Raw genomic sequence first — 144179 nt, forward strand, 5'->3', positions numbered from 1 at the left:
TCTTTTATGTTTGAATTTGGGACTTTTTTACTTGTCACGCACATTTAAAGTATGATCTTTATTTCACTCAAAACCTAAATAGTAGCTGAAGAAAAAGGGAGAGACAACAAGAAGGACACACACATGAATAACAGAGCAGGATAAACTGTGCAGTTAGAAAACAATTTATTAACTGAACAGTCATCACCGACTAGTCAAAATGTGTAATGTTGGTCAGGACATGAATCTTTGATTCTTTATAGAGCAGAAAATCATATTTCTGATGTTCATTCTGTTCTAGTTAAGAAATAACTGTTGGATTTGAGTTTAGACACAATGCTCATTTTATCAGATGATGAGGAGTCTTCATATGTGATATGGGCAGTGGGAGGAGTTGAAGAATGTGTGTGTGTCTGTTTGTCTGTGTGTGTGTCTGTTTGTGTGTGTTTACAGAGAGAGTGTGTTTGTGCCGCATTGTGGGGAGCTGTCCATTGTCGCTGGTGCTGAAAGTAGATTACTGCCTCCCCACTTAAAAGGAGGTTTAAATTGGATAAGCGGGAGGAGAGAATAGAAGGCGTAGAAGAGGAGGGAGAGAGAGAGAAAACCAAGGAGAGTTCATGAGATTGTTTCATTACCGCAACCCCAGAGGCTGACTGCAGACTGAGAGGAAGTTTCTTGGAAACTTGGATTGTAAGCGCACCTCTCAGCCGCTGTAGTTTTCTAACTTGGACAATGAGAGTTTATTTCTTTAAATCACTTCCCCACTCTATCTCTCCATACTCTGACAACATGCACATCTCTCTCTCAAGCAGACACTAATTTGGACACACTCAGAGGTGGGATGGAGCAGGCGGAGGAGGAGTGGGGGAGGGATGAGCCGGGGAAACAGAGGGAGATCACTGTTTCTCTTTTTTTTTCTCCCTTCAGCTCAGCAGGACGAAAGGGCGGCACAGCGAGAGGAGAGTAGCCTCCTGCACTCCTTCCTCCCTGTTGGATTCGTATGCTCTGGCCAGAAGTAGTTGTATTGATTGCCCCTTTGCTGTGAGAGTGCTGCTGCAGCCGCTGCTGGTGCTGCTGATATCGTCCTGGAGACCCCCGTCCAGCTCTGGCCCTGCTCAGCCTGCTGTGTCCCGGGTCACAGGGGGGATGGCAGGCTGTGCCAAACGCTGCAAACAGGGACTTGTCAAGTTTGTCCTGTCCCTGCACAGGCTGGTCACTGGGACCCTCAGTAAAGGTACGTAAGAGACTTTTTTATGAATTCACTAACATGTTCTGTTTTCTTGCAAGAGAGCGAATTGTGTTAATGTGTGTAAGTGTAAGTTGCAAGTGCTGAAAGTAGAGTCCCAAGTGTGTGCATCCCCGGGTGTTGTACACACTTATGTTGTGGCAGATGAGGCTGAATTAACATTAAAGCATCGCAGGGGCAGAAGTGTCGACCTCATCTTTCATCTTCAGCCTTTATGATTCTTTTCTTCACTCTCCTCTGTCTGCAGTTGACCTCGTTCTGTTCAGTGTGTTCTCCAGAGGGAGAGAAGGAGACTGAGATGAAGGGAGTGAGCAGCTAATAGAGAGGAGAAATAAAGTTGATATAGAGCTGTGTGTGTGTGTGTGTGTGTGTGTGTGTTTGTGTGTGTGTGTGTGTGTGTGTGTGTGTGTGTGTGTGTGTGTGTGTGTGTGTGTGTGTGTGTTTACGCACACTTATGTGATGAATGTGAGTAATAAACATGTCGGTGTGGCAATGGGGAAGAGGAGCTGTATGATGCTGAGAGGAAGGGTAGGGTTTTCCTGTTGTGATTTATGACTTGGTATTTGGTGTGTCTGTGTGTGTGTATATACATGTATATGTGTATACAGCATGGAGTATGTGTGTGTATACAACACGCAGTATTAAAGTATAATTTTTTTTAAATGTTACTCTAGTGTTTTTACTGTTGAAGCAGGGAAGCAGCACAGGGAAACACACACAGAACCATGCTGCAGAAACTGTATGCTGCACACTATCCGCCCTGAAGGCACACACACACACACACACACACACACACACACGCACACACACACACACACATACACACATACACACACACACACACACACACACACACACACACACACACACACACACACATACACACACACACACACACTTACAGTATAATACTCTTTGAGCCAATTGACATTTTGTCTGGAGGGATGAGAAACATCAAAGGCATCAGTCATACAGTATACACACACACACACATGCACACACGAACGCACGCACACACACACAAATGTTTATGGATGGCTCAAGCATTCAGCCACAGTGGGTAGAATTGCCTTCAAGGTCTCTCTTTTTCTTTTTCTCTTTCTCAAACACACACACGTACACACACACACACACGTACACACACACACACACGCACACACGCACACACACACACACACACACACACACACACACACACACACACACACACACACACACACACACACACACACAACGTCATGAAGGGGCTACTGCTGATGTTCGGTTGCATAACAAATTACTCCTTAGAAGAAAAAGGAAGCATCAGTAAAGATGAACATGTAAGTATTTCACTGTCCTGTCACTGATGCAAAGGAATAAAACAAACATACCTAGAGGCATTCAATAACACACATGCATACTCCTACAATGTGCCTGTAAATAAACATTCACACACACAACACTGATACACCCACACAGACAGTAAGGAAATGAAATGCAGGAACAAGAAATCTGCATCTGCAAAATATTAGACATCCAGACACACACACACACACACACACACAGACTAACAGGCGGAAAGACACAAATAAGCACACAGTCGCACACAGGCTGTGTTTTTTCAAAGCTCCACTTCCTGTGAGAGCTACATCTGCAACAACATCAGGCCAGAACAAACGGGCCAAACGCCAAGGTCCATGTGTTTATGGATTGTGTTTATGACCTGTCAGTTTGGGATGTTAGTGTTTTATGTGAAGAGAAGAGATGCTGCTCTGTGCGGAAGAAAAACAAACAATGTTTTGCTCTGCTATTGTATTTTAATATTAGAAAATGTTCAGCCTAAACGTCCCTTTTACTGAGAGTACTGAGCTTCATTTAGGATTTCACACACACTATCTGAGTCAGACACTTATCAAGCCATTTGCAGAGGATACAAATTGATCGTTCTAATTGAAATTGTTTTTTGGGTTGCTTAAAATTCCAATATTTAGCTTTTAAGATCCATTTCCTGATGAAGGTCCGATGACAGAGCTGCTGCATAATGTGTTCATAAAAGCTTCTTTAGAACAGTGTTGTTTATTTATGCATATTTTATAAGCCCTTCTTAAAGGTTAAACATACAATATTCCCTGCCACTAGATGTCGCACTTGGGCCAGCATCTCTGACCAAGTAACAAATGCTTCATCGGCCACCAGTGAAATTAGCCATGCTGTGCTATGTTTAGCTCGTAGACTGAAATGTTTACAGTGTTTTGTGTCTCTGAAAGACGTCACAGTGCGGAAAAGAAGAGAACGTTTTGTTTACATCATTGCTGATTAGTGCTGGAGCCAACTGGTTTTGTAAATGTGGGCCGGACCAGGGAGGGGCTCATCCCTTTACACACAACAAGACAAAATGTGTATGTGTTGAGAAGCCCAATGAAAGTGGCTTCACACAACCAGAAGCAAAACTGAACACAATCCAGCCGGCCTCTGCAACAGTGTGTGACGCCATTACTCCTTTCTATCTTTACATAATGAATTATTTGTTGGCTGCGTTATATGTTTCAAAGGAAAAAAAATGTGTACCCAATATGAAATATGAACCTCTCAGTTACAATTCATAAATTATGAGAGATAATACCAAAATAATGACATACAATGTCTGTCCAATGTAGTTTTTCAATAATCCACTTGACTTGTAAAGTTGAAACATCTCAAAAAACTTCCATCATGTGTCACAGGCAGGTGTTAATCCACAGAATCGGCCTTGCTGTGTAAACAACAGGACACATGCTCTGTTAAAGCAACGCTACGTATTAGCATATAGAACATCAGACCATTTCCCCAAATAGCTGTAACATGTGGAAATTAAAGTCAAATTCAATCAAAACATATTAATCAACATTAGTCCACTGTGAAGATTCAACATATAAAAGAGCTGCAACTTAAAGTGTAAATCTTTTAAAAACTTTTTACTGCATTTTCAGACGACCTTTCAAAGTCAGTGTTCTGTCAGTTTTAGAGTTACTGCGGAAAACTAAGGGGAAATAGTACTTTCTCAGAAGCAAGGTTATCTTTACACCAGGCCCGGCTGAAAACACTGTGTTCACTGAACTGAGAGGAAAAGCAAAATACAGCTTTACTCAAAAGATTGATCTGTGAGCAGAGTGACTGTCAGAGCAGCATTGACCTCTGCTGGTGCTACTGAGAAAATACAGGCCACAGGAAATAGAACCCCACATTCAGTCATCCTGTTCAACTGTCAATCAGTGGCAGGAGAGCTGACTACACAGTTACAAAGGATTTCTACTTTGGACTATTCTGATTGTACCTGTATTTAAAGTTTCCTCTTTAAAATGTATGTCAACTGTATTACTCCATAGAGTGTAGTATTTTAATCACTTAACTAGTTTGGATTGCATGCGTAATACACAGGAATTATCCATAGATATTTGTAATTATATAAAGTAGGTCATTTTATTCTATTTCAGGTTGCTTGTAAAACTGGTTTAGGACAGAACAGATGGAAATTAGCCCACTCAGCAAACGCTGGTGCATTTACAGTTCGTTGTCTGTTGGTTTAAGTATAAAGAAACAAATGAAACCAGAGCTCATATATGACCATAGTATGTGTATCCTAACCATTCAGCAATCAGGTCACCACCTAACCAAATTCATTTAAGATCATACAAAGCTTCAACGTAACAGGACCTGAGCACAGAACACCACAACTTAATTTAGTAAAAGTATATGTTATTCAATTGATAATACAAGTTACGGAAGCAAAACAAAGTTCAGTAGCAAAACAAGAGAGTCCTTTAATTAGGGCTAAGGTTCCTACAAAACAAAACAAACGTGCAAAATACAGGAAACTAGAAAATATTGCAAAAAGTCTAAACTGAAAAAACGGACAATAAAAAATAAATGAAATTAAATCAATTAAATTAATCCTGCGCTGTCGACTTCTGCGCAGAAGGTAAATAAAATTAAAAAAATAAAATAAAATAAAATAAAGTTAAAAATAAAATGTATTAATTAACTTTTTTGTTTGCCTGGTCATGATACACATTTGTATCGAATTTGTGAAGATCGGTCAATGTGGCAAATTAGCCAAGCCCATTGAAAATTCCTCCAGAATATGTACATTTTCACCACCTTCAAATTTTCTGCAAATTTTGATTAGAATTTGAGCATGTTAAAGCCCTCAAAAAGCCAATCAATTTGCCTGAATAATAATAATCCTTACAATTTCAATAGGGCCTCACTGTCTGTCAGTGCTCGGCCCCTGTTCTGCTTCCTGTCTATCTAGTGCCAACTATGTATTGAAGCCACAAATGTCATTGAATAATCCCAAAACACAACCTCACTGCCTCAAACCCCTTTACTGAATTTCTTTATGCGCAGATCACAGAAATGTTGGGTTGTTTGGCCTCTGCTCTCTTCCTTTTAGCTGCAGGCTGATTGGACCAAATCCTGACTGTTTCCTGCTTTCCTGCTCTGCTTGAACCCAAAACTTCTCCTCAGCTTCCTGCCACCTCTAAAACAAACACATGCAGTCTGGCTGAGCCAAGCTGTGACAGCCTGCATGATTTCACTTATCCCCTCCATGCAGCCTGCCTTCTGGTGCGAGCTAAGCCAACCTGCCTGGCTGCACAGCCGTTCCCTCCGCGGTGGTCCGGGCGCAGGTGAAGGCACCTAATGGCAGCGTTTAGCAAACAAATCCATTGTTGGCTGGAAATCCACAACAGAGCACAGGAAATACAACCACTGCTTTTTATTATCAAGCCACAGTTTAGCAGGAACTTGCACCTTACATTAGTATGAATACAAATCATCCCACTGTTTGCCTGTTTCTCTTTTTAATGCAACAATAATGTCTTGAAAAATGAAAAATGAACTCTGCTGAATCTGCTGAAGAAGATCTGCTGAAATATTTTTAAACTGCTTTACATTTTCCCCTGGAGGGTTTTTGGTAAAAGATGCTTCAGAGGAAACTTTCCTAGAGGAACAAAACACAAGATTAACAAATTTAAATATGCTGACTCCCCTCAGTCTTCAAAGCATCATTCTGTTGGGAAAAGGAGAAACATCCTATGTTAATCATCCTTCTCCTCCTTCCTCTCTGTTTCCTGTCTCCACTGGAAAAGACTCCTTTATAAAACAGGGGAGTATGAATAGCTGCAACAAGGAAACATGCTGCCCTGGATTTGATTTCATTGTCCCTTAAAGTGTGTCATTTTGATGTCAAAGATGAAAGTTTCCAATTGGCCTGAATCTCATGTTGTGCAACTCTCCTTCAGACTTGTGTTCCTCAGACTGTCCAGAGGAGGGCGTCAGATCCCTCCTCCTCCACTGTGAGCACCGACTCTTCACACTGTCAGAGCAGATCAGAGCAGCAATTGAGGCTTTAAATATTCACCGTCTCAAAGTGTTTGCTGATGAAGCAGCTCCTCCTCCTCTGATGAGCTGATGAACGATGACACGCTGCGAGTGGGGGGGGGGGATCCTCAAAGTGAGGACTCACCGGCTTCGGCCTTGAGGACTCAGATCTGAGGTGCCCCCTTAATAATTACTTCATAAAATATTCAGCAGCTCCTTTTTTCTTCTCTTCCTATCAGATATTCGCTTCAGGTACCCCCACCCCCCCAGCTTTGAGTCATGGGGGCTTGGCTGCACTTTTGTATTCAGAGAAGAGAAGGTGGGATGGATGTGTAAATGAGAACATGAGAGGGTGAGAGAACATGTACATGTGCATGCCTGCCTTTGAGAGGGAGCGTGTGTGTGTGTGTGTGTGTGTGTGTGTGTGTGTGTCTTTGTGTACATGTGCTTTGATGTGGATATTAGAGTGTGGCCTCTCCCAGCGTACAACACTTGTAGGTGTGCTGCTGCTGCTGCTGCTGCTGCGCTGCTTAGCTCCAAAATGCTGTCACATCACTTCTAATGTGCCTGAGGGGCCCAGGGCTCACACAAAATATCAAGCGTAATAAGGCTGTGGGCCCCGGCAACCATCCCACCCCCACAACCCTGTAATCAATCCCCAGGCTGCATGCAATTAACACCTCCGTCACCCTCATCTGCTGAGGAGGGAGAAAGGGAGGGTACAGCGGAGGAGAGTCGATAGAGGTGTTTGTATTCACTTCACACAAACCACTGGGGTACTTAAGGTAAAGTTAAAGCTGCTGTTAACAGCTGCAGAGGACAGAAATCTACATTTTTCTTTTCCCAGTTGCATTTTGGAGGTAACTGCACCCTGGTGTGTGCCTTGTGTGCTTTAAGTGTCTGTGGCCAGGAATAGTGGCGGAGGATGACAGCAGCAGCCACAGGCAAGGTGATGCTGTGTCTGAAAACATTTATGACAAAAAGAAACTGTAAATATGTCTGCTGGGCTGGGAAGTGAACAGATAAACTACTCAGTGTTGGTGTAATTCTTACTGCTTTACAGTCTGTGCCAGTTCACCTCGAGCTGACCGAGGTTTCAAAGAGCCGAAGTGGAGTTTTTCACATCTTGACAGGTGACATATAAAATATGTGGGTGGTGTGACGCGGTGAATCTTTCAGAGAGACTCACAGATTCCCTCCCGGCCTTGAGGCAAAATAAATAGACTGTTTTCATGGAGAGAAAACAGGAGACGGCAGAGATTCACAGACTCAGGCCACTGCTCATTTAAATGAACCACTGTTAGCTGTGATCAGTCTCGTACAACTGGCCATGAATTACTGGATGAGAGAGCAGATTTTCTCACTCCGTGTGGTCACACTCACAAATTGGATTCATTTGTTCAGGTTTTCATGAATCGGTCTCTGCGGTTCCTGCCTCCACCCATGTTGAATACAAATGGTGTCAGATTTTTTCCTCTTCCTGAGAATTCTCATCTCACAATGGGCCTGAGAGTTATCTCATAATTACGAGTCCCCATATCAGAATTACTTGAGACAATAAATCGTAATTACGATTTATCCTTGAGAAATGGGACAGGAGTTCTCAGAACGTACGTGAGAATCCTCAGTTTTTCAGATGAATTCACTGAAACTGTTAACAGCCAATTCAGATACTTACTTTTCTAAAATATAAACAAATAAAGGCTTAAACATAGATCACAGATTAAAAACATTATACCGTGTTTATATTAAAACTTAAATAGATATACATGACAGGATAACAAACAAAAATACATGCAATCATGCTAAGTGGTGGAAAGTAGCTATGCACAGTTACTTAAGTACTTTGAGGTAAATGTTTACTTGAACATTCTATTACAACTTGTTGCATTTCAGAGGGAAGTATTGTATTTTTATCATATAATACTACATATCAGACAACTGTTCACATTACACAAAACTATTATTTTTAAATGCTACAACTCTCAAAACAAATCTCAATGTTTCCTGTATAATCCTGATTCAGATATGAACTGTTTCCATTAATCAGGTTTAAATGGTTTCATAAGAAACACTAAAATGATCCAATACAGGATTTTACACGAAGTCAAACTGGAGAAAAAACAACAAGCATCACCCCACGTCATGGCCTCTCACATTACAGTTTTTCTCAATTGGTTTGGCTCATTTCACGAAACAGAAATGACATTCTCAAACAACACGTGAAAACCTCCAAACCACTGGGCATTTGTTCACAACAGATTGGAAGATCTCATTCCTTTAATCAAATTGCAATTGTATTAGCACAGCCTTGCACATGACAAGCACAATTTTCATATGATTAAGGACACCCTTGCAAATGGTTAGGTACAATTGCCTTCAGTCAGCCCAATTACCAATTGAATATATCTTGCTGGTCTAAACTGAATGTTGCTTCTCAGTCAAGTGGTTGTTCTCTGCAGAACATGTTGGCATAATTTCCTTGTTTACATCATCACCTGCACAATAGTTCACTCCACTGTCAAAATCTTTCAGGCACATAATACCATGAAAAACATCATGGTATATACTGTAATATGGATCTCTTGGATCATCGGCTTAATTTTCAGGTGCAACTAGAACTTTACTAATCAAGGGGGAGTTTCACACATCTGATCACCAATCACACAATAAGTTTAGTTAGCTGACAGGTGCTATCTAGGAGTATAAATGCTTCCATCAAAATCTAGAGCTTGACCAAGTTCAGTACAATTTATGAACATGGAAGCACCTGGCCAGGGAAATGACCAAGGAGAAGAGGAAGAGGAGCAAGGGTGCGTGGTGGTGTAGAAGGGGGAAGAGGCCGAGGAGGACGAAGACAACAATTTGTGCCAGATGAACTATTTCCAGGGTTCAGGTGGAAGTGTTTTTCTTTTGTCCACATGGGGGCAGCGGAAAAAAAAAAACCTGAACCCAACATTGACCTTTCATCAAGGAAGTCACCAGCTTCTTATTCCTGCAGCAGCAGGAGCAGCTACGCAGAGTGTGGGTGAGTTTGACCACCAGGTGAATATAACAGCTGGAGTTCTGGTTTCAGGGAAATGTTTGAATGTGGAGCAGCTGAATCTCAACTATGTTAACCTGCTGCTCTCTAGGTCAGTCATGTGGTGATGGATGAGCAGGTAATCCACAGTCGGGTTTTTGATTATATTATTATGCTACAAAAAACGTATGTTTGCTACTGAGTCAGTAAACTGCAGCAAAAAAGCAAACTCATGGACCATTAAAACCAAACCAATGATTAAAGGTCAAAGTGAAATTCTTCTAGATAGATAGATAAATAAAGGGCAACTTTAACATATTCAAATAACTTTATTCATCTGATCAACAATTCAAATACAGTTCAAACAAACAAACATACAAATAAACTAATAAGCAGCACCAAATTATACACACTCATAGATATCAGTCCCTGAATGTGCCAGATCATTTTCATTGAGATCCATGAATTTTTCTTGGGGAATAAAAACAAAAAAAGCCAATTGCTCCCAACAGAATGATGTTAGTCCCTTCCCCGCCCAAACCACATCCTTACAACAAGTTTTGTGGAAATCTGCTCCCCTGTTTTTTGTGTAATCTTGCTTATACACAAAACAACCGAACTACAGACAAACAGACAGGGGTGAAAACATAGAGGTAAAAAGTGGAGTTGACTGTCACATCTTGTGATCATCACAGACACTGATGTCACTGAACCTTTTATTTTCAGCTTCTTGAACGTAGCATCACGTTTAGATTCAGCTCCATTACACAGCAGAAGGAAAAAACTAATCAAAACAATACGTGACAAGCACAACCCAGACCCGTCTGCGTGGCTGGATACTAAGAGAGGGGATTCGTGGTGCGTATTTCGAGTGAAATGATATTTTAAGCGATGAAGATGATGATGAAGGTGATGATGATGAGGATTTTGCCTGTGTTTTCACACTCTACATATTGATCGCAGTCGGGCCTGGTCGTACAGCCCGGGACTCACCGCCCGTGTGCCAGCAGCTGACACATGTTTGGCTTTGATGGAGACTGACATGTGACTGACTCTTCGACGCAGCTTATTGGCCGACGACGGCGGCGTTACACCTGGTTCTTGTGTCGATCCGGGTCTCAGAGCTCGTCCTCTCCGGCTTCTCGCTCCAGTAAATCAATGGGTTTGTCCTGATGACTCAGACGACACTGAGCCAGTCTGTGGCCCAGGTGCAGTTTTCACTCCTTCCTTTAATCTCGCTGTCCTTCTATTTTCCGCTCCCTGCCTCTGTTTGGTTCCACCATCCTGTTTCTGTCACTCTCTCTCTACTCCCTCGCTCCCTCATTACATGTACCCCCCCTCTCCCGCCTCACCTATCTGCCCTCCATCTTTTCTGGCATCCCAATTCTCTGCTCTCATTCGCTCCCTCGCCTCCTCCCCCAAACCTCCTCCTATCTGTGTTACACCCCCAATTCTCCAAGCCTATTTGTCTCGCTCTCCTTTCCTCCCTTCCTACAGTTATTACCCCCCCCCCACTCTCTGTCTCATTTCTTTCACACGCTCCGTCTCCCCTTCCCTCCCAATTCTCCGCTCCTCTCGTCCCCTCTCCTCCTGTGTGGTCATCACTATGACAGATTCTATCCAGCCTGCGTCTGATAAGAGCAGGCGGCGTCTAACCAGCCAATTTATTATTCACTGCCTGCTCGCTATGTTTCCTGTGCTTGTCAACACCTTCTCTCTCTGCTGTCAAACACATTCTACCTTTCACCCGCACACACTGACCTCATCCTTCTCTTCACGCTAAATTGACTCATACAGGCAGCCGTCTCAATCTAGTGAAAGGTCTGTTGTGTGATGGTTAATAAATTATGAGATAGAAGGAGGATGGCACTCCCAATGATCTGCAGCACACCGGACAGGACTGAGAAAGGCTTAATGTCTTGGAAGACTTTGGCTGCCGGCCTAATGTGATGAACCTGTTGCTGTCAGGGTTATTGCACAGCTACTGTCAGTGAAGATGTTTTGGTTTTCCATGTTTCAACCACTGAAATGAGCAGATACAGTAGGTGGGTACATGCCATTCAAATATCCTCAAGACTTTCACAGACGTGCACATTTTAAAGGGGACATATTATGGAAATTCCACTTTTGTAGTGCTTCTACACGTTTATTTGGGTATCTGGCGTGTCTACCGTCCCAAAAACTCTGGAAAAAAACAACTCCCGCGATTTGTTGTGGTTCCTCTATGTCAAGAACAATACGCTAGAGTACGTCCAATGGGATTACGACTAGAATACATGTCTTTGTCAAACCATTCCCATGTAGGGAACCATATCAACTGTGGTAAAATGGGCATAATATGTCTCCTTTAAAATCATTTCCACATATATTAAATGTGAGAGAGAGTGAGAGATTAGTTTAGACATTTCCAATTTCTCCAAATGTTCAGTTGATGGTTCAGGATGAAGGAAGCAGTGAAGCACAGAAAAACATATTGAACAAACTTTATAAAGCTGCGTCTGCACTTTGTCTCTATTTTCTCTCTTTAAAGTTCTTTTGGGCAAACCTAATAATTTAAGCGGAAATGACAGAGCAATGGAGTGAAGAGTTTCTGCTTCTTTATATTTAGACCCACGAGCCCGTTCCTTAAAGTTGGAGTCACAAAGTCCTTCAGCAGCTGGGTGGATGTTTTTGGAGCACAGGAGAAAGTAAAGCCGTAAAGTCCTCTGCTGAATGTCAGGGTGGATGGATGAGCAAACAAAAGATGTCAGTTATGTTTATACAAGCCTGTAGCTCAATATCACAAACTGGTCGTAACAAATGATTTAGTCCCGTCGATAGGAAAATGAAATTATTATAATTGTCACAGCATACATTGTAATCAATTGTGGAAGACTATATATCTCATGGTATCGTTCAGGAAATAGAAGATGTTAAAATGTCATCACATGACCTCTGTTGAGTTCCGTGGGCTGCAGTAAGGTGTTTTATCTTTATCTCTGTTAAAGGGCGGTCTTTGATTGTTAATGTCCTCCCTGATCTTTCCTCGTCCATCTAATTTATGTTTGATGACTTTCAGCTCTTCTCAATCGATCTTGTGACCTGTTTTGGTCCGATGTTCAGAAAACCGCTGACATCGTCTGTTTTCCGGGTCTCTTTGACCTGTTTTTAATGTGTTTTTGCTTCTAACCAATATTGTGATCTCCACAAGCTGCATCCCAGACATCCTCTATTCTTCTGTTTCTATGGCGCACATGCAGATCCCACTTGTAATCATGTTAGCATCCTTACTGTCAGTCATGTGATGATGTCCAGATGATGTTCAATTCGATGATACTTTCAGATACTCCAGATAAATGAACTCATAGAGTCTCCACTAGCAAATCTTCCATTTAAACAGTGAATGTAGAACCTTTGTGCTCAAACAATCGTCACTAAGGAAACAAATGGACTTTAGGACCTGAATATATTACCATTCATTTACAGAATAACATTATCTTTCAGTTTCAAACCAGGAATCATTCAGCGTAGGAGCTTTGTGTCTTCGGGGTTCTGGGATCTGTTGATGCAATGAAAAAGATAAAATAAAAAATCTGATCTTTATTCTGACCTGATTCTGTTATAGATGTAGCTACATGACCTACTTGGTCAGGATTAAGGAAACATGGAGTCAACTGACTTTGTTTAGATTAGGTTACCTTCATTATCATTTGCCTAAGATTCGAATGACTGTGGTCACCAGGGTTAACTCTCACATGCTAACATTTCTCGCTCTCTCATTATATTTTAGCTGTAAAGAAAGAATTTGATTGTATCGGACATTCTTCCTTTGTGATGCTGTTTGCCAAGTTGCTTAAAATGTGCACATTTCCACATTTCTGAAAAGACTTCTAATGTCGTGTGGAGATTCAGTCTTGACCTCAGAAAAGCTAAAGTGAAATATCACTACAAGTTCTGCTTAAGAATTCACACGATCCTTCTTAGCAGATTGTCGTACGATTGGTTCCTCGACTACTCTTCCCACGGTCAAGAATATGTTGTAATCTCTATTGTTTGCTATTGTATCCCACTTATGGCCTGATTCTTATTCTGCTTTCTTTGAGTCAACTCATTCTATGCTGTTCTGTGCGAGTGAGAAAATGTCTGTTCTCCTCTTCGGGCTTTTTTTTCAGTTTATCCAGTGTTTGATCAACCAGTGTGTCTCTGTTCGACGTGTGTGTGTAACTCCTCCACTGAAGTTTAACATCGTCACTACAGCAAATCACGCTCCCTTATCTCGTCTATTCAGCCCAGCTCTCACAATTTAATCAGTGTGTGTGTGTGTGTCGCTGCTGCGATGTGTACGTTTAAAGACTTGTTTCTCTCTGTTGATATATTGCCACTCATTTTGTGATTGTTTCTGTGTGTGTGTGTGTGTGTGTGTTTGTATGTGAATGCATTTGTCACTGTTTGATTTTGATTAGAAAGGGCTCTCAGATCTTTCTGCAGAGCGAGAGCAGGAGAATGAGGAGGTGTGTGTATGTGTGTGTGTGTTGGGGCATACTTAAAATAATGCGACATATGCACATGGACACACACACACACACACACACACATACACACTCGTGCCCTGCAGTGATCCTTCTCACTTTCTCCGATTCTCTTTTCATCTCCATTTCCTTCCACCTCCTTCGCTCACACTTGTTTTTTGCACTCTGCATTCAGACGACAGCAGCCGGTGGCTTTTAATGAATGCCGCGGCCTAATGACTTCATCATTGGCCTTGATGGCCTCAGCTCAGCCACGGCGATGTCTCGGCTGTAAATTGTTTTCCTAACTAAAGCCACGTGAAGAATTTCAAACAGGCGCTTGAGTCAATACTGTCCGTGCTGCCCGGCGATCTCTACAGCGGCGTGTCTACGTGGAGGTCAGCAAAGGGTTAAGCGTGATTGACACGGGAGTAGATGTGCGAGGTGGACTGGGTTCTGGGCTGACGTCATGCTCATGGAGGCTATTGTTGTGTGTGTGGTGTGTGTGTGTGTGTGTGGCGTGGTTGTGTGCCTGTGTATAGTCAGTTGATGGATTCGTAAGGCGGATCAAGAGCAAGGATACACACATCTGATACAGCGTGTTGACATCTGCGAGGCGGCTTTTCTGCAAATGTTGTGGTGTCAGATGTGCCCGGCTCTGTCCGTGAACCCACCCGCTATCAGAATAATTACACCCACTCACACACAAACGGACACACACACACACACACACTAATAGACATGCACACGCACACGCCACCTGTCAGACCGTGCATGTACAGATAAAGCAGCACCCTCCACAGTGAGTCTGTTTGCCTGCTGAATAGTAAAACGGGGATGGATCCATCCAGCCCTCCTTTTGTCTCCGCTCACCTCTTGCACTCTTCATTTCGCTCCTTCTCTCTCTTTCACACACCCGCCCCCCCTCCCTTCCCCTCCCTCTGCCTCCCCTGCAGTTTGTGAATCCTCCATATGTATCTGTCTCTTCTTCCTCTTCTCCTCCGCCCTCGCTCCTCACTCTTTTTGCCGCTCTTCCTTCTCGTTGCTTTCTCATTGAGTTTTTTTTCGTCCTCTCCGGACACACGCACACAAACACAGACACCAGCCCCCCCCCAAATCTCAATCCCTCTCCCCCTCTCTCTGTCTTTTCCCCGTGCAACAGTGTGCAATCCCCATTTCTACACCAGACAGACAGACAGAGACGGAGCGGCTGAGAGGAATACGGGAAGAGGGAGAAGAGAGAGAGAGGCAGAGACAGAGGGAGGCAGATGCATAAAGAGGCACCGAGGAATTGATGGAATGACAGTCTGGTGGCAGGGGACACACACACACAGAGAGAGAGAGAGAGCGAGAGAGAGAGCGAGCGGTAGAGTAAAGAGAGAGAAGAGGAGGGAGGGTGTGCGAGGTGGAGGGATAGAGGGGATGTAAAATAGGCAGCTTCAGTGACAGCGTAGACAAAGGTAGCTTCAGAGTGCATGTGCACCCTCTTTTTCATTCACACACACGTCCACTCTCTCTTTCTTGCTCACTCACTCACTCACAGGGAAACACACACCCTGGAGCAGAGGCAGCAGAGCTCTGGTTGTGAGGCAGAATGAGAAGTGATATCTGTATTTCCACACACACAGCTGGCTGATGGACTAACTTCATTACAACACACACACACACACACGCACACGCACACACCTGCTGTAGGCTCACTCACTAGCACACCTTGATTATAGGAAGGGGGACACGCACTTACACACATTCACTCGCAAGCTCACACACTCTGTCTGTGGCCAGAAGTCAACATGGGTCTTGTGATGGGAACCTTTTCCATGCAAACCAAGCAGGTGAACTACCGCAAAGGTAAGAATGATATTTTCTTTAGATTTATCAGATCCCTCAGGATGTGTGTGTGTGTGTGTGTGTGTGTGTGTGTGTGTGTGCTTTTTCTTAAAATGTGAGTATGTGCCTGTCACATGTGAGCAGGACCTGTCATGTTGTGTGTTGTGCCTTAATGATGGAGTCTTGTATGTGTTCCTCTCACAGTCATGAATATTGTACAAGAAGTGCATTATGGGATTGAGCTCGGCGTGTACTGAACAGTGATGTAAAGTAAACAAGAAAACCTGCCATTCGTTGTTGGTTTAAGATGCAATCTCAAAGCCATCTGTTTGAACTGCGGAGTTAGGAATGTGTGTACGTGTGTGTGTTTTTGTGTGTGTGTGTGTGTGTGTGTGTGTGTGTGTGTGAGTGAGTATGTGTGAGAAGCTGTGCCATTGGGATTGTCTATAAAAGGTGATGGTATTTACCCCTGTCTGCTCTCCAAACCAACCTGCTTCCTGTCTGCCCTGCCCTGCTACTGTTTGACAGCAGGAAGCTGGCACTGACACTTGACTCATGCATGCTAATGTGTCCATACACACAAATTACAGCGAGCAGGTTTGTATATAGAGTATATCACATATGCACATAATTTACATATAGGAATATGCACGGAGGCTGTGGCAGCATTGTGTGTGTGTGGGTGTGTGTGTGTGTCTGTGTGCGCAGTAAATCAGTGTGGTGTCATCCGTCAGCCTTTTGGCCGTGGTGTTTCCTGTGTGTGTTGACCTCGAACCTGATGGTTATCACCTGCAGACACACGGAGCTGCATCACAAACACCAGGAGACAGGAAACAGCAGCCGGGTCATGTTTCTCCATTTGTCATGTGTAGAGGGAGAAACGGGAGAAGGTCTCTCAGAACCCTCTAATTGGACCATTAAGCCCAGTGAGCTCATGCAGGTTGTGTGTTACATAGGTGGTGACAGAAGCTGTGGAGGTGATGTCAGCGATGTCAGTGATGTCAAATATGTAATGCGTAAGTCGCTCAAGAAAAGACCTTTCAGCCGTCTGTGTTATCTGTGTCGAACATAACAGCCGGACCACACAGAGAATTGGAAACTGCTGTAAAAATACTTTGGGGACTTTATAGAGTGTTTCAGAAATGCAGGCATGCTGTATATAGCATCCTGCGTAGGCTGTTTAGTTTAGATTCCGACCTGCGCCTCGTTTCATTGCATGGCAACAGCGCTCAGCAGTCTAGTCCAGATCTGTGATGAATAGATAGCTGTGGCCCATTCTCAAGGTGGATGGTTTTTCCTCGCAGCCTAAAATATAAAAAGCTATAGAAAGATGAGGCAGAGAGAAAAAACACACACATACACACGTCAGAAAGTCGGCCATGTTGTCCTCTTCCATTTAAAGCACAACCCGTGTACTAGTTGGGGAACGGCAACAATGCTTACGAAGCAACTGTTTTTAGGTATTTTTTTGCGGGAAAGTCTTTCCTCTAGAGTCTCGTGTAAGTGAGAGCCACTTTGAAGTTGTGCACTGTTGGGGTGTGAGGGAGAAGAGATAGATGAGGGAGTGGGAGAGAAAAAACTGGGAAAAGTTGAGAGGGGAGGTGAGGTTGCTCCTCAGGGGGCTGCAGTGTGAGTGAAGGCATTTATGTGTGTGTGTTTCGCCATCTGCTGCTGTGTTATAAAAAGGGTTCTAATGAAAGCAGGGCAGGATTCATTTTGCATGGAAGCTTGGCTCATCCTCCATCACGGCTCTCCGCCAGGCAACAACCAGCTGAGATCAACCCGAAGTGAAGAAAACCGAAATGTTCAGGACAAACACTCGAAAAGGATATTTGGACCGAGGTGCATATGGCAGGTTATTGCTAGACCTTGAATAAAGATTGACAACGTATTTACTTCCTCCTGTTGCACAAAAGTGAAGCTGAAATATCCTGGATACGGATGCTGCCATCTTGCTTTGTTGAAGTCGTTTGAAGCCGGAGTCTGTTTAGTAGTGATCGTGAAGTGGAGCTGCATTGTCGAAGTCCCGCTGATACACACTCTCGACCAATCAAGAGTCAGTCTCAGCTGTCAATCATTTTTATAGCATCAAATAACTAGTTAAAACCAAGATCACTGGAATAATTAGCACTTGATCAAACATCGTGTAATACGAACTACTTAAAGTGACACAAACCATCTTTGAGAAAAAGGTATTAGATGTTTATTTTGACTTTTAAATTTGGTCCATGTCCTATCTGCTTACATGGAGGAGGCAGGGTTTATGTCCTATACTGCAGCCAGCCACCAGGGGGCCATGGGAAGCTGTCAAGTTGTCCACTTTCACATACAGTGTATGGTTTAGACCAGCGGACAGATGAAAGCTCAGATGATCACATTCAGATGTTGTGACTCACACAGAACCACAGAACGACCGATTTAACATATTCACGACGTCATTGAATCCCATTACATTCTGCCTTGTGTCAACGGGTTTCAGCCTCGTATCTGTTTGAAAATCTGTTCACTCTGACATAACACAGACTTTGGCAGCTCGCTGGGGAAAGCGATTTTAATAACTGATTCAACTGATCAGAACTCACATTATTCACACATGCAGCCTCTCTGCGAGGAGAATATCTAGAAAAGACTCTCTGTCACTGAACAGTAGACTTGAAGAGATGTGGGAACTCTTCCTCACTGGGCAACACTTGTATAGTTTGACCAAAAAAAGTAGTTAGTTTGTCACTAGGTCCTTTTTTGAAGAAATTGTCCAATTAGATTGAAAAGGTAACACTCAATGGGCAAACTCCCCAAACTTGGTCTGCCGACCGGTATTGTATCTTCACGTTCACTTTCAACTCTGTCGGTTACATGTCTCATTTTGCAAATAATAAACAGAATCTAGATTCAAAATATTAGAATGTCCCTCAGTAGAGCACATATACCTTCACCAAGATCCAACAGTCCCCCTATGGACCTGCACAAAGCTGCACAATCTCATAAACATCATTCCCTTAAAACATGCCTGACTGTTGTAATCAAGATTCATGAACTTTTCGCTGACAAATTAAAGAAAAAGTTGAAAAACGCCCTGTCTCGTAATAAAGAAAGTTTAAAATAACCTTACTGGGTTCCTCCTTGGGTCGTGCCCCACCCCTCCACAAATGTCATGTAAATTGGTCCAGGAGATCTTGTGTAATCCTGCTGATAAAAAACAGACAAAACCTCTTTGCCGGAGGTAAAAGTCCATCCCCTCTGTCTTGGTTTAATAAAGTGCAGTTTTTTACATTAATATTATCAAGCAATACAGAGGTGAATAAAACTATTTGTCACTTTTAAAGCTCCTTCGGTCTTTTCATGCTGACCCGGAGCTGACTCTTATCTGGACGGGCATGCAGCACAGAGCTTATTTAAGTATTTATGCCATTTTCATTCATCACTATGTTGCCGGATGAATGACTAACAAAGCACTCATCAAACGCTTTCCGTTTACAGTCATCCAGATCTTTTCACTGGGATGAAAAGGGGGTGAAATAAGTCGCTACACAAACTAAAGCCAGTGTTTTGGTCTGTTTTGTAAAATCAGGCCAATGAAAAGCAGACGTATGAGCCGGTGTCCTTGGGTCCTCAGTGTTCTGTGGCTGGAGGTTGACATTAACACGTTTTATCTACTTGCATCTCTCCTCACCTGGGGAAGAACAAAAAGGAATTCACCCACTGTCACTGTGCACAAACGCCTCTGCGCACATGAAAAATGTCCCAGTGGATATGTTATAAACTCCCAAACCTGCCCCTCGCCAACACATTCATCTCCCTGTCTGTTCGCTCCATTTGTTTTCGCCTCGACTTTCATTTCTCGGTACTCTCCCGCTCTGTCAAGTGAATTTTGGCTCTCCCTCTCTTTGTCTTGCCTTCCCTCTCACCTCATTTCACCTCCTCATTTTGTCTTTTATGTGTTTCTCCCTCCTATTTTTTTCCTTCCTATTCCCCGAGCCGCTCTCTCCCTCTTGATCTATGGCTACTCGTCTGCCTTTGCTGTTTATCTTAAGGTTTCTGTCTCTTTCTCTGGAACCTTCACATCTCTCTGTGTTTGGGGTTTCACATGGAGGATTGCCTGGCTACTCGCCTGCTCCGAGATTCTCTCCGACTGTTTGAAGCCTCGCTAATCATGTCGGGTTGTAGTTTGGGGGCCAGCCGAGTCGATGTAAATAGATGGGTCTGTTTGGGCATGTGTGAGTGTATCTGGATGTTTTGGAGAACAAGCGCCCCTTTCCATCTGCTGTGGGGCTAAATAGCTGAGAGGAGACCTGGTTTTCTTTAATAGGCTTTATAGCCTCCACCTCTCTCTCCTCCCTGCACATCAAAAGAAGCGCACCAGAAGGGCCAATTAGACCAGCAGAATAGCTTTATAGGCACATGGCAACGTGGAAACGGATATGTGGCTAATCCCAGTCCCGGAGCATGTGTGTGCTTGCGTGTCACCGAGCGGAAGCGTGTAATGATGGGATTTTGATATTAAAACATCTTCCATTTCTTTCACACTCTGCTCTACACTCTGCACATATATTTACTGGGAGCGTCATTTCCATTAAGAAAATATCAGCCCGTCATTTTACATCCTCTGTCGGCGTTTGATCTAGCAGTGTTGCAAATGAAACCCGTATTTGCGCGTTTATGAAATAAATACAAAAAAAATCCATATGCTGTATAAATAAAGAAGATTTATTTGCATAATATTTGCAGGCAAAGGCTTTGCTCAGCTCTTCAAAGATAAACAACAGTTTCCATGTAATTTAGCTCCACAGACGGCTCGGCTCGGCGCTCGCCTCCAGGCCTTTCTAATATAGGGCCAATGAGAGAAATGCAGATGATGAATATAGATAGCTACTTAGCTGTGGATATATGGTTTGGGTTGTATGTGCACAGTTGTGACAGCGGTGACACACATCACTGGAGCCAAATGTATGTGGTAGTTGGATATGAGAGCCACGTAGTAAACAGTGTTTTACACCTCGTGCACAGACATGAACTGTCGCAGCAACGTGACTTCAAATCAAAACAGTTTTCTTTTCCAGCAGATGCATATAAATACATCTATATAATGTATTGAAATCTCAAGATCAAGCCCAATTTGATTTTCTTTGACTTCTTGAGATGAATTTCTAACACAAATCGCCTTGTTGTTTTGTACATTTCATTTTTAGATTTGATTAATTTCTCATTGTCACACTGATCTGTTACAGACTTGTGTTATTACAACATGAGCGGGTGGAGGCTTTCCAACACAACAAATCACTCCTTTCTATCTACATATTCCTCGCACTAATTAAACCCTACAGGAACTGTTTCATGCCTAATAAAAAATAATCAGTTTTTGGATTTTTTAAATGGGGGAGCACAAAAACTCTAAAAAACTAATCCAATGATGTCACAAATCAATCTTGATATCTTTTTACTTTTGAATTAAACTGCGGGGGCCATCTGTCGTCAAGCAAATCTACACACACACACACACACACAAACACACACGCACCAACACACACACACACAGACCCCTGAGTTTGGTTTGTGACCTCTGAGAAATAAGAGGCTGTTGCTCTGGGAAGGAAGGACAGAGGCAAGATGAACAGCTTCAATTACTCGCCAAATAAAAAACCCAGTTGAATCTGTGTGAGGACAAATAAGAAAAGCGTGGACATTCATCATCGCTCCCGCTGACGTTCACACGCGCTCTGGGGAAGGTGTCGCGTTTTTCCGTACGTCTGCGTTCACCGCTCTGTTGTTTGTGTCGCAAGATGTTGTTGACGAACAATCTCGCCCTGGAAATAACACGCGCTGACTGTTTTCGACTGTGTGTCACCCGACTCCGAGGAAGCAGGGATGTGTGAGGATGTGTGTGCTGTAAATAATGCATGAAGTGCTGTATCCCTGCGCCCACATAAGCGTCCAGGTCAGTGAGTCATGGTCAGCAGTCGTGTCGCGTAAAAGATACAGTTTCTTCTTCTCCCCACAAAGAGACACAAAATGACAACAAGCAAGTCACACACAGTTTTTCTCCTCTACAAGTCTGCACCAGTTGCACTGTAGGATGATTTTGTTTACATTGTGGCAGGACAAGGAAAGGCAGAGACGCAGGTACTGCTTACTGTTGTTTAATCAGTAGTCAGGAAGAACAGGCACATGTTCCCCATACGGGAAGTATATATAGCTACAGACTTTACATTTCCCATCGACCCACTGGGTGAGAGGACACACCCATGAGTGCACGCCACACAGCCCCCCCCTGAACACCCAGAGGGAAAAATACAAAATGGGACAAAAGTCAGTACCTCTCAGGGGGTTTAACGAGGCGACCATAACGGCTACGCCGATCCCCGTCCGCAAACGCAGGGGTGAAACAAGCAGAAGGGACATCATTTACAACAGACACAGGATCAGGAGGCACAACTGGAGAAAACAACACAGGGGTCTTAGAAGGGGGGCGACCACGACGGGGAACCCGGGCCGGTAGCACCTCTTCGCCGGCCAACAGATGAGCTGGCTTAAGTCTGTCTAACGAAACACGCTCCCTGCGCCCGCCCATGTCCAGAATGAAACTTTTAGAACCCGCCTCTAACACCCTAAACGGGCCGTCATACGGGGGCTGGAGGGGAAACCGGTGAGCATCGTGACGCACGAAAACAAACCGAGCGGTCGCGAGATCCGTTGGCACGAAAGACCGAGGAGAAAAATGATGCACGGGCACCGGTGCACAAGCGGACTGTGACGCAGGACGCGGAAAGGGGGCCGAGCTGTGAGGCAGAAACTCCCCTGGGATGCGGAGCGGCTGACCGAGCACCAACTCTGCAGGCGAGGCATCCAGGTCAGCCTTAGGAGCCGAGCGCAACCCGAGCATCACCCACGGCAACCGATCCAACCAGTTTGCATCTGAGAGCGCAGCCCGCAATGACGCCTTAAGCGACCGGTGAAAACGTTCACACAAACCGTTAGCCTGGGGGTGGTAGGCAGTGGTACGGTGAACCTGTGTGCCCAAAGACTTTGCTAGCGCCGACCAGAGCTCCGAAATGAACTGCGGGCCTCTGTCAGAGGTGATATCAGACGGTGCACCAAAACGAGAGACCCAAGCTGAAAGAAAAGCGCGTGCCACGTCCGCAGATGTCGTGGAAGACAGAGGAACCGCCTCTGGCCACCTAGTGGTCCGATCTACCATGGTAAGGAGATGTGTAAAACCCTGGGAAGGGGGAAGAGGCCCCACAAGGTCGATATGCACATGATCAAAACGCCTGGCTGGAATCAAAAATGGCTCGAGGGGCGCCCTAGTGTGCTGGTGAACTTTAGCTCGCTGACACGCCACACATGTGGCCGCCCACTCCTTGACCTCTTTGCGAAGGCCAGGCCACACAAACTTCGAAGACACCAACTTCACCGACGCCCGGACACCCGGATGAGAAAGAGAGTGCACCATATCAAAGACCCGACGGCGCCAAGCAACCGGCACCACCGGGCGGGGGCGGCCCGTGGAGACGTCGCAAAGGAGGGCAGGCCCACCATTTTGCACAACTGCCTCCTCCAGCTTCAGACCGGTACTCGCAGCTCTCAGTGCAACGATACCCGGGTCCCCAGGTTGATCGGCAGCCAGAGCGGAAAAATCAACCCCAAGATGCACAGGGCACACCAACACCCGCGACAGGCAGTCTGCAACCGGGTTCGCTTTACCCGCCACATGTTGGATGTCCGTTGTGAATTCGGAGATCGCCGCTAGATGGCGCTGCTGGCGAGCAGACCATGGCTCTGTCACCTTTGCCATAGCAAACGTCAATGGTTTGTGGTCAACAAAGGCTGTGAAAGGGCGGCCTTCCAGCAGGAAACGGAAATGACGCGTAGCCAGGTACAACGCTAACAGTTCCCGGTCAAACACACTGTATTTTCGCTCACTGTCTCGCAAACCGCGGCTAAAAAATGCAAGGGGCTGCCACGCACCCGCAACCCGCTGTTCAACAACTGCACCAACAGCCACATCTGAAGCATCGGTCGTGAGGGCGATGGGCGCCCGAGACGCGGGGTGCGCCAGAAGCGCCGCGTTAGCCAGGGCAGCCTTAGCCCCCTCAAAAGCCTGGATCCTCACAGGGGTCCAATCAACCTGGTCCTTGGCTTTCTTAAGCTTCGAAGCACCATACAATGGTTGCAGGAGTTGGGCCGCACGCGGCAAGAAACGATTGTAAAAGTTTACCATGCCCAAAAACTCCTGTAGCGACCTGACCGAGACCGGACGGGGAAAATCCGCAACTGCACGCACCTTCGAGGGCAAAGGAACCGCACCCTGCGACGAAATGCGATGGCCCAAAAAGTCTATGACAGACAGCCCAAACTGGCACTTGGCTGTGTTGACAATGAGACCATGCCCATCAAGGCGCTTGAAAACCTGCCTAAGGTGCGACAAATGTTCATCAGCCGACGAGCTGGCCACCAAGATGTCGTCCAAATAGACGAAAACAAACGCGAGGTCACGTAGCACCGAGTCCATCAATCGCTGAAACGTCTGCGCTGCGCCTTTAAGGCCGAACGGCATCCGCAGGAACTCGAAAAGCCCAAACGGCGTAATGACAGCAGTCTTGGGCACGTCCTCTGCCCGCACAGGCACCTGATGATAACCTCGCACCAAATCGATTTTAGAAAAAATTGTCATGCCCGCCAGACGAATCGAAAAATCCTGAACATGCGGAATTGGGTAACGGTCATGGGCCGTAATGTTATTTAAACGGCGGAAGTCGCCGCACGGCCGCCAAGAACCATCCGCCTTGGGCACCATGTGGAGCGGTGAAGCCCACGGGCTGTTGGACCGCCTAACGATCCCCAAACGCTCCATGGTAGCAAACTCCTCCTTCGCGGTGGCTAACTTCACGGTGTCGAGGCGACGCGAACGTGCGAAAACGGGCGTACCCGCAGTGGGAATGAAATGTTCCACGCCGTGTTTAGTAACCGCGGCAGAAAATGCGGGCGTTGTCAGCGAAGGAAATTCCGCCAGTAAGCGCTGGAAGACATCCTTTGACGCCGCAAAATTAGCGTGTGTTAACGGCCCGGGTCCCCCTGACTGACACGGAAAAGACGCAAAAGACACAGCATCAATGAGCCTGCGATTAGTTACATCCACTAACAACCCATTAGTGCACAGAAAATCTGCTCCGATAATAGGAACCGTAATGGAGGCTACAACAAAATCACACAGAAATTTGCGTCCATTGAAACACACAGTCACAGACTTGGTACCAAACGTCTCTATAGCCGAGCCGTTAGCCGCTGTCAGACGCGGACCACTGCCACGGGCCGAGAGGTCCGTAGCTAAAGGAGGGAGAAGGCTCTTCTGCGAGCCGGAGTCCACCAAGAACTGATTACCTGATATGGAGTCATGAACGAACAGCAGCTCCTCTTGATCACCAGCGCCCACGGCTGCTACCGAGCGCCGGCTCTTCCGTTTCCCGGTGCCTGGAACGCGCACGGAGGAACGCAGCGGCGCGCCTTGCTGCCGAAGCGCTGATGGAAGAAACACAGCTGGCCGCGCTGTGTGCGGGTGGAGACTGCAGCCGTCACTGCCGGAACCTCGTTCTCCAACGTCGACTGCGAGGACTCCACGGCCACACTCTGCACGGAGACGTTCCTCGAAGTCAGCAGGATCCGGTCCGCCTCCTCAGCTAATCCACGGAAGTCGCCGGCCGCCAAACAGGAAGAGTTGGCGAGGGCTGCGCGCACCTGCAGCGGGAGCTGGCGCAGAAAGATGTGCGGGAACAGGAAACCCTCATCCTCGGAGCCCAGCAACGACAGCATCTCGTCCATCAGGTCCACTGCCGAACCATCACCCAAACCGGGAAGCGACAGTAGCTTGTCCGCTCTCTCCGCGGCTGACAAGCTGTAGCGCCGGAGGAGAAGCTGCTTGATGGCGGTGTACTTTCCCCGCAGCGGCGGGGCTCGCAGGAGCTGCATCACGCGCCGGGTGGATTGCTGGTCCAAAGCCGCGACCACCAAAAAATACCTGGAGTCGTCTGCCGTTACTCCTCGCAGATGGAAGAGAGCCTCGATGTGCTGAAACCACGGCGCGGGGTCGTTCTGCCAAAACTCCGGGAGCTTAACGTGCTCCGCGGAGCTGTTCGATCCTGGAAGCTGCTGCGCCATGGTCGTCGTGGAGACACGGTCCACGGGAGCCGGGGAAGAAAAAACGTCTTCCCCCGATGAGGAAGGGACACTATCCTCCTTCACCTCGAACATGTTCAAAAAAACGGGGTCACCAATGTGGCAGGACAAGGAAAGGCAGAGACGCAGGTACTGCTTACTGTTGTTTAATCAGTAGTCAGGAAGAACAGGCACATGTTCCCCATACGGGAAGTATATATAGCTACAGACTTTACATTTCCCATCGACCCACTGGGTGAGAGGACACACCCATGAGTGCACGCCACAACATTATTGAAGAATACAGTTTTCCACCCTTCTTCACCATTCATCCATCCATCTGTTATCTACAGTGTTTATCCTTTTAAGGTCAGAAGGGGCGGGAGTCAATCCCAGCAGAGATTGGGTGAGGAGACCCTGGACTGGGAAGGGCTGATTATATATTCATACCTTCAATTAATTTAGAGTCGGATTCCCTGCTGAACCAGGATTTGAACTGTTAACCTTCTTTCTGTGAGGCCACAGTGCTAACCACTATGTCACTGAACCGCCTCAATACAACCGTTCTTTACTTTAAAAAGAACGATCACTTTGTCCTAAAGAAGTCAGATAAACAAATCAAAACTCATACTTTGATTTCTATGAAGCTCACATGCATTATTGATGGGCTGCTTGTTGGATCCAAAAGAAAAACTTCACATGTGGAGCCAGAGAAAATGTTCAAAAACTGTTATTAATTTGCCTGTTTGTTTGAGATCAGACTTCACATAAACAACTGAATGGATTAATATGAAACTTGGGTGATTTTGGATCAAGAGAGAAGCCATTGCATTTTGGTGTGTATCTAAAGTCATGGGACAGATCCAGGATTATTATTTAATTTTTCAAAATTTTCTCTGATTATCAAGGGAATAATTCATGGATTTAATAAAAATAAAATTAGGCATATTAAGGGAACCAATATCTATGAGTGTGTGACCTTTTGTGCAGCTCTACTGAGTGGCACTCTCTGTTTGTTTACCTGTTTTTTTGTAGCATTACGTAAAAGTACTGAACCAATTTCCATGACATCTCCTGAAGGGGCGGGCCATGATGACCCAGTAAGAACCCATTACATTCTGGTGCGGATCTGGAACAGGGGGTGGATCCGGGGATTTATTTCCACTGGCAAGTCTCTTCAACGCACTCGTTGATTATTTGAGAGAATAATTTATGGATCTCGAGTAAAGAAGGGCACTGATATTTACGAGCGAGATTTGCTGCAGATCCAAATTCCCCATCTAGTGAATTTAAATGTGCTTTCATAAGGGGACTGTTGTTGGAGGTGTCATCCGAGTGCCGTACTTTTTATCAGTAGAAACACCGGGGGCGACACATGTAACACAGTTTTCAGCTCTTTCTGTTTCCATTTCAATCCAGTGGGATTTAAAGAACCAGTTGAATTATTAACAGTGTTTCCCGGCTGCTCCTTCCTCCTCCGCCGTGTGTGTTTACAAAGGCATCCAATGTCAATCTAGTTAGCTGTGACAACAATGGTGAAGCAGAAACCGTGTCCAAGGGGAAGGCGACACTGTTCCCTCCACCCAGTCCCTCTCTCTCTTCCTCTCTCTCTCTCTCCCTCCCTCTTTCCCATTGACTCCCTCTTTAATCACTCTTCATCTCCCGTCCTCCTGCTCCATTTCTCACTCCAAATTCTGCCGTCGCCGTGCTTTACCCCCTTCTTCTCCCTCCTTACACATCCATCCTTCCTCCCCTCCATCATGCCTCCTCACTCTCTCCACTTAATCTGACCCTGCTTACCCCCCCTCCCCTCACTCCATCCCTCTTTTCCCCCCCTGGATGACGACAGATCAATAGCGGAGGATCCTTTAATTATTCTATTTTTTCATAATGTGTTGGAGCTGGCAGAGAGGCTCGGCGTGCATCCACTAATAAAGTCGCGGGGAAGTGTCAGTGGGATTTGGACGGCAGATAGATATTAGTATTGATTGGTATTGATCTTCCTAATAGACATGTTCTTCCCTGTCTGAAGCTGTGCTGTCCCTGCTGACTGATCGCAAAGCCCTGTGTGCCAACAGGCCGGTGTCACACAGCAGCTGATAGATTTACAATCTATAACCGCTGATGGATCTTTTAGGAGGAGAGGAGAGGAGGGAGATGTTTATGTTGCACGTCCGCAGGTTGCTGTGAATGTGCAGCTTCTTACAGAGCTGAGCTAAATATCTAAAGCTTCCGCCCAGTCGTTTTTTAATCTTAATCAAGATCTTTAGAGTGTTTCACGCTCTCTCTCTCTCTTTCCTCCTCATCCTCTTTGTTTTTTCATCCCGTTCTCAGAATATTTCGTATGTTTTCATGTCCCCCCCGCTCTCCCCGGCTGTCTCTCTCTCTCTGCCAGTCGCCCACTCTTTTGGCTTTTGTTATCCACTTCTTTATGTTTCTTTTGGCTCTCCGCATCTCATTCTAATCTCCCGCTGGAAGCTTTTCTGTTGTGTTTCCTGCTCTTTCTTCCATTGCCAAATATGTTTCCATCTCTGCAGTCACTGCTATTTCCCTTCCTCGTGCCCTCCTCTTCCTCCTCTTGCTGATTCTCCCGTCTTCTCCACTCCTCTGTCTCTTATTTTATTTTTCTGTAAAAGTGTGGCAGGGGTCTCTTGTGAAACAGTCTGCCTGCAGGGAAGCACCAGGCGATCCGGCAGCAATATTTTACATGCAAGCACCAAAGCAACCCACCCTCCCTAACACCTTGCTCTCTCTCTGCGCTCTTACAGACAGACTTTGAAATGATCACCAGAAGGAGAAATATTTCTGTCAGCGTGTGGGCCTGTCGGAGGGGGGGGGGGGACAAGTCAGGAACAGTGTTTGATACAACATGAACACGAGGCTGATGCGTGTGCGGAGATTTATAGGAAGAGATGGACGGATAAAGGCGGACTGTCGTGGGCCGTATGTGCCCGGAGACAAATTCAGAGATGGATGGAGTGTAGAGAGATGGATGGATATGGTTTCAGGCTAAAGATGAAGCAGGGTGAAGGGATGATGGGGAGAAAATCATTTTGAGAGCCTCTAAATTACAAAAGGAAAATGACAGTGGGTTATATACAGTGGCTGAGCAAGAAGAGAGTGTGTGTGTGTTGTCATGTTTTTATTACCTCTTTAGTCATAAACACATGCCTCATTGATACCAAAGGATTTCCCTAGTGAGGCGAAACATTCTTTCTGAGGTCGTGGTTAAGGTTAAGGATACGGTTTGGGTTTGGCTGTCCACAGATGATAGACGTTGGTGCAAAGCCCTAATAAGGACAGGTGTAGAGAGAGTGTGTGAGTGAGAGAGTGAGAGAGTGAGGTAGAGAGTGAGAGAGTGAGAGAGTGAGAGAGTGAGAGAGTGAGAGAGTGAGAGAGTGAGAGTGAGTGTGTGTGTGATTGAGAGAGTGAGAGTGTGAGCGAGTGAGTGTGTGAGCGTGTGAGAGAGTGAAATTGTGAGATTGTGAGTGAGTAGCAGGTGATGCTGCATGCTGATTGGATGCCACCAGAGACCTGATCAGCCATTCTATTGGCTCTCGGTTGGTGCAAGTTCAAAATGTACAGTATGTACATGTTTGTGTGTGTGTGTGTGTGTGTTTGTGTGTATGTGTGTGTAGCGGGACATACCCCCCACTGAGGTCGTGGTTAAGGTTAAGGATACGGTTTGGGTTTGGCTGTCTACAGATGATGGACGTTGGTGCAAAGCCCTAATAAGGACAGGTGTGAGAGAGTGTGTGTGTGAGAGTGAGTGACTGTGCGAGTGAGAGAGTGAGAGAGTGAGAGTGTGTGATTGAGAAAGTGAGAGAGTGAGTGTGTGAGTGAGTGAGAGAGAGAGTGAGAGAGTGTGATTGAGAGAGTGGAGAGTGAGAGAGTGAGAGTGTGATTGAGAGAGTGAGAGAGTGAGTGTGTGAGTGATTGAGAGAGAGAGTGAGTGTGTGTGATTGAGAGAGTGAGAGAGTGAGTGTGTGAGTGATTGAGAGAGAGAGAGTGAGAGAGTGAGTGTGTGAGAGAGTGAGAGAGTGAGAGTGTGTGATTGAGAGAGTGAGTGTGTGTGTGTGTGTGTGTGTGTGTGTGTGTGTGTGTGTGTGTGTGTGTGTGTGTGTGTGTGTGTGTGTGTGTGTGTGATTGAGAGATTGAGAGAGTGAGTTTGTGAGATTGTGAGTGAGTAGCAGGTGATGCTGCATGCTGATTGGATGCCACCAGAGACCTGATCAGCAATTCTATTGGCTCTCGGTTGGTGCAAGTTCAAAATGTACAGTGTGTACTGTACATGTTTGTTTGTGTGTGTGTGTGGGTGTGTGTGGCATGACATACCCCCCACTGCTGCCCATTCTGTCTCTCTTCGGTTGTTAAAAAAACGCACACGGGGCATTATTGAGCAAATTCTCATGGTAGCAGATTGCAGTTTTTTTTTTTTTTTTTTACTCACCAACAAAATCTTTCCAGCTAAATGTCCATATGGCTTCCTCAGAATCACACCTCGCTCAAAACCAACAGCCGACAAAACGTGTCACATTTTGTGAGGAGACACAACATTTGCAGAAGCATAAACACGGATGATCTGTCTTGATTGAAAAAAAGGACAATGTTCCACTTCTAATGCTGAAAACTGATACATGCAGAATCAATTCTTGTTGTGGAAACCATATTTTGACGATATAAATATAACCCTAGCCCTATATATATATATAAAAAAAGGAAGATATTAAATATTTCCATCCCTTGAAGGAACTGTGACTTTGGCCACAGCTGAAAATGACATTTCCACTGGAACGTGTCCTCAGGCTGTCGTGGCTTTAATATCAGGGCTGAGCTGGGTCCATCAGCCAGGTCAGTGATCAGCACATGAGAGCCAGGCTTCAAATTTCCTGTTGAGTGTCAGTATTATTATTTCTGGGAAACATTTGGAGCCTCTGTTCTCCTCGCTATGTTTATTTGAAGACGACCTTGAGTGTGTGTTGTACAATTTATGGAGAGCTGTATGTTCTTTTATCCTCCTTATTTACATAAATACATACTTCATAGTTTATTGTCCAGTACAACACCATAACTAACTATATGACTTCAATGCAAAACCATAAAAGTGAAATAAGGCCTCTATGACAGTTAATAAAAACGGATTATCAACATCATTAAAGTAGAATTTATTGCCGAACTGATGCATTGGATTGAATTGGACTGTAAATATGTGAACAATGCGGACACCTGGTGTTCTGTATATAACAATAGTTGCTTTTAACTCTGGTAAATGTCTGGAAAAATTGGGTCGGGACATTTTCTATAATTTGTCTTTCACATGTGAAGAACGCAGCAGGAGATTGTCGTGGGGGGTGGTGTCTGGGTGGAGGAGGCAAGAGGCAAAATCGTCACGTAGACATTCTGCTGCGGAAATCAGGTTTTGGTTCATATAGCGACATCTGTGTCTGCTCTTATCCCCCAAAACTCTCGAATCTTGTTGTCTTTCCAAGTTGACATCATTCTTCTGCCTCTTCTACGTGTATGACACATCTTTTTCATCCTGAGATCTTTCTTCTGGTTTTATTTATTTGCGTCCCTCTCGATTTAGAAACATCATCGACATTTTACAGGGGAATGACCGGAAAGGTTCAGGAAAATATCCAAAGCAACTGACTGTAACATTTGCGTTCTCACATCCGGCTCCTTTGGGAAATTCCAGGAAACCATCGGGAAATCAGTGCCCATCTGACAGCAGCTGATTTATCATTTTGAAAGCTGCCATTCTGCATTATGAGCTCTGTGAATTTCCATACGTCAAGTGGATGTTGCTGGGAATACTTTTGTACAGTTACTTCCCTGCATTCTAATTCTTAGAGATCTGAGTCTTCCCTCCATGACTACATACATGAAATTTGCATGTGCAGCGTTTGCATATCTTTCAAACAGCACGTGCTCTCTACATCATCATCTGGAACTGTCATCCAATTAGTCTCTTTGCACTGTGATCACGTTCAGTCTGCATACCTTGTTTGTATTGATCGAGCTGTAATTAAAATGTGATATAATCTATATGTGTGTAGCTCCACGAGACAAAAGCGCTCACTCCTGCAGTAATATCTCACCCTCGCCTCAATCCCTCTACTTCTACCCTATTAAAGATCTCCTTCTTCTTATCCCTCTTCCTGTTTTTAATCTCTCCCTCTCACTTCTCTCGCATGCTTGACTTAAAGATTTTCCCTACTCTCGTGCTGCCAGCCCGTCTCCCTTCCTTCCTCATTTTCTCCCTGCCACCACAGACACTTGCTCCGCCATCCATCCCTGTTAGTGTGTGGGGAGATATTATGGATGGGTGAACAGGAATGATGGATGGAGTGAGTGGAGGTGTTGTTGGATTGAAGTGGCCTTTGAAGGAAAACAGACGTGTTGAGGTGTGAACGTGTAATAGGGCATGTGGTGTTTTTTCCCCGGGAGATTCATGGAGTCGTATTCTACAAATCAACGGGTACACTCAAATATATAATTAAGTGAATCAACATCCTGCGATTTCATACTGAATCACTGATGTTTTTGGCTTGCGGTGGGAGGGAGAGAGAGAGAGGGAGAGGGAGGGTGGGAGGCTAAAACCCCTATTGAAAAACAAGGACATGGGAGGGAGGGAGGTGGAGAGTTTGGGGAGAAAGAGAAGACGGCGTGAGAGGGAGAGAAAGAGAGGGAGGTAGGTTGAGGAGGGATGATGGAAAGAGGGTTTCTGTCGAGAGCAGCCACTAAGAGAGGAGGAGAGAGAGAGAGAGGGAGGGAGAGGAGAGGTTGATGGGGAGAGGGAAGGGGGTGAGGGAACGTGTGTGTGTGTGGGTGTGCGCTCTATCCGTCCAAACGTGACGAAGAGATACAGACTTCGGCATAAACAGACGCGCCTGTTTCCACGACGACAACGGGAAACATGGGGGCTGTGGTGGGTACGCTGACCATGCAGACCAAGCAGAGGAGGATCTCCAGGGGTGAGGGAACACACAAACACACGCACACGCATAGGAAGACACACACACACACACGCACACACACACAAACACTTCAGTCGTTCGCACATGCACGCAGCAGAGAGAAGATAAATAACAGCTGTTTCATTTAAAATTTGTGGGTACGTCAGTTAGATGTTGCTGGGAATACTTTCAGTTACACACTTATTTTCAGTTTGTGCGTGTGTGTTTGTGTATGTGCGTGTGCGTGAGAGAGAAAGAGGGAAAGATAAAGAAAGAGAGAGACCAACAGGTGTCCCCTGAGGAGTTTCTCTATCTTGTTTTAAAACAAAGTTTAGAATGACAGTGTCGTGTGTGTTTGTACGTGCGTGTGTGTGTGTGTGTGTGTGTGTGTGCCTACACAAGCGTATCTTTTTTGACAGCACAAACTGAAGGGTGAAAGTGGGAAGCAGCTCCTTTCACTCTGTCTGAGTGTACTTGTGGGCTTGTGTGCATGTGTACGTGCACTTGCCTACGTGTGTGTCGCTCTTTCTGTCTGCCGGCTAGTGTGTGTGTGTCTGTGTGTGTGTTTGTGTGTTTGTGTGTGTGTGCAGACGCGAGCATCGACGCTGGTAAACACACACATGTCAAAGGTATTTGTCACTCTGCTCACACACTGCCTCTCCGTCTTGCTGTTACCTTGGAAGCACGGTAGCCATGGCAACAAAGGATGTCAGTTTTGGGGTGGGCGGGCGGGGGGGCTTGATGAAATTGGGGCTATTCCTAAGTAAGTCAAGGCCGTGTGAGAGAAGGAGAAGGAGAGAGATGAAGACATGAAGGGAGGAGGGAGGGGTCTGTTTTTTTTCTACGGGAACCTGTTGCCTCCCGAGAAACCTTTTACTCCCTCGTTCCTCATCCGAGTCAAATCAGGGGAATGTTGTTTATGTAAATTGAACAAATCCAACCTGGCTGCTCCAATGAATGGAAGTGCCAGAGTGATAAAAAACAACATCACTGTGCAGTCATTTAAACTTATGTGCTGAGGTAAAAACCATTATTGGTTTTTTTCACGAGCAAATTACACCATTCAGGGCATTTTCCGAGTGCGGCTTGTTTTCATCCTGTGAATAAGCTTATTTCTTTTTTTAATCCCCTCCCACAAACACATAAAATAAACACCTTTTCCCTGGGGCGTTTAAAGAATTGGCAAGGCGCAAATTAGTTTCCATGTTGAATAATGAGGTGGCTAAAGATGATCTCTCGTCGGAGGAAACGTGTGAAAGTCGAATCTTCAAATGAACACAAGCCACAAATGCCCAATGCGAAAAAAAACAACAACAACAACAAAAGAGATAACAGGATGTGGAGCAGCAGCGATCTGGAGGATGTTTGTAATTCTGCTGTTGTGTTGTGTCTCTTCGCCGCCTGCTTCTCTTTCATTCCTCCTGCTCTGACGTGCTCGCCCGGTGGAGGATTAGAGAGAGGTGTACGTGCACAGCCGCCTGTTCCCCGGTGCTGCAGATCACTTGTTATCCGGGATCGCGACACCGACAGCAACATGGAGAGAGGGACGGTGCACAGCTGTAATGTTGCGAGATTAGATTCCTGCGTGATTGATCCTCTGAGTGTGTGTGTGTTTGTGTGTGTGTGTCTGGGTCTCGCCACCTGCACGCCTGTTTGTCTGCACTGTCTGTTTTCATCAAGGCTGCTTGTTGCTCTCCCTACAACTTCCCTTATTTTCTGTCCACTGTTCTTTTCTTTTTCTTGACAGCTCCTCTCTGCTGTGAGTTGTCTTCTACCTGTTGTCTTGTCCACCTGCTGTTTTCTGGCAGGCTATAGGCAGCTGCTTTTTTCTTCCTCTTCTGTTGCCGCTGACAACTCCTCCCTCCAGAAAAACATCATTTCACCAGGCATGTCTCTCCCCTCTCTTGTGTGCGTTTTTCATTTATTTCTCGGCCCCTATATTTCTGCCTGCAACCCTATCTCAATTTCCTCCCTGCCTCCCCTTTTTTCTGTCACTCCTCTACTCCTCCTTTGATCTTGCTCTCCTTTTTCTGTTCTCCTCCCCTCCTTTCTCCCCTCTCCCCCTCTTTCCCCGATCCAAGGCCTTTTCCACGCTGATTTCTCTTTAGCTTTCTTTCTTCTCATTTCCTCGCCACCCTCACCCACCACCACAATCTGCTTCTGGCATCCTCATCTCCATACCTCTCTCTCTCTCCCTTCTCCCTTCTATGCCTCCATTCTATCTCTCATTTGCTCCCTTTCTCCATCACCCACGCTCCCATTAGCTGCATGGTGTGAGTGCTTATTAAGTCATCTCGTCACTCTCCTGGCATCCTGTCGAGTGTGTGTGTGTGTGTAGGTGTGTCTGTGTGTGTATGTGTCTGTGTGTGTGTGTCTGTGTATATGTGTGAGTTTGTGAATTTCGGCAGATTTTGAGTCTAGACGTGTATTTACTCAAAAATCAATATTGGCATGCAGTTGTGTGCATGTAAATGACTTGTATTTGACTTTCTTACCAAACAACATCAGCAGTGGCACATTAATATGTGACAAAAGGCATTGTGGTGTGTGTGTGTGTGTGTGTGTGTGTGAGCATGCACCCTCCAGCCCTTTGGTCCTCCTTCACAGGCTGATGATTAGTAAGCACAGAAGTGTGTGTGTGTGTGTGTGTGTGTGTGTGTGTGTGTGTGTGTGTGTGTGTGTGTGTGTGTGTGTGTGTGTGTGTGTGTGTGTGTGTGTGTGTGTGTGTGTGTGTGTGTGTGTGTGTGTGTGTGTGTGTGTGTGTGTGTGTGTGTGTGTGTGTGTGTGTCTACTTTTATGCACATGGCTGCTTTTAAACCTCTACGACCCTTGAAGTAATGTGTTCATGTTTGTCTTTGCTTGAGGGTCGGTGACCGGATGCAGCTCTACGTGTGTGTGTGTGTGTGTGTGTGTGTGTGTGTGTGTGTGTGTGTGTGTGTGTGTGTGTGTGTGTGTGTGTCTGTTTGTTTGTTTGTGTTGTTTACCGGAAAGAGCCAATGGACCCTGACCGTTGACTCGGATGTTGACTGTGGAGAACCATGCGTCTCGGAGTGAGAGCTTGAATTGGAACATGATTATGTGTGCAGCGTTTACATGCTCCACAGTAAATATGACCGTAGCAGCTGAGAATCTATTTTTTCCGATCTGCACCTCCTGTGAGCGCCTGGCTACTGGAGTCGCTACTTTCTTGAAGAGCTCTCACCAACGTTTAGGAGTCCCAGCAGGAGCAACCCTCTCCATCGCCAGCAGGACGGCAGATTAGGCTAATTCAGATTATGCAAATGACACACTCTCTGGCAAGGAACACATGGACAAGGTAGATGGAGAGCATGGCAGAGATAGAGAGGCCGGGTGAGATAAGGAGTGGAGGAGAAAGGAGGGTTCGGTTGGGCAACAGAAGAAAGGTAGAGATGGAGGAGAAGCGAGAGGCAACTGTAACTAGGAGCCAGCAGCAGTTGGGGAGGGAGAGAGCTAAGAGTTAAATCCTCTTTCTGGGAGGAAGTGTGTGCATGGATGTGAGAGGGATTTTTCGGTGACAGGCCGGGTGGAGTGACAGGCAGCCAGACTGTCTCTGCCGGCACTTCAGGCCAACACTTATTACTCCAAACAAGCTTGGCAAGAAAAAGCGTTCAGGCTTTTGGTCACTGTCAAACTCCGCGGCTTATAATAGCTTGTGTAACGGATGGAGGAGAAGCTCCCGAGGTCGTTTTTTAGGTTGGTTTATTTAGGTTTTGTCTTAACCTGCTTACTGTGCAGCTTTGGATCATGAATCACGCAGCTTTATAGATCTCATCTGCTGGCGTTAAAATACTTTGTTTAGTCAAGTTTCACTAGATAGATAGATAGCTATAAATAAATTACACTGCCTGTCTAATAATGTTTTTCTACACCAGAATATCTTCCACCGACACCTTAACTTACACTATGATAAACTTTATACCTTTCCCTGTTGCAGACAGATCCAAATTATTCCTTTGCAGTGGAGCTGGTCGGACAGCATCATCCATTCCCCAGTATCCACTGATGTATTACTGCATCTCATAGTGTGGTTCATTGCGGTGTTCCTGGACGACAATAGAGGTCCACACAACATCAGAGTAGGCCACAGTGAATCAGCTTCTGGCTACACAGGCACGTGTTAGAATGTTCTTTTCATGTTGGCTGTTGACACTGAGAAAAATGACTTTTAAAATCAACTATCTGAAACTAAGTCTGATCCGACACATGAGGCAGATGTTCAAAACTTGAAGAGATACTCCACACCTAAAGTGTATTTTTTAAATATTTTTCATACCACATTTCTAAAGAAAACGTATTTCATGGGGTTTGAACGTGGCTCACAGTGTTTCAAACTCTCTTTGAGCTAGCGAAGCCGATGCCTCTTCGTCAGGAAATTTATAATAAAGTTAACTACCCTAATCAAAAGTGAGGTTCATTAGCAGACTCGGGGGAAATGTGTTTTCAGAGTAACTGTGGTCTAATCGCATCCCTGTAGCGTAGCGTTAGCTTTGGCATCTCCCTGTAACACATGAGAGAGGCGACTGCACACACACCTGGGTAGAGAACATTATTGGTATGGATTTTTTATAATGGTAATAATGATATATTTATACAACTTGTGCTAACCTTCCCTTCCTGTCCCCACCCACTGAGCTGCAGAGGCATTGAACCGATGTGGCTCAGGACCTCCATGTCCTCCACCACACTGAGGCCCAGATTCTGCAGTAGAAAAATCCTCCACTTTTAAAGAGCCCTCTGTGGCAGAGGTGCTCTGCAGTCAGTGTTGGGGAGTAACGGAATACATGTAACGGCGTTACGTATTTAGAATACAAATTATGAGTAACTGTATTCCGTTACAGTTACAAATTAAATAGATGGTATTCAGAATACAGTTACATTGTTGAAATCAGTGGATTACATGACGGTTATTCTCTGTTTCACGAGTTTAATCACTGTCTCGTAAATCCACCGGAGGCAAAGCCCCCAGGAAGCAGCTGGAGACCAGGGCTGCCGTAAGAGCGCCCGGACCCCGGCTGCGTGAAGGAGCCTCACCGCTACCCGCTCGGGACCGTTACAGGCCCCGGGACCTTGGCTCTGAGAGAGTTCCGTCGCTACCAGAAATCTACGGAGCTGCTGATCCGCAAGCTGCCCTTCCAGCGCCTGGTGAGAGAAGACCGACCTGCGCTCCCAGAGCTCCGCTGTCATGGCTCTGCAGGAGACCAGCGAGGCATGCAGGGTTCACACCGGACGCTGAAGCGACGCTAAAATAATATCACCCGTTGACCCAGTAGTATAAAAGCATATGGTCACTTGTTGCTCCAACATTAACTGCAACAGCGTCCCAATTTAATGTCATCCATCTTCAAGAACTTCTCCGCTGTTTGCTCCGTTCAATGTCGGGTGTCGAGGGTAAATTACGTATTCTCCGCCCCCCCCCCCCCCTCTCTTTATTTAAAACTCCAGGACAACAGAAGGGGAATACAAACTATGGGATGCATGCTTTATCATTTATATCATATAAAATATGTCATCAATGTCGTTTAAAATCCTTTTTCAGTGTGTTTCCTGGAGCGATACGCTCGCGTCAAGCGCAAAAAATAGACCCGACGCCGAAACGATCGCTGCACGGCGCGAGGCAGCCTTGGCGCAGGGGGGGGTTCAGCCTCCGGTGAGACCCGCACAGAGGTGGGAGTGGATGGGAGCCGGACATCCAGCGGGCCCGCAGCATCGGTGGAGAGAGAGTTTAAACTGCTGCTGCTCCACTGACTATAACAACGCCGCAATCATACACTTAAAAAATGCAATACAAACCGGAAGTATTCCAAGTATTCAGAATACGTTACTCAGATTAGTTAATGTAATGGAATACGTTACAGATTACATTTTTGTGCATGTATTCTGTAACGGAATACGTTTTGAAAGTATCCTTCCCAACACTGTCTGCAGTTCTGTGTCACTCTCCATTTTTTATGGCCTGAAAATGTCACAACAGTGGTGGCGTGACTCACATCCGCGCCCTCAGTCCCTTACCCAATTTTCTTTTTTGTCATTTCTCAAAAATGATAAGGTTATACTTTAAGTTGCAGTTTTAAAGGTTCAGTGTGTGGAATACAAATCTAGTGGTGAAGTGTTATGTTGTAGCTGAATAGCCCTCACCTCACCCTTCCCTTCCTAACATGAAGGAGAACCTTTGGCAGTCTTCAGTTGACATAAAAACTCAAAAGGTGTTTAGTTTGTCCGGTCTGGGCTACTGTAAAAAACATGGCAACCACCGTAAAGCGGACCCTGCTCCCGATGTAAATATAAAGTATTTAGATCAGTTGAGTTAAATGAAAAACACTAGTGAATACATAACCATGATTATTTGATATTCAATATCTGCCAATAGATCCCTTTCACTAAAATCTTACACACTGAACCTTTAATATTTCAAAATAAAATCCATCAAAGCCTTGAGAACACTGCAGTTTTCTCTCCTGATGGAACCGCTGCTGATTGATCTCAGCAGGAGACGACTCAAGGTTGATGACTTGAGCGAACACAATCTGCTCCTAATCATCCCTAACAAGAGATGTTTACACTCTCAAAATGTCTGGCAAATTAAATTAGATTCTATTCTTGGCACTAGATTTAATTCCAGAACAGTAAATAAAGCAAAGCTGCAAGTGACAGCTCAGGGGGGTGGGGGGTCCTCTGGGTACAGCAGAGCCCCCTGCAGGCTGCTTGTCTGGCTGCTGCTGCTCCTTCTTTTTACAACCACATTAGGACAATAAACGAGTTTGAACTGGTCACAGAACGTTGATACGACACAGGAAATATCCCCCATTTTTTTGAATTGTGAGTTTCAAAGTGTCTCACCACCGTTGGTCCTTTATGTGTGAAGCGCAGAGCAGATTCTTTACGGTAAAGAGACACTTGGTTATGACTGTCGAAGCGTTATCCCCATATGAATAAACGCAGCAGCTAAATCTGAAGTTACGCATCTAATGAAATGTGCGACACATCTTCATTTGAGGCTTTGACGCACACACACACAGCGGTGGTGTCTGTGTTAGCTTTTGCTGCCTCCTGCTGGTACTTTTAGATTGTAGCAGGGTATACGGTTTCCTGTTCTCCTCTCATCAGACAGTAAATATAAAGGTCACAGTGCAAATTAGGATGGCTCCTTTTCCTTTTTTCTCACCAGATGTATTACACTCACTTTATTTAATTTTTTTTACTTTGCTTGTTTTATACCATATTTGATAACTTTTATAAAAAGTCTGGCATGTTTATGAACAATGTTTTTTTAATTAATTTCCAATAAGAACCTACAAAACACATTGACACATACCACAGAAGTTGCACAATGAAATGCAGGCGAACTTCACTGCATACACATACATACAAAATAAAAATAATAATAAATAAATAAAGATAAACACGCACACAAACATACATACCTACGTAAAATAATAAGTCTGGCATGTTTAGTGAGAAAAGTCACTTTGTGTTAAATGAAGCCTTCTGTTGTTGGGGGGGGGGGGTCTCTTAATGACATGCATTAATCAAGTCCTGGACACACGTGCACGTGCACACGCACGGTCCCAAAACAAACACATGAGGTCACACAGTATGTGAGTTTATCACTGTTACAACCTGCACACGTGCCCCCCCCCCAAGTGTAAGTCCCTGTTCCCAAAGAGTGAAGGACACTGTAGCACAGAAGGGGGGAGTGGAGGTGGTGGGACAGCGAGAGACAGAGGAGGGGGTAGTTGCTGGGATGGAAACGAAGGTCAGGATGAGAGAGGGAGATGCCCCGGGGAGAAGAGAGAAGGGGGGATAAAAAGACAGAGACAGAGAGAGGCGGCCGAGTGCTGGCGTCGCTGTAAGAGGAGGCAGGATGGAGAGAAAGTTTACAGACGTGAGAGGAGTCCAGTTGAACACGGTGAAAAACTACAGCGAGGACAAGTGTGAACGTTGACAAAATGTTTGCTCTCGTGCATTTCCACGAGACCAAAGTCTGAGAACTAGAACAAGGAAAAGGTGGAGTAAGCTAAAGGAACAAGAGGTGGGTTGAAGTGATAAACTCAGGCCAGAGGGAGGAGAGGATTAATGAAAATGGAAAGTGAGGAACAGGGTGAGAACAGCTTACGTACGGTGGCCATCATTCTGCTGTGCTGCGGGGCCGTCAAAATGCTGCACCTGCTGGGAGTCATCAAAGTGGAGGGTGAGTCAGAGCAACTATCACTGTCACCCAGTACTGACACAGGACTGAGAGAAACCTTTTCCCTTTTGTCTGTCTGTAAGTTATTAAACGATTTGGATTATTTGTGTGAGAACGTTGAAACTCCACCGGCCTGCTACTTTTTTCCAGAAACTCAAAAAATGAAAACATAAATCGACAAGCTTTGAGAAAGTGTTAGTGTTCGATGCTGCAGGTTATCCAGTTGTTCAGTGTCTGTGGAGATTTGTTCTCTCAAGTTCAGCGAGTAATGATTTCGACACTGTTGCCGTAACGACTTGCAGGGGAGGGCTTGTGTATCTTTTCCTCGGCTGCTTTTTCAATTGCAAACTTGCACTACCCATCTGTCCAATATTTGTATTTATTTTCTGGTACTGGAATTTTTATTGCTGTAAATACTGATGCCACACAATTGAACAAAAATACTGTGGGAAAAAAACTCAGTAGGTTATCGGTGGCAACACGGCTCATCACTTACATCACCAGTGTCTTTAAGCTCTGCGGGTAGTAATTTATTATTAAAGATAGTGGTGCGTGTCTCAATGAACACATATCGTCTCTTTATAATGAGCAGAGTTAATTACAGCATGCTCGTTGACATTCTTATCATAATACGGTTCTTTAGGATGTATTGCAGTTTTCTCCTCGTGGTTGTCAGATTTATGAATTACATTGTGTTAATTAAAATCTGACTCATATACTTGATGTATTAACTTGATGTAGTTTAATGTGTTTTTTGTCCTGATGCAGCCCTTGTTATATGCTGTATGAAAACTGTGATGCTGTCATAATAATACACTGCACAGCATCAACCTTAGTTTTCAGGATAAGTGTTGAGTGTGACGGTGACCGTGCACATGAACATTACAGTCCAGGTAAAGCATCTCAGAGGAATCAATGGTCTTTAATTCTATACGCTCATGAACACTGAACTGTGTCTGCATTACAGTGTTGGATAAAATCAAAAAGTTGATAGTGTCATGTTGAGGAGCATCACATCTGGTTGTGTGTTATGAACGAACAAGAACGTGTGTGTGTGTGTATCACATGCAGTGTTATGTCGATGAAGCTGTGTGTATGTGCCTGTGTCCTGTGTGTGGTTATGTAGCCGACAGTGTGCTGCACTGGGAACTGGGTGTGAATAAGCTCACCTTGTTCACTCGTTATCTACTCAGAAAAAGGATAAAATGCGTCCATACTGCTCCTGTGGTGTCATCAAAGTGTCTGTAAGCCCCGACATTCAAATGCGACTGGAAACGGCGTTGTTTACACCATGTTAGTAGCCTTAATGTCGTCTGTGATCCGGCCCCAGAGGAGGATAACAGTGGACATTTAGGCTAAAAACATGGTAATATGTAGGAATTTTATGTTTTTCTTCTATTGTTTTTTTTACTCAAACACTTCATCCACCCCTCTATTGGTACAGTGGTGAGCAGACAATAAGTACATTTTCATTTACATTTCATTTTTTTTGGGGTGAACTATCACTTTAGGGGCCTGTGTGTGCATGTATGCCCCCATGTGTTTTAAACAGGGTGAAGTAGGGGAAGGGAGCAACTTCCATAGTGTAGAATATTAGCAGGTACAATGCTTCAAAGCTCTCAGACTAAATCATTCTAACCTATGTTGAGTATTCCACTTTCAAATTGGTTCTATTCTGTGTTGAAATACAATCACATCATGTGCAATCACTCCACACGCCAAGATCACAATTTACACCTAAATTCAAACCTACTTTCGGCTGATGGCAGCTCTTAAATGCAGTTCTACATGAAAACCCCTGCAGATGCATTACGCTGTAAACTGAGTCCAGAACGGGGGGGTTTTAATTCAGCGGTGAGATGAAGCTGTCTTTGTCTTGCACTGTAAAGAAAACGCCGGCCTGCGGGTAGCCATGATTCAACGATCGGACAGAAGTGAGGAGGTGTTGGAGTAATGAAGCTTCACGAAGCACTAATAGTCTTTTGCACGCAGATGAAATTGTTTCTATTTCAAGTCTGTTGATGTTTCAAGATGTGGATTGCCAAGGACAGAGTGAACCTAACTAGGGTTGCAAAATTCCGGGAATATTCGAAGTTGGAAACTTTCCATGGGAATTAACCGGAATTAACCGGAATATACTGGAATATACGGGGAATTAACTGGAATATACGGGAATACACGGGAATTAACGGGAATTAACAGGAATTAACGGGAATAAACTGGAAATTTTGTGGAAAATGTATACTAACAGTATTTACCTTGTCATATACATACATAAACATAAACATTTTGTTTTGTTATAGGCTGATTTGAGCCCTGTGGAAACTTTGGGTACTTGACTATATGCTTCTGCATCGTTGTGTCATTCTAAACATAGGTCTTTGAACAGTATTTGCAAATGTACACAGCTTTTCCTTCTACATTGGATGGGGTGAAATGTCTCCACACATGAGATAGTGCACGTGGCATTGTTCTGTAGAATAAGGTGAGAAAAAAGTTTGTAAAAAAACACTAATAAAATGCCAGAGATACAAATAGTTAGCCAAACAATTCGAATCGTCTGTGAAAATATTTTACAATTGAGCGTTTAATTTTTTCCGAAATTCCCAAAGTTCCCGAGCCTAACTTCCAATGGAAAGTTTCTGGAAAGTTTCTGGAAATTTACCGGAAACTTGCCGCCCCTTTGCAACCCTAAACCTAACACACTGAGACACCTGATTAGTGCTTTACAAGTACAGTGGCTCAACCATTGCATCACGGACTGTATTCATTTAGCACATTCATAGCACAAGCAGGAGTGTTTCAGGAGACTTTGGGGCCCCAGGGTAGAGAGACCTGGGGGGGCCCCACATCAAACCAAACGGACCAGAGATACACACGACATGACACCAAACCACATTATACACATCTTCAAATGATTCTTCTCGTACCGAAATTATAATCAATGAGCCAACTCTGCATGCACATAAATACTATGCACTTAGAACCCTAACCCTATTCTTCAGCCAAACTGAAATGACCAAGCTTTAGGCATGGGGCCTTGTTTTGGGGGTTTTTGACCATGGTGTCGCTTCAGTATCCTGAACGTAGAGAATAACAGAATTTAAGGGGGTTCGCACAAAATTTGCGGTTTGTTGACTGACGTAATCAGTTGGATTTGCTTTGCCCAACCTGGTGCCACACCCATGATTGTGAGGCTGTTATAGAGAGATGTATCTGTCATTACTCAAAGCTGCCGGTTGTCCTCATATGTTCTATCCAAAGTGTTCCCCTTGGTAAACAAAGTGTGTGTGTGTGTGTGTGTGTGTGTGTGTGTGTGTGTGTGTGTGTGTGTGTGTGTGTGTGTGTGTGTGTGTGTGTGTGTGTGTGTGTGTGTGTGTGTGTGTGTGTGTGTGTGTGTGTGTGTGTGTGTGTGTGTGTGTGTGTGTGTGTGTGTGCGTGCGTGCGTGTGCGTGTGTGTGCCACTGGTTCGTCCTCTCTCCCCTCCCCTCCAGCGAGGACAGTAATGACTTGTTAATGATGGGGCTGGTGAGAGGAGGACAGTGGAGCTGTTAGACTGACCTCCACCTCTCTGCACCTCCATCTCTCTTTCTTTGTCACAGTTTCTATCGTTCTGCCTCTTCAGAGAGATTTCAGTGTAGTTCGAACTTGACGTGCGCTAATTAATTCACTGAGACTTTCTCTTTTTCTCTTCTCTGCTTTCTCACCCTTTGGAGGTCGTGTATAAATTCCTGTTATATAATGATTTTTCTTTTCTTTTCTTTCTCGTTTCCTCAGATAAAGCTGACGATGACTTGGAGATGACGACGGTGTGCCATCGGCCGGAGGGCCTGGATCAGCTAGAGGCAATAACCAACTTCAGTAAAAGAGAGCTCCAGGTTCTCTACAGGGGCTTCAAGAATGTAAGAGACTGTGGAGGTTTCACAAAACATCAGATTTATCCACATAGACAGAAACCAGACAGAAACCAAACCTCAAATGTCAATACTCACGACATAAATCATTTATTACTATTATTGATATTATTCTTTACATTACATGCTCTTGGAATTTATTCGCAAACAGGGCAAGTTTTAGAATTTTTTATTTTCCGAGCAAGCAAACCAAGATATTTTGTTTAAAGAGTACTCCAAACAACTATTCTGAATTACGATTTTTACTGTAATTGAAATGGACCAAAGTATATTGTAACTGCTTTTGTTCCCTTTTTTCAGTTTGGAAGCCAAATACATTAAGTAAAGGATCACACCTGATCTGTTTTTATCATTATATCACTTTTTATTTAATTGTTTTAACTTCTTGTAGCTTTTTTTCCTTCCACAATATAAGTATACTTTTCAGAAGTGATTAATGTTACATTTATATTATATACTTTATTATAGCTTGGTGCAGCAGCGCCACCCTTGATAGAAGGTCAGAACCTGCAACTGCAATCACTTGTACTGCTGAATCAGAAACAGTGAAACTAGTCTGAATTAAAAGTTAATGTTTAATTTAACCAATATTCAGTCTCCCGTCATATTTGCTTATTCTTTTATGAAATTCTATTCACACTCTCTCCTTTCTGTCAAACCCTCCATCAGCCTGAGGGAGGTTCTGTTTAATTTATACGTTCTCCTCACTTACTCCTCTTTCTCTCTCCAGGAGTGTCCGAGTGGTGTTGTAAACGAGGACACCTTCAAGCAGATATACTCCCAGTTCTTTCCACATGGAGGTACAATGAGAGCGTGCACCTTATCTGTGTCTATACCTGTTTGAGTGTCTGCTTGGATTCAAACTTTGTCTTATCCTCCTGCAGACGCCAGCACCTATGCACATTACCTGTTCAACGCGTTTGACTCAGCGAGTAGCGGCTCCATCAAGTTCGAGGTTTGTTTCATTCGTTCACCTCCACCGTTCTCCTGCTTTGAAGACGTCTCATTGAAGTCATACTGTGGCTTATTACGTCCAAGCCCCTTCTCCATTCACAGTTTGACCTTCTGTCTCTCTTTGTGTCTCCATCAGGACTTTGTCACAGCTCTGTCCATCCTGCTGAGGGGCTCCGTCACAGAGAAGCTGCAGTGGACGTTTAACCTGTACGACATCAACAGAGATGGATACATCAACAAAGAGGTGCGTGGTTGTGTACTTGTGTTTTTACATTTACACACAGTATTTGGGTATGTATTGGTGAAGTCTCATCGTGTGTGTGTTTGTTTGCTTCTCACAGGAGATGACAGATATCGTCAGAGCAATATATGACATGATGGGAAAGTACACCTACCCCGTCCTGAAACACGATGCACCCAAACAGCACGTGGAGGCCTTCTTTCAGGTAAAGAAATCGGAGTCTTTTACAGCACAAACACTGATGTATCACTAGAGCCATTTTTAGACATGAACTTTGCCAAGATCGTCCGACTCATCCGCGCTGCAGAAACGTCATCAACGTGCCCACTCACTCACTGAATCCTCCAGACAACATAATGCTGTTTTCTCACATCGGCTCAGGAGTTTTTACTCGAGGGCTGGCAGCAGAAACTGTGGAGAATGTCTGGAGCAACTGACTTCTCACAAACATCCGCTTCTGAAGATATCAGGAGAATATCTGGAGTTCGGTGCATGACTGGAAGCAGATTCAGACACTATGTGCTTTTGTAAATAGGGAAATGATGATGGTCACCTTGGTCAAACAGCAAATAAAAGATGATTTTTTTATTATTTAATAATAAAAACATAACAGAAAATACATCACAGTGCACTAATGATGTTGGCAAAGTGCAGAGTAGAGTTATCACAGAAGGGAGATTGACAATAATCTCACAGAAATGGCTTCTTATATCATGGATATCTTTGCTTGCACTCTGCACTAATGGCGTCATGCATGTGTGTCTGTCTCCACAGAAAATGGACAAAAACAGGGACGGTGTGGTCACTCTGGACGAATTCATCCTTTCTTGTCAAGAGGTACTTTTTACTTCAGCTCTCTTACAGACATCCGGGGATCCTGTGCAATGGACCTTTTTAAAAGAAGAAATTTTGATTCATCATAGTAGGAACTCCAAATGTGCAAATACTGCAATTGATAATGTCTGGTTAACATATAAGTAAGATTTGTAAGTCAAAGTCAAATTGTTTTTACTTACTTTTCACAGGATGCCTTATTTCCCCCTCCTTTACAATTCTGGCTACACTACCTATTAATTATGGTGTTTGCAGCTACAAAAAAAACAATGTTTTTACTTCAGTGTGTTTGCCCTCAGAGAGAGAGATCACTCTAATGTTCACACACTCTTTATTTTATGGGCTTTTACTGCCCCCTAGTGGCCAGTAAACTGAATTAAATGGTGATTGTGTGGCGACTTCCTCCTCAGTCTGCTTCTCCATTTCCCATCTTCCCTTGCACAGGATGAAAACATCATGAGGTCTCTGCAACTCTTTGAAAACGTCATCTAGACGCCAGAGAAGAGGGACAACGGTGCAATATATGAAAACCCCAGAGCAAGAGAGGAGAGAAGAACAAAGAGAAGGAGCGATGCCCATGCACAAGAAAAAAGGAACAGCGTAGCCTGCAAGTGAAATGAAACAAAGAGCTTCTTCGGGTTGTCTGTGTGTGTCTGTGTGTGTGTGTGTGTGTGTGTGTGTTTGTGTGTGTGTGGAGTGTGCGTGTGTGAGACGGTTGCCTAAAAACTTCTTGGGAGGTGTCCTGCTGTAAGAAATCCATGGCGACCAAAACCGTCTCTGGTTTCCAGAAAATGTCCCTCAGACTTTAACCCTTCACTTGACCTTTACCTCTCATCTCGTCTCCAACTCCCCCCCCCCCGTTGGTTGCTGTTCTTTACAGTTTACCGTCACGTTGGACTGCGTGTGCCCCCATGCCATCGTGTAAATACTGATTCTGTCACATTTCTGAAGTATTAACCAGAACATCAACCAGGACCGGAGCTCCAGCTTAGCAGCGAGATCGATCCGAGGTATAAAATAAGGGTTTTTCACCGTGGATTTCTGTATCACCACAACGAGCGTGAGTGATATTGTGAAGCATGCAGGACAAGAGGCCTGCAGCTTATTAAACACACAGTATATGTGCCACGAGAAAAACATGGTGGCATCATAATCGTCCTCTTGATAAGTGGCCAGGTCTGGGCGTGGCATCTCACACAGCCACCTCATCTGTTTCCAGACACAGGCCTGTGAGGCCCCCCTGCCCCCCAAAGAAGTCCTTGTTACTCCCCTGTGTGTGTTCCAGTGGTGTCAGTCCGTGTTTCAATGTTGTAACGACTCAACTGTAGATATTTAACTGTTGTATTTCTTGTTCTTCTTCTCGCTGTCTGGAATCATCCGTGTCGGTCTGTGAGTTCCCGAGTCTGACTAACTGTCTTATCTTTCTGTCAAAGAAGGTGGAACTGTAATTATCCTGGAATTTGGGGCATTCATTGTTAAATAAAGAGTCCACTATAGAGATTTAACTCATGTACAGATTTAGACTGACACAGGGATGTGCATGTGTGCGGTGTCCTCCTGTAAAGTACATTTTTTTTATTTTGCCTGAATATTAAAAAGTCATTATTGTGAGCACAGTGTCATCTCGTGGAGGCCACAGCGAGCCGAGCGCGTCTCTGCCACAGAGGAGAGTCTCATCGTCAAATCTGTCTGTTGAGAAATGTCGACCCAGAGCGACCAACCTTTCACTGTGAGGGAGCGACAGAGGAGGGAGAGGTAGAAGGAGGAGGACGACGGTGAGGGAGTAGGGCCGAGGATGAGAGTAAAGACCTTTTCACTGATTCTGAAGGAATGGAAGCCATGTTTCAAACGAGAGCCATCGAGCAGGTCACACACACACATTCATGAAAAATGATTTACTGTCATGCCCGCTCACTGTGCTACCACCAGAGTGATAAAACAAATCCTTGCTGAGTTGAGATGAACCCAGACACACTGACGGACAGGAAGACAAACAGATAGACAGGCATGCCGACACACAGACAGCGCATATTGTCAGAATGAAGTCATGTGTGTATTGAAATACTGTATAAAATCATTATATTTATCAATAAACTTTTCAACAAACAAAATTAATCCATGTCTCCTGTATTTTTACCTTGTCGCTCCGTAACATTTTTTTTTGTTTTATCATAATTATTGTGTATGAAAACTTCAAAACCACATCTATGGTGCATCATATGGAGCATGGATCACAATAACAGTTTGTTATGTACACATATACAATTAAAGTACAAAAAAAAAGGGTTGCACATCTGCGCCCTCATCCCACAAATAAAGCCGGATAATGTGCATATGAAAAAAAACAGCATCACTGAACATGCATTACTCCCTTTATTACCCAGCTTACAGCCTCTTTCATATTTTCTCTCCACTTCTCTCCCAACTACACCTGACATCTATTCCCATAATATAACATTTCAGCATCATGTTGGGGGGGATGAGATGGTGCACTACACCTGCAGCGTGCAGGTGATTGTGAGGGGACATTTATTTTTAAATTAGAGTTAGAGCACCAGGACAATTTAAAGTAGATTTTATCTAAATTTTTGTAAAGACATTTTTGTATTAGGCTAAAACTGAGTAAGAGATTGACTTAAAATTCACTGACACATTTACTCTGAAGTAGCTTTACCCCCTAAAAACTAAACTTACCCTTTAAAAATGCCTGTTTCAGAATAAGGAGATCTTTGTGTTGAGAGAAAACACCTTCACAAAATAATTAAACATTGTCGTGTGTCACTGGAAAATTCATTAGCTCCTCCATGTCTATGGGTTAAATTTCCTTCCCCACTCTTGAACAGAATAAGCACGAGCATAAGAGAACAATCACATTTTAATTTGAATGACAGGTTCTGTTTCAGCTCCTCTTTGTAAATTTGAAAAGTCTCAATGTCTCCAGGTACACAGCTGCAAGATTTAGTCCGAGAGAGAGTTCAGTTTCTGTTTAAAAACAGGCATCACTCACCATCACTTCAGGTCCAGTTCTGGCTGTGGCACCACTTCAGTTTTTTTTTTTCCTGTTCCAACATTTATTTATTTTTTCCTGTCCATTTCATGGATCAAAACAAGTCCCTCTGTCCTCATGTAGGTCTAATTGAATGTATGAATCCTCCCAGGGATCACAGATCAGATGCTTATTGATCGCAGTGCAGAGAGTTGGGTCTCTACTCCCGCTCCTCGGCCCAGGGCTGCAGGTTCTGCAGCGCGTACAGGGAGGAGTTGTGCGCGCACAGTGGATCCGACGCCGCTGATTCGCCGAGAGACTTCTGGAGGGCGGACTGCTGCAGCTGCAGGATGAGCCGATTGGCCTGCTGACGCTCCGCCTCCCTCTCCTCGGCCGTCTGTCTCCTGGAAGAAGGAGAAGAAGAATTTAACCTTAATACAATTAATAATTGATACCTTATTTATAAATAAAAAGTGGGGTCGTATAAAATTAAATAGGATGAGTGTATAGACGTGTGGGAATTCATATTGGCTGCATTGGCTGGTCTGGTTATTGAAATTAAAATAAAATGATGTCAACATGATTGTAAGGATGAGAATACATTTTTTTAAGCACAAATAATTAACATTAAAATACGTGTATTTGAATTCCTGTATGTGCCTGGTGAATTTGATTTTTTGGGATTGTTTTGGCCTAATTAATGTAGAGGTTCTGCTTAAAATGTATTCGTAGGCTACTCGAGAAAGAGAGAAATACGTTTAATCTGTATTCACTGTATTCCCTGTATTTTAAAATAGTTGTCATAGTTAAATAGAGTTTATCCATCAGTTTGTTTTATTCTTTCGACACGCCGAGGTCACGTAACAGGAAATTACGAACGGGGGTCACCTGGAACACGAGTGAACTTTGTTTGTGTTTTGGGGAGGTACCTGGCACGATGCTCCTGGGGCTAACTCTCTGTGTTGCACGTTTTAATGAAGTAACTGCGCTGAAACGTGGTTATTAATGTGACGTTACAAGAATGTGAAATGTTCATACCAACCTCCACTTGGTCCTGCGGTTCTGAAACCAGGTTTTGACCTGTGCGTCCGTCATCTTCAGGCTCTTGGCCAGGGCCGCCCGCTCGGCGCTGGCCAGGTACTTCTGCCGGTGGAAGCGTTTCTCCAGCTCGCAGATCTGGACCCGGGAGAAGGACGTGCGGGGCTTTTTCCGCTTGGGAGGCGTCCGGTTCTGGTACGGGTGTCCTATCCGCCGTGTGACCGCGAACGGCACAAGCGCTGCTGCAGGATGGAGAAGAAGAACCACACACACCGGTGAGTGGAGGACGAGATTTCATACAAAAACAAAACAGATCAATTCACTTTTCAATCTGTGTGGAAATCTAAGATCAAATATCACAGGTATCTGCTCTGTGTGACAACATGTCCCTGTTTAAACTGTGTAGGCCACATGTGAAATAAGTGTGTTTATGATATTAGTACTGGAAACAAGGTGTAAATATAGAATACTTGAATACTCATCTTACAGATGGGATTTAACAGATATTCTTTGTTGTATAGAACATCAGGCATATTGGTCTATTTATTGATCCTTTACATAAAGTAGTGGTGGCGAAAGTTCTTTGCCAATAAAGGCTCCTATTAATCTTAAAGTGCTGCCAGAGTGATAGAATATTTTAAATTAATTTAATCATTTTCTCATTACTCATTATTTATTTTAGATTTTAATAAAAGCTGTAGAATTTGTGAAGTAAAATATTTGACAGAGTATCTGTTTAACTTAATCTTACTTAAACTCAATATAGCCTTAAATTAAGATTTATTGTCCATTTTCACTGCAACAATAAAATATGACCATAGGACCTTGTTGCTGATTTATTCTTTAAAATCCTATCCTATTGTAATACATCACTTGCTATTCCATAATACAATTAAAAATTCATATCCTAAAACACGAAGGAAGTCGGTAACACAATGTATTTAAATATAATAATCTGCGAATATAGTTTAATACAATAATGCAACTATTTAAACTGGCATGTTGTGTGTATCCCTCTGCTTCAATCATTTTAAATAATTGAAGCGAAAACATTTCAGTTGTCCGTAAATAGCCGATACAAATATTTGGCACAGGTGTTTGTTGTTTTAAAAGGCCCATCAGCAGTTCCTCACGTTTTAAACCAGATGAAATATTAATGAAGCCATTATCTCTAACAGCTGTCCTACCTGATATCCTGTCCTTAGCGAACCTGTTCCCTATCCAGGGGAAACACAGCCCTCCGAACCCCGGCACGGCGCCCTGGAGAGGGGCCGGGGGTCCTGGGGCTGTCATGGGTCTGTGCGCCGGGACTCGGATCACTCCCCGGCTTCCCAGACCCCTGCTCTCCCCGTACGACCCCGGAGCCTCCACTGGAGGCATTATACCGGAAAGGGAGATGGACAGCGCGGTGTAGGAGGGCGCGCTGGCCCCGGTCGGGCTTCCCAAACTGTAATACCCGTCCCCGCTGCTTAGATCGGATCCACTTTGTCTTCCGGCCGTGCGCCCGCTCTCCGGCTCCGTGCCGGCTCCCAGGATCTGGTCGATGCCGAAGCTGATGGGCTCGTGGTGGGCCGGTTTGGAAGGAGGGCTCGGCGCGCTGGGTGCTTGCTCCATTCCCGCAGCTCTGATGCAAATAACAAGGGGGATGCAAAATAACAACCTGGACGGGGGTGTTTTCGGTGCACAGCTGCGTCAAACTGTAGCAAAAGTCATCGCCAGTAGTGTCTCCATCGCTGTCCAGCCGCTCTCCCAGAGTCCAGCGTGTCCTCGGTGTCTCTCGCAGGCCTCTTTCAGAGGACTGGCTCTCCTCCACAGGCTGTGCTGAAAGTTTGATGGGCGTTTGGAGAGATGTGACGCTCTGTCCTCCTCTCAGCGCGTCAAAGCGCTCCGTCTAGCAGCTCCGTCCTCCTCCATCCCTCTCCACCTTTCATTGGCTGGCACCACACTGACTGATTGAATGTTAATGGGGGTAGGCCCACGGGTTGGCACAATAACCAAGATCTCCCCTAACCACGGGCGTCAGCTTGCTTTAAATATATAACAAGTTCTATTAAGAAAAGACATCTTCATGATTTCTGAGTGAATCTGTGTCGTTATCATTCTAATTAAGGGGAAATTACAGAGAAATCGACTTCATGGAAATACATTTTTGGATATGTTTAAAAACTCACAGGGACTAGGAACGTCTATTATTTTATAAAATCAACCAAATAGTGTTTTTTTCCACAATCATCTGTCAGTTTGACGCTGCTCCCTGCAAATATGTTCACTTTGAAAAGGGGCTTTATAAGTTTTGGTGACGAAACGGAAAAACTTTTTCAGTGCGTGGTGAATTGATATTTCTGCTCATCGCCAATTTCTCGGGTTATAGACATAACGTGCTCCTCATCTGTTCTCCTGCTCTCTGCGTCATCGACTCAGTCTGTGTCATTGGAATGCACGGGGATAATAAGTTCACACCGAAACTGGTGGAACGCTATCAGCTTTATGACCTGAAGACTATTTATCATAGATGTGTTATAAAGGAGAGACCAAAGGGAAGAAATGTCAGCCTCAATTTATTTCCCTTCTAATCCAAATCCTTAAAGTCGAATATATAGGCCTTATAATCAATTTAGATATTTATATTACATTTTATTGTGATTTGACATCCGCCTGCTCTGTGGCGTTTACTGCTTAAAATATTAGACTTTTTAAGATGGAATAAAGAAATGTAATATTAACCATGCATTGCCTTTTAAACCTTGAATGTTCACATCATATAATCAGGTATAGGCAACGACTCGTTTATTCATGTTGGATTTATAGAAAAAATACAATTTAAATCACAGGAAAAAGCCTGATGACGATGATAACCGAAGCCAAATGGAAATATTACAGGCAGGATAATAACTTGTACCGGTGCGTAATGGGCACATCCAGTCCCTGGCGGTGGAAGGCACGGCGCCTCTCTTTAACATGAACGGACAGCAGCCTTATTGAACATTGGCAGTGAATCACCAGCACCCATTGAGCTTGGCAAGGGCTACGCGCGGCCTTATTTGTCCCTGATAGCCGGTCCCCACATTAAATGACCTGACAAGGGACGGCCATGGGCTACTCCAGATAAAGTGTCCGGCCTCTGGAAGCTGCTCAGCGCTCAGATTCAATGTAGCAGGCGCCCAAAGTGACCGGATAATCTCATTTCCACCAACTTGTCTCTGGGACAGACAAATGCGTGTCGGGTTGGGATGCGGCAGGTGGCTTTTTAGACGATCACATTACAGCCCCGTTAACAAACTAACCAGCAACATATTCATTTGGTGACAGTGGGGTTGGATTTGAGAGGCTTTTTAAAAATACAGAATATGCTCAACTTTTCCATTCCTCATCTTTCTGTAGATCTGTAATTTAATACCTGCAGTTTGTATAATAATTAGAGTTTGTGCGTTCTTGTCAAATCTGTATCAGGGATGTATCTTCAGTCCTTCGGTGTTTTTTGCAAAAGGCAGCAAAAAAAGGCAGCAAATAAAATCTGATAGTTGTAAAATTTACTGAAAAATACAACAAAATAAAATAAAGTGGTTGACTAGTAACTTTTATCCTTAGATGTGATACAAAATCAAGCAGAGGTGCACGGATGTTGTGTGGGGTTGGGTCATATATATTTTAAAAGGGATCTGCATCTATAGCCCTTCACAATAAAGTCTTATGAAGCAATATGAGATGGGACAAGGCCCGAGGTGTTTGTTTGGCAATATGGACAGACTGAGTGTTGGCCGCCTCCCTCCGCCATATGTGAGCGCACCGGTGGCTTTTGATGGGGGAGAATTGGTCTGTTATAGCTGTCACCTCTCCGGACATTTTTATGTTTCTCTTGGTGCCACTTGCAAACAACCAAAAAAAAATATAGATAAAATAATTCCCCAACTCTAATTACATCAAACAAGCCCACTCATGAATAAACATAAAAATTCTGATTGATTTATTAACAATTGCCCTGCTCCTAGAGTTGATGATGACGCATCGCTTGACCACAACTGCAGGCAATAATCGCCTCCTGGAAATTAATAACTCTTTATCCGGACTCCTCTCCGGAGTCCCTGCAGCCCGCAGTGCGGAGCAGACGGGGTCCCACTGGTTGCAGATGTTGGGTGTTGGTAATCCGGTGTAATCCAATGATTATGACACATTAGCTCTGACCTAGCGGGACACCACCATGACACAGCAGGTTATCCAAAACGCACCGGGAGACGCTCCGGCCCTTATGAATTTATGGATGGCTTGTGTGCGCGTAAAAAGGCGATGTCGGACCTTTTCATTGCTCCACGGTCTCATCAGGAACGGTCAAAAGTAACTGATGCCAAGAGTCTACTTAGAAGAAACACACACACACACACACACACACACACACACACACACACACACACACACACACACACACACACACGCACACACACACACACACACACACACACACACACACACACACACACACACACACACACACACACACACCCGCAGACCCTCAGAGAAGTGGCCTTGGGGGGGTTATCTCGTTTGGGTCAACATATTTGGATAAGGTTTCTGGGAAGCCTCGCACACAACGCGCACCAACAATTAACTTTGCCATCAATCCTCGTTTTTTCACCCCCCTCCCACGGGCAATAAAAGCTGACACCCCGATTCCAAAAGTCTAAAAAAGAAACGACAACAAAAGAGTGAAAGAGTGCGATTTGTTTGAGAAATTACCACTTGATCTGCATAATCGGGGGGTCTGGGCTGCAGCTCGGTACCCGGGGGCTGCGTTTTTATTGCGCGTCTCTGCGCCGTTATCAATTTCAGCAGCGCGCCTGACTTTTTAAAAGGGGGACGAGGCCGGCTGCCTCTGAATAATGAATGACACGCTTTTATATTGTCGCTAAAGTGCCCGTGATGTTACAATATGAAAAGGCAGCGGTAAGTAATAGTGCATTTAAAGGGGATGTAGTGTATTATTATGATGTAAAAGAGAAGGAGAGAGGCGGCAGAGAGAGGGAGGTGAGTGCAGAGCAGCACCCGGAGAGAGAGAGAGAGAGAGAGAGAGGGAAGGAGAGAGAGATTGTTTTATTACAATAAGAGGAGATGAGTTTGCCTCGCAGCGAAATGGGGACCAGTTAATGAAACTTTACCGCAGCTAACGATTTCCCCTCCCTCGCTCTAAAAAACCGCCCTTATGAAATATTTAAACTATTTAATATAGGTAGTATTAAGCTGAAAGACACTGGCATCGGCCATCTGACAACATTTACAAGGCTGGGGATTGTTTTTTGAAAAGTTGGCCAAACGGAGCTTTACTGCTTTCCCCACACACAACAGCAGTCGTGTAAATCACGCTCACATTGAGAGGGATATAAGTGAAAATGTGTTTTACTGCTGGGAGACTTGATTTAGTCTGATTTACACTCATCTCCATACCGCACCGTTGTTTAGATGCAGCCTGGTCCTATCAATGTGAGCCTGTCTTGTCTATAATGGGAGGGATAGCAGAGCATGGCCCCCATGTGGGGGGATAGTGTTTCATATTGACATGCTCAGTGGGATTGTTGGATGAGAAGAGGAGGAATGGGATCCCCCATCAGGGACCCGGCCGGGACCATCATCATCCCGGGGCTGTCACCGGACCACCGCTCTGTGTGGACACAAGTTAAACTGCGAGACACTTAAAAAGCAGATACACCAAATGTCACTGTCAATGTCAGATGTTTGGCTTGATAACTATTCCATGCACGGACTTTACCACTACATATTCTTATATATTTATATATGTATATATTTTTGTTGTTTTATATATATATATATATATTTTATTGTACTTTCCACTCCAGCAGCACAAGAACACTTCCCTACTGGACACTGACACTATCACATCTTTGCATTCCATTCCTGTATCTGTATATATATGCTCCGTATGGGATTTATGTATGTATGTCAGTGTGGTGTTTAAGTGTTAACTGTATAAGCTACTGGATGATCTGAATTTCCATCGGGATTAATAAAGTATCTATCTATCTATCTATCTATCTATCTATCTATCTATCTATCTATCTATCTATCTATCTATCTATCTATCTATCTATCTATCTATCTATCTATCTATCTATCTATCTATCTATCTATCTATCTATCTATCTATCTATCTATCTATCTATCTATCTATCTATCTATCTATCTATCTATCTATCTATCTATCTATCTATCTATCTATCTATCTATCTATCTATCTATCTATCTATCTATCTATCTATCTATCTATCTATCTATCTATCTATCTATCTATCTATCTATCTATCTACCTACCTACCTACCTACCTACCTACCTACCTACCTACCTACCTACCTACCTACCTTACCTACCTACCTACCTACCTACCTACCTACCTACCTACCTACCTACCTACCTACCTACCTACCTACCTACCTACCTACCTATCTATCTATCTATTAAAGGAGTATAAAGAGCAAAAAGTAACGCTGTCATCGCAAACAGGAGGAATCATAAGTCCCATGTGAGGGATGACAGCAGAAATTTAGCTTTTTATTTCATGTAGCAGCTGATTTCCACAGTGTCACTTTACTTAGAATAGTGTTTCATTGGAAATCCACGTGTGCAAGCAGACTGCAAAACAGTAAAGCAACTCTGATTATGATCTTGTACCCGAATCATGTAAGCTTTCTGTTTGCAAGTATCAGGATGCAGAGTTAACCACATAAAGATGCCCTATTTTTTCAGTGAACATTGCATTCTTGTTACACTCGAGGAAGAAGACGCTCTGCCTGCGTGTACGCGAGGGCCAGACCATGTTAGCCTGTCTGATGGTTGAATGCATGGCTGCCTCTTCACGCTGGTTAAAAGTCAGGGAGGGAGCGAGAGGAGGAGGAGGGCGGGCGGAGAGGAAGAGAGTGAGAAAGGGAAGTATGTAACCGCACCGACGTGAATTACAGGGATGGACGGAGAGCGGGGAGCAAAAAAAAGAGGGAGAGAGAAAAAACCCCAGGATGGATGGATGGCTGGCTAAGATGGAGATGTGAGAGAAAGAGTTAAAGCATTAATGGGGGGATCATTTGGGGCTGATGATAATTGAGCACATGGCTTGAGTTTTGGAAGAGGAGGATTCCCAGAGCACTGACTCTTCTTCATGTGTGTGTGTGTGCGTGGCTGAGCTTTGGAGACTTAACCTCTGTCGTTTCTATTCGGAGAGGCTAAGTAAAAGTTTTGAGACGCCTTTCAGCCTGATCTGCTGTCGACAAAGTGACTGATGTAAATAATAAGGGAGTGTGCTTTATTGCTTTAATGACTTATGACTGATTCATGTGTGTGTGTGTGTGTGTGTGTGTGTGTGCCAGTGTGGGTTTGTGTTTAAGAGCAGCTGAGTGCTCCTCAATGCCCCTGGTAGTGGCGCTAATGTGTTAATTCATTACTGCTTGTATTCAGTTGCATTGTGTCAGAGCTGTGTTTTCCCGTCTGGGTCCTCTCCGCTTCATAAAAGCCGATTATCGTGCGTGTCGCCGCCGCTCCACCCGTCCTCTCCTGCCTCTTGACCTCCTCACCCCTCCTGTTGCCTGCCTGCGGGGTGCTAATGCAGGGGAGGAGGGGAGGGGAGGGGAGGGAGGGGGGACAGAGGACCAGCTGCCACCAGCCACAGTGCTCTGCTGCCTGGCAAAGGCTGCCCACTCCAGCCCCCTGCTTCGCTGGGCCTTCTGGCCCCTCAGGGTGGAGGGGGGGGGAGGGCACCAGCCTCATGCCACCAGCCCCACCTGTCCTGCCCCAGGCCCCGATTAGACACACACACACTCACATCTACACCAGCCACATATGTATATAAGCACAGGATGACCCCCAGAAAATGTCAACTCTCTTATTGACTTTTTCTACTTTAACTGAAGGTCTCTTAAGTTAAAACAATTCAATGGTTGAAAAATCATTTCAGCTTACAGACTTGAAAACATGGAAATAAAAAGTTTTGATTTGCACGCTTACATTCTAAGTTAAAACAATTCTATAGTTGAAGAATCATTTCAGCTCATAGACCCTTCAACTATTCCTTTGTTTGAATTGAAAACATGGAAATAAAAAGTTTTGATTTGCACGCTAACATGCTCCCAGCTAAAGGCCTGTATTTAAATTCAGCTCCCTACTACACACACACACACAGTTTTCCAACACACGCACGGATTTCCTACACACACACAGACACACACACACACCACCCCTCCTCGGATACACAGAGGCACTTTGCTTTGAGGCGTGAAAGAGCGAGAGCTAAGTGAGGCCACTCCAGAGCGCTATCCTCTATATTGATTTCCCATTATCAGACCCCAGTCCCAGTGGAGTCATTAGTGCTGGGATCAAACAGACAGACAGAGAAGGAGACTAATACCAGTCACTTACACCAGCACGGGGAGATCACCTTACTTCCCTCAGGGTAAGGAAGGCCAGAGAGGAGCAGAGGAGGAGAGAACTCGAGGAAAGGGAGGGGGGGGAGGTAGTGGACGGACGAGTGCATCGGGCTAACAGATGGAGACGGCGATGTGTAGAGAGAGAGAGGAAGAGGAAGAGGAAGAGGAGAGAGGTGGGGTTTCTCAGTGGAACGTTCATGGGCGAATGATAGACACTCTTTGATCACTTTATTTGACTGTTCTTTGTCTCCGGCAGCAGATATGTCTCATTTTCTCTGTTCGTCTTTACGTCACGCTCTCGCCACCGGGTTCGCCTTTTTGTTGTGACTTGATTCAAGTTCTCGTTTTGCCGCAGACGGGCGACTCCTCTCCTCGTTCAACCTCGTAAAACGCAGCCGATATTGCCCCTCGTCCTCCTGTCTGTCAATAATTCCATGATAAAGATGCAGTGATGAATGGTTTTCATGTAGCCAGCAGCTGTCCCCCCCCCCGCTCACCAGAGAGAGACAAAGGGAGAGAGGGCCGGAGAGAGAGAGAGAGAGATAGAGAGACACGGGGAGGAAAGAGTGAAGGAGGAATATGAAATGTGAGATACTCATTTTGGTCCCTTGCTTCATAATTTTCCCGTGGATTTATTTATTCTCTATGGATTCAGGAGCAGCAATGAATTCGTAGGATGAATCAACACCATCCATCTTATTCACTTCAGCCTGCCAGCGAGCCCTGGAAGTGGCGTTTAGGCTTTACTGCACACACGCACGGACGCACACACACACACACACACAGACACACAGACACACACACCCATCGACATACAGTATCACACACACGCAGCTCAGATGGGGGTGACCCTGGCCTGACCCCCCTGCTGACCCCCAATCTGTTCCCCAACCTCACACCATGAGAGACCGGGGCACACCGGGACATGGACACACACTCAAAGACACACACTCACACACACACACACACACACACATTGGCATATCGCACTATGTGTGAGCTGATGGATATCTCCTCAGACAGTACCATGTGTGTGGGCAGTGTGCATGTGGACAGCGTGTGCATGTGCGTGCAGGTCTAGGTCTGTGTCGTGTTGTACCCTCTGCCCCCTCCCACTGGTGTTAATTGATTCTTGGTGTGCTCTGATGATTGGTGTGAGGACCCCTAGAGGCGGGCCCAGTCTCCGCCGATGACCCCTCCCCATTGGGGTAGCACCTTTGTACTCACAAACACAGCAACAACAACAGAACCACATGTACAGTTACACAGTACATGCCACGCAGATATTGTGTATGGTATCTCGCTCCTTATTTATATATATATATGTATTTATTTATATATATATGTATCCACAAATTGTTCCACATGTGCTAGTTGTGCACGCACATGTGAGAAAATACACACACAGCGACACACTAATGTCTTTCAGGGGGTTTTCACACCCTAGTAAAGAGGAAGCTGGCTCGCTGACATGAGCAGATTGTGGATCATATGAGAGGATCCACGTAGAAAAAAAAAAATCAGTGTCTTCGAGGTGATTCATGAACAATATAGGTGGGCATAGGTGTGTGTGTGTGTGTGTGTGTGTGTGTGTGTGTGTGTGTGTGTGTGTGCGTGTGTGTGTGTGTGTCAGGGAGAGAGCCAGAAAGACAGTAAGAGAGATGAATCTCCGGTTATTAATTTCCAGCCGCGGCCCCTGGGTGAGATGTTAATATAGGGCTGATTGTGACTAATTTCTTATTAATTGCCATCAGCGATTACACAGTGGCCACTAATGTGGCTAATTTGTTGAAATGAATTTGGTTTTCTGAGGCATTTTAATTGCTGCAGGTGGGCAGCGTCCTCGGCAAACTGCAGCTTTCGTTTTCTTCCAGCTGGAAACTTTGCAAGTTGTGCTGCTGCTGCATGTGAATCGTAGCCTATTAGTATCCTATTATAGTGTGAGTACAGCATATACCTATTACTGTAATGGCATTTTATGTTTATAGGCTACAGTTTGTCTGTGCAAATCTGTGTGTATGGGTCTGCATCTCTGTCTTAAGACAAGCTCACAAACAAATCTGTGTTGTATCTTTGTAAATGCCACTGATATCTTATTCATCAGGTTTATGCTTCCTCCCTCCTCCATATATCTCTGCGTGTTCGTGATCATTGCAGTGGGGACGGAGGGACGTTTAAGTTGTTGCCTTTGTTTGTTGAATGTTTATAGCTTCCGTTAGCACAGTCTCAACGACCACTGAGGAACCAGTAGATACAAAATCCAAATCCCCCTATAAAAGAGGAGATGCCCTCTGGGCAGCCATAGCTCATAGTTGGCCTGATTTAGTGGCAGCCAGGAATCTGGGCTTGAATAAAGACAGAGCGAGCGAGGGCAGAGTGGGAGAGAGAGAGGGAGAGAGGGAAAGATAGCTCTCCGTGTGATAAATAGCCCCAGCTCCCTCTATTGCATTAGCCGTCCGGGCCGATAGATTGCCAGCCCAATAGACCCAGACGTATGCGATTGGTTTCTCATATAAAAGTTGCATATTAAATTCCTTCACAGGACTGTGCCCCTCTAGCGTGAAGGAGGGAAGGAAGAAATGGGAGTTAAAAAAGCAGAAAGTGGAGAAAGGAATGGAGGAGAAAGAAAAAGGCTTTTTATGAGAGGTGAAGACAAAGGCAGAGAGTTGGGGGAAGCCGGAGAAGAAGGGGAAAGATAATGGCAGGAGAAAAGTAGCTTGATGGTAGGAAAGACAAATGGTGATGTCATGTATTTAATAAGTCCGTGGATATTGGGCGATGAGTGCGACCATACGTCCATTTAATCAGTATTGCCTCCCGATGAAGATTTCTCTCTCGTTTTCTACTCGCTCCCGCCTCCTCCTGCTCTCAGCCGCTCTCCTCCTGCTAACGACCGCTCTAATTGTTTCCAGGCTCATTAAGATGCTGATGTTTTAATAGTAATTAATCCGTCATTTGCCTACATGCAAACGTGGGCCACTGAGGTTTGTTCTACACTGTTTCAATACACTGATAATGCACTAGCCGAGTCAAAGGAGACAACATCCTGCTAATTTAGCTCATCACTGTTAATTGGTTGTTAAGTGCCTTTAATTACCACGCCGGCTCTGGGACCCGGGTCGGCAGGAAGAGGGGGATCGGCCTGATCGTCGCTGCCGCTTTGATGGATCTGGTGTGAACTTTGAAAACTGGGAGGAAAATGACCGAAACACCGGAAAAGAGACACGCGCTGACCCCGTATCTGTTTTTCTTCCCCGCGCTGTTTTGTCTCACTCTCTCTCTACGTATCCTCCATCCTTTCCCTTCTTCTCCTCCTCCTTCCTTCCTTTCCTCCCTTCCTCCTGTCCCTTCCTCCATCTCTGTCTCACACCCCATCTCTTTCTCTAGATATTATTAACTCATTAAGTTTTTTTCATTATTTTTAATAAAAGATGAGTTATGGCTTTAGCCTCACTGTGGCAGCATCCCCCCCACACCCTCCTCCTCCTCCTCCTCTCTCCCTTCCCCTTCAACCATTTGCTCCCTCCCTCTGCCCCCCCCCTCCCCTCGTTTTCTCACTGTCTCCTCGGCCATATTGCGCCTCCTCCGATACGTCTGACCCCTGAACTGCTGTCTCTGACCTCGGTGTTGCTGGTTACAACCTTCTGTCCATCTTCTTCGCTTTCGCCTCAGCCTCTCGCGTCTATCAATCATCTCTCTTTCTCATAGCGCTGAGCAGTTTTTCGATGGCATTCATAAGATTTATGATTCACGATTCTCTCTTTTTCCTGGTGTGTGTGTGTGTGTGTGTGTGTGTGTGTGTGTGTGTGTGTGTGTGAGTGAGAGAATGGAGAGAAAGAAAAAGAGAGAAAGAGAGAGACAAAGAAGGACAGAGAGAGAGAGGGAGGGAGTGAGGGAGGAGGCTTGTCGATGACACAGTTGAATAATGACAATATCTATGATTGATAGCTTATACAGAGCGAGACGGGTGTGCGCACTGTGTGTGTGTGTGTGTGTTAGTGATAGAAAGAGAGTTTATATGTTGTGTTTCCCCCCCCCCCCCCCTGCATTAAGCTGATGTTAAAGAAGCAGTGATTAATGGTTTTCATGTAGTTTGAGCTGTAAGTGGTCACTCTGGAAAAGAGGGGGGGGAAGAAAGTGGCCAAAATTACCAAGGGACACATGATGTCTTTGTAGGAATAGAGGGAGTCGGTCAGATGAAAGCAGAATAAATGACTTTTAGTTAGAAAGGACAGTTGTTAACCACACTAGCCATGAAGCCATGAAAACCCTAAATGAGATATTTACTGTGTCTGTCGTCACTTTCTTCACACTGAGGCAGATTTGTAAAAGCCTTTTAAAGGCACTTAATTTGGTTTTGTCACTCTTTATTTAAATACAATACCCACATTTCCATGCATGGAAGACTTTTTCCCTTTCTAATGTTACTACAATAGTGATGTGGACAAAATCGTCAGCCTTTTTTTCTTCTGTGCAGGAATGTATCTGACATCGGTCGAAACTGAGTCTAACTCGAGTGGGTGGCTTTCAAAGTTACTCACTGTGGAATCCCATCTCTGTATAGGTCTACGATTCGGTTTTACTTGCTGGAGAGATGAATCACCAGGCCTGATCGCTCACCTGGTTAATCCGCCCCCATGTACTGAAGTATGAGTCCCCGGCAGCAGCTGCAGGTTCGGTCCGACCCGGCCTATTGCCCACGTTCATGCTTAGATTCTGTCCTAACATTAAAGGCAAAAGTGCCCAAAATATCTTAAAAACACACATGAAATAGCTCTGCATGCAGCATCAAAAGACATGGAGATGTCCCTTTCCCGATATGGGTTATAATTAACCTTTTGGTTTAGAGAAATGTCAGACTGTAAATGAAACACACTCTGTGACAGTGGTGCCACCATTTTCAGTCCTAATAATTCACCAAACCATGGTGGATCATAACCAGGGGGCATCGGCGCGTCTGTTGGACGACTGAACACACCACTCGCTCAAATCCGAACAAAGCTGAACTCTGACATGTGGATCTGCCATTGCTGGCTAATGACTGCACCTAAAACTGGAAATGAATGATTGTTCATTATGTGGACTCGAGTAGAAGCAAATGGAAGATGAGTGAATCAGTGGACAGAAGTGTAATGGGACTGTACCTCTATTCTGTTGCTGCTCTATTATTAGCTTTACACAGAAATTAAACTTAACGGCAGAAGAAGGTGGTTCATGAAGTCGCAGTCAAATCAGCTCTTTGGCTTCATTTTCCTGCTCAGTATCATTCGGTTACTGATGTAAAATCTAACATCCAGTCATGTTCATACAAGTGTACTTTGAGCAGCTGTGGCGGCTTTGGCACGTTCTCGCCACCGCAGCTCCGCCTCCGCCTCATATGATTTAGGGTTTGGTCTCCTGGTTTTTCTAAGCTCTGATGTTCATACATCTTTGAGTCTCTATAGTGTGTGAATGGTGGAGTAGTTCTCCCTGCTAGTTGCTGCTCAGAGCCTTTGAGAGAGCTGAGTTGTTTCTGACCCAGCTGTGTAACCATTAGCTATAGAATGATTTGATGCTTAAAGAGTCTCTAGAACTAGAACTGTGTATATTATCCCCTATATTTTACAGTGTAATCTCTCTGGAAATGTGTTACCTCCGATAGCAGACAGAAATGGGACTAGTTGAATGTTAAAGTAGATATGGCAACATGAGAATGGATTAAAATAGGTTTAGATTAGTATAATCAGCTTATTTCTCTCACGTGGTAACATTTAGCTCAGCCCCTGCCGTATATGCAGTGTATCATATGCCTCACTTGCCTACGTGCAGGCAGACTACATCTGGAGTTTATGGGTTACTCAAGCTTTTCAGCCAAACTTCCTGACGTTTTCCCCCAGCCGGCCCCGGAACCACTATGATCTTTTGGGCGTCACCAGGCTCTGAGCTCAGATGCTGTCGTATGGATTCAGATTCAGTGAGTGGGAATCGTCCCTATACAGAGTAAATTGAAGAGTCCATGCTCTGAGATAGTTATGTCTTGACCAGAGGTTTGTTGGGGCACCACCTGTCCGCTGCCTTCACGCTCCACAGTCCCTCAGGTGTGTGTGTCGCCCCCGGTGTGTCAAGTTGTCCACTAAAAAGGGAGAAAACCTCACCCAACCATGTGTGATGTCAGTCTTTCCAAACTACCTCGCTCTACGCTTAATGCTAAACCTCATCCCAAAAGTAAACAAACTTCCTAATGGATCATAACAACATCCAATTTCTTTCATGTGAGCTACTCTCTAAGGCTGCTTCTTAGAACTGACACGAAGGTGGATAAATAATCCCACACCCGCTTGAGGACACTATTACTTGCGTATCGAGCTGCGAACGGATAGGGTCCAGTCTACATCCAGGACATGGTCAAACCTGACACCCCAGCCTGTCCAATCGGCTCCCTCCCTGCTAGGGACAGCTAGCCATGCAAAATGGCTGTTTGCTGTCCTGGCTCCCAAATGGTGGAACAAGCTCCCCATCGACAACAGGACAGCATAAAGGCTACACACCTTGGTTACAGACCTTGGTTAAGAAGATGATGTCTAATAACTTTGTCAACTCTGGTGTTTATATTTAAAAAAAAATTATTATAATTGCACTTACTGTGCTTTGTAGTTTGGCTTTTTTGAAGCTTATGTACTTGATGTTCTGGGTTTGTACCCCATTTCTTAAATGCACTTATTGTAATCGCTTTGGATAAAAGCGTCAGCTAAATGATATGTAATGAAATTTAAAAGATCAATTTTCAGCTATAAACTACACTTGATAAGTAAAATATAAAAGATTACAAAGATCCGAAATCAAAAATTGACTCAGCATGTATGTAATTGCTGTGAATACAAATGTATTTGTGTGGTGGTTTAGCACGTTGTACAATTCCTCCCATCACTTGTTTCCAGCTGGTACCTGGCATTAATGTTTATTTTTATATCCACTTCTATGTCAGTCCTCAAAGGAAATAGCTTGAAGTATGGAAAAGGTTAAAGTGGCAATAGTTTGAGGCAATGTGTGTTGACAGCTGTGATGAAGTGTTTCCAATGTACTTGTACTGTATAGACTGAGCCGCTCATACAGTGTTCACTGCATCATCCAACAAACCCTGATCATACACGGTCCCTTTTTAATACCTTCAAAACATGGCTGCAAATGTTACATCCTCTGTATAAGCTGCTCCTTATTTGTACAATATGGAAATTATTAGAGGAGCAGTTCAAGTCTCAGATATTTTATAGTATGATACAATATATACAGTACATTTGCAGCTTCATGTCATTGAATGAGCAACAGTAAAGTCAAACTCTGGAGGCAGCTACGTTCTTCAAAACCGACGCATGGCATTAGTCTGACATATGCTCAACATTGAAATGTCATACATTTTAACACATTCAAAATGTCCATTCATCACGTCCTCCGTTTTTCCGTTATCTGATTTTGTGAAAAACCCATTTGTTTAATTAGAAGTCTGTTTGCTTTGTCAACGTTGTGATACTTTGGGTTTCCACCGGGGAGCAGTCTTGAGTCGGTTAAACTAATTGTAGTTCATGAGATTGATGAGCGGCGAGTCAACTGGCTGGTCTCAGTCTTCCAGGGCTGGAACAGTAGCCACAGTGAGTCCAGGAGCATGTCAGGGCCGCACGTGGTCGGATGCACTGGAATATGTGTCTGTTCCACGTCCAAGCATCTTGGTTCCTCCGGTCCTGGACGGATCGGGTCCGGCTGTATCTGAGCCGCTGATTCTTTCCAATGAGGTGTGGAGCTGCTGACGCCCGATTCTCTCCTGCTTTGGTTTGCTACAGTGTGGCCACAGTGACTGCTAACAGAGAGAGACACACACACATGAAGGGGAACAAAAGTTTGTCCTCCTGTTCAGAAAATAATTATTCACTTTATCGTTGTTGTGGGTGTGGATTAGGCCCTATACTCCTGGTTTGGAGATTAGTAAGTAGTATCAGCATTCACGACGTATATGGTATAAATGTAGTATTGGTAATAGAGGAGTTAAAGGTTATGTTATAGGCCAGAGGTCTTCAACAGGCAGTCCGTGGAGGTACTGCAGGGGGGTCGTGGAATTTTTGGTTGAGACAAATTTTTTTTTTTTTTTATAATTTTTTATTTATTTTCCGACCAATTTTTTCCCCACAAATTTAAATGTCTTAAAATACACATTAACATGCATCCTACATATTGTGAGGCTGATATGACCCTCTGCCTGACAACTGCCATCCGCCCAAGGTTAGATAAGTTGTGTGCTACCCATCAAGGTCTGACATCTCACTAATATGGGAGTATGTGGCATCCACAGATGGCTTGAGGATCCACTGTCTCTTCTACATGTATGTTTAAAATAAAAACATGAATCTGTGAATTATTGTAATAGCTCAGTGTTGTATGCAAGATGTACGTTAATAAAAGGCAGTGGCATGGCCACCCTGTACCTTGCACATGTTTAAATTAAAAACATGAATATATGAAACTGTGTAATATTTGAATAGTTTAGTATTGAATGCACAATAACAGGGTAGCTATGTTTATACATTGCACTAGGCCCAATTCAATATAAATCACAATTTTATACACTATATATAGTATGGGGTCCCTGCTCCATCTCTCCACCAGTTTGGGGGTCCTTGGCCTGAAAAACGTTGAAGACCCCTGTTATAGGCTAATACTGTTTTTAAAACCCCCAAATCCCATAAATTACAATTTATAGTTTTTGCTGCTAAAGAAACAGATAAACAAAATTGTGGAACCGATAAACTTTTAATGATTTGGTTAATGTAGGAGCAAGTGCGACACTGAAACAAATATTTCAAGAGGCTTTTTTAAGGTTCACAATAAAACATGGTTAACAGTAAATTCTCTTTTTCGCTCACTGACTTCACTATTAACTGCAAAGAAATACTTCCCTGATTCTTGATAACGTCGTAAAGTTAGACGTAATGTTTCCTCTCTCTCGGTGGAGAGGGGATTTCTCCTTTTTGTAAAGACATGACGAATATCTTGTGCATTTATTTCTCAGTTCTTACGACTCTGCTTAGTTGACATGATGAATTTTGTGTCGTGTGATGAAATATATACACGCACGCGCTTCATAAATGAACAGATAATTGTGTGTCGGCACAGGATGGATTTTTGTGCCAAATGCTACAGAGCTGTGTAGCCGTCTTTGCCGTGTATTGGTAGTGATACAGAACAAATGTCTGCTGCACTCTTATTGCTTAAACTAATACCTTCTTACTGAACACACATAATAAGCTAAATGAGGTATTTCTACTTTTGGTAAAAACATGAACAAAGAAACAAGGGCAGGATGTGAAAGTGGATAATGTGTCTCCTTTCTTGGCCTAATGTGCATGTTTCCATATGGCCTGATGCACCGTGGATGTCACTGCTAGGATCTCGGTGTCACAGTTCATTTGTTGCCGGGCAGACGTGTTGTGTATCTGGTGTGTGGGGATTTCACTATGTATGTCTACTTACCTGGTGTGTTATGTTTGTCTGCTGTGGCACTGAAAGCTTCCGAATAGTTGGGCTGTAAATCTTCTCTTGGTCCATCCTTGTGTCTGTTTGGTGTTTGTTTTTTTTCCCCCTCCTCTGGTTCTGTGTTGTAACCACAGCATCCACCTCACCAGCACAGGCTCAGCACGACCTGAGCGCAATAAGAGATGAGGGAAGACACATTTGTGTTTGTGCGACTCATGGGATTCTGTGTTTTGTAGTGAAACAGAGAAAATATACAAATTAAAATTTACATTTACAGTTTACACTATGTGCCCCACAGGAGCGAAATACGTGTTTCAAAGCATTTATAACACAATTTCAATATGAAGCAACATTTCTGAAGACGTTTTTATCCGTCTGTCTGTTTGTTAGAAGAACTACGCAAAAAACACTTGATGGATTAATATGAAACTTGCTGGACTGATGTGGTTTGGTTCAGACAAGAACCCATGAAATTCTGGTGCGGATCCAGATCAGTGAATTAGGAACTTTTTATTTTCCCGTTTTCTCTAACAATGCGAGATGGATCTTGATGAAATGAATCAGGCATGTTTAGGGGACTGATATTTGGTACAGATCCAAATAAAAAGGACATTTGGTTTCATAAAAGGACTGTTGGGAGAAACACTCTCTGAGTGTCAACCTTTTATATGAGGATTTGTTCGCATTCCACTCTCTGCCTTGCAGACAATGTACATGGTGGCTGACAGTTTACCTTTCTTTGCCATTAACATCTGTGGCAGTAGTGCCATTTGCAATCTGGATAGTAGCTGTGTTTGTCCTGCTGTTCATTTCTTGAAGCATGAAGCTTTGATCTGTTAGACCTGCTCCGCACAGCAGCGTCACCTCTGTGAGCTGCTCCCTGCCTAAGATGGAGAGAAAGAAAAGAAAGCGAAAACTCAAGATACTGGGGATGAGAACAAATGATGAAATCACACTGGTTGCACTATTATGTTGGAGAGAAATACATGTCTACTCTTCGATTAAACCAGTTCTGAAACTCCACTTATATCAAGCTCAACATTTACTTGCATACGTGAATCTCTGTCTGCGGCTTTACCTGCTGTGATAGTGGGAGACGGCTGTCGGCTCCTCCATCCACTGTAGATAGGGCAATGACATCTCAGTAGGTGGGCATATGCTGACCTGAAGTCCCTGTTGAGGGCTCCATAGAGGATAGGGTTGAGGGCTGAGTTGGTGTAACCCAGCCACACCACAGGCGAATATGCTTGAACTGAGCTTGGGTCTGGATGCTCCATTAGGCCCAGCACTGTGAACAGGATGAAATAAGGCAGCCAGCACACAACGAAAGCCCCTATGACTACAGCCAGCGTCACTGTGGCCTTGTGTTCCCGCAGAGCCACCGCCGTAACACTGGACACCACTGTGGTGGTGCTGCTGGAGGAATTGTTCCTGCTGTTGTAATGAGTGATCCAAGTGGGTCGGGCACTGATGATGCGCTTGGCCTGTGCCCGTGCAATGCGGAGTATTTGGAGGTAGGTCCAGCACATAGCAACCAGAGGCAGGAAGAACGTGAGAAGAGAGTCAGTCAGTGCGTAGGGTCTGTTCAGCTCAAAGCGACATTTGTTCTCCGAAGCCCAGGGCCCACGGTTCTGCACGGTCCCATTGACTGTGTTCCACCCCATGTGAATGGGCAAGAACGACACGGCCACGGACACTGTCCAGACACTCGCCATGGCCACCCCAACTCTCCATGGCAACACCAGCGAGGCATGCCTGAGAGGCATGGTCACCGCCAGGTAGCGGTCCACGCTGATGGCCAGGAGCGTGAGGATGGAGGCGGTGCACAGCATGACGTCCATGGAGATGTAGAAGTTGCAGAGGACGGGGCCGAGCGGCCACTCGTCGTTGAGCTGGAGGAGGGCGGAGAAGGGGAGGACCAGGACGCCGAGCAGCAGGTCCGTCACCGCCAGCGACACCACGAAGCAGTTGGTGAGGGAGCGGAGGCGTCGGGAGGCGCAGACGGCCAGGCACACCAGCACGTTCCCGCTGACCGTCAGGAGGATGAGGAGGGACAGGGTGACGCCCAGCATCACTTTGGACCACATTATAGCTTCACTGGAGACGCTGGGATGACGTCATGCCCATAGCTTTGTGTTTTCTTCTCAGGTTTACATAAGATAAGAGGTTGTACTTTCTACAGAGGAGGAATTCACGTAATAGGCCTTAAGCTCATTTATAACCTTCACTCAGAGGGTTTCTGTGCTCCCATATAAGTTGTCTCAATGTCTCCATGGTCATACGGGACATAAGATCCCATCCATGTTTGATTTCTCCGTCTCTTCTGTCCTAGCCACTCATTTGCTTTACTGCTGTCTGTTCTTGTTTAGCCTTGACTCTATAAACCATTGCTTTCAACTCTCCTGTCCATTACTCCACAAGTTCTCGCACTCTTGACAATTATTTATCCAGAAACTCTTGCAACAATCTGGTTGATCAACCTTCGTCTCTTGACAAATGCTGCCACCGAGGACTGAGGATCAGCAACGTGCTGATGAAACGTCAGCGATGGCTGTCGATCAGCTTCCTGAGAAAGAGGCTGATTCATAGTGGTCCATGTCATCACCCTGGCCTCGATACCGTCTTCTATGGCTGTGGTGACACCTAGTGGACTGAGAGGAGAAACACAGGTGGTGATACAGTTTTTTTTTTCTACAAGTTAACATATTGCAAAGCTATAAATACATCTAACAACACAGACGTCTTTAGTTTTATACCTGTAACTTTAAAAATGTTAAGCTACAACATCTGGTTAAAAATAAGAGAAAAATATCCTTCTTGATAAATTCTTGTGTGTTTTGCGTTTATGATTCATGAGCTTTCCAAAGCTTAAATGTGGCCTTTGTGCTTCTTTTTGGATTAATACATTAGATTAAATGATAGATTATAGTGATGAACTTTGTCCAAAGTATTACTGGATAAACTCTCATGAGCTGGAAAATACAAAGAAATTAAATTAAAACAAGAAAAGGTTATTCAGGACAGGAGCCAGATCTGTGATAGCTGATAAAACTAATAAATTAGGGACTGATGACAGAGTGACTCAGTTCGGTGGAAGCATTTGTACAAAAAAATCTGCCTTTGGAACAAGAAAGCTCTTGATTTATGTTTGACGTTATAAGTCAGTTTATTCCCTCATGAAGTTTTTTTTTTTTATCACAACCACCATAAGCTTGTGGTCATACCACACCAAATAAGGATGTAGCCACTGAAGACATGCCTGTATTGAGTTGAGCATGTGTATGTTTAATCAGTCATAAGTTCAGCTTTTGATTTGTAAGATAAAGATTGTGTTATTCCTTCTTCGAAACTTTTATAGTCTCAAACCCTAACTGCAACAAACATTCTTGCATGCATGATCTATGATGGAAAGAAGTCAATACGGACCACCATAGTAATAGTTCACATATTATAAATATCATGCCTGACATATGAATTTATCTATGGTTATAAGGGCTAGAACAGCATTTTCTAATGCCTGTTGTTGTTAACTATAAAGGAGTTTGTTATTTATAATGTTCATTTGTTTCATAGCAGCCGTTTTCTTTATAAATGCTAAGTAGGTTTGGATGGTGAGAGCTGTTGAGTCAAATATGACTAGAATATATTGAATACAATATCAATCCATGAATATGTAAAAAAGGCTTGTTTGTAAAGTAAGTTTCTCATGAAATACTTCAATTTTGATCCATACTGTTCAAATGTTTGTGTCGTACACAGTCCTTGTCGACAGAGTCACAGTGCTGTGTGTCCTCTGTGAACTCGCTCAGTATTGGCACGGGCTCTCAATGTTTCCCCCGGTGGAATGAGGAGAACTACCTGATAAGTCAAAGTGTGGAAAACATGCGCTTGCGTCAGTGGGTGGGTGGTAATGTTTGCTCGTCTATTTTCTAACACTGTAATGGATGTCGGGACGTTTGCCAGACTTGGTCCAGAGCCACTCACTTATCAACTCAAAGAGAGGGAGAGATGTCCGGAGATGGAGCTTCACATGAAGACGACAAGAAAGAGTGACAGAAGAAGATACATCGAAAAGGTAGCCGGAGAGAGAGATAAAGGTTTTGAATAAATTGAGGTCCAGGTAACCTAGAACCCCCCCGGCTCTAATCTTTAAATTCTTCCAATCTTCAGTTCTTTTATTCTGTGGACACATTTCTGTCACAGCCTCGCTGCTTTGAACTATGTCCAGAGCAAACACTGATAGCACAGCCACTAACGTATGAAGTGCAGCTGACAAATGCTCGCGACGCCTCGGCCTGTGCAAGTTAGAGCGAGTCCGAGGCCACATGTTCCTACTGTTTTCATCATCAAAATCTGTCTCTCTCACTGACATACACACACACACACACACACACACACACACACACACACACACACACACACACACACACACACACACACACACACACACCCACACACACACACAAACACGCACATCAGCTGGAATGAAGTTTGGCGTGGATCCAACACGGGTCGGCGAGGAATTTCCACATATGGTCACAGGGCAACCTTGTCTCAACCCTGGGACTGAATGTATACAAGTGCGTGTGTGTGTGTGCACGTGCATGCGTTTGTGTGTGCGGTCACACACTGTTATCTGCCCTCTGCTAAATGCATTAGTTCCTTTTCCCATGTTGCAGCAGATTTGTGTGAGACCACAACCATATTCGTTTCCTGTGTTTATTTTTGCATAAACATGCATCTTTTAATAAAACCACATTAATATACAACCCTGCCCCCTCACTCATCAAGAAGCACATAACATTTTCTTAATACATGCAAGCATGCAAACGAGTCGTGTCGCAGTACAAACTACACTTCATTCAAAAGTCATTCACCCTCATGTTGAGTACGTGTGATGCAGCCGTGCAGTAAACACAACATTGGTAATGTACAAGTGGGCCACGTTGTTTCTGACCATCTGTTTTCTTTCACTATCTTCTCATTAGTCGTTCCTAATGGAAAACGATGGTGAGTGTTACTGCATCTGTGTATATAAGCTAAGAGACCCATGTGGATACACTGTCGGGCTGTAGTGTTAATTTGGTCTGCTCATGAATGAACATTTCATTTCAATTTCAGTAAGTTGCTTTTAAATCAGATTAATTTGTTTTTAACTATTGAAGTCTCGGAAAGATGAGTTCCTGTGCAATCTGACTCTGACAATATGAGTCAATCAGGAAGAGGGACCTGGACAGCATCTACTGACAAAGAGACTTTAATTAATCCTACACCAATTTTCTATATTATATGCTGCCTGTGCATTTGATTAACCAGAAGATTCACAGAGAGACTATATTCAACCACCCTTTCCTGAAATGTGTATGATAATTAAGATTTGTGCTTTAATGTGGATAATGCTTGTTAAATGCACCAAAATAAACTTTAGCCAACTGGGTACTGACTTTCAGTGAGACTGAATCTTCATCTGGAAACAGTGTAGCTATGTCCCTTTGTTGATGCTAATAGATAATATTAATCCTCTGTCATTAATAGTTGGAGTAATGTGGCATCGAAGTTAAAGTAACTCTACTCCAAATCATTACTTTAGGTAACCTCCAGCAATGAGCATTAAAGAGACAGCTTTGTGTTTTACTTGCCTCTCTCACTACAAAACTTCCCAGTCACTTTTTCCTCTCTATATAAAGTTGGTCCAACTGTAAACCCATGATGTTCTTTCCGCCTCACTGTGTGTTATACCAGTGTCCTACAGCCAGGTCTGGTTTAACAATGTTGCGAGTTTCATTTATGTGGTGCTAAATCAGCAGACGATCAGATTTGAGCGCACGGGAAGCGAGAAGTGCACTGCAGCCACTAAAGGGATAGTTCACCCAAAGGTGCATTCACTATGCCGATGACTGGGTGGTGGTTTGAGTCCACAAAACACTTTTGGAGTATTAGGGGTAAACGGTGTTACAACCAAATCCAATAACAATAGAAGTAAATCCTGACCAATTCCTTGAATCTAAAAAAAAACAAAAAACATCTGGGATACGGACACTTCGGACGCCATCACAGGAGCAGCAGTATAGAGGCAGGTTACGTTTTTGTCCTTGTTATTTTACGTTTCGAAAAATTGGTCAACATTTATTTATTAGATTTGGCTGCAACACAAGGTGGTCAGATAAGTAGTGAATTTTCATTTTAAGGACATTTACATTAGTGTGTGTGTGTGCTTGTGCTTGTGCGTGTGTAAACAAATGCACAGTTTTAGTCCTTTTTTTTATAAATGAAAAATTGTTTCATCAAATTTTTATCTTAGTTTCATCTTTTCTCATTAATGAAATTACTGCATGTTGATGTCACAGTTATTGTTTAATACTGTCAGGGTCTCATCTTGATGGAAAAAGTTGGTTTTTGTTTACAAAATAAACTCTAATGGCCATGCATGACCACAGTTCCACACAACCCCCAAAAATACTGTTTGTCTTGCTAATGGATTTTGAGGACTGTGATGGGTGCTGAGTACTGTTTTGTCCACATTATGTGAAGGTTGCTCTACTTTCAGGCGTTTTCTGCAGGAAAAAGCAGTTTCGTGGTTTTAAGGACAGTGTTTCACTGTCTTTTTCCCCAGGACCAGTTGATCTGAATATCTGAGGTGACACGGAGCACCTGGTGGACACAACAGGGATGAAACAGGCGATTAACTTTTGAGGAGCTCCTCGGTAGCTTCCTCTCTTTGTCTCCGATCTCCCGGCACAAAGAGATGCAAATGGGCTTAATTTTCCCCATGTAGATCCTCTATTAGTCGGTAAATGGCTGGGTGCAAAGAGCCTTATTTGGGTATTGAGGTTGAAGCGCAGGCAGAAAAGAGCTGGTCGGAGCGGAGAGATGAGTAATGAGGATATTTGCCTCTCAGCTGGGACCCGCTGTCTGAATTGAGAGATGGTCTAAATAGGAAGTTCTCTTCCTGCGACTCTTTTTGTTTAACCCGCCAGATGTGTCTTTTAAGAAACGGATGGTAATCACAGTAATCTTGCGTATTGACGCAAATTCAAAGATATGTATTTGTAGATGTTTATGCGGAGTCTGGGAAATGAGTTGATTCGCTCTCAAGTCGCAGAAATATTGAACTGAGCTCTGAATTGCCAGCAGGAGGGAAATTAACCTTTTCATTTGGTTGCTACAAACTTGTCAGGATACTTGAAATACACTCCTTCATTCATTCATTCTTTCTTTCAAACATTCGATCTCTCCTCAGTTGATTCACCTGCCACCTGTTGGTCCTAAGCTGACGCACCAAGCCAAACCAGATCCCACGTCTCTGCGATCCTGCTGCAATGTGTCCACATATCAGACAAATGCAAATGTGAGAGTTGAATTCTTAAAGGGAATTTAGAAGCTGGAGCTCTTTTTATTACAGATTTCCACAGGTAAAGGGAAAGCAGGGGATCTTAAACTGGTATCGGGGTCAGTACACATGTATCTAGACTGTGACTGTGACACTGAGAAAGCAGACAATTGTTGAAAGCAATTTCAGAGCGACCTAATGCAATCAGACGTTTGAATGCTTCATTTATTCTATTGTAATTCAATTGAGCAGCAAACACTTGGCTCGTCCACTTCCTCTGCTTTTGCGAAATAATCTATAGCTGTCTGCATTGTTGTGAACGTGTCAAGGTCTGCGAGTATGTGTGTGTGTGTGTGTGTGGGGTCGGGGTTTCTGGGTAGATACGTGTGTGCGTTTGTGTGCATGTTTGTGTGGTGTGTGTGTGCGGGGGTGTGTGCAGGTCTTCCTGTTTGTCTTTGCTTTTGTCCTCGACAGAGAGACTCAGAGAGACACTGGATAGAGAGGGATCGTGGTCTGGGATGGGGGTTGCTTGGTAACCGCTGTGTGTCCAGAGCAGTGGAGGGAAGCTGTGGAATCTTGACAAAGCGTGAAAACAACACAGACACACACTCCCCAACCACACACACACACGCACTGAGCGACAGATACGTCCGCAGACAGGGGAATCAGACACATAAAATATGTATAGGCGCGAACAGCATGCGCCGCTGTGACACACAAGTTAAGGTCACATGGTCACATGGATTGCCCTCAATATGTCAGCCTCGCCACACTTTCTGTTATGTCAGCAAATCGAAGCCGCCAAGAACACCTCAACCTAAGAAACACTTATTTGTACAGACACAGAGAGTGTTGTGTGGAAAAACACACAATCCACACTTTTCTTGTCGTTTCTCACAGTTGCACTTTTGGGAACTGCTCACACGGTTCCCTGACCCAGTCATGACACCTAACCACTTCCTGTCTGCACACTAGCGGCTGGTTCTGCTGATACAGACGTTGCAGTTTCTCTTTGTGACTTGGCTGGGTTAATCCTCCCAGATGACCATGTTTAAATCATGACCTGCGACATTTTAACGGTCGTTAATGTCTAATGCCTCTAATTCCTACAACCAACAGAAAAACAAGGCTGAAGCAGTGAAAGCTGAATGTATAAAAAAATTTGTGATAACGTCATTTTGTTCAGCGAGTCCAAACCCCCCCAAAACATCATAGGATAATTTTGTATATTTTTCAGGAATTGAATATGAAGCATATATGAATAACAAAATTAGGAAGGACTTTTTTACCATTGGCCAGATTTTCCATCTTATAGCTCAAGTAGAGTGATGAGAATTGTCATTATATCAAGATGTGTGAGACCATTCATACTCTATACACTCTTCTAGGTGTAAAATGAGGAAACAAGACATTATGTTTGTTAATGTGAGATAGTGGAAAGGTGAAGTTAAAATGTAGAACTAGAAGATAAGAAAGAACTGAAGCAAAAGACCAATTAGTTTCATTATGCACACACACACACGCACACACACACACACACACACACACACACACACACACACACACAAACTCACACACACGTTTGTACTTCTATCTTAATGAGGACACTCCTTGACATAATACATTCCCTGGCCTCTTACACTGACCTTAACCGTCCAAATGCCTAAACCCAAACCTAATTCTAACCCTTAAACCAAGTCTTAGCCTGTCCTCACTTCACCAAAATTTCACGTACACACACACACACACGCAGACGCGCACATACCCACGCACAAACTGAGAAAATAATCTCACTTCCTCATTTTCTGGACTGATTAAATGACCCCTTTGTATATTTGTCATTGTGCATAGTTGACATGCTCGCACCAGACTGCGGATCAGACTCTGGACTCTCTCCACAACCACACACAAATATATCTGGGTTAAATTATAACACGTTTCCAAAACAAGACCGAAATTCAGAGCAGCAACTTTTGTTTCTTTGAGCGTCACAGTTCACGCACACGCAAACACGCACACACGCACACACACACGCACACACAAACACGTGCAGACACACTCACAGACACAGACAGACACACTTCTTTACCACATCCTTTACTTATAAAATAGATGCAACAAAAGCTGCTCCTGACGACTACATGATTGAAGAGAATTAAAGTTTTTTTTTCATAGATGTAAATTCTAGGGCTTATCGATTATTTGACAAATATTTAATTACTTAAATTCTCTGTAATATTCTTGCTTGGCTGATGAAATTTGCATCACTAAATCAGTCATTGGAGTCGAGTTTAATGATGCTCATACGCCTCAAATGCACAGCTGGAGCGACAATGGTTTCACACGCACAACTCATGCAAAGGTCAATCATATTATATATGGGTTTTTTTAACGTATGTAAAGTAAGAATGGATCAACTCACCTCAGGACTGCTTCTCTCCTTGTGTGACGACTCCCCCCGGCGCTCTGCTCTGCTCTCGGAGTGACGACAGAAGCAGTCTCGCTCACCAAGTGTGTGTGTGTGTTTGTGTGTCTAATGAGTGTGTGTGAGTGTGTGGGAAAGAGAGAGAGAGAGAGAGAGAAAGAGAGAGATAGAGAGAGGGAGCTCCACTGACTCACACAGCGCTCTCTCTCTCTCGTTTTCTTTCACTCCCCCTGTGACTCCTATTGTTCCTCTCTTTCTCTTCGCTTGTAATTTGCTTTTGAAATTATTTTAATAGCTCCTCCATTCTCTTATCATCCTGTCGAACTTGCATGTGCCAGCGGCGGCGATAAAGTGGGTTCTACTCAACAAACACTGGCCTCTGGAGAAGGGGCCTGTACTACCTGCATAATCCAAGCAACCAGTTGCATTCAGGCCTAATGGAATCGCTGGGAATACGTCTGCTGTGTAGCGAGGAGAGACGCAGGAGGGAATGGCTTTTCACGCAGGCATCTTTAATTTTTTTGTCTTTTAAGGCTCCATTATGCTACTCCGAATCCGTTACGGACGGACGAACGGACGGATCGGACGGACACTTTTTTATTTATACTTCTACGTGCTGAAAACAATTCACCGCCAGAACAGTAGGTGGCGCAATGGAAGACCAGCTGGGAGAACCCTACCTCACGAGTGATCAGAAGAAGTCCACGCTGTTTATTTACTTACTCCCCACTTTCCTCACACACAGTGTAGGCTACGATGGCAACTAGATAAAATAAAGTGACACCCAGCGGGTCAAAATGCTGATGACATCGTTTCTTAGCGCAGTGGTTCCCCGGTCTTGTTTCCGAACTGTGTTGCTAATCCCACAGCTTGAAGCTGCTTGAGGCTACATGTAGCTTGAAGCTACACGGAGCTAGCTAGCTTCTCCCCAGCTAGCTTCCCCCCCAGCTTCCACACACAGTCAGCAGGGACTCCCGACACTAACTACTACCCAGTGCTGCTTCTAACCTGACAGGTATTGTAGAAACAGTGTCATAGAAGTGGAATTAAAGTTGTGACAGCGGGTTTTTGCACTGGTACCATCGCAGTTAGCATGGTGGCTAGCCCGCTAGCCTAGCCCGCTAGCGCCGTTTTGAAAGCTCGTTATAACCGTATGTGACCGTGCACACATACCGTCAGTGCTCTAACGAGCCACCGTCAGACGGACAACTCCGCTGGCTTAACACACACGTAACATTAATCGTAGAATCGTAGTTGTGTTTGTGTTTATTGTGATACAGGAAAAGAAGCAGGACGTTTGAGGTCCGAAAATGACGTCGTACGGAAATGACGTCGTACGGAAATGATGTCGTTAGCGGACCAATCACAGCCAAGGGCTGTCCGTATGCTATCCGAAATAAACACGGACAGTTAGAAAAATCAGAGGTGCACGAAAAGCTCTCCGAGGCGCTCGGAGAGGGCGTTCCACGGCGGACAGGGCGGTCCTATCTGTCCGTGTCCGTCAAAACGTAGTAGCATAAAGGAGCCTTTAAGGTTTTTTCTTCTCATGCACACACACTCATGCCTCCGCTCTGTTTACTCTTTAATAATTGAGTGTTTTTCCTGATGGCTGCCTGGATGGCTTTGGAGGTAAATCTATGAGAACTGGCACCAGCTTGATGGGAGTGATGTCAGTGACCCCGATGGGTCACAAGGAGTTATGAATCCATCTCTATTTCTGGTGCAGCCTTTTACTCAGCCTTTCTATCTATTTTCATGTGACCTGTCTGCCCCCCCCGCGCGTGGCTTCTCTTTCCAACTTCCAATTTATCGTCTGGCCTTCAGGCGAACATTCATAAGTCATTATCACTTCTCTTTTCATACCTTTTGTTTCGTTTTCGCCTCCCTTTTCCTTATCGCTCTCATTCTGTCTTTGGCTCTGTCTCAGTTTCCAGAGCCCTTGTTCATATCTTAATCTTTCTTTGTCTCTCTCAGTGCTTTTCTCTCCCGACCGCCCCCCTGCCTGCTGCCTCTTTTTATTCCCTCATCTTTATGTTGCTCCATCTTTTGCTCCATCTTACGTCAGCTCTTTCTACACACCTTTTAGCTCCACCCTGATTTCTCCTTGTGAGTCACAGCAACAATGTCCCGGTTTCGTTCCACATCGTGATAACATATCTTTCTTTATCATTTCTTTGTTCTGTCCTCGTCTCCTGCCTCCTTCATCTGCCTGTCTTTCTCCCGCCCTCCCATTCTAATGCCCATTAATTCTGAGTCTGAATTTCTGAGTGTCACATGCACACACTGAACTTGTTATTGTCTGGGCTCACCTCTCTTGACAGTGTTAAACCCACAGTGTGTTGACTCACCTCCCCTCTTGTTGCCATAACAACAGAATGTCTTCTGATGTTTCTGAGTTGTGGAGAATACCTGCCAACCCTGAGTCTTCTGTGAGGCCATGGCTGATGGCTTAGCTGCCTCTGGGCCCCTGTGTGAACAAGACAGTTGGCAGCGGTAGCTTACTTGCCTTTGGCATTTGAATATAAATTGTTTATATGTGAAGTTTAATTGTAGCCAGCCTAGGTCAAGAGTGTGTTTTTACAATATTTATCATGTCTCGCTAAGATAAGCTGAAGTCATTCCAGGAGAATAAATCAAAAATTGAAAAATGATTTAGGACTCTACCACCCTCTTTTGGATTTACAAAGTAATGACATAATCTCTAATGAACTCAGTCATTTGTTACCCGCAGGAAATCGGTCCATTCAAATTCAAACCGACACGACAAATGGAGAGAATTAAGCCAGCGAGAGCAAATACTTTGTAAAGAAAACTGACCAATGGAGTTCTAAACCAATAAATACATTAGTGTCAACAGAAAAAAAAGACAAATGTGTTCAACTTGATAAAAATGTCCAATTCTGCATCACTCAACCACAAATAGAATTTCTTGGCCTGTTAGGACTGACCGATTATTTATAGAAAAGATAATATGTTCCACTTGATGTTATAAAAGTGCGGACGGTAATTAAAGTCGTGGAAGCAGTCAGTGATATTTATAAAAGCCCAGACTTGTGTTGTGTTGATGATGTTCTCAGAATTAGAAGCTGATCCGATAGGAATACCAGCCTTTATAAAGAATTTATGAAAAATGAGCAAATTCTGGATCAAATCGACGCCTCCTCATTTCCCATTTTTCTCTTCCTGCTGCTTGAGCTTCTGGTGCGTTTCTGCCCATTGAAGCCGACACAGATTATGGGGTGCTCTCAAAAAGACGACAAATTGCTGCAAGCGTGATCGCAGCTGCAGCATCTTCACGTGTCTTCCAACTACACGAGTAGAAAGATGAGATATGTAATCATTTAAATATTTTTCCTGAGTGTAAAACAAAATATACAAACACACACCTGCACACTTATGGAGTTAATGGACAGTTCTTGCAGACACTTGAATGAGGTTCTGAGGTTTAACAACATTAAGCTGTGTGGGATAGTCTACTGATTTCATTACGATTTGAGAACTGATCCAAAATGCAACTTTGTTTCTGTCTGATTTTGTTAACATAAAAAAGAAAATTATAGAATTTATTTCCCCATAATTGGACTGATGAAAAAAACACATCTCTGCAGTAGTTTTAACAACATAAGTAACTTAACATACTTAAGATATCATCACTTTGTATCCCTTTATGTTGCTGCTGTGGAGGTTTCAGATTAAGTCATCCATTCAGATCAAATGAGAAAAATGGAAACGGCACACACACTACGCAGGCCTGCGGGCGGTGTGAGACTCCACCTTGTTGAACTCAACCACTTCCCCTTAATCGCTTGAAGGCAGGAAGAGAGGAGAGACAGAAGAGGAAGAGACGCAAAGGGGATGGGCTTAGTGCTTTCCCTTAAAGTTAGACAAAAGCAGAAGTGAGAAGTCTAGCAAAAAGTGACAGCAAAAGAATCGGAGGAGACTCCAAGAGAGAGAAAGGTAGGAGAGGGGCTGCGTGCAGTCATGGCTCCGTGGACGAGGACCACCACAGAGCGGTACGGTGTAGGTAAGTCATTATCCACCCCCGTGTGTGTGAGACCGTGCGTGTAAGTGCATATACATGCTATTATGGTGTCTGTTGAAGTGTGATGGTAAACTAAAAATAAGTGTAAGAAAAATGGATGCCCATCACTTCCTGCCTGACAGGATGTGAGCAGGTGCTCTTGGCCTCACTGAACTGGAGGATGTACACATCAGATACACCCCCGCCTCTAAAAACGAATTTAAATCCTTAAAATTATATATTCACTACTCAGGTTTTTGTGCTATAAAACAATGTAGAGCTGCAGATAAAATCACAGAAGTACCGACATCCTAAGCTGATGCAGATATGAGTGACGGTCGGCTCCATGTACTGCATGTTACTAACAACATAAATACTTAAGCTTGGAGCTAAATTACTCCTGAATATTAATCTTTCTTTCTAGAAAGATTTGTTTTACCACCTGTAACAAGTAATCTACTGCAAAGTACAACCTCTCAGCAGAGTCGCCATCTGTTATGTGGGTTGAATGTGGTCGAGTTGCTTCCAGATATGCAACAAGAAGTCAGATGTTTAGACTTAGTTCACAGAGGCTCAGAGACCTTTAGCAGACGGTGTTTTGATTTATTAGGCAATAAATTGGACTTAAAGTTTGTATCGTGGAAAACGAGGGGAGGCAGTTGTACCTCTTGTATCTTAATGAATATACTCAGAAGCAACACGGTGCCATGTTTGGTTTATCTTCAGTATCGAAGCTGAACATCTTCCTGGTCTGTGTGAGACTAAAACACAGGAAGTGAGGGAACAAGAAGCGAAGCTTGAGGTTAAAGCTGAACGGCTGAAATCTGCAGAAAGAGCCGGTCGGAACGAAAGTTGAAAGTACAGAATGTTGAGTTTAAATACTTATGTCTGTGTGGATATACTTTATTCTTAATGTTTAGTTCACAAACTTTCAGATTGGGTACATTTAAACCTGTGAGCTATAGTGCAGACCGACAGACAAAAATAGCTTTCTTTTGCAACAATAATGCACTTTGTAATAATGCAGTGTAGAATAGCTGCTGCAAACACCTGCAGCTCTAATACTCAGACAGTAAACCACAGGTCATAACTGACTATTTTTCACATTGCTGCTAAATGATATTAAAAATAAATACAAGATAGGACTGTTGTTAAAGTCTACAACTTGGAACTATGGATGAATTGATAAATGGTTAATAACTTGCAGCTAATTATTAATGTGCATTTGCAATATTTAACACAAGATAAGACTTTATTAATCCTGAAGGAAATTCACGTCAGTATTAAATCTAAAAGCACAAGTGGAAATAAGTAAAGTTTTAAGTGTACTTTAAATTGAATAAAAGCATAAAGTGTGTACAGAGTAAAACACAACTTGTGTCTAATATAAATAACAATAGAAGTGAGAATAAAACAATAGTAAATTCTAAGATAATTATAAATTTGATTAAATGTACTTATTTTCTGTTTGCATGTTCATTTTCAAACAAATAATTCCAGCATTGTACAAAGGAGAGAGGAGTTGTGACTTATAATAATGTCACCAGGAGTTTTTATTTCACTTTAAGATGTCTTCCATTGAAAGAGAGAGTGTCTCCTCTGCTGCCGTAGCTGTGAGTGCTCATCACCACAGTTCAAATGTTTGCTCTCACGCTTCAGCCTGACGCCAACGCCGACTGTTGCCAAGGTTGCCGAAAACTGCAGAACTTCACCGGCAAATCTAATTAGCTTGTGCCAACATTCGTACCATTGGAGTTCTCGGCTCGGTTCACTTTTCCAGCTGTGACCTCCACCAGACTCTGCACGCTTTCTGTTTTTTAGTGAAGTGGAATTTTGTCGGGACTGGAGAGAAGCAGCTTTCTCTGGAGGTGGGAGATGCTGTTCACATCCAGGAAGCCTGTGAAGGTGAAAAAAACCTCAACTAACATCATGGGATTCTCCTGAACAATCTGTCTATGTTAATATATTTTATACATATTGTTACTTTTTGATATTTTGCATCATGTAACATGTCCTAAAACAATTATAGGCAAAGCTATTGTAAAAACTAGAATAGATCTCCTATCTCTGAGAAGGCCCATCATTTGTGTTTGTGCATATTCTTGTGTGCGTGTGTGACAATTCTAAGATGTCATTGTGTCTTTCAGGCTGGTACAGGGGCTACTTGGCGAGGAACAAAACCCAACGGGTAAGAGCTCCGGTAGTTATTCAGATAGGTCAAAGCTATCAGTTAATTCATGTCCTCACACACTTATTCCTCTCTAGGGTGTGTTCCCCGCCAGCTTTGTCCATCTTAAGCAGGTGGTCATTAAAAAACGAGGGTGAGTGGAATAAAAAAAGAAAGAAAAACAGCCTTTCTATGCTTGTTTTTTTGTATTTGTAACATTTTGATTTGTGTGTGTAGAAATGAGGAGGTGGTGATGTTTGCAGAGATGCCCCTGGTGAAGGAGGTGACCACCACACTGAGGGAGTGGGGAAGCATATGGAAGCAGCTCTTTGTGGTAAAAAAAAGCAACAAATGGGCAAAACCGCACTGTGTGTGTGTGTGAGTGAGAGGGATTGAGTGTGTAACACCATACATCTTCCTGGTCAGGTCAATAAAGAGACGCGTGTGAAGCAGGTCCCGAGACTGATGTGGGAACTAATGGAGTGGCGTTCCCAGCTCCTCTCCGGCACTCTGCCCACGGACGAGTTCAAGGAGCTCAAGCAGAAAGTCACTTCCAAGATCGATTACGGCAACAAGTACGTCTGCTCGAAAACAAAATCACAGGTTCACTCGTTTATACAACAACTGTTCAAGCCTGGACGCTCTAACTGCCCTCCCTCCCCTCACCCCTCTGTGCTTCCTGGATTTCCACCTCTGCTTGTTGTCTCTTTCTTCACCTTCCATCAACACCCCCCAACCCTGAACCCCATCCTCTCCTCCCGAACCCCAGGATCTTGGAGCTGGACCAGGTCGTTCGAGATGAGGACGGGAACATCCTGGACCCGGAGAAGGCGAGCGTCATCAGCCTCTTCCGGGCTCACGAGGAGGCAACGGCCAAGATCAATGAACGCATCAAAGAGGAGAAGGTATGGACAGATGCATGAGGGCGGGAGGGTTTGGGTCTCCAGGAGCATAGAGAGGCTCTCGATGGGGAATGTGATGGCAGATGTCGTCGTCATAATTACATTTATTTAATAACTTTGCTGTGGTTTGTCTGCACTAGATTAGGACGTCTCTTAAGAAACAGTTCCCTCCTTTCCATGGGTCCTCTCCCGAAATGTAATTAAGTACGAATAGAATCACATCATTCGTTTTTTTCTTTTTGACTAGAACTTGTAAAAAGTCAGACATAATGAAATGTTCATGGTTAATACATTTTTCTGGCGCCGATCATATAAGAATTCATTTCCTTGCAAATTTCCTAGTTCCACGCAGCTCATTTCACATTTCAACACTGACTGATTAATAAGAAGAGAATCTACTCTATGATTTTCTTACTCCTATATATTTCCTCTCTTAGAAATCCAATAAACTTGATGATGTCTCCACATCCCAGATTAAGGTTAATGTTACACCAGCTGATCAAATTTGTCGGGGATCCTAAAATGAACTTTTTATCTTCTGGCATTTTTATTCTGTTAAATCTCTTGCTCCAACGACGTGACCTCCTGAAATGAATGTCTCCCGCCCGCAGTCCAACATCCAGACGGACCACAGCGGGATCTCAGCACGGATCCAATCTTCCCCCTCCCACAGCCTCTACGTCTTTGTCAGGAACTTCGTGTGTCGCATTGGAGAGGACTCCGAGCTCTTCATGTCCCTCTACGACCCCAACAAACAGAGCATCATCAGGTAGCTCTCCTTGCTCAGCCTGAGGCAGTGAAATTTAAAATGCATTATTTTTGTAATGCTGCTGTTTTCAGATGTGTTATTTCCAGGGTGTATTTACGAACTTAAAGACTCATGTTCGTTTGAAAGTTGAATTTTGAATAATAATCTGATGTAAATGTTAAAGTCTGTCAGATTTCAACCCTTTTTAAACATTTGAGATCAATTTAGCAGAGAAGGTTTTTGAGTCATGAGAAAACGAGCTCCCTTACTATGTTCAAAGTATTTGTTTTGCTAATGTGGATGCGATTGTGCTGATGTGTCTGAACTTCATCAGAGGTAGAAATCATAAAGTAAGCAAACTCTAACTCTCCAAATAAAATAAAAACATAGCGAAAAGTAGAATATCACTCAGTAGAACCCATAGATTCACTAGATTTGAATTCTTAGTTGGAACCAGACAAAATTTCACACATAAAAATATCAGATTTTTCATCAATATCCATGAGATGATCTGTGGGAAATCAAGGGAAATGTTGAAAAACACCCCATCTATAGAAAATTATAACAATTCGAAAAAAATAATTGAAAATCCTGGCTCCACCACCTCATCTGGATCCGCACCACCTTCCTGACCCATAGCACACAGATGAAAGCATAACCTACTTGGGAGAGGTCATTCTTATATTCTTTCTTTATATTCCGAAACAAATGATCTGAAACAAATGAAAATAACTTTGAATTTAAGTTTTATGTCATCTCCATCCCTCTGTGCCTGGAGAATGCATACACACACACACACACACACACACACACACACACACACACACACACACACACACACACACACACACACACACACACACACTGACACACACGCATTCTCCCTCCCACAGACACACAGCCTCCTCCGTTCTTCTCTATTTCCTTGTGTGTATATCCCTCTCCCTCTGTTCTCGTCCTCTTTTTTTTCACTATTGTCGAACCCCGCTAAGTCAGAACAATGCTCCGCCAGAAATAAGAATACATAAAACACAAATTATAGGGCAGCACATACTGACTGGCAGCACTATGTGGAGTTTGACAGGGCTGATGCTAAGGCCTGTCACTCACTGTCTCTCTGGGTATATCAGTGACTCTTGCCACAGCAGCTGGGAGTTTTAAGATAGACCCGGAATTTTTTTCAGTGTATATCCATCTTCCATTCCATCGCCATTTGTCCTGATTTCCGATGATCTTCCAAACAAGAGCATATAGAGTAAAAAAACTAAAAACTGAACTGAATCACATCAGATTGGTGAATATTACCCATGATCCCCGGCTTCCTGATATTCTGAAAGGAATGGAAGTGGCACCAATCTCTCTTTTCAAAGTCAACGTCAATCAAACTTATTTTGAAGTTGCTATTTTAAAGAGAGAAAAAGTTGCATAGTGTCTCTTTAACACCTGGGAGCTGCCCAGTATAACCACAGCCATTTTCTGCTTTTACCAACCATGACCTTTTCTGCTTTTTTAACCTGTTGTTGCTGCCACTGTCTCCAAAAAACTTTATTCTACACCCCCTTTTTTGTTTCTGCAGATTGTAGGGTTTCATTACTATTGTCAGTTTTGATTTGCCTCCCTCTCTGTTCCCACACACGCTGATACATGCTCGTCAGAGATGAATGTCAGAAAAAGTGCTATTGATAATAGTAGGGATGTATTTTCAGCACTTGAATGTAAATTATTAGGCAGAAGCTCTGGGTATCATTACCAGATCCACTTCTGTCAGAGCAGAACTGAAATTAAGGAAAGAGAACGAGTCACGACGGTAAACCTCACACAGTTTGCTCAGTCGAGCTGCCGCGTGATTCTCCTCTACATATTAACACGAGATGAGGGAGGTGAAGAGTCCAGCTTTATCTGAACCAAACACTCACTCCCCCTGGACACCGAATACTGTTTCTATCTTGTTTTGAGTATTTACAAGTATTTACATTCTAAATACTAAAAAACAGAATTCACTTTGGTGGGTCTGCAGAATTTTAATAAGACGTGTTGTGATGTGATGTATTAACTTTTGAACATCCTTTGTGCAGTGAGAACTACATGGTGCGCTGGAGCAGCGAAGGATTCCCCAAAGAGATCGACATGCTCAACAACCTGAAAGTTGTCTTTACAGTAAGTGACCACTGGAGTGCACTGTCACACTGTTTTGTTTTTAAGACGCACAAACAGAACACTGTATGCATCCTTCTCTCTTCTTCCTCTCACCCCCTCCTCTCCTAATCGTGTGTACCCAACTCCACTCTCCCACTTCCTTTCCTTCTCTTGTTTTCTTTTCTCTCTCTCACTCTCTTTTTCTCCTTGGTATCTTTGTCTTCCAGGACCTGGGAAACAAGGATCTGAGCAAAGAGAAGATTTATCTGATTTGTCAGATAGTGCGAGTGGGCACGATGGACCTGAAAGAGAAAAAAAACAGCAAGTGCACTCATGGTCTGAGGCGGGCGTTTGGGGTGGCAGGTACTTGAACTGGAGCCAATGTAATTAGCTTTTTGCTCAAAAGTGCATCTAAATTTCTAGTTTGAGCAGTAAAGTGATGCACAGTATTTATAATAGTTATCAGGCTTCACTGTGATAAGCTGCTGTGTATCTAATGATAGAGAGAGGCTGATTCGTCTCACTGCATCACAATGTTTACACCAGTTTATCCAACAGTAGCGTCCTTTAGCGGCCTCTTTAGTCTCTTTTACTCTTGTTCCCCAAAGGTCAGAGTCAATTTGTCCGATTTATGAGCTGTTGCTGCTGCAGCTGCAGGTTTGATCACATATATTAAAGCAACACTCTCTAACTGTTACTGAGCATCAGAGCCCTCTGCAGCCACTTGGGGTGATTAGTTTTACGAAGTTAATGGAGATAATGTAGAGAATCAAACCCTATCAATGTGTTGAGTGTGGCTCTGAACTCATGATCCCTGACTTCCTGAACCAGAGGAGCTGCAGTAACATACCTTGGTCAGAACTCTTCATATTTGCAATATTTCTATTGTGAATATTGGAAACAAATGCTGATTCTCTTGAGCTGCTTTCAGACATACACTGAAATCTGCAGGTATTTCCCTCGAGAGTTATCTCCAGACTTTCTCCGCCTGGCCTGTCCGTAGAGGGTTCAGGGGAATTTGATGTGAGAACACAGCGGATGATCTGTATGTTTTCAAGGAAATCATGTGAACCATCAAACTCATATTTAAGCTGCTATTTTGAGGTAAAACAAGTTGCAGGTTGTTGCTTTAACACCTGGGAGCTGCCCGTCAAAACCACAGTCTTGTGACCGACCTGCCCTTCAGTGTCTCAAAAACAGTTTATTCTAAACCCTCGTGAAATCTCCGAGCCTGTCAGTGTTGACTGATCACAAGATACCGTACAGACATTTCTATGGATTTTTCTCATCACAGACACATTTGTTTTCCCTTCTCTGCAGTGATGGACATCAGCGACATCATCAAGGGGAAGGTTGAATGTGATGAAGAGAAGCAGTACTTCATCCCCTTCTTCCCGTACGTCCTATTTACCCTCCTCTATTACGCCACCTCTTCTCCATGTTCCTGTGGCCTGCGAGTGGCAAAGTGTCATCATGAGCCCGATTTAGAGATTAAATGTTTTCCTCTGCGCTTCAACTGTGTTTTGTGTGTTTTTGTTTGGCTTAAGGGTTGTCGCTGAGAACGACTTTCTTCACACCTTGCTGAACAAAGTGACTGCATCACGAGGAGACAGCGGCGGCCAAGGTAGCGTACCGCACTTACAGGCTGGGCTCTACGTTTCCTTTTACGTGTGTGTATGTGTTTGAGATTGTGTGTGTTTGAGTGTGTGTGTGTGTGTGTGTTTGAGTGTGTGTGTGTTTGGGTGTGTGTGTGTGAGCCATGTGACCGCTCTGCCAATTCTAGCGGCCCTGTTCTGGCTGAAGGTTCCCACTGGACTGTGCACGCTGCAGCCATTTGTGATCAGATAAAATGGCCATTTCTCGCTATATCCTCTCCTCCTCTCTCTGCTGCGGGTGTGAGAAGGAAGCACATTATCCTGATGGATAGCGTGCGCCCTTGAGCTCAGCGTTTTCATATTACTTACCCTTTATTTCTCCTTCTTCATCACCAGCCTCTAGTCCTTCTGCCCACTTCCTCATGTTTATAGCCGACTTTGACAGCCCCTGTGGTTGACACCGGCCCGTTCCACATGAACTGAACCCAAATGCAGGACTGCACTGTCCTATCGCTCAGTTCTTTAACCCTCGGCTCTCTCCTGAAGGCCCGGGGAACAAGCCAGATATGAAAGGATCACTCGGACCAACAGATAGGGAGGGCGAACCCGAGGCCATCAGATGTCTGGTCTTAACATTACTCACCCTTAATCTCTCCTCCCTCTCACTTTGAGTGGCTTACACACAGTAACACACATTCACACTTTTCCCTGGAGGGATGTGTTTAAGCCTTGACAATGTGGGTTTGTGACTTAGTCTAGATTTTACCAACTGTTTTCCTGAAATGGCTCTCCCCCTTTCTTTGCTTTCAATTTCTGTCAATTTACATATTTAATACTATTATTTACAGGTTGAGATAAACACAAAGTGGATCTCCCTGGAGTTTTTGTGGGTCATGAAAACATGTGAAGATTTTCTAAATCAGTCTGTATTAAGTCTCTGAAATTCTTTGGTCATTAATTTGTTTTTCTGTTGGATTTACTTAACTGCAGAGGGAAATGGAAACATACTTATGTATTGCTCATTTGAAACAGCCTGGAGTGGCACTTCCACCCTTGAATATTTAGTACTATAAAGTTGTGGGAAGTATAAAATAAGATAAGATAAGATAAAACTTTATGGATCCACACACCGGGGGGATTTAGTTGTTACAGCAGCAGGCAAGTCAGAATTAGGGGAGACAGGATATGTTCTACACATATCCTGTGTTTACATGAGTTGTTTTGTGTGATCAGCTTTGGTCACTAATGGATTTGACAGTATTATATTTAAATCTGTTTACAGTGATTTAAACAAATCCTGAATAATTAATGAATGAGGAGAAACTCTTATTTAATAGTTTATAGGTCAGTCAATGTCAAGCTTTGTTAATATGGAAAAGGTTCTTTCCTGAGAGTGAATATTTAGTAATGTCTAGTAGGCCCACTATAACACTTAGCTATGTTTCACATGTTTTACTAATTTAATTTAATTCTTCAGATATGATCAAGTATGTAACCTTAAACTAGCTTTTAATATAAAAAGTTATATGTCTGCATGTAGGGTTTGCTATCTATCTTTTTTTTTTTACAGATTTTGGGATCTTGATATAAAAAAAACTGAATCAGACACATATACTTTGCTGCTTTCTGTGAGTGTGTGAATCTGGCGCAGCTTGTTTGGATTTAAGGCGACAGTTGGTCCTCAGCGAATGAACAGACTTCCTTCTTTTCTAACTCCCCCCCCCCCCCCTGCAGGTCTGTGGGTCACCATGAAGGCTCTGGTCGGGGACATAGTTCAGACCCGGAAAGAGTACCCCCACCTGGTGGACCGCAGCACCATGGTGGCCCGCAAGCTGGGCTTCCCGGAGATCATCATGCCGGGTGACGTTCGCAACGACATCTACCTCACCCTGCAGGGCGGCGACTTCGACAAGTACAACAAGACGTCGCAGAAAAACGTGGAGGTCATCATGTTGGTCTGTGATGAGGACGGCAAGGTCATTCAGGTGAGCTGCATGGAGGGATGAGGTCGGGGAGGGGTGTTGGTGGATTTGAACAGGACTGTAATTTGTGTGAACGGGGATTGGTTTGTGTGTGTGTGTGTTGTGTTTGAGGGGGGAGTTTGCAGGTCTGAAAGTGTGTGTGTGTGTGTTTGTGTGTATGTGTACCGTGTTTTCTGTGTTTCAAAGATTGAGGTGGTATGGGCCAGTGAGCAAGCACAACACTGATCAAACACTCACTCACCCTCTGTAGTCAGGGGCACATAGACGTGGCTTTATCCCAGAACGAAAATCCATTTTAGGCATAAATCCACCCACATACACACACACAAATACTCACACACACACATATACAAACATAAACATAAAATCCCTCAGCTCAATATAAACATATTTTTCTCTCCCCCCCCCCCTCTCTCTCGTAGAACTCCATCTGTCTGGGAGCAGGGGATAAGGCGGTCAGTGAGTACAAATCCGTCATCTACTACCAAATCAAACAGCCCCGGTGGATGGAGACGTTTAAGGTGCGTGCCGGTATCTGTTTAAGACGCTTTTTCAATTTCTTCCGAAGATGTCTGGTTGCTGTTGCATTTGCGATTCCTCATTTCAACCCCAGAACCTCATTGTTTACCTTCGAAATATTTCGGATTCAGTTGTTTAATGCTGTATAATAACACAAGACGTCCTCCAGGTGGCAGTCCCTCTGGAAGAAATGCACAGAATTCATTTGCGCTTCATGTTCAGACACCGCTCTTCACTGGAGTGTGAGTATCAGCGCCCGTCTCCTCTCTCCATACGTGCACGCTCGTCACATCTCTCCTACAATCCCAGAGTTTATATAATGTGACTCTTTAAGAAAACGAATGATTGGAGGCAATTTTGGAAATTGACCCCCGGCGTCATTACGCACCCCTGACCTGTTCTTTCTTCCTGCCATGCCGCAATTCTCCTCCCTCCCTCCCCACTTCTTCTATTATTCCCCTGATGTGTTTCTCCCCCTGACCCGCTCCCCTCGGTTCCGTTCACACGTCCGTCTTCTTGCCGTTTCAGCCAAGGACAGGAGTGAGAAGAACTTTGCCATGGCCTTCGTGCGTCTGATGAAAGATGATGGGACGGTTCTGCAGGATGGAATGCATGACCTTGTCGTGTTCAAGGTCAGAAACAGAACTTTTGCATTAAGAAAAACAAAAAAAAACCCAACTTAAAGTGTTTTCTGTGTCCTCTCCAAAGATAAAAAATGTACTCAAATAAATGGTGAATTAGATATTTAAATCGTAAACCAGATTTTTTAAAAAGGTGGATGTGCAACTACTTAACTGACCGAATAGCAGATTAATGTGCAGAGCTTTCAGACTTATACAGATGAGATGGCAGATACAGATAACAATACATAGTGATTCTTTCATGATGAAAAAAGGTCAGAGCTCGTTAACCAACAGGTTTCGGACGGAACAGCCCAACTACAACGAACCTGGAACATTTATTTTTAAAAGGTCAACCAAAAAAAGAGTGAAGTGGATTGTAGTGTTTGCAGATCACTGAATCATGCTTGGTTGTTTGCATAAAACACGGTTACACAAAAGAGGAAGATAACAAAAGTTAATACCAGGGAAAGAATTTCTACACATCTGTTGCATCAACGCAGACCTGCACATATAGTGAGTCCCCTGGATGGAAGATTATGGCCGCCCAGACGGACAGAGCGAACCCAAATAGATTTCCTGCCAGATGAGCCAGAGCCTCAGATTGAATCCCTTATTGATTAAATGCCAAACGCAATGAAGATTAATTACTCGTGATTCACTCACAGACCCTCGGTGCCCTCTCTCGATTATCTCTCGTTATCCCTGCGTTCCTCCCGATCTCCGTGCCACTCATGGCTTCAATCTTGATGCCACAGCTTTTCCAACTAGTCGCTCTTTATTACATAGTGGTGTGGCATTAAAAAGGGCGAGTCTTTGATTAATAATAATATCTTTGTTTATTTGAAAGCTTCTCAAAACAGAGCTACGTAGAGCTTTTAAAAAATGCTTGAAAACAACATGAAAATTACAGTCATGAAAGAATAAAATAAAACTAAAAATGTGACAGAAAGCCTTTAATGTAATAAAAACTACAATTGGTAAAAATCCAGGAATCTGGTACAATAAAAGTACGTTTTTAAGCTTTGATTTGAAAAAAGCTACTGAGTCAAACTGCCGTATTATTTTAAGCAGGGAGCTCCGTCAACCTTAATCTTCAGCTGAGAATCTCGAACAATTAAAAGGCCCATGCCAGAGGATATCAATGTGTAAAATGATAAAAGTCTAAACTGTCCTTAGATCATTGGAGCCCGGTAGAGAGTGTTCCAATGTAGGCAGAACCGTTATCCTAGGACTTAGGACCAGGGGGAAATCAATCTTTCACCTAAAGATGGTTAATGTATTTCTGGATAAATGTAGAAAACTTCAAATATGATCAAGCTGTTAAATTAAAACTTAAGTTAAGATGCGGGAGGTAGATATCTTCTTTTGCCTACTTTCATTTTGGTTGACTATATTTTCCACTGGTTTTTTATTCAGATCTGTGTATCAGAGAAGAAAAATGCTGAGCCAATAAATGGTGTTTTTGTTTTAGGCGTTATTTTTCAAACCCACTCTGACTCTACTGTTTTCAAAGTTATGAGTTTACAAACCAAAGCTGAGTGGAAGTAGATAAGGCGCTGTGATCACATAGTGTTATGACAGTGGAAATGGTGGCTTCAAATCGCCTAATAAATCACTGCCAGCCTGGAAAACCATAGTGTCTCTCTGCTCCCACATCTGCATTTTAAACACAGGAAATAAAGTTCTTGTCCAGAGGTGCTGCTGCGCCACACAAACATCTGCGTTGTTGTCTCGTCATTGTCGGTTTAAAAAGATGACATTGTCCCTGCAGGGCGACAGCAAGCGCATGGAGGATGTGAACTCCTACCTGTCGTTGCCTTCGACGCGCCACCAGCACGCCGACCTCCACAAGGGGTCGGGGCTGAACCGCAGCTCCAGCAACGTGTCCGGGAGCGGGGGGGGCCTGTCGGTCAGCTCCAGGGACAGCTTCACCATCTCCACCCTGGTCTGCTCCACCAAACTCACCCAGAATGGTAGGTGTGCGTGCCGGGCAGGTGTAACACAATCATATGACACCTTTATTGATGATGAGTTGACCCTCATAGACGCGGCAGGGCAAAGCATTTTAATTCAGAAACACACACACACACACACCTCTACACAAAGATGTTAAGGAAAGTCAGCGCAGGAGTTATGAGGAGGAGCGTGTTTGAAATTAAATCTGACACGTCAAAACATTAATTAACATCTTCTTTCTATAACGTAATAAGGCCAAGCAAAGACAATGAATCATCAGTTAGCTGTGACATTGGTGGAGGACAAATGCACTGCTCATCTGCAAGCTGGAAAACTCTCTGCTCCAGCGTTTAACTGCAGTCTCTTCATGGCCTAAATGTGTGGGAGTTTCGGGTTTTACTTTGGAAAATCAAGAAAATTGGGAAAAGCAAGGGATATTTTTTGTCCTTGTGGTAAGAGAAACTGCCCCACAGGAAATACTGGCTTAAAAACCTTTGGGAATTTCTATTCATTCATTTAACCATTATTTTAACTCAGGCTAGTACGTTACGGTATTAAAGATTAAAGAAAATAAACAAAACATTTCAAGACACCAAGAAAACACAGATAAAAAATAGTGAAATAGTAAATAGAAAGAGCAGAAGTTAAAGCCTTAGGAATAAATACAGCACAGAAAACTAAATGTAATCAAGTGAATCAACTAAAACAAGGTTAGATAAGGTGAGTTTAAAGAATTTAAGTGCCTTAGGAAACAATAAGTGTAGTTTTAGATTGTTCTGTTTGTTATTCCATGTTGCAGGTGCATTATGAGAATCTGCATTTACCGAGCTCAGTTGGCAGTTAATTACAAAAAACACAGACGAGACAGAGACTCAAATGCTATGAAGAATATACTAATATATTCAACTAACTATTTTTGGATATTTGTAGCGAAAGAGATTCAGTCTTATAAAACCCTGGAGTGGATCCAGAAATATTTAAAATGTCAGTCAAGCATAAACAAACCCAAGCTGAGGCAGTTATGGAGACACAGACTAAAGTGAGGAAGCCCTGAGGTGCTATCGCTTAGTCACGTCGAGAGCAGCACGGCAAAACCTCACAGCCAAATCTGCTAATGACATTCATGTCCCGGTGCTTTTATTTACATGAACTCACTGTCGGGGCCTCACCAGGGCGTCTTAGCGCCCAGCAGTATGGCACTCAGCTGCACAGAGAGAAAGAAGAAACAAGTTCACTGAACAATGAGAGTGAAAGAATAAGAACAAATGAACCACAAGGTCAAACAAAGCAAAATAAGCAAAACAAAGTAATGACAAAGCGGCAGCAGGTGAACCTACAAGGATAAAACAATGATCCCTGTGCTGCATAAAAACACAGTTTGATCTTGAGACCCTGCTCAGCCCCTCTGGAGAAGAACTTTGACCCGAGGGCCAGTCGGGCATGGGCAGGGTTCAGCTCTAGGTTAGAACAGAGGCAGTAAACTAAGCAGGGAGTTTAAAATGCTTGCTTGTGGATGTAAAGTGACGACATTAACTAAATGCACTGCGTTTACAAAGCACTTCTCTCGTCTTAACGACCACGCAAAGCACTTCACAATCACCCACTTACACACATTCACACGGAGGTTCTGTGTGCAGCGCTTTTCATTCACAATCTGACAACACAGCCCTGGTGAGTGTCTTGCCCAAAGACACTTTGGCATGCAGACTGGAGGAACTGGGAATTTAACCACCGACGTTATGCTTAGTGGACGACCCAGTCTATATATAACCAAAGTAGCCCCTGTATGAGACAAATTGCTAAAAAAGGGTTGAAAAGGGAGGTGAGGGCAGATAAGGGCATCGGAGACATCCAGGTGAGTCAACAATATGCTAATGAGGTCACTGTTGCATAAACCGTGTGTGTGTGTGTGTGTGTGTGTGTGTGTGTGTGTGTGTGTGTGTGTGTGTGTTTCAGATATGATTTATTTGCCTAATGGGGACAACTTAAGGGTGGATTAAGTTAAGGTTAGGTTTAAGTGGCAAGTCGTAACTATGGCTAATGTCAGAATGTCTCCAGGAAATCAATGTAAGTGAATTTAATGTCCTCTGAAGGGGAAGTGTGTGTGTGTGTGTGTGTTTGTGTGTGTGCTACTGTCAGAAGAGAGTGAGCAGAGGATGGGAGGGAACAGTGTTTTATTAGTGGGGAGTGTCGTCATTTTGTCCTACACACTCTGGCAGGCAGCCACTCACTCACACACACACTGAAGAGCGCATCCACGTCGACAAATGCAAACACGCACATACACTCCGAACACCGAGGTGCATCAGACACAGGTGCAGTGCAACAGCTGCTAGTGAGCAAGCCAGTCCATCACCATAATGAACATTATCCGGCATTATTAATCACCTGAACCCCACACACACACACACACACGCACACGCACACGCACAATGCTACCCATCAGATGCATGGTTTGGCTTACAAAGTCACAAATGATTGGACAGGGAAAGCAGCCAGCTTCGATCGGGCAGCTCTACAGAGACATGGAAATCTGGCCGAGTCAAACTGTAGCAGAATTAATGACAGAAACTCCCATGATCCCACGCTTTTCCACGACATCATCAAACCCGGGGGTTACATTATTGTATCGATTGAGAGACCCCTAGTGGCCTAACTTAGATTTAATTAAATCTAACACTTTAATGAAGACCTAGACTTCTCATGATGTAAACAATGCCTTGTTTGGAATAATCAAGTAATTGTTTAGGGCACAAAATCCTCCAAAACTTTTCCAGAATCCATTGGATAAATGGATGTGTGTACTGACCGTTCGGGTTTAGACAGATGAATTAAAAAACCTTGTCTCTGACTGTCTCCCCTCCAGTTGGCCTGCTGGGGCTGCTCAAGTGGAGGACTCGACCTGAACTCCTCCGAGAAAATCTGGAGCAACTCAAAATCATCGATGGAGAGGAGGTGGTCAAGGTCGGTGTGCGTTCGAATACAAGTGTGTCTCTCCGGGTGTAGACGGGTGTGTGTGCGTTCTCACTGGACCTCTCCTTTGTCTTGTTTTATACGTGTGCATAGTTTCTGCAAGACACTCTGGACGCCTTGTTCAACATCATGATGGAGCACTCTCAGACAGACGACTACGACATCCTCGTGTTTGATGCCTTGGTAAGTGTGTTAGTGTGTGTGTGTGTGTGTTTAGCCTTGTTTGTATTCCTTTATCAACAGATGCAGCACATTTTTTGACAGGCTGTCTCTAGGTGCATCTAGTCTTGACATCTCTGTGTCTACCTGTCCACCTGCTTCCAAATAAACACGTCTATCAGATGATTGTACACGAATTCCCGTCGGCCTTGTAAAAGTCTCCTGCTCTGTAAGCATGTAACCCTCCCTGCGTTTCTTCTGTGTGTCTCTCTTTTCCCTGCCAGATATACATCATCGGTCTGATTGCCGACAGAAAGTTCCAGCACTTCAACACGGTGTTGGAGGCCTACATCAAGCAGCACTTTAGCGCCACGCTCGCCTACAAGTAGGTTACATCCTGGTTTCCGAAACCACTTCCCTATTTCTCTTCATCTAAATAACGCCATAAACAGCACATCTTCACTTAACACTGAGGAGAGGTTTCAAATGTTTTAAGTGCTTTGACACATAAAGAACCCAAACAAGTAATTAAACCTGCAAAAAAGCAAAATGCAACAAAGGAATTATGATCAGAGTCTAAAACAAGACTTAAAAAGCACAGTTTGATCTTTAAAGTAAATTAAAAAAGCAAATCTTAATGTCTTGAGATAAAACAAAACAAACCACAGCTCCTTTTTGAATCTGAATGAGACTTTACGATCAATTAAACTCACTGATCATGTCCAGTTATTTCATGTGTAAATCATTTTACCGTGGGATTCATCAAACACCAACCAATTGTAAATAGAAATGTATGTAGATCCCATGTCTGGAAAGTGAAGCTCGTGTAGAAGTGCCCGCATTCTCTCAAATAACCAGCAGAGGGTGACTCCACTGGTTGCAACAAGAAAATTACCCAACTTTTTACTCGATTTTTAAACATCAATAAATAATGTTGGAGTTTATGGTCTCGAGGGCTAGTTTCAAGTCTTCTTCAGTACAGCATTAAGTTCATTTTGAGTAAATTGGACAATAAAGCTCGGTATGCACTACCGTCCAGTGGGTGAGGGTCTGTAATACCATGGGCAGTATTAAACCGCATGTTAACAAACATACACAACTGTACTATTGGCTGTTTCAGGCCATTAGCTGCTTTCACAGTTTTTCTTGTTTGCATTTTTAAGAAATTCTCCCATCTATTATAGATTGAACTCCCTGGATTGTACTCTCCATATTGCCTATCCAAAGAAAAGTACACTATAGGAAAACAATTCATGAATAGCTCTGGTGTTGGAATCAAACACATAATCCTTTCAGGTGTGCCACACAACTATTGCATATCAAACGTCAAGTAACTGATTACTGCGCTGTATCCAGATGCCACTGGAGGTCAGCGTGTGTGTCACATTTGCACCAGTCGAGTGAAAAGGATTAGAGAGTGTGTGTGTTTTTACTGTAACTCCCAGATAGCCGGAGCTTTAACCCTGGCTCCCGGTGGAATAACAGCTGAAGCATTCATGCATGGCCCTCATACACTTCTGGCTTCTCCTCCCCTCTTTGTTAATTCACTTCACTTTAATTCAGTGGGCACTAGAGGAAACATTTGTTTGTGTTGCCAAAGCTTTAGTTAGGAAATTAAAAAACCTCTCTCCTGCATCTTTATTCCCCTCGCATCTTGGGTCTGCTCCTCCTCTGTGCTTCTCTTTGCCCAATTATCCCCGCCACTCTCCTCCTCTAACTGCTCTCTTCTCCTCCTGTCTACTCTCCACTCCATCTATTCATCTGTCTCCTCATCATCCTCACTCCCTCCCCTCCCCTGCAGGGTCACTGCAGCTTAACGCCTGTCAGCACCGAGGCAGTTATGTAAAACTCTGACTCCCTCTCACTACATTTTAAACTCCCAATCTCTTGCTTTAAAAAGCAATAAATCCTTCTGTGCTTACCTTTTAAGCCATCTGCCAAAACAAAGTGGGACTGAATGGTAATGGTGTTGGTAATATTTTCAAGGTCGCCCTGATGCCAGTGAAACCAGATTAGAGTTTATTTTTTCAATGGAACTCTTATTGTTTAAGAGGATTTAAACCAGTTAGTGGGTTGCCATTTCATGAAAGTAGAGCCATCTCGAATCCAGGTCTTATGCGTCTGTAGTTCAGTGGTTTATGAGCTGTGCTAACATGGCACGTCATTGAGGTAATACAGTAGAAATGGTGACGGGTCATAAACTCAGACCGTCACCCTCTGCCACCCTCACCTCTCTCCACCGAGCTTTATCTCAGTGTGTGTGTAAAGACACACTGAGGTATGTGTCGGAGAATAACTTTGTATGCCTCCGCTCAGGCAACTTCCAGTGGCCATGTTTGTGAACACGATGTCTCAAGAATGACTTGAGATAATTTCTTCGGATTTGTTACATACGTTCATATGGACTCAACGATGGACTGATTCGATTTTTGGTGTTATAATGTCATAGGGCAAGTGCCTCGTGAACATGATATCTGAAGAACGCCTTGAGGGAATTGTGTACTTAGAAATACTTTCTTTTGCATATAATTGGGTACAAAAGTTCAGTTGAACTCAAATATGAACGAATTAGACTTTGGTGTTGAAGGTCAAAGGTCATGGTGACCTCATGTTCTTGGGAACATGAAACATCAGGAACACCCAGATTTCATTAAATTTGGCAAAAACACTTGGACGAATGGATAACCTGATAAAAACATATCTTTACACCTGAAGAGAATCCTTTAAATAAATAAATAATAATAATAACAAATAATAATTTAGACCCACAGAATCACAGTAGCCTCCTGAACATGATATCTCAAATTTTCCATTTGGAATTTCTTCAAAATTGTCCAGTTGCCTTTTCGACGCAAAGATGAACAGATTAGATTACAGTGGTCAAAGGTCAAAGGTCACAGTGACCTCATAATAATTTGGAAAAAATGTATGTAGTTTAAAACTGAATCGTTGGCGAAGGCTTAGAACCGCAGGGTGGTAATTCTAGCTTTGCCATGAATCTGAGGGCAAATACAAGTATCTGTAAGATGAGTGAAAGGTAGGCCTCACCTGTTGAGGTGTGAAATACTATTTTGTGGCTTTTCCAACCTTCTGCCCTGTCGTCCTCTCTGTCCCTCTTTCACTCACTCTGTTGCACTCTTTCTGCTCCATGGAAGTGACAAATAGAGTTGGTGATTAACTTCCCAAACCTGTGGAACGTCAAAGAAGGAATCACAATTCAATGTCTGAATGATTTTGATTGCCTCTTTCTTTAACTTTCTTATCACTCTTCTCTTTTTCCCTCACTTGTTTTCTTCCTATCACTCTCCCCTAGGAAGCTGATGTCGGTGCTGAAGAGATATCTGGACGTGTCCAGCCGAGGGGAACAGTGTGAGCCCATCCTCCGAACCCTCAAAGCCCTCGAGTACATCTTCAAGTTCATCGTCCGTTCGCGCAAGCTCTACTCCCAGTGAGTGTATACGCAGCTTTTTGTGAACTGATCACTGTGATAATGACCTTTAATTGCCCTCTGAACTCATATTGATGCAAATAAAGACACAACACACACGCACACACATGCACACACACACACACACACACACACGCACACACACACACACACACACACACAAACACACACACACCCACACCCACACACACCCACACAGAGAGCCCAGTGACACTGCACCGGAGTAATCGTTTTTGACAGCTCGGTGAGAATAGACTGCTGATTGCAGCACTAACGTTGCTAATAAGCATTGATGATGAAGTGCATTGTCCAAATGAGAGCTAATGACGGGCCAGCTCTGCTGATCGGGGCCGCCAACCGCACACAACGTTCCTCCAGGAGAGACTTGTGACACCCACTGTGCTGAGACGCGAGCTGCACCATATGAGAAGTGTAGACACCATTTGTAGCTGCAGTGCAGAAGTGAATGCTGACGGGTCAGAAACATGATCCACAATTGTGTTATGAGCCTTATCTGTGGGAAGCTTATGGTGTTTGCATTTCTGTATATAAGTGTGTGTTTATAAGACACATGCGTGTTCTGAATTGATGCCTGAATGATAATAGCATTAGTAATGTATGAGTTGCTGGAAGGGGATTTGCGTGTGTGTATTATGTGTGTACTAATGTTTTATACATATTTAGGACCTTTCGCAGCATAAACACTAACCTTGTCAGGAACAGTAGCCCTCATGGGGACCAAAGCTCGTTCATAATGAGGCAAAACTTCATTTCTGAGCTCCCAGTGAAGGTTATGGGTTAGTCTTGAGCTCTGGTGAGGTTAAGGTTAGATTTCGGAATGAATTGGTCATTGTTAAGGTTGAATTCGGCTCTCAGAATGAGTGTTATGAGGGACAATAATGTTTTGTTTAGACTGGCCACAACGACTCGAATACAAAGTCAATACAAAGATCTGATGAGAATAGCTGCGCAGACCTGTGAGTGAGTGTGTGTGTGTGTGTGTGTGTGTGAGTGTGTGAGTGTGTGAGTGAGTGGGTGGGTGCGTGTGGGTGTGTAATTCCAGTCCACTGGTCAATGAAGGTCCGTCTTTTTAATCTTCTAGAGGTCATATCGTCTTTGTTTGTTGGAATTGGTGTGTCTATTTATTGATGTGGTGGGTTATTCATAGTGTGTGTGTGTGTGTGTGTGTGTGTGTCTGTGTGTGTGTGTGTGTATTTGTGGGGATGTATTGGTGTGGATTAACAAGATGGCGAGTCTATTTGTGTGGGCGTGTGTATTTAAACATATTTGTCGGCATGTGTGAGTACAACCGAGTGCACACATAATAATCTTGTAAGTGTATGTCCACTCTGAGTGTGTGTGTGTGTTTTTAAATCAGTGTCGCTCCATTGCTTCTCCATTGGCTCCACATCACCCCCATCCTCACCCTCCCACTCTTCTTCTCTCCTCCTGCATCGTCATCCAACCACTTGCAGCGGACGACTCCAACTTCCTCTGCATCTGAACTCTTCCCGTCACATTTCCCCTCCTGTGAGGCGTCTTCACTATAGCAGAGAATCAGGATTCAAGTGGGAGCTGCCGGTGCTGTAGGTGCATCTGCTAGACTCCATCATCATCACCATCAGGACTAGCAGTCATTAATAGTTAAATAGGCAGCATGGAAGATTTATTAGCTTGTCAAACTTGCTTCAGAGCGTAGGAGCGTGAAATGTTTACTTATGTAAATATGTAAGAGGCTCTGTAGCAGATTTTGCTCTTTCCTTCACCTTCTTTCTGTCCTTCACGCCCGGTAGCTCTCATCACTTCCCTAAAGATAGTTCATCAGTTGTATCTGTTTCTCTTTACTTTCCCTCAAGCGCCTGCTATGTTCCCTGTTTCTCCTCTTTCATTACCATCGTCCTCTTTCTCCTTCTCTCCATCCCTCCACTCATCTTAAAAATATATCCTTCATACCTTTATTCCTCATCTCTTACTTTATTGCACCTTTTCCATGCGTGTTCATCCGATACCCGGGATCACTTCCTTCCTCTTTCCTATCAGATGTGATGTGACTATCCCATAATCTTTTCTATTAATCACAATATCAAGGCCTCAGGATTTGTTATCTCAATATTAGAATTACATCTCACATCTTCTGCGCTCATTTCACATGGTGGGATATTATCTATATGGTATTTAATAACACTAGTAAAAATAATGAAATTAGATTAAAATAAATTAGAAAGACTACGGAGGCACATACTTGATTATCATGATCCTTCCATCAGACACAAAATTTCAACAAATCTATTATTTATAACGCTTATCCTTTGAAGGTGGCAGGGAACTGGAGCCACTCCCGGCTGACACTGGGCGAGGGGCGGGTTAACCCTGGGCAGGTCGCCACGTATCACAGGGCCAACATACAGAGACAAAATACCATTCACTCTCACTTGACTCACGTCTCTGGACTATTGGACGAAGTAAAAAACCTACGCAGGCAGGAGGAGAACATGCAAACTCCGGCCCTGTAATGGAAAAATTAACTAAGTATGTGTGAAACCTATGTTGTAGTTGGAAAGTAAGTTTTTGCAGCCCTGTCTAAAGACTTTCATGACCTATATCTAGGGTTGCAAAATTCCGGGAACATTCAAAGTTGGAAACTTTCCATGGGAATTAACGGGAATATATGGGAATTAACGGGAATTAACAGGAATAAACTGGAAATGTGAGTAATTTATACTAACTGTATTTACCTTGTCATATACAGACATAAATATAAACATTTTGTTGTGTCATAGGCTGATTTGAGCCCTGTGGAAACTTTGTAAAAAATATTTTACAATTGATGGATAAAATAATGGAAATAGGCTAGTGAACAGATCCTCAATAAGCATGCTAATATATTTTCCCCAGTATTATCATTGAAACTTACCTGACTAGTCCTGCACACTACAGCAGGCCTCAATAGCCCTGCTGTAGAGTGAAGGATGCTGGAAATTATCTGTGCATGTGATGGAAGAATGCACAGTGGAGGGTTGAAATTCAACGTGCAGTGTGTGCTGCATTCCACACATCTTTAAAATAGTGTTTTGAATGATTTTATTGCTCAGTGTTTAATTTGCATAGTTTTTTTTTTCAAAATTCCCCAAATTCCCGAGCTTAATATTCCCGTGGAAAGTTTCTGGACAGTTTCCAGAAATTTACCGGAAACTTTCAGCCCCTTTGCAACCCTACCTATATCTACATACAACATGTTCAAATACTTTATGACCTGAACTATTTCAATGCTCTGAACTGTTTATGACCTAAAATCTGTCGGACCCTTTGTATCACTTCTTTACTCCCAAAAGAACTGAATGTATGTCTGCTTATCTCCAAACGATAATATGTAAATCATTTGTGTTGTGTTTAGATTCCTCTCCAATCCTGCACCTACAGAACCAGTCTGGATTGGTTCAGAGAGACAGCCTTAAGCCTCCTATATAAGATCCTTGTATTTGACTGTCCTGCATCTTCACTCTGAGATCCTTGTGACTCCCTGTGTTGATCCTTTCTGCAGGAAGCCCCTATAAAATACACTAAGACAAATTGAGGGTTTCCAGCCTCTTGTATTTCCAGATTTCCATCACAGCCCCAAACCAGGATTCTTGCTGTAACACTAACCACCGCCCCACTTTTAAAACAGATCATGCACACTTTAACACAAACAATATTATTTTTTTCCAACATTTAAAGGAGTAATGCATCTCAGTAATTTGTGGTCACTGCACCACTTGTGTTTTTCGTCCACGTGCCATGAGAAAAATATCTGCATTTCATGTTGTAAACGAACCTGAGGGAACACTAACTGCTTATTTGCAGCTGTGAACTTTTCTGCTGATTGTTGGCGGGGAATCTGCCACTCTGATTCACAAATTGACATTTGTGACTGACTTGCTCCGGCAGGGATTTCTTAACTCATGCGGGAGATGTTTACTGTTGCCTTGTTGTTCTCTTTTCCCTCTCAACCCACGACGTTATACAGCTGAGCTTGTCCTCCCTCTGTACTCTGCCTCCCACTCTCCTCTCCTTTCGTCTGACTTTTTTCCCCTCTGTGTCTTTCCCCTCCCACCCCCCTGCTGATCATCCTCTCTCTTCATCCCTCTTTCTCTCTCTTCTCCATCTGTCTCCAGTATTAGTTCACCAAGCTACTGTGACGGTTGTGCTTACGTGTGAGATGTAGAGTGTGTGTGTGCGTGTGTGTGATTGTGTGTGTGTTAAGATAAGTTTCAGCTATGGTCATTAGAACCACTGCTCCTAAAATCAGCTTGTGTGGACATGACTTTTGTCCCTAATTTGAGAAGCCGTCCCCAATTAATAGTCATTAGTCTAGAATTTGTCCCCAGCAACAGCCTATGACACACACACACACAAACACACACAAACACACACGCACACAAACACATATTAATGTGCAGACAGGGCTGGTGGATTAAGTAGGACAATGCGTCTGTAATCATAACTGTACCCTGCAAAGAGCCCGGTGATAATACCTCTGTGTGTTACCACCTAATCCCTCCCCCCGCATGCTAAATTTGCCGTGTGCCACATGCTAATCCTTCCCTCTAGCACTCCTAACTTCCATTGTAATTAACAACTGCACAGCTCCACTGGATCACGCAGAGATAGAGAGGGGACGGGGGAGGGGACGGAGGTGGAGAGATTGATGAGAGAAAAAGTTTGCCAGGGGGTGAGGGAAGTTGGAATGAAGTGAGGGTAGAGGGTTGAGTGGGTGAGGGGAGTTGTTTTGTTTTAAGTTAGAGGATTACTGTGATCAAAGCAGTTGTTGTTTATTAAGTTTGAATTTGCATCTGTTTGCTGTGCTGTGATGGAATAACATGCATTGGATCACAAGTGCATGCTGGGCAGTAATGTGCGATCACTTAAACAGTATGGACTTTGGATGTTGGTCTTATAAATAAAATTGAATTTTCCTTTTAGTTTTAAATGACTACTGAATATAGCGCCTGCATGCTTAATGCATTTTAAACCATATTGTGGAAAGCAGATGTGATGAACTGCAGCCAATTCTACTTCTATTCCCATTTCCATAAAAATACAAGAGTTAAAACGTAATTTCACTTGTTTCTACTCTGAGTTGGTGAAGAGAAAGCAGTGCTGGCCCAGTGAAGATGGCTCGAAAAACATTGTCATCACCAAACATTTGAATCAATTCAAGCTGTGATGAAATACAAACTACTGCTGGGTAATACAGGCCCATATCCCAGCAGAGTTGTTTTTTGAAAAAATTCATTGTTTTTAAAGCAGGGAAATGAAAATCGGCGAAAGGAATAAAAACGGCAAGATTGTTATGGAGTCACAATAAAAGTACGATTCCAAGAAAAGATGTGACTTGCAAATTATCATATCTTATCATCATTTAATCTTCTCAAAAACAATATATGTTATTAGTTTAAGCATGACAGGGATGACTCAACATGACTGCTACACACAACCTGTCCTCTAAACATTAAATGTTCCTATGTCACATAAATAGTCAGCAAAAATGTTTTATGGTCACAAGGCTTGGTTCCAGCTCTTTTTTATTATTATAAGGATATTCTGATGTTTCAATGGAGAGAATAAATTGGGAAATTTACTCCTGGAGCCACAGACACTCTTAAAAGTGGGTCATTAGAGTTGTTTAAATTGAAGTTTTTTATAATAATTTATAATATAAATCGACAACCCTAAAACTGAACCATCAGTGTATTCACAATGATGATCCATTGGGTTATCTACTCAGATACTAGAATAACCAATTTCACTTTTTTTTTTTTTACAATATTTAAATTCTTTCCTTAATCTGTCCTGCCTTCATCATCCCTCCCCTCCCAACGTCTCCATATAAGTTAATCATGTCACGTTAGGATTTCAGACATCCCTCCTGTGCTTCCTCTACTTGACTCTTTTCCGATTTCCCTGTTGCATTGATATTCATCTCCTCCTGACCTCCTACAGGCTGTACGAGGGGAAAGAGCAGGAAGAGTTTGAGGATTCGCTGAGGAGGCTCTTTGAGTCCATCAACAGCCTGATGAAAACTGACTACACCACCACCCTGCTGAACAGGGTAATCACACACACTCGCCCTGCACCTATGTAGACTACACCACTGTCTACTCCTCTTTACATTTTCTCACCTTTATCTCTCCCCCTCCTCTTCTTCCTCCTCCCCATGCTCCCATGCCTCCAACCTGATTTCACAACCTGTTTCCGACTGCATTAGCATTCCGCAGCGTGATGTCTTCCTCTTGTTCTCCCTTCTCGCTACAAAGCAGACTTACAAACAGTGGGAGTCACTGAAAGTTAAGAAGACAGACAAGGAGCCCTGTGAAAAATAAAATGGATCCCTTCACTCAGTTCTGACGAAGGCCCCCTTGTCACCTTCTATTAAAACAACTGTGTGTGTGTGTGTGTGTGTGTGTGTGTGTGTGTGTGTGTGTGTGTGTGTGTGTGTGTGTGTGTGTGTGTGTGTGTGTGTGTGTGTGTGTGTGTGTCATCAGGTTGCCGCTCTGAAGTACCTGCCAACAGTCCTGCATGATGTGGAGAAAGTGTTTGATCCCAAGCTCCTCAGGTAAGCCACACAATGTGTCCTTACAACTATAGAAAGACATGCGCACACACACACATGACTATCTTTCTACAGTGCAGTGTTTCTATAATGCATTCCCATGTCCTGACCATCACTATTTAACATTTTATACCAGAAAGTCTGGTACAAGGTCTGAACCAAGGTTCATGCCTTTGTTACATTGTTTACATTTGATCCAGTTGGTTTTGGTTTCACATTGGACTTTAGGAAGCACAATAAAGATTCTTTAAATGACATATGAACATCCTGTCTCCATCATCTACATGGGCTGCATCTTATACACCTATGGTTGACGTTGTGGTGTTGTCCATTCAGTGGGTAGAAAGTAAATGAACTGGTTCATTGTGGTAATCATGTTATTACTACCAGCATCACCAGCTTCAGGTGCTGTACTCAACATTAAATCAAATGCAACATCCTTCAAACATTCTAGAATCCCAGGGTCCAATGGCCATTGTCTAATGACGAGTTAGCCGCTATGGGCAACGGCCAATTAGGCTTCAGGTATAGACAGCAGATATCAAGATCCCATCTGTACACTGTTTACAGTCTGACAAGTCCACACGAGTCAACATTTTGTAGGTGTGCAACCAAAGCCTGCTCATATGTGATTGGTCAAACTAGAAAAGAAAACTTCCTGTTCCAAAATCTTGTTTTCTCCTACAGATTCTGCACATTCACAGGCAGAATCTGTTTATAGAGGTTAAATATTATATGGTCAGAGGTGATATTGTGAGAAATGAACACTGCACCCAGTCCTGCGCGCCAGGGCAACACTTCGTCACACTGCAAATGAATAGGATCGTGGTTCAGTCGATCCGGCCCTAGATCACTTAATAATTTGGTCAGATGAAATGAGTTTCTGATGGAGCGTGGTCTGAGGCACCTTTCACACCCGTCATTTTGGTTATGGACTTTATCCAAACCTTGACCTTTGAAGATGTAAGAGCCGGTCACAGGGGTTTGGTACCAAAATTGGTTTTAAAACAAGGACATGGAGACACAGACACACACACATTCACACTGGCACCTTACCCTTGGTGTAATTGAGGGACACAGGCAGAGAGGATGTATGGCTGCTCAGCTTAACTTTTTCTCTTGGCTCGTGTTCAGTGACCCTCTTACCTTTTGTCCTCCACTCCCTACATCCTGGCAGAGACACACACACACACACACACACACACACACACACACACACACACACACACACACACACACACACACACACACACACACACACACTCTGCAGCTCCTCCCTGTGCCCCTGCGTGAACTGTCAATTGGCAATTTCTACAAAAACCACCAAACAAAAGCCATTTGAACATTCTCTCTTAGCTTGATTCACAGCCTCCAGAAGAGCAAAGCAACTCTGGCTTGTTTAACCTCTCCGTGACCCAGAATCACACTTACACTATCCTGCTCAGTTCAGAAAAGGTCCTCAGTGCTCATACTTCACCAGACGGTAGAGATTTTTATTTTTTATTTTTGGGAAATAGAAATTGCAGGAACTTTTATTTGCAATGCCACGACGAAACTCGGATCCCATGTCTCGGCCTGACCTCGTTATACTTTACAGAAAGAGGACGTCAATTGACATTTTCTTGACTTGCCACATTCTGTTTTGAACACCATCATCCTCGTAACTTCTCTTCTCACCTTTCTGTGACCTATGGGGGCTTCTGTGTGTCCATGTGTGCGTTTTAGGATTATCCACATCTGCCAGTTCAGTCCCCCCAAAGGGGCTCAGTGTCGACGTGGTGTCACAAAGCCTCCACCTGTAACACCTGCCGCTACCCCCTCCCCCCCCCACACACACTCCGGGCAAACACACACATGCAAAGTAGAAAGGCGACGAGGGGCAGAGAGTTAAAAATCAGCGCGCATAATCTCACTCTCCCTCATTTATTTTCCCCCTGATTCGAACACTCGCTCACCTTTCCTGTCTGCACGTAACATGCACAATTAATGGCCGAGTCATCTGAACTTTTAAACTGAGGTCTCCACTGCATTTTTGATCAGAAAAAGCCCTGGGCAGAGTTTCTAAAATCTGTGTGAGTCACAAACAGAGTGCATGAGGTGGATATCAAAGCTTTGTCTTATCTCCTCTTCTACCCTCACATTGCCGAATCATGTTAACTCCCCCCCCTTGCTTTGTGGTCCACCGAGCGTTACGTGCACAGACATTAGTAGCCGTGCATGAGTCCTCTGTGTGTCCACCGGGTGTAGCTTGACATTTTTGGTTTTAATTAGATTCGGCTCCGATGAGATCCCGAATTGTCTGCACCAGAGCACCTGAGACACAACCTGCTCTCGGGCCAGCTCACAAACAGCTAAAGTCACACACACAAACATTGTCGTTGTTGTGTATTGGAGAAGAGGTGGTGCGTTTCATTCTTTCATTAATAGTTCTACCGCAGTGTATAATTCATAATTTAAGGAGACAAAGACAAAGTAAAAGAGAATGGAGACAGATTTGTTTTCATCATGCTCTGATATTCAATCTTTCTAAGTGGAGTCAGTGCTTGGAAGCCAGACTGTTTACTTATTCTAAAATTGAATTTTGCACAAGGGATGAGTCCAACCTGTGTCTTTATTTAAGCATCTTTAGGCTTTGGATAGTTTATTTACTGCATTATACATGACACTTTGATGCAGTCACTGCTTTTAGTGGTTTAGAGTCTATAAATGTAAGAGAGCGATGTTTAAAGCTGCTTATTGGTTTCCAATTTCAATCTTTAATTATTTTACTGTGGGAACAATCGTCCATCAATCCATTATCTGAAGCACTTATCCTTTGAGGGTCCCGTGGAGGCTGAAGCCAATCCCGGTTTACATTAGGCACGAGGTGGGGCAACACCCTGGAGAGGTCGCCAGCGTATCCCAGAGCTGACAAATGGAGACGAACAACCAGTCATGCGCCCATGGGCAATTTAGATTTATCACTGCACTTTAATTTTTAGATTAAAGTGCATGTCTTTGGGCTGTGGGAGGAAGCTGAAGAAACCAGAGACAACCCACGCAGACACTGGGAGAACATGCTTGAACCCACAACCCTCTTGCTGGGTTTTTTTAAATTCAAAATTCATGCAATAATCTGTAGAAAATCATTAACTCTGATATCCTTCATTTTCAAACCACACCTGTTGCTTTTCCAATCTGTTATAATCTATACCGATTATACTTTTGAGGGTCCCGGGGGGGCGGGGGCTGGAGCCAATCCAAGCTGACATTGGGGGAGGCAGATCACCGTCACTCTCACATTCTCATTACAATCAATTAAGAGTCTCCATTGACCTTAACCCCAATGTGCAAGCCTTTTTACTGTGGGAGGAAGACTGAGAAAACCAAAGCAAGCACAGGGAGAATTTGCAAAGTCCACACAGGAGGAACCAGGATTCAAACCAGGAACATTCTTGTGCTAACCGCTGCTCCTCTGTGCCACAGCAATAATCCGAGCAGGAGATTTTCAGAACACACGCAATCATTAAATTACATTACATATCATTTAGCTGACGCTTTTGTCCAAAGCGACTTACATTTTTAGTACACTCATGATGATGGGCCATTTAGGGGTTCAGTATCTTGCCAAGGACACTTTGGCATGCAGATGGGGAAGAGTGGGGATTGAACCAGCAACCTTCTTGTTGGAGAACTATTCACTGAATATTTACGCCGCTCATTTTCCAACTACACCTGTTGCTTCTCCCGTGTAATAATCGTCCCGCTGATTATTAATTCATGCTCCCCTCTGCTTCCTCTCCCCAGTCAGCTGCTGCACGACTTCTATTCCTGCATCCCCCCCGAGAAACTGCAGAAGCAGAAGGTGGCCTCCATGACTGAAATCGTGAGCAGCCGACTCTTCCAGAAACAAGGTGTGCACATTTTCATTCTAATTACAGGCCTCAGCCCTGGACTAATAGCAGCGACGACGGTTTATGGGAAGACTTAATCTCAGATGTGCACAGCATCAGACGGCCGCCGAGCCGTCCTGTGTGAAATCCCGCAGAGCATTAGTTGCATCTCACTTAAAGGTTGAGATCACATTAAAAGGTCTGTTATACACGGAGTCATTTGAGCAGGGCGGACAGCTGCTCCTGTGACTACCCATGTATTATGCTCTAAAGGATTTATCTTGGTACAGCACAGTGGATAAAAAGTGTGCCGCTGCTAATACAGCGAACATAATGTTCTGTTCCCTGTGGGGCAATCCAGTAAAGCACTCTGGTTAAAAGCATCGTCCAAATGGTTAAACGGCAAACTGGTGTTTATGCATTATTGCCTCTGATTTAGTTCTCTGAGATGTAGAAACATCAAATTAAATCAAATTTCTGAATACGGTTTTAGCTTGGACTTGATGTGACACATTAAATAACTAGAATTAGAGAGCGAGTACCGCTAAGGCCCAACAGTCCCCTTCAATTCAATCAAGCTGCAACAACAGCTGCAGAAAAACTCGTAGTCCCCTAAATATTCTTGATAAAGGGGATTGAATGAGATCTGAATTGTTGTGTAGCGAAATAAAATATAAAAATGAAAAAAACAAAACAAAACAGACCACCCTATTTCACAATGTAAAGAAATCCATTAATGTGTCCTAAATCAGTGCCAAAATTCAATTGTTTTTTCCTTGATCCGTGTACCGTTCTTGAATGGGTCGCATCGGAAATCTTTTGCTGTGTTTTTTTCGTAATCTTGCTGGCAAATAAAAACAAACAAACTAGAATGAGACTCAGTGGAGAACATATCTCTGCCAAGGCCACAGTCCTCTAATAAAACCACATTTATGTTCACCAGATCCAGCATTTTATTTGGATCTGCACCACTCCTATATATCAGTCCCATGAAAACGCCCTTTTCAAAATCAAAATGACAAATCTTAAAAACGCTTTATCTCACAATAATGAATAGATATCAAAGAAACTGTGTATCCATGTCCAGTTCCAAACCTGCACCAAAATATAATGAATTCCTTTTACACATACCCAAACCTTTTGCTTTAATCTTGCTAGAAACAAAAAAACAACCAACAAATGGACAGGGGTAGAAACCATAGACTGTTTAACACAACCTTTATGGCTTGGCGAGGGTTACCAAAATCAATTTTGAATATTAATTCATATTATTCTATTATTCTATATTTGCTACAACATGTCTAAAGTTAAAAGGAAGCCAACATTATAAAGATTTTTTTCGTCAGCTAGACTTCAAACAAACAAAACAATCTGGTGGGTTATCTTCTACTGCGATACAGGAAACCGTATTGATATTTGATGTTGACGCTGTAACACACAATTACTGCGCTGCTTTCTTCGCCTCCTTTGACATTACAATCAGTTCATTCAGATACCATCTTATTACAATCAGCACAAGTGTCTCCTGTTAATGTTTACCTCCGCTGGTGGTAAAGGTCACTTCCTGGAGACGAGCAGCCTCGAGGCTCAAACATCATCGACCCAAACAGATATTTGATCGGACTTCTGATGGTTTTCTTTTGTCCTTGCGCTGTTGACATTCCCTCTGCGCCCTTCAGCGAAAAATATGTTATTACAAACAGAAAATTACTAGATTCTTCTTCTCTCTGTTATTTGGGTTGAATATAGAGAAAGATAGGTTTAGTCATATCTAGGGTTGCAAAGGGGCTGAAAGTTTCCGTTAAATTTCGGCTAAATTTCCGGAAACCTTCCATGGGAAGTTTAGCTCAGGAATTTTGGGTATTTTGAAAAAAAATAAATATGCAAATTAAACGCTGAGCAATAAAAACATCATTCAAAACTCTATTTTAAAGATGTATGGAATGCAGCACACGCTGCACGTTGAGTTTCAACCCTCCACTGTGCATTCTTCCATCACATGCACAGATAACTCCCAGCATCCTTCACTCTACAGCAGGGCTATTGAGGCCTGCTGTAGTGCGCAGGACTAGTCAGGTAAGTTTCGATGATATTACTGGGGAAAATATATTAGCATGCTGATTGAGTATTGTTCATCTGTTCATCTAGCCTATTTCCATTCATTTATCCATCAATTGTAAAATATGTTTACAGACGATTCCAATTGTTTGGCTAACTATTTATATCTCTGGCATTGCATTAGCGTTTTTTTACAAACTTTTTTCTCATCTTATTCTACAGAATCTCATTTGTGGAGTCATTTCACCCCATCCAATGTAGAAGGAAAGGCTGTGTACACTTGCAAATACTGTGCAGAGACCTATGTTAAGAATGACACAAAGATGCAGAATCATAAGGTCAAGTGCCGAAAGTTTCCTCAGGGCTCAAATCAGCCTCTGACAAATCAAAATGTTTATATTTATGTCTGTATATGACAAGGTAAATAAAGTTAGTTATCACAACATTTCCAGTTTATTCCCGTTAATTCCCGTATATTCCCGTTTATTCCCGTTAATTCCCGTTAATTCCCGTTAATTCCCATGGAAAGTTTCCAACTTTGAAAATTACCGGAATTGTGCAATCCTAGTCATACCTGTATGAACTGCCAGTGTTTGAGTCAGATAAGACAGATGTGTTTTCAGGCTGCTCCAGCTTGACTGTGCCTGCTCTGCTTTTGCATGATTTTCACTGGATATGTCCGGGGACACATCATTTAGTCTTTACTGTAGCTTTAAAGTGCAGCACACATCAGTGAGGACACACGCTTCGCCAGTCTGAGTCCCCCCCCCTCTGTTGAGACCTATTACTTCTGTCTAATTTGCTTGTAGTGGGCTGATAAGTGTTGGTTTTCCCAGCAGAGGCGATGGATAGAGTGGGCTAATGTTGCACTACTCTATAATACAGAGAGGCTCATAATTGAGCTCCTGCAGCACAAACTGAGGATTTGGAAATAGACTGTCAGAGAATGTGAGCCTCTGCCACAGACACTGAAGATGCCCCAGTGTGTGCATGAATGCATTCTCACACACAACCTGCAAACACATTTGTCTGTATATGTTTCCGAGTGTGGCTGATGCTGCCGTATCTGGGGGTGAGTGTATGTGTGCATTTCAGTGGTTGTGCACTGGGGTATTCTTAAGAGGTGTGTGCAGTAGCTGTAGTGTTTTTTTTCCTCGGTGTACAGCAGCAGGGCCTCGCTCATCAGTCACCCGCCTCCAACACAAGCCAGTAGCCGGCCCAGGATACGGACCTCTGGTATTGATCCTGGCTCCAGTGATTGATTCCCCGGGGGCTGAGACGACAGGCTCGGCCCTCCGGCTGGCTGACAACACGCTCAGAGTTACACCGTCACCGGGGAAAGCAGCGGGTGGAGGGAGGAGAGCAATGCAACCGAGAGGAGAGGGACTGATGGGAACAACAGGTAGAAAAGGAGAGAGCAGGATACAGAGAGAAGATCCCTCAGTGTACGACAAACATTAGCTTTTTAGTTCTCTTGTTGTGTCTTAGTGCTTTTTGTTTTATCATTCATCTGCTTTGCCTTGATACCCCTGTGTACTTTTGTGCACAAAAGTACACAGGGGTGATGTGCCTTTGTCCATGTCTCCATACATGTCATAAAATATAGGTTTATTAATTATTCATGCTAAGAGTCTATGTAGCTCTGTGTTTTATAGGTGTGTGTGTATATGTTGTTTCTCTGTTTGCAGTGTTGGGGAGTAACGGAATACATGTAACGGCGTTACGTATTTAGAATACAAATTATGAGTAACTGTATTCCGTTACAGTTACAAATTAAATAGATGGTATTCAGAATACAGTTACATTGTTGAAATCAGTGGATTACATGACGGTACTTCTCTGTTTCACGAGTTTATTCACTCTCTCGTAAATCCACCGGAGGCAAAGCCCCCAGGAAGCAGCTGGAGACCGGGGCTGCCGTAAGAGCGCCCGGCCCCCGGCGGCGTGAAGAAGCCTCACCGCGACCGGCTCGGGACCGTTTCAGGCCCGGGACCGAGGCTCTGAGAGAGTTCCGTCGCTACCAGAAATCTACGGAGCTGCTGATCCGCAAGCTGCCCTTCCAGCGCCTGGTGAGAGAAGACCGACCTGCGCTCCCAGAGCTCCGCTGTCATGGCTCTGCAGGAGGCCAGCGAGGCACGCCGGGTTCACACCGGACGCTGAAGCGCCGGGCAGCGCTGATAATATCACCCGTTGACCAAGTAGTATAAAAGCATATGTTCACTTGTTGCTCCAACATTAACTGCAACAGCGTCCCAATTTAATGTCATCCATCTTCAAGAACTTCTCCGCTGTTTGCTCCGTTCAATGTCGGGTGTCGAGGGTAAATTACGTATTCTCCACTCAAGCCAATGGGGAGGCCCCCCCCTCTCTTTTTATCTTTATGACTGCTTGTGTGTCTGTATGGAGGGGCAGAGGGGGGCATGTAATAATGTGATTGGTAATATTGGTAAAATTAAAACTCCAGGACAACAGAAGGGGAATTTAAACTATGGGATCCATACTTTATCATTTATATCATATAAAATATGTCATCAATATCGTTTAAAATCATTTTTCCGTGTGTTTCCTGGAGCGATACGGTCGCGTCAAGCGCAAACAAAAATAGACTCGACGCCGAAACGATCGCTGCACGACGCGAGGCAGCCTTGCTGTGGCGCTGCACTTCAGCCTCCGTTGGGACCGGCACAGAGGTGGGAGTGGATGGGAGCCGGACATCCAGCTGGCCCGCCGCATCGGCGGAGAGAGAGTTTAAACTGCTGCTGCTCCACTGACTATAACAACGCCGCAATCATACACTTAAAAAAATGCAATACAAACCGGAAGTATTCCAAGTATTCAGAATACGTTACTCAGATTAGTTAATGTAATGGAATACGTTACAGATTACATTTTTGGGCATGTATTCTGTATTCTGTAACGAAATACATTTTGAAAGTATCCTTCCCAACACTGTCTGTTTGTGTATTCAACCTGCGGGACTGCAGATAAAAAACATGCACGGCTCATTCTGGCACATGTTGGACTTACTCACGGGTGACTTGTATAATTTAAATAAATAATTATAAACAATGTTGTGAGGCAAAGCATTGAATATTACAGATTACTACTTTTCGTAAAAATTAAGAGGGATGGGTGAATGGATTGGAATGATGGATAACTGATAATGGGATAGACGAAACAAGGGATTTGAGAAAAACAGAGAGGAAAGAAGAGGTAGATTTGGAGGTTCTGAATGAAAGAAAAACCGCTTGGAGGGGAAGTGGAAAATAATGAGAATGTGTGGTAGAGAGGGAGAAATGGGCCAAACAGTCCAGCAGTGATTCAAGTTTAAGGCCTGCTCACTCTAAATCTGTCAGAGAAACCTGCATAATGTTTACCGGCGACATTCAGCCCCTCCTTCTCCTCTCATTCTCCCACCATCCGCCGGGAGAGGAGGACTTATTTATTTATTTCTGCTTATTTATTTCTTCATCTATACACCGGTCCATTCCATCTCCCTCCCCACCTCAGCAAATGAGGGCTGACAGTCGGATTAATTGAGACGCATTTTAGCATCGGGATGCTAATCAAGGTGCTCGTATATGGTCGGATGCCGTTCATCCAGAAGGCTGAAATTTGCAGCAGAGCGGAATTACGTATTTATAATGGGTAATGGCCCCCGGTGTCTGATCACTGCACTGCAATACACATTTAATAACCCCAGCTGTCTGTCTGAGCGTCTCCAGGGAGAAATGTCAAGCCCCTGACAGTGAAGCTGAGGTTAGCTGATGGAAGGGAATGTGTGTGTGTGTGTGTGACATTGTAAGACAAGTCGATGACTTGCTAGCTCATGTTTGACAGTAAGTGAGATTGAACAATTTTACAGATCGTTGGTTTTGTTTTTACTGTATTAAAACGAAAAAAAATGTAATTTGGCCTCAATTTTACACTTATGAAGTCGTTAATGCAAAACTAGATCATGAACGTACACTATTATAATGTAGATACTTTGTATTTTACCTTTATTGGTTTGGATTATTTCCTCCCCAATGAGTGATTAAGTTTGCTCCACATACTTTTTCCTAAGATACTGTAACCAGAAGGTTTTCTGGGCTGTTGATATTTTACATTATTTAAATGGCAAAGCCGATCACGTTCATGTAATGCTCATGGGAGTGTCGGTCTGAAAATGAGTTACGGTCAGACGCCTTGTTGTCGCATTTTCTTTCTTGAGGCTGGGGAAAGTGATTGAGTGATTGACTTGAAAAACGACCTGGTCTGAAGTCAGTGTTTCACTGTTTATTTAATGGCACATTATTGAGATAACAATATTCACTTACCTCGGCAGGTAATTGCAAACAGACTTCTTGTTAACACAGGGACTTGCAGCGGTAATGATGAAGATAACTGTCTATTTGACTAATTGATGGACATGTAGGTATAAACAGACCTCTTTCCACTGAGGCGTTATGCATTATGACTGTTTAATTTAAGTGGGTTTGCTCCTCTCTCAGAAAAACATGGTAATATTTTGGTGAAAATCAGCAGACAACAGGAAACAAGAAGTCCTTAAAGATTTCAGTCTTGGCTACAATTTAGCGTCAGTCAGGAGAATACAGGGGACAGCAAAACAAACTATTTTCATATCTAATAAATAATTGGACCTTTTTATCTTTTTCCAGTTTTTTGTGCGCAGTCGTGATCTGATTTCATGCTGCACACAGCACGAGCCGTACGCCTGCAGCGCTCCTTCTTACAGCTCACTGTGGCGTCTTCTTAATAGAGTTTCTCCATGCACACAAATATAAAAGAAAGAGGTAATCACAAAATGGTAAATGACGTCTCAATTACCTTGTTTAATTTCCATTTTAAAATGTTTAATGTTAATGATGCCATTGCTGCCACAAAGATGACAGCTGACTTCAGGCTGATCAGAATAGAATGGACTTGTCAAAAAGCAGAACACAGGTGGCGAGAAACAAATTTCCAGTTTCATTATTACTTTTTATATATAATTTGAAACTCAGTTGTTGACTGAAATCAGTGGCCCCTGAGTTTCTGCACTGAGTTGCCTCCATATCAGCTGCAGGATATCTGTGTCTTCAAATCAATTGAAGAGACTTGACACAATTTGATCCGATTAACCAGAAAAAACCTAGCCTGACGTTGTCATATTCAATTCTAGTCAGAATATGAGTCTGAGACCGCTCCATTGGGCTGTGATTATGGGGCGTGTTTCAACCGAACCAGGGAAAAAAATGCCTCTTCGCTCAATTGGATAGACCTACAACCAATCAGAGCAACGTAGTATGTGACGTATGTTTAGCGACATTGTAAGTTATTTACTAAGTCAGACAGTCAAGACTTTCTCTTACCATAAAAAAACAACACAGCGTGTCTCCTCATTGAGGTCTTTATTACAAGATGAACAACTCTTGTGGCAGTTAAACGGGATCCGTTCAATGGTTACACTTGTTAATAAGCACTGCTGTGCTACTAAGCCCCGCTGAGAGAGCAGCTAGCCGCTGAGAGCTAGCTCGATTTGACGGCTCTCGACCTCTCAGTCCGGTTGTTGTCACGCCCTCACTTTCGGAACTCCTCACCCAGACTAGGGTCTGTCCGGGTTCCCTTCCCGTGGACTGACAGTCCGTGTGCGGACATGAAGCCGAGCCGCGGAGACTAGCTCCGGGCTGCTTCCTCCAGCTGCTAACGTCCTCGCTGCTCTGCGTTCAGGGCAACCTTGTTCAGGGAAACCTCCTGCCACATAGCGAACATGCAATAGTGTTATCGATGAAAAAATAATGTCCACCTCGTCTTGCACGCCAAGTTGCATCGCCATGCCTTGATCGTGTTTCTCTGTTCCTTTTTCAAAATGAATGCGCTATCTATGTCTTCTAAAACAGACTCAATGGCAGCATCTACACATCTCAGCTCTCCAGCGGCAGGCATGTTTGTGGAAAACAAAGTCAACCCAAGCGCTGTTTGATGACGTAGTTGATTACGTAACGTGATTGGTCCGAACAGCTTCTGTTCAGAGCATAATTTCTCCCCAATGGAGCGACTCCAGACCAAACTTCCAGACCAAAAAATGTTGTGGGCGGGGCTAAATTTGTCTGGCACCCAGGCTAGAAAAAACTATCAGAACATCTAGAATCCTCCTCCTGCTGCCTCAATACTACTGCCAACAGGATTTTACAGAATTGTCTCTAATTGCACGGCCTCAGATCTTTTAAAAATCCTCGACATGTCTCTTCTTCCAGGTGAATTGACTTCAGACTACTGCTGTTGGTTTAAAAGCACTGAACGGTTTAGGGCCAAAAAACAAATCTCTGATCTGCTGCCGAGTTCTGAGCCATCCAGACGCCTCAGGTCTGCTCTCTGTCCCCAGAGTCAAAATTAAACATGGAGAGGCAGCGTTCAGTTCTTATGCTCCACATATCTGGAACCAGCTTCCAGAGAACAGTTGGTCTGCTGTAACTCTCGGTTCTTTTAAATCAACTTTGGTAAAACTTTACTTTTTGCCACGGCCTTTTATCAAATGTAATAATTTCTTACCTGATATCAAACTGATCAAAACATTCAAAAGGAGCTGTTGTCTTGTTTTGAACATATAATTAGTAATAGTCATAAGTGCTAAACTCAGTCACTTACAATGCATTTACTGCGACTACTTCACAATAAAAGTCAACAGGTGAATGTGTTAAATGTGAAGCTGCACCAGTCGGAAATGTGTGGTTTGCATTGAAAGTAACTTAATACAGCATTTGTTTAATGGGAATGTAGTCCAAGGCACGCAGTTACTACTTAAGATACTGAATGTATACAAACTTAGCAGTACTTTTATTTTTGCAATACTTCAAGCCATATACTCAAACACTATTGTTACCTCATTGGGTGAAATAATCAACACTGATGAGAGTTTGCCTCTTTAACTACTGTAATGTATGTAAGGTTGTTACATACTTGCATATACAGTTTTGCTTCCTATAAGGAAAAAAGATGCTATGCTTGTATTGAGGTCCTGTCCCACAGTCTCATGTAGTAATAACAAAACGTGTGTTTGTGTGTGTTCATCCAAAATGTGATTTCTGTTTGTCTATGTATTTGTTTTTTCTCGTTACTGGTTGCATCCATGGGCAGTATTTGAAGGGATTTATTTTTTTCTTCCCTCACTCAAAAATACCCCTGATTTATTCAGCATACGCTCCCCGGATTAGGGGACTTGGCAAGAACATACTGCGTAAACACACACAAACACATACAGCGCGCGCATCCGTGTAAGCTGGCGCACATGCACAGATACACATGTGCATCCTGTCACGTGGGTTAATCTGGTTTGGAGACCAAATTAAATTTACCAGGCGCATTATGGCTTAATTTAGGCAAATTATAATGCCATCAGGCAATCACTGTGACAGATTGAGAGCATCCACGCTGGCAGAACGAGAGGTCGGGGGGGCAAAGAGCAGAGGGACAGCGGGATGAGTCTGTCATTTTGTTTGCCCACTCATTTCCCAAAGCTGGTCAAAGTCCCAGATTCAATCCACTAACCCTCTCCTCCGCTGGGCCGCCATTCCCCCTTGTCCATCTGTACAGCTGGAGAAAAGGCTGCTGTCATGTCACTCGTCTTGTAGTTCACAATAAACGGATTAAAAGAAACCCCAAGTGTTTCCGTGTAATTCGCTTGTAAGATTAACTGTAACGTCAAGGTATGTCTCCGCATAGGAATAACCCCTGAAAAAAAAAGCTGCCTGTGCCATCTCTAGTGCAATTCTTCTTTTAAATGTATCACAGTAATCCATATAAACATCAGAAATCTCATTACTTAAATTGCCGGCGTTTTACTGCAACACTTTATACAGTATAATTGACCTTGTTCACACCCGTGCCTATATATCCTCCAGCTGTGATTACTTAACAGACGCATGTCGACGCTCGATCTTTATGAATGAGTGATGTACCGTACCGTTATTATCATCAGGATTTAATCAGTGCAGAGTGATCTTGGTTGTACGCACACTCTCCACCAATCAGCATTAGCGACGGGTCACTTTAAGCCCCAGTTAGAGTGAATGTGGTTTTCAACATCTGGCTTCCGAGAGAGCTTTAAAAGACAAAGATATAGACTATCAATGAAGATGTAACGCCTTTACTTGTGTGTTGATATCTTTAACGACATTAGAGCAGTGTCTTTTGGAAATGGGCCTGTTAAGAATGGACTGCTTGGCCTGTGATTATGCTGGTTGCAGCCGCGGCAAGTAAAGACCAGTCGGCAGAACCCTGAACCTCGACCCAGCATGCAGCGCCCACGAACAGGAGTGGTTGTTGCCGTTGTCATGAATGTGATGTTGTCGTGATTGAAAATGTCACTTAAGTTGATGAGGCCCAGCCTGTTATTTCAAAATGTATTAATATTAAAACGTATGGCATGTCCAAATTCACTCCAAAGTCAGCACTGCGCCACTTCCTTGGGCGATTGGATGGACGATTCTCGAGACGTGTGACTGGCCATGTGTGATTTATGTGCGAGGGTTACCCTGAGAGTAATTGAGTGTTTTCATGCATCACAAGTGAGCAGCATTTACTGTTTGTTGTAGGCAAAGCAGCTGGTGATGCCGTGATAATGTCAAAGCAGACAGTTTTACAGCAGCTCGCGGTTTCGTGAGAGTGCACGTGTGTAGTTTGGTGATCCAGTAAGTGTCCATGTTCCCATGTTATAGACGCTTTAAGAGACAGACACATGAAATCGTAAAATAATAAACATAAAATGCAATAGTCATACGGCTGCCATGTGTCCTCAGGTAGTCTGAAGGTGCCTCTCCGCTCCTCACCTCTCACGCTGATACATTATTCGGTGATGACTTGCATTACATTAGCTATCGTTACATCACATTAGAGTTCATGTCACGCCGTGCTGTTAACGCAGTGAGATCATGTTCAACAACACCCAGTGCTCGCTTTACCTGTCAGAGAATTGTGAATTGAAATTGGGTCGGAGGCCGTGTGTGTGTGTGTGTGTGTGTGTGTGTGTGTGTGTGTGTGTGTGTGTGTGTGTGTGTGTGTGTGTGTGTGTGTGTGTGTGTGTCGGATATATGCTGTCAAGCACACGTGCGGTGTTTGACAGCAGAGAAGCCATCTGCCACAAATGATTTTTGACTGTTGTTGTAGAGGCTGACTCAAAATAGCTGTGCTGACTGTAGAGCTGTGAGTTGATGGTACCAGAAGGTTAATGAGAGAGAGAGGGGGGGGGGGGGGGGTAGCTGTTGTCATTTAGTCTCTACAGGGATTTAGTTTGGGAGGTGGAGGATGAAACAGTGGAAGGAAACAGGGATGGATGAGTTGAAAAGAGGAAAGTGTTTTGTCATTTTGGGAAATGCCTCTGCCTCACTCTCTCCCACCATCTCTTTTCACAGTCTGATCCACGCTTGTGTCTCATGGGGAAATTAATGCAGACAAGGAGGAGGACACAATGGTCATTGTATGAGTGTTCATTTGTTTGGTTCTGATGCTTTAAAGTTCAATCGGCTCAGGAGTATCCTGACCAAACAGCTCGGTGCTGTCAAAAGATGCCTTTCGGCTGAACAGCTCTGTGGCCCGACTCTCAGGTTCCAGCAAAATAACATCTCTTAACGATCCCCTGTGGGACTCCAGGTCATTATACAGCCGCTGAGATGGATTTCATTGTAGATATTATGACAAACTACTGCAGCAGTAAGAGAAGATTGGGAATAATATTCTAATGTGATTTACAGATTATATAATCTGAACAATACGAAACGAATTTAAAACCTAAGATCAGATGTGTATAAACTTCACCAGAACCACAGCTTTTTAATGTTTTACTGTCCTGCTAGAGGACACTAGGAATAAGTCTGACCACCAGTCAAATCATTGGGCTGCTTCACCTCAAGGGGTTCATGTAGCATTGATCTGCCTCGGTTAAATTGATTAAAACAACGTATCTGCAAATGTAACCAACAGACTAATTAGTCAATCAATATAATAGTTGTGTGGAAGAGTGAGCAGCCAGGAGGTGTTAATCAGTGGGTGACTCATAAAGACGAGCAGAAAGATAATTTGCACACCGTTTGAAAGATGGGGTATTATAAGTAATTCGGCATCTAAAAAACAAATGGGATTATCTGAGTAATAGTGTCTTGGTGTCCTTGCAGCAAATCTTTGTTTTTGCTGTAAATATGACAAACATGCCCAGATCTGCCTGAACAAATGAGCAAATATTAACATATACTTGGTGTTATTCCAGTTCTCTTCCGGATTGTCATGGACTGGTTTTCAATGCATCCCTGATTTTTGCTGAGGATGTGGCTCTGTTGGGTTATCAAGCAGTGACCTCCATTGTGCTGTGGAGCAGTTTGCAGCTGATTGTGATGCAGTCGGGAGGAGAGCCAGCTCCTCCATTGGGATGCCATGGTTCTCTGATGGAAAACGGTGGATTAACCTCTCCGGGTTGGGGTTGGGTTGATACCCTGAGGGAAGGAGTTTAAGTATCTCTGGTTCTTGTTCACGGGGAGGATGAAGCACGAGACGAACAGGCTGGTCGGTGTGACGTCCACAGTAATGCAGGCGTTGTACTGGAATGGCGTGGTGAGGAAGGAGCTGAGCAGCAAGGTTTACCAATCAATCTACGATCCAATCCTCACTTATGGTCACACGCTCTGAAAGAACAAGATCGCACATACAAGTGGCGGAAATTAGTTTTGTCCACGTCAGGTGGTTGGGCTCAACCTAAGAGGGTGAGTTCACAGATCAGGAGGGAGCTTGAGAGGGGTTGGTTAAGGTGGTTGGGGCGTCTACTCCGGATACATCCTGGGCGCCATCGTAGAGAGGTTTGCCAGGCATGCCCAAATGGGAGGAGACCCCGGGGTAGACCCAGATCTTGTTGGTTGGATTACATATCCCATCTGAGTGAGGGATGCCCCAAGAACCGGCAGAAAGCGTGGCTAAGGAGAGGGACGTCTGGGATACCCGAGATGTCCGGCTACCTCCACTTCCTGAGCCAGATAGGTGTATGACGATGGATTGATGAATGGATAGATGTTATACATTCATATACACTAGTTCTTAGTTTCTTGCTGAAGTAACTTTTGGTCTGTTTGTGTGTGCCTCTGTGTGTATGGTGTGAGGAAAAAGCACCATGTACTGCGATTGTGTTGACTTTGGTTTTGCTGACAGTATTTGTTCTGTACCGGGTCTTATCAGCATCCCAGGAAAACTCGGTGTGGAGAAGTGTACTTTCAAAGATCATTGCCACTGTATATCACCATCAGTCAGCGGGGCACTATCATCTGTAACTTATCGGCCTGTAGTTTCCGGAGACCACTCATCCGCACAGGAGAGACAATTTTATGCAGTTCTATGAAAAAATAATATTATCCCACTAAACCATTCCTGGACAGCTTTCTTGCTTTTACAAATCATGCGTGTCAAATATGTTTTATCACCGCACAAGATTAAACCAGCGATTATTAATAAAAGAGGGAGCGAGACATGTGCAGACAGTCGGGCGCGACCAATGTACAAATGGTAAATGCGGGGATTTCAATTTTTGCAAATGGTGTTTTAAGATGAACCAAGGGAAAAAGGGGAACAGGTAGGGAGGAAGATAAATGAAAGATGGTGTGAGAGTGGATGAGAGGATGACATCCAAAGTGACACGGAGGAATGAGAAACCAGCTGAGAGAGACATTTAGTCATCACAGAGCAGGGAGACATTTGGCTCGGTTCCAGCCTCTTCTCAACTTCCAGATTTACTCCTCTCCGCGCCTCCGATCCTCCTCATTATCATCTGTTCTATCACTCCATCTTCCCCAAAGCAAAGGATGGCAACCAAAGAGAGGAGAGGGAGGCAGGGCTGGGAGAGAAAAGAGAGAAAGACTTCCTCAGATTTATATGAGTCTTAGAAATTTAGACCGCATCTCATTATCATGTGCTATAGTTTATTGTGCTTTGCTGTCAAATGAAAAAATATGAATAGGGAGAACGGATGAGCTCGCTGCTGAGCCATCAAAGCTGCTCTCCATGGTGGCCTGCCAGCGCTGGCGGCTGTCTGCTCTTGGTAACCCAAACACATAGCCACACTCACACACACACACGCACACAGAGAGATTCCAGCTCTAACACATCAAACAGCAGCGAAACACCAAGTTGGAAACAAAAAGGACAAGGCACACTTGGGGACATGGACGCACATCGGTATTACAAGTGTGAGATTAGGTCCAGGATGAAAAGACAGTTAGTGAATATGGATGAGTCCTCGAAGCTCTCTTGGTGTGGACTTTGAATATATGTCGTCACCTGTGTGTCTTTGTCTGCAAATGGTGGAGGCTAGATGAAAAAAAAACCTTAATCTTGATGTTTGCCCCAAGACCCTGATTTCCATTTGTCTGTCAGTACGTGTTGGCAAAGCTTTCTTCCACAGCACGGCTGAATCGATTTACTGCGCTGTTGCACTTCAGGCTGTTACACACCAAATACAACCAAGTCGCTCAGGAGAGTGGAACCTAGAAACACAAGAGTATAAAGGAACGTTCATGCGTCTTCTCCCACGGTATGAAAATGTTACATTGAATTCTTTCATAGATCATATCAAACTTTCAAGACACTTGTGACAACACACAACTGTTGATTGGTTATTGATTTGACTTCCTTTTACATTTCTTGTTATGTAAGGACAATAAATGTGAATCAAGATGGATGGTGTGGAAGTACACGTACAGAGTCAGCAAATAGGAAATCTTTCCCCCACAGTATTTGCTCCTGCAATATCTGTTTTAAATAGTCTGAGGGGAAATGCAGCCGGCATCCATCATGTTTAATTGCACCTCTGACGTGATCTACAGTGAGGAAGCATCATTTGTTTTTAGAAGGGGGAAAAAAAGCTTCTCATCTGGGTGCAGGGATTGTTCTTTTCCCGATCTTGTACAATCAGCCACAGCGCCGTGCCCTAGAGCAGGAAGACCTTGAACTGGGAGGGATTTCAAATGTCCTCTTGAAGAACGACCTACACCTGCAGCACTCCATTGTAGCTGGTGTTCTTTACAAGACTGACAGCCCCCAGGACAATGCTGCAGTTCAAAGCCGTCCCTGAGAAGCCTACCACTCAGGCTGCAGCGGTGGAGATTTACATTCTTGACATTGATTGAGGCCAAACGAGAGAAATACCTGTAAAGTTAAAGGCGCTGCTCCACAACAGGGACCCGACACGATCAGCTAGTCTTGACGGAGCATTACCAAGGCAGCGTGTGCTTCATCACTATTGATGGTCGTATCCAAGAGGCTCCAGAGGCGATTTGAAGGAGGGGCGATTCTAAGCGAGATCAAGACAGACAATATCCACCCGGACAGATCTGTGAAAGTCGAGGGACTCGAGAGGAGCAGGCTATTAAGATGCTTTTGGTCTCCTACATGTGTTCTGAATCTTAAGCTGAGGAGAAGCTGCTGACTGAACTGAAGGGTGTTTTAACTTGCATATGCTGTAAATTCTCCCAGAAGAGCACAGTAGATGTCCTTTCCATTAAAAGCAATGAAAACATATTCTTCTAGTCTCAGCAGGTGGTTCATAGAGAGGTCAACCAGAGACAAGCAGATTGTCAGGAAGGACAAACAGCTCAGAACATACAAAGTCTGAAGTTTCACTTTCTGTTACAACCTAAACTCTCAATTCCACCTCAGTGATTTTTCTTGATTTCTGTTTTCTATGAAGTGGAGCTTGAAAGATTAAATATTTTTCTACATAATTGTTAATGCAGTAAAATTATCAAACATTCATAGCACAACCATAACGATTAAATTAAAGGCTTAATGGAATGTTAAGTTTCATCTAATTCAACATAAACAATACAAAAATACAAAACATTTTACAGTGTATATATCAGTTGAATGTTATTGGCCAACATGAGCCTTTCTTGGACATATTCGTATCAGCGTTTATGCCTGCTGATATGAAAACTTGTATTTTGCCAAATAAACCACATCTTGGGAATCACTGCCAGTCTTTTTAATGTATGTATCGCTGATATATTGGAATTGAATATTTATCCTCTCTAACATCTGTATCAACATCAGCCCCCAAAAATCTATATTGTTCAGGACAGTAAAAATACTTCCATAGTGACTGCAAGTAACACAAGACTCTTATGTTACAATGGGGAAAGATCATTGCCAGTCAAGCCTTCTTCTTTAATAAAAGTTACAAAATACTCAACATGCAGTAATTCGATGAGCAGAGCTTCAGTAAATGTATTCTTCCATCTTCCTGCACATTCACATAAGGTCGGTGAGGCAAGACACAGACCTTGAAACCTGCTGTACTGTGGTTATTCTTCCTTTCCGGCTGCCTCCTGACACAGTAAAAAACAAAAGCACACAGTATATTACACAGCAACATCCCCGTTCAACCCCCCATCTCCTCTCTAATTCACTTCCTCCACCCCTGAACATGTTGCAGCATCGCAGCATCAGCTGGGTTTGTTTCTTAAATCAATAGAAATAAAGTAGCAGGTGGCTTTGGGGTCATTTCACCAGGGGAATGGAGCGCTCCACAGTTTTAATGGTACCTCAAGCTCCCGGAAGGCAGATGGATTAATTCTTCAGCTTGTGCGCACAAAAATACAGCTATAAAGCACAGTGTTTCCTCTGTGTGAAAGGACCAAAGATGATGAGTTTCTGCAGTGATGGATTAAACGGGTTTAGCTGGGCTTCCACTAAAACAAAGTATCTAAAACACCACTCTCCAAAGGCCACACACCTGCAGGCTTCCCTTCAACACGTTTAATTTGTCTTTGGAAATGTTCATATTATAAAGTGTGATGTTTCAATTGAATGGTGCTAGGGTACAACTTTTGTTTATTCATCCGATCATTCCCAGCATTTGCTCATCCTCCCGTACCGGACCAGACTCTTCCTCCGTCTCCTCCCTCTCTGTCTCTCTCTGAGGGCGTCCAGTGACTCATCTGACTCCTCTGTGTGTTAGTGTGATGGAGTGACTGTTGTGACGAGGGTCCACTCAGCAGGCGAGGAGGCTTGGATCAGTTAATAATGGAACTAACGAGCATCCCTCCAAATGAGCTTTTAATGGGCTCTGCCTACCTGCGGCTACAAGAGAGGGATGGGGCGAGGGAGGTTTGTGTGTCTTTGGGGGGGCGGGCAAGTGAAAGACAATGAGAATGATACATTTTCTTATATATATTTTTAAACCAGTTTGTATTGACTGTTTAAATTAAACTCTGGGTGTGATCCATAATCCAAAGGCAAATCTGCTGAGCAAAAATCGTTTGAATTGCTGTTGAGATGCAGTTACCTATAAATATAATGTTATCAGCTTTAATTATTTGACTGCAACATATTCTGAAAGGCTGCAGATGTCTGAACACCACCGATGATAATCAGAGAACGGCGGCCTGCTCAAAAATCAATGATTTGAATTGTCTCTCGCAGTGTGATGCATTATTAAATCATCCAATGAGAAAATATGACATGGTTTCTAAAGCCGAGTTATGAATACCTTCTCAATGAAGTCGAAGGTTTAGAACGTTTTATCAAACATATGATGGTTTTGGCCATGTTTTTATGTTCAGCCGCACAGGAAACCTTTAAAACGTTTTTTTGAGTTTTATGTAAATGCTGAGAACAAAGACCCTTTTTAATAACTCTCGTGTGCTGCACTTAGAATAATGATGTGGGACAATATACAAACACATTCATCAATTTGAAAGTTCATGTTGTGCTTTGAAAAAAATAAATCAAAAGCCAAATCCTAAGAGCTCAGTCATTTGAATAAACTGCTGAGTCATGTCTTGCTTCTATCCCATCATTTTATTTCGTTTTTTAGTTCAATAAGGTCATTGATCAAACACTGGTTGATACATCGGTTATGTTCATGTTCCATAAATTGATATCAGAGTCATTAAAACCAATAATGAGCACATTGTTTCATCAGACCCATATAAGGACGCCACCGTTCCAATCTGAACTTTACTACTTAGTAGGAAATAACTTTTGATAAGATAAATGACACTGAAGCTGAACAGAATGTGAAAAAAAGATATTCACTCTTATTAGACTGGTTGGATTTCCGGAAATTGGGAACTGCTTAATAAAAACTGCTCAAATGGCACATCCTTTACTCTCTCCTGCCTTTTCTCCACATCTCCCTGCAGTACATCTGCTGCTATACTCCTTTAGTGATTTCCTATGAATGACTTTGAACAACCCCCGGAGAAGAGCTGGGAACAATTAACACCCATAAAGGATTTGGAGAATAGTTAAGCACCGATGCTCGAGACAAACTGAAACTTTTGAACCATTGTACTTTGCCTGGTTCCAGCGGTCTGGAGTGGTAACAAAGTGCTCATTATCCTTCTGAAGGAGGATTCAACTTTGCTCTCCCCAAAACCTGCCTGCATGACATTGTCTCCGTCAAAAGGAAGTCCCACGAAAGCTGCTTGTTGGACACAAACTCCACCGAAGAGCTTTAATCGTGTTCATTTATGCATTTGTCCTTGTAACTCATCCAGTTTAGCTGCTGCTTCCCTCTGTAATGAGGCTTAAGATTGGCCTTCTTCATTACTGTGAGTGCGTCCCTGCAAACTTGTCCATTCCCCTTCGAAAGCACAATGTTCCACTTTCCTTTTCTTGACAGTCACCTTCACCCTGACTGACCTGACAGGCATATTGCCAGAAAGGACCAGCGCAAGACATGTTGGTCTGTGGCGACCTGATAGACGGATGCCCTAGATAGATCCCCAGTTTGACTCCTTTCTCTCTCCCTGTCTCTCAACTATCACTATCTGATAAAGGCAAAAGGTCAAGAGATTGTACCCGAGCCTATCAGACAAGAGGCTGCCCACCCCAGTTGAAGGTTTTCTTTAAAAGAAGTAAATAAAAGACAACTTCGTCAAACAATCTCTACACTACTTTTTTCGTGCAGACTGGGAAGTTATTTTTCTTTGTTTAGATATAAGAAAATGTAATGGTAAATGGTCTGAATTTATGTTTTAATTTTAAAGAACAGTTTTGCCATTCTCCCATATTCATTCCTACAGTGCATCTTAATGCAGCACTTTATCATGCACTGACCACACAGCCAACATGGGTGATTTGGGGTTTAAAACCTCGTTCAATGGGGGAGACATAGTCTGACCTTGTCATATCATGATTCTAGTCAGAATATGAGTCTGAGACCGCTCCATTGGGCTGTAATTATGGGGCGTGTTTCAACCGCACCAGGAAAAAAAATGCCTCTTCGATCAATTGGATAGACCTACAATCAATCAGATCAACGTAGCATGTGACGTATGAATCCCGTAGGAAGGACGGCAAAAACATCTTTTCGATCTACAAATGCCTTGATCGTGTTTTTCTGTTCCTCTTTCAAAATTAATGCGCTGTCGATGTCTCCTAAAACAGACTCAATGGCAGCATCTACACATCTCAGCTCTCCAGCGGCAGGCATGTTTGTGGAAAACGTAACTGTTGATCATCTGTCCATAACCGTATAAAGCCCGCCCTGAATGGTCCGAACAGCTTCTGTTCGGATATAATTTCTCGCCAACGGAGCGACTCCAGACTGAACTTCCCAATCAAAAAATGTTGTGGGCGGGGCTAAGTTCGTCTGGCACCCAGGCTAGGGGAGACAGGGATTGAACCTTTAACCTTCTGCTCAGTGGACGACCCGTCCTACCCTGCCACTGCCACTATCACTGTGTGTCTTCTTATCAAACCTGTCATCTCTGACCATGTGTGATTCTGCTCCTTCAGAGTGCCGTGATGTGCTGTTACCCATGATGCTGCGGGAGTTGAGCGGGGCGCTGGCCAGCATGGCTGACGGGCCTCATGACGAGAGGAGGAACAGCCTGGAGCTGCTCAACAACATCCTGGAGGTCCTCAGCCGGGACAATGTGGTGAGACGTGCAAATATACATGTGTCTGTTGACGTCTATTTATCATGCAGCTGCACTCAGAGTAGACGGCTGCAATGATTTGTCAGAAAATATTGAGAGTTGAGATTGCTTAGGCCACACCGCTACATTTTTGCAGTAGGTGTTAAATGACACGTTGTTCCTGTCATTGCAAATATAGCACAGCCAGCCCCTAATCACATCTTGTACCTGAGGCGCGAAACCAACTTGTTCTTTCTGTCTCTCTACATTGTCACCTCATTTCTGCTCTCGTGCTTCATTTCCTTTTCTTTTCCTTCCAGGTCTTCTGTATAGTTTTCCAATCTTTTGCCATGTCCAACATTCATTCTATGACTGACATGTGACATTTTTCCTCTTATAACAGCAGATACAGTTTCCCACAGACACGATCAAATGTCAAGTAGGAAACAGAATCCGATCGTGTTTGTCGTAACTCGAGGCGAAACCCACGTGATTCACTCTGATGCCAGAAGCAAGCAGCAGCAACACCGGTTTGAGTTTGTCTCGACACAATTTGTATAAACATTAGATACAACCAAACAACAGGACAATAATGAACACAAAGTGCTTCCTTTTATATAGACTGCACTACCAAGGTCTCATTGATGCACACGCTCTCGACCAATCTCAACTCAGTCACGTCCAACCAAACTTTGAAGAAATGAGCACTTGGACATCCGTCAGCGTTATAAGACATGACAGAAACCATCTTTGAGTAAAATGGATTTGACATGCACTTTGACTTTTTAGTTTTGCCCATAACCCGTTCACTAATATAGAGGAGGTAGGATTTATGACCTATACAGCAGCCAGCCACTTTGGCTTCACTGGGGAAGTGTCATGTTGTCCATCTTTATATCGGGTCTATAATGTTTACCAGTGAACAGAAACAGGTGAGTGGCTACACTGTCAAGCCTCGTTTGCTCTGAAACAACACAACATCATCCCTCTAACATTGTTATCGGGAGAATACAAGAGTCAAGTATAAGAAGACATTCCCTGTATCTTTTCAGAATCATAGAAATTAATTTGAACTACCCCTGAGCTCCGTACCAGAAAATCAGATATTGCCTTCTTAAGAATGTAGTGCCTGGCCCTAAGCTATTTACTTTTCAGGCTCACAGCCGTGCAACGAAGCAGGCCTTGACCAATTAGAAACAAATTGTTTTTGGTTTCAGACGTGTCGCTGCATGTAAGTCTGCTGGAACAAAACCTTGGGTACGCTCTCAAACTAAACATCTTTAATACCCGCACATGCACACAACAGACACACAGCGGTATCCAGCCGAGGGCTTCTTAATTGCTCCTGCAAGCTGTTGACAGCCTGCTGAGTCTTTGAAGTGAAGGTATTGCTCCTTTTCTCGAGCTCTATTTATTTGGATAGCACTAATGAAGATGAGCCAGGAGAAAGAGAAAGTGAAAGTAAAACTGAGATGAGTTTGAGTCAGTTGAGTAGTAGTGGGAGACTGTCCAAAAAGATATGATACATACAACGATGTGCAGACGACAAAACCAGTGATACACAGCCTCATACAGGTTTTCCATCAAAACTACGTGAGACTGTCGGACAATAAGTTTGAAGTATTCACACGGCAGACGTTTTCCTCTGATGTCATGTCGTAGGCGTCATAGATAATGTCGTATCGGCTACTGCTGGGTTCCAGGTAGCAAGTCCAAATCTGACAACTCATTATCATTTCACTGCCTCACAATTGACCAGCAACTTAAGATTGTGAAAATCTGGATTGAAACATTAGGCCATGTCAAGATATCGCTACTGTTCTGGATACAGCGGATGTTAGTATAGCTTGAACTTGAACATTACATGGAAATATGTGTTCTTGGGATTGTTACTTATACAACCAGAAAATTAAAAAGGTTGGGTGAACAGACGGCAAAACAGTTTAACATCGATTGGCTAGTAAGTAACTAAATGCTAACGTTTGCTGTTGCTAATAGCATCTATTGTGGGGACATTTGTTGTTTTGCCTTAAAACACAGTTTGTATCCTCATATTTTTTAAGATACATTGTCCTTTCTGTTAGCGATCAATTGGAAAGCAGTTAAGTTTTAGCAATTGATCAGATTTCCTGTGTTTAAACGACTTTATCCTTTTGATAACAGCATTTCAGTTTAATTTCCACCCAGAGCGTGATGAAAATTGCGACCATAATAGTCTGGGGAATGGTCTTTAGATAAAGACATTTACTTTTTGGTTCTTATAACAAAGTGTTAGAGACACTGTCAGGATGAGGACTGGCTCTCATATCTACTTCGTAATCTAAATGTGCGTATTCAAGTACAATCAGAGAAAAAATGAAAAAACACAGCATTTATCAAAAGCCCCTCCAACGCATCGTTGTCTTATCTGGAGAAAAAAGAAAAATATGTAAGATTAGTTTTTAAAAACTTTCAGAGGGAAAAATGCACAAGAGCAGAAAAGTCGAGCCAAATAAAATCTGCTCATGGCCGTTCAAGGACAACGATAAAAACAGTGAATCAGGACTGAGAGTTAACAGCTAAACAAACAGAGGGGGTACAGTTTATTTCATAGACAATAAGGTAAATGGATTTTAAAACAAACAAAACAGGCAGACAGGGAGATTTTTGAAGGACGGGAGAGAGAGAGAACAGGTGCTCGGAGACAGAAGTAACAGAAGTAGAGGAGATGGTGGCAGGAGATGTTTTCGCTTCATCAAGTACTCTCTCGTTCTTCCCTTTGTTTTCCACCCGTCTCTCTTTTCTTCTCTGGGTGGGACCTGATTAAGTTGTCAGTCAACAGATGTCCCCAAATTATAGGGATTTTCATAGACAAACAGAGATGCAGGAAAAGACCATGCAGCAGACAGATGCCCATGTCAGACGGAGAGTTTGTGATCAGAAACTTTTGTGTTTGATAAAGGGAGGACGCTAACAGAGACATGGCTCAACAGAGAGTTCTTGCTTTTATCTTTCCTCTACCCCCAACACATTGCTTTAGTTTTTTTGATTTGTGTATCATGATGCTAATACAGATAATAGACCAGTTAAAGTTATGATCAATTGAAGTATACAACTGTTGAGTTATGTGTTTCTGTTCTGCAGGAGAGAGAGAGAGAGAGAGAGAGAGAGAGAGAGAGAGAGAGAGCGAGAGCCTCTCTGACAAACTCTTTCCAGCAGACTGAAATTCCTACAGTGAGCCAGAAAGACTTTGGCTTATTTAGAATCAACAGCTGTGCCCTAACCTATCTAGCTGAGCATGAGCTTGTGTGTGTGTGTGTGTGTGTGTGTGTCTTACTGAGCGCGTTGGACACACACACTGTGAAGTTTTCCAGGCCCCATTCCTCTTAAATTGCAGCCTTCACAGTTCATCAAGCATAATAAGCACAATATCTCAAATGTGCTTTCCATTAAAAGTGAATTTCCTGTATTTATTTAAACAATTGAATGTTTCGTCATTTATTGAGGCTCAGATGTTAAATGTACTTGCTCCAGTACATTTAACATCTGCCACTATTTGCAGTGGACAGTGTTTTCTTCTGTCTTAAATGGACTAAATGGACTAAACAACCAGAATGCATTCGGTCTTGAGTGAAGGCTCTCACTTAAGTTAAGCTGACAATAACCACTCGGCCATGCAGCTGACAAACAGTTATTTTAACATTTTATCTAAGCAACAGACGGGTCTGAGCACTGAGACAGTGTTCAATACGTCTCATCCCTTTCTTTCCCCGTGGGCGGATGCAGAAAGAGAAACATGACATGATAAGAATTAAAAAACAGGTCAGCACAAAATTGTCTATACTGAAGTTGATTAACTGAATAGAACATTTTTCAGAAGTGGAGTGGACTTTAAATTTGAGATTCAGAGAACTTTATTCTATTCAATATTTCATGTGATCAGCCATCCATCCATTCAGAACCTGAGTGAGTTTCAGTTAGAGGAGAAAACAAACGAAACCTGATGAGTCTGCAAAGTCTAGAAGAGAAAGTGTGGACAGATATTACCAGACACTGCACCGACACTATGCCTGAGCGGACGCTGCCTCAGTAGGACAGTGGCTGTTCTGCGTCTGTGTGTTTTCATTTAAGTTAATACTTGAGGAAATCTAACAATCTTTATCTGTTTTCTAACCTCCCGTCCTCCTCTGTCATCCCTCTCCATCCGTCTCTGTTTGTCCTCAGGGGGAAACGTTTCAGCACATCCAGGACATTGTGGTGTCTCTGCTGAGGATCATTAACCAGACGGTCATCACGATGGGTCGTGAGCACGCCCTGATTGTGAGTACATGCAGCTCTGCACATGCACCACATACAGTGTGCTTGACTATCTACGGGTCGTCAGATGGGTCAAACTTTGCACAAGCTTCCTTTATGTCTTTCTAAACAAGTCCACTCTCCATCCACAAGGTTTCATTCTGAACAACAAAGTGCGTTGACAACAGTACATTTTGCTTAAAATACACACTTTTATTGAACATACAAGAGGAAGATCAGGAAGAGGGGGACAACGTGGGGGCTTACATACTGCTCTGGGGGCCAGGTATTTGGGATATTGATTGGTTAAATACTCACTGTGGTGTAATCCAGGATTCTAATTGGTGGCTACTTGTAATCGAAAAAAAAGCAGCTGAAGTGGGCCCTTGTGAGATCAGTGGTCAGGATCCAAACTGCTGTGAAGGAAGCATTGGTGTGTGTGTGTGTGTGCGTGTTTGTGTGCAAAATAATGCAGCGATTGTGTTTGCAACAGGGATAAACTCTTTTTACATTTGCTCTTTTTAGATATCTGATAGCATTCAATAATTGTGTTTTCATTTTACATAGTAATTGTTTATTAATTAATGAAAACTTTTAAATGGGATAATATAACTTTGCCTGATACAGTTTTTTTGTACATATAAGATCTGCAGTGTTTGTTCTATCGTTACATTTTTTGCTCTGTTGCATTTCGAAGGACCTCTTTGCAGCAGCTGCCTGGATTAATACAGAAAAATGTATAAAGCTGTGCAAATTACCAAAAGTATATTCAATGTGATAAAGGGTCTGTTTTCTATTGGGAATAATAATTAGATTGATAGTTGACCTTGGTCTATGGTCGTTGGACATGTTGGCAGATGTTAAATTACATGTTTCGCCGATGATGCCACACATTTTGTTCAGCGATGAGTAAGGACAACCTTGATCAATAACATGAGAACAGGCCAAACTGATAGCTGGTGGACCTCTGGTTTGCACTAGTTCACATACAGTGTGGACTGAATGTGTTACCCCGTGTGTGTCTGAGTGTGAGTTTAGTGTATGTGAGCACGTATGCACGTCTGTGTGGAATCCTTGAAACAAGATTGAGATTACAGCGACACTCTTCCATTACCATCCGATGGTAATAAAGGACAGAATCAATCATTCTGTCGGTCAACGTTGACAGAATTTGAAATGAACCGAGGCAGCCGGTCACTCTTAGATCAGCTGCCCATCATAATGTCTGTTAATGTATTCTTAATGGTGCTCTCTAAACCCTGATATCCATCCAGCGGGCTGTCCGTTTCCAGAGAGCTCAGCAGGCTCTTCCTGCTCATATCCTCTCTGCGCTTCATTTGTTGCTACATTCAGGTTTGAGGCGGTGAAGCCATTAGAAGACACGGTACTCCACATTGTTCACATTCTCCTCCTTATTGCTGTAGTTTAGCCAAAATAATTGTGAGGACTTGGTCCCAGCTGCAGGCGCGAATCCGTCTTGGCGTGAATCCATCCATACGTCTCTCCACAGCAAGTCGGCCAAGTTACAATCAGTCATCCAGAGTGCCAACCCCTGTTCTCTTCATTACACAACTCACATTGGGAAAACAGTATCCTCACCATCAGTCAAATGTTAATCACAAATTAGCCGTGATAGTCTAGCTCCCGCTGAGGGAAGATCATGATGATCACTCCATCCCGCTCAGACAGATGTGAGAGGAAAGTTCAACAGCTCCTTCGGCTCTTGTTTCCTTCTTTAGAGCCTAAACTCTTTCTCTCACCTGATCCCCAGTGTGTTTTGTCAAAGATGACGATGAACTGCTGTGGAAAAAAAGTGCCATTTACATCTCCTTAAATGCCCGCGAGAAACCTTTATGCACCTGCTTCCCAGAAAGGCTCTTGTTTGTTTGTTTGTTTTCAACGCTCAAAGCCACCAGAAGCACTTCTTTCGCAGCTTCTTGACTCGAGCCTTGGTGCCGGTGCGGCTGGAAGGGGCTGGCGTGGTCGCAGGCTTGGTCAGAGCAGGTGCAGGCCCATCGCACTCTCCCTCCATGGCCTCCATAACTCCCTGGAAGCGTCCCTCCTGCTGTCGGAAATCGTGCTCCACGCTGCGGGGGGGGGGGGAGAGCAAAGGAGAGAGAAGTTGATAGGGGAGGAGAAAGGGACATGGGAGGCAGCCGGTGCTTGATTTAGAAGACTGAGGGTAGCGGCAAATCACGTGAAATGTATTCTTAGGCCTATAGCTCGTCTTTTACCTTAAGAGATTCCATGAGGTGGTAGAGAGAGAGAGAGAGAGAGAGAGAGGAGCAGAGGGAAGCAAGGACACGTGAAAACTTGACAGACATTAGAGAGAGAGGGACTGAGCGGCGGATGAGTAAAGTGTACTCACACATTGCACTTTAAAAAGAGGTTGTACTTAAATTGATTGCAGTTTTACATCATACATTAAAATCCTTTTAATTCTTATCTCGGCTCTATTCACCTTCAGCATGTTCACACCCATACACTTTCACACAGGCCTTGACGACGCACTCCTTTCACCTCTGCAGTATTCATCTGTGCTTCATGCATCGGTAGATCACAGGGTGGTGGGAGGAGAGGGAGAAAGAGAGCGGGAAAAGAGAGGAGCATTTTGCAAAATGGAGGAGCTCAAAGCAGGAGCAAGGGAGGAACTTTTTTTTCCTCCTCTGATGTGTTCAAAGAAGAAACCCTCTGGCTTTATTTCTTATGCTCCCTTTCTCACCAGCTCTCTGAAGTGTCCACAGCTGCAGGTCCTACTGTAGTAGACTTTGAGTTTTTCTCCTTTTTGCTAACTGTATTTTATATATCTGTGTGTCTGTGTGTGTGTGTGACTATGTGTGTGTGGCCAGGTTATGGTGTTTATTAACAACGTGATGAGTTAGCTGGCCAAAAACTAATCCTCCTGGATCCCAACACACTATAGCAAACACATATGTCCTCCCCTGACGTCCACGTATGCATTTTTTCCCAGCAAGCCCGAGGCTGAGTGAGGGATAATGGCAATGCACAGGGACCCTCATGGACAGAGAGAGGAAAAAGACTGCATCTCTTTTGGGAAATGGAAGGGCTTGGAAATGAAAGAAAGGCTTTAATAAAACAGTGCGAGGAGGTGAGTGCAGTATAAAGGAGGGAGACAAAAAAAAACACAGAGGGAGGTAAAGGAGGAGTGGAGGACTTCCACCGGAGGCTGGGTGAGAGGAGGGCAGAAAGGTTTACGCTCCCTGAGAAAGGGATGGAGGCAAGGAGTGAACGGAGGAGGAGGTAAAAGCTCTGATGGAAACAGAGGAAGGGAGATGGCTGTCATGAATAAGTGATGAAGATGTACTGCGACTACACAAACACAGAAAAAATATTGGCATACACACACAAAGTATAAATACAATGAAGTGATGCACCTGCACATTCAGTCAATTTACAGTCTAGTTTTAGAACGATGACTTTTCTTTGTCCTCTCTTGATTTCTCCCTCTCCATCAACTCTCTACTATCAACTCACTACCTCTCTCTACCAATATCTCTCCCTCTCACACCATTGTTTGTGGGATTACGGCACAGTGGGAAATCCTGCTGCCCCTAATCCGTTGCGCGAGCTGTCATCTCCAGCATCTGTGCGAGTGTGAGCGTGACTGTGTGTTCTCTCTGTTCCTGTTACATTTCGAGAGTTAAAGTCAGAAGTGAGGTTTACATTTGCATGCGCAGATGTGTGCCTTGCTTAGGAAAAAGTTTAGGTGCGTGTGTACGTGTCTGTGTTACATTTCTTTTTGTGTCTGAGCTGTTTAAACTTTGGGAGAAAAACAGAGGGGCTGTCAAAAGTTCCTCTCCCGCTTGTCTCTCCTCAGTCAAATTAATTAGGGCCGACAATAGCGAAAACATCTTCAGGCAGCCAGCCCACATCAAAACCACTTTTTTTCCCCTCCACCATAAATCATTAGTAAAGGATGTTTGAGTCCCACGCGTAATTCATCTTTTCCGCTTGTAGCTTTCTTTCCCTATCTTCCATCCTTTTTTACCCAGAGTCCTCCCTGAGGGTTTGATAAGGCTGTTACTGTCCAATCAAACAAACAGAGCTATTGTACTTCTGTCTCTTTTGCGTTTTTATCACAATGGGGTGCTGAAAATGTGTTTTTCCGGCATTGGTAATGTAATGTTTGTATAGAAAACTTGAATAGATAAATGAGAAGAAATATAATTGCGAAGCAGATTTTGCATTTCTGTCCCTGCAGCGTGAAATTTATTCATATCTTTCTTTGTCGGTATGTATGAGTTCGTACATCGGAATTTGTGACATGTATCCACAGATGTGTTCAATAAACGCTGAGTTTCCTCTTCGCTGGATAAATCAGGACATGTGTGTACGTGATCAAGAAATACAATGGGAAAGTGGAACGCGAATTAAATCATATGAAACTGAGGAGAGAGAAAAGAGTGATTATAAAGACGTGAGGAGAGTCGATAGGGATTACATAATGAATGTTATATTGTTCTAAGTATTGTTTTTGAACCGTGTTTTTGACTAGTTGCATAACCACTGTCTCTATACGAATATGTAGGACTTTCAAATTATATTTACATTCTGAGACTGCCAAAGATTTTTAACTTTTATTAGTTTGATTGAGATTTCTGAAGATTTGTTTCATCCATTGAATTCCATCTTCATCAACACATTTACACCAAAATTTGTGGATATATCCTGGTGTTAAATGTGGATACACTTTAAAAAATGCAATAACTCAATGCCAGCAGAGGAGTTAGCAATTATATTTATGGAATTAATTTCGTCTTACATTTGTCTTCACAAAAGTGCCAGAAACTGAGAGGCTCTCTCAACTCTGTGTCTTGTGTTGCATCTCACACAATTCAAAGGGGGGAATGCAGTTGCAAACCAATAAGAAAACAAACATTAATGTTTACTTACTCCACAAAAAAGGTGGAGCATCAGTGTCTAGATGGCATCTGTATGGTGTTTTCATTAAAGATAAATGCAAGGTGTTAGTGGGTGTTTTTGACCAGTGGAAAAGAGGCTCTAGTTTTCAGAGGAAGGCAGCTTTCCTTTAAATAAAATACTAAAACGATTATCAAAACTGTTGCCAGTTATTTCTATTGATTTTGTAATTGATCAATTCACAGACTCAGGTCTGGCAATGTTCCACCGAACCGAGTGTGTGTGTTCCCTGCCTGGGGAAGTTTTTGTGTTACTTAACATGTTTCTATATGCATACTGTTAGTAGCCATATACACTATATATGTATAGCATGTATAGGTGTATGATTAAGCTACCATGTGGCAGTCCTGTCCCCTTGGTGTTCATTAACTTCCTTGGCTGACGATCCTGCTGTGTTAATTAAGATCTAGGGGATGAGACAGGGGGATGGGAGCAGAGGAGGGGGTGTTGGAATTGGCTGCACATATCAGAAATGTTGTACAGTAGAAATGAGATGAAAATACATAGATTGAAAGTAAAACTACAGGAGAGCTGTAGATGGGATATGCAGGGTTGCTGGGAGGCGTGAGTGTTTGGGAATTTAGGAGAATTGGAATAAAGGCCCTTAAAAATCTGCTTTCATCCCTTGTGGATTGCGAGGGGTTTTGTATATGATTGTAAACAAGCAGCATCGGCTTCAAACTCTCATGCACATGAACAAGTTGGACTTAAACAAGGTTTTGATGCCGGAGTATTCCAGTTGCAGAAAGTTCATGTATCTTCTCTGTTATTTCCTGAGTTCTCCAAGAAGCTACTTTTTGTGAAACTGATCCAGTTTGTGAGAGTGAGGCAGACAGAGGAAAGCACTGGGTCGGCACTTTGTGGGAGTGGAGGATCAGGTGATTATAGCTCAGGGGATTGTCAGACACGATGAGCCACAGCTGAGCAGTTTGATCAAAAGTCAGAGATGATAGAAAGAGAGTCTGAGTATGCATCGTATGAAAAGATTTACAGAATGAGAATAAGGGAAGGATGGAGCAGAGTTGAGGATTTACTGTATGTTGTGTCAGATTGCGGATGTGCATCTCTGTGGACTGTAGAGGATCTAAGAATGCGATTACTACTTAGGTCACACACACACACACACACACACACACACACACACACACACACACACACTGACTCACAAGGGAAGGCTGCAACAGGAAAGACACATCATTTGCTTAATTTGTTTGTTTGCACACAACATTATTTTATGTTTAAATAGCTTTCTTCCACCATGAGTTCCTTCTGAATTATAAACCGCAAAGATCTTACTCTAAGATGTTTCACATGTTAGGAATATATTTTATGGGTTGTGCAATTAATATAGTGGCATAAAACGGCAGCGGCAGCAGGACACCAGGAAGAAAGGGAAATAAAAAAAAGAAGAGATGTGCTAAATATGAGATAAAACCTTGAAAAAGCTGAAAAAAACAAGAGGAAGTGGAATATTTTTCAAAGCTACAAAAGCCTTCGGGTGACGATTCAGTTCTGACTATGACGTTAAAGGCGAGACCGATTAGTCATTGTTGGGTTATGTAATGCACTGAGCTCATTACCTGTAGATGATGCAGGCCGTCTTTTGGCAGGTGGGGCAGTTGTTTATGTCCTGACCAGTTCTGTATTTGCTGCGACTGTAGAAGACAACAGATGGAAAACAGTCACACACATTTGCTAAGGTTAAGTTTAACATGTGTTCATGTGAATGGTGCATTGGGTTAGGTCGTTTAGAAAACATGATGTTCAGAAAACATCACTTTTCTCAAACTGTCCATTGCTGCAGCTCCTAAAGAGGGTGAGACATCTCACACAAGAGCATACATGGAAAACACAAACACAAAAGCTGCTACACAAATGTAAAAATCACAGCACAACTACTACCTTAAGCGGAGGCTGGCTTAACTGGATTTTCACAACTGACAGCTAACTCATCCGCAGTAAGTAAGACGGCTTGTTTCATTTTCATCACGCCCTCACTTACATCGTGGTTGTGTTCTGTTGTGTGTCTCTTGCAGTTGTCTTATGGTTTTCACATTTGTGTTTTCCACGCTTGTGTGAGCCATATACATATAAGCCTCTGTCTGAATTGGTTGGTGCTTGGTTTTGGCTCCTGTCTCTTAAAGGCCCCTCCTCCCCATAAAGCCCAGTCCGCTCTAATTGGCCAGCTGGCTTACTCTGATATGATTGGTCCTCCACTTCCAGCACATGTCGGCCTCTGTTTCACTTTTTCTTGCTTTGTTAAGGAATGTGCCCAGCCATCCGATAAGCGTGCATTATGCAAATATGGGGTATAATGATGTCACATTCCATCACGATGATGCAGTGGCATCGGCCAGACTAGTGACAAGGTGTTCCGGGAGCAGTGTGTTCATTAGAGACGGACCGCAGAACTTTTACCTTCACAAAAAACCCATAACATGCTAAAGGAAAGTGACAGATACGTCTCCTTAAACAAC

At 43.6% G+C, this 144179-nt stretch overlaps 4 protein-coding genes across 4 annotated transcripts in view; 2 read left to right on the top strand and 2 right to left on the bottom strand.

Moving 5' to 3' along the window:
• Positions 1 to 15679: 15679 nt before the first annotated feature.
• On the top strand, positions 15680 to 47752 carry LOC133011863 (Kv channel-interacting protein 1-like). The gene is made up of 8 exons (XM_061079778.1): positions 15680 to 15925; positions 44993 to 45117; positions 45860 to 45929; positions 46014 to 46084; positions 46220 to 46327; positions 46425 to 46529; positions 47099 to 47161; positions 47603 to 47752. Exons 1-8 carry the CDS (start codon positions 15868 to 15870, stop codon positions 47648 to 47650), a joined length of 648 nt encoding a protein of 215 aa, XP_060935761.1. The 5' UTR covers positions 15680 to 15867; the 3' UTR covers positions 47651 to 47752.
• A 2612-nt stretch (positions 47753 to 50364) lies between these two features.
• On the bottom strand, positions 50365 to 52796 carry LOC133012253 (T-cell leukemia homeobox protein 3-like). Its single transcript, XM_061080231.1, has 3 exons — positions 52370 to 52796; positions 51187 to 51424; positions 50365 to 50548 (listed from the first exon to the last, which is right to left on the bottom strand). Exons 1-3 carry the CDS (start codon positions 52794 to 52796, stop codon positions 50365 to 50367), a joined length of 849 nt encoding a protein of 282 aa, XP_060936214.1.
• A 14579-nt stretch (positions 52797 to 67375) lies between these two features.
• On the bottom strand, positions 67376 to 71188 carry hrh2a (histamine receptor H2a). The gene is made up of 4 exons (XM_061080123.1): positions 70180 to 71188; positions 69835 to 69985; positions 69099 to 69267; positions 67376 to 67431 (listed from the first exon to the last, which is right to left on the bottom strand). The coding sequence occupies exons 1-3, from the start codon at positions 71186 to 71188 to the stop codon at positions 69258 to 69260; spliced, it is 1170 nt and encodes a 389-aa protein (XP_060936106.1). The 3' UTR covers positions 67376 to 67431; positions 69099 to 69257.
• Positions 71189 to 79569: 8381 nt separating this feature from the next.
• The window catches only part of LOC133011544 (dedicator of cytokinesis protein 2), a 111710-nt gene continuing 47100 nt past the window's right edge, over positions 79570 to 144179 (top strand). The window contains exons 1-26 of the mRNA XM_061079287.1: positions 79570 to 82880; positions 84699 to 84782; positions 85025 to 85065; positions 85143 to 85198; positions 85282 to 85378; positions 85471 to 85619; positions 85814 to 85949; positions 86558 to 86715; positions 88770 to 88851; positions 89058 to 89193; positions 90151 to 90226; positions 90378 to 90454; positions 92160 to 92410; positions 92830 to 92928; positions 93096 to 93168; positions 93455 to 93558; positions 95321 to 95522; positions 98372 to 98469; positions 98572 to 98661; positions 98922 to 99022; positions 101951 to 102085; positions 108068 to 108176; positions 108610 to 108680; positions 112464 to 112570; positions 132365 to 132507; positions 136690 to 136785. Of these exons, the coding sequence (XP_060935270.1) occupies positions 82838 to 82880; positions 84699 to 84782; positions 85025 to 85065; positions 85143 to 85198; positions 85282 to 85378; positions 85471 to 85619; positions 85814 to 85949; positions 86558 to 86715; positions 88770 to 88851; positions 89058 to 89193; positions 90151 to 90226; positions 90378 to 90454; positions 92160 to 92410; positions 92830 to 92928; positions 93096 to 93168; positions 93455 to 93558; positions 95321 to 95522; positions 98372 to 98469; positions 98572 to 98661; positions 98922 to 99022; positions 101951 to 102085; positions 108068 to 108176; positions 108610 to 108680; positions 112464 to 112570; positions 132365 to 132507; positions 136690 to 136785 (2814 nt within the window). The 5' untranslated portion in view covers positions 79570 to 82837. The remainder of the gene's footprint in view (positions 82881 to 84698; positions 84783 to 85024; positions 85066 to 85142; positions 85199 to 85281; positions 85379 to 85470; positions 85620 to 85813; positions 85950 to 86557; positions 86716 to 88769; positions 88852 to 89057; positions 89194 to 90150; positions 90227 to 90377; positions 90455 to 92159; positions 92411 to 92829; positions 92929 to 93095; positions 93169 to 93454; positions 93559 to 95320; positions 95523 to 98371; positions 98470 to 98571; positions 98662 to 98921; positions 99023 to 101950; positions 102086 to 108067; positions 108177 to 108609; positions 108681 to 112463; positions 112571 to 132364; positions 132508 to 136689; positions 136786 to 144179) is intronic.

The sequence above is a fragment of the Limanda limanda genome, chromosome 10 (assembly GCF_963576545.1).
Source record: "Limanda limanda chromosome 10, fLimLim1.1, whole genome shotgun sequence".
Classification (NCBI taxonomy): Eukaryota; Metazoa; Chordata; class Actinopteri; order Pleuronectiformes; family Pleuronectidae; genus Limanda; species Limanda limanda.

Bases quoted from the DNA above. Each gene is read 5' to 3' on its own strand.
- LOC133012253 (XM_061080231.1), bottom strand. From the start codon at position 52,796: ATGGAGCAAGCACCCAGCGCGCCGAGCCCTCCTTCCAAACCGGCCCAC. The intron at 51,425-52,369 runs GTAGGACAGCTG...TCCATCCTGCAG, and splicing joins CGCTAAGGACAGGATATCAG to CAGCGCTTGTGCCGTTCGCG. The intron at 50,549-51,186 runs GTTGGTATGAAC...TCCTTCTTCCAG, and splicing joins AACCGCAGGACCAAGTGGAG to GAGACAGACGGCCGAGGAGA.
- LOC133011863 (XM_061079778.1), top strand. From the start codon at position 15,868: ATGGGTCTTGTGATGGGAACCTTTTCCATGCAAACCAAGCAGGTGAAC. The intron at 45,118-45,859 runs GTAAGAGACTGT...TTCTCTCTCCAG, and splicing joins TCTACAGGGGCTTCAAGAAT to GAGTGTCCGAGTGGTGTTGT. The intron at 46,530-47,098 runs GTAAAGAAATCG...CTGTCTCCACAG, and splicing joins ACGTGGAGGCCTTCTTTCAG to AAAATGGACAAAAACAGGGA.
- hrh2a (XM_061080123.1), bottom strand. From the start codon at position 71,188: ATGTGGTCCAAAGTGATGCTGGGCGTCACCCTGTCCCTCCTCATCCTC. The intron at 69,986-70,179 runs GTAAAGCCGCAG...TCTCCATCTTAG, and splicing joins GTCTCCCACTATCACAGCAG to GCAGGGAGCAGCTCACAGAG.